Below are 144,179 nucleotides of genomic sequence, written 5' to 3' on the forward strand. Positions count from 1 at the left end.
CAGCCAATACGCCTTCGGGGTGGTTCACCATTTTGGGGTTCTGTGGAAAGAAAGAGGGTTCCTGACTTCACACGGTACACCCATCCTGCATGGAGGTCTAGTCTCCGCCTTGACGGAAGCAGTCCTCCTCCCCAGAAAGCTAGCAGTGATAAAATGCCAAGCACATATGAAAGTGACAGATCTAATTGGACAGGGAAATGCACTGGCAGACGCTACTGCCCGAGCCACGGCAGAAGACAGAACTATGACATGAATGTATGTGACCAGGTCACAAGCTGAACAATGGACTGACGCTAGGACCACTGTAAGGGACATACAGACGACAGGCACACAAGACGAATTGACCGAGTGGGAAAGGGTGGGACTAAAAGACGAAGAAAATTGCTGGAGAACTAAAGACGGGAACAAATGGCTGTTACCCAATGCCTATCTAATCCCCATATTGACCATGGCACATTTACCAGCCCACATAGGCTCTACCCCCATGATTGAACTAATCACCAGAGTATGGCATAATGTCAAGATAACAGAATCTGCAGAGCGCCTAGTACAACAGTGTATAGTCTGCCTACAACACAACCCAGGGAAGGGGACAGTAGTACCACGGGGAGGGTTTGGAGTCCCCGACCACCCCTTTGAAGTCCTCCAAATGGATTACATCCAACTAAAAAGGTGCCATGGTCTAAAATATGTTCTAGTGATCGTGTGCGCCTTTAGAAAATGGGTGGAGGCATACCCCACCCGCGACAACACCGCCTTAGCTACTGCAAAGATATTACTGAAGGAGTTCTTCCCCCGATATGGCCTTTGTAGAATTTTATGGAGCGACAATGGCCCAACTTCATAGCAGAAGTAATACAGAACATACTGAAAGGGTTAGGGGTAAAACAAAAGTTCCATGCCGTCTTCCACCCCCAGTCAGCGGGCCTGGTAGAAAGACACAATGCCACACTAAAGCTGAAACTAGCAAAGATAGTCGCCACAACCGGGTTGAAATGGCCTGATGCCCTTCCATTGGCACTGCTATAAATGCATTCCACCCCCACCAAGCACCGATTGACCCCATGTGAGGTGGTATTCGGCAGGCCTATGAACATTTGGGCGGCACCAAAACCAACCTCCATTAATGATGTCCTGGACATACTAATGTCTGATTATTTGTATAAATTGACGAACGAACTAACACTTATCCACCAATAGGTGCAGCAAGCCATATCAGACGTATCCAGGGGCCCGGGATATGAAATCAAGCCTGGAGATTTCGTGCTGACAAGAAATTTTCAGAGGACGAAGAGTCTGGAACTCAGGTGGACAGGCCCCTGGCAAGTCTTGATCACCACCCGAACTGCTCTTCGAGTGGAAGGAAAACTAAACTGGCTGCACGCACATCATTGTAAGAAAGTCTCCACAACGCTGACAACCTGCGAAGAAGTGGACGTTTAAGAAGAGCTGCTAACAAAAGATGGACCAGCCCTGAGTTGCTACCCACAAACAGAGACACTTGAACTGGCAGAGTTTCCCGACCCCACGATACCATCGAAGAAAGGGTACAATTTGAGATCGACAAAAGGAGGGTGCTCCGACGAAGCAGGCCACTAACGGAGTCAAAAGTCTCAGATCGGTAGCTAAAATCTACAAATGCTACCAGGAAAAGCGCTAGACAAAAGTATGTGGTCCTGCCAGTCATCGAGCCCCTTGAAGATAATGGAAGAACCCGGACATCCGAAAAACAACCGAAAAGTCTCCAAAACTGCCAATTGCACAGCACAAAGACAATCGCACTTGTAGCAGCATCTCTCACCTGTCTCTTGCTAATGGTCACAGTCTGGATCGTTGAAGAGAGTGCTCCTGCTTACAGGACAATGTCACCTACAATGCAACCAACCATCAAGTAAGAACACTATCTGGTATCACTGTCGCCACATCTCTGAGAACGACGCAAAGAATTCTGTTCAGATGCTGCACCAGCACAATCATGCCGCAAATGCCACCAACTGTTGGGTCTGTGGGCTGCTACCACATGCCACTGAACACTCCATCCCTTTCATCCCTTTCATCCCTTCACCCTTTTCTGTTCACGGATCTTCACTTGCCTGGATGATGCTCCTACAAGAAAGTTACCGAGACAATGCCACTTCCAATGGGACAATCGCTCGGTTCTACAGCGAGTTCTGGTTAAACAAAACAGGAAGAACAGCCACTCCCTTTTGCCCTCACACCTCCAATGCGACATTCCTCATGAATGTCCCCTCCAAAGAACGAGTGGAAATACAAGTGTTCAATAATCCTGTCAGACCCACATTTTCCTACCTGAAGAAAAGAACTGCTGCAACACTGACTGTGGCCCTATCTGTGGTGAACGTCTCCGGCCTTGTATGCATTGAAGGCCGTGGGACTAAGAATGTGGGTCACAGCACTTGTAACATTGTAAGGACTTTGAACACTGCCAACCCTCCAGCATTTGTTGCATCACCCAATATGTACTTTGCCTGTGGAACCAAAGCCTACACCTGGCTCCCAAGAAACTGGGGGGGCACGTGCTACATCGCCTTTGTTTTGCAACCAACCTACACAGCCCTTGCAGAGCATCATCGAGATAAGCGTTCTAAAGACACTGATCAAGAAGACTCTGCTGCATCGCAGTTCCTCGACGCAGCAAAAGGACTTGTCCCGCTATGGGGTCCGATGGCAAACAGCCGAGCCATCAGACATCTGTCTCAAGCGGTAGAAACTGCCCTGAACATCACAGCTGGCATCCTCACCAACAACACTGCCGAGCTTCAAGCGGTCCGTCTGGTGGTCCTACAAAACCGCATGGTCCTGGACGTGGTACTAGCGGACCGTGGAGGAGCATGTTGCATCATCGGTGCCAGTTGCTGCATCTACATCCCTGATAGTTCACCTTCTGTTTATGAAGCAATTGAACATCTCCACAGACTGTCTTCAGAAATTCATCAAGGGCAGAGACTTGAACAATTGGAAGTTGGCTTTGGAGCATCTTGAAGGAGTGGGGTTGGAAAATATCAAGGGTTCTCTTGGTCCCAGTATTGGCAATATTGGCAATATGTACCTGCGCCATCTTGTCTGCTGGAAGTTCCTCCGCACATCTAAACTGCAGTCATTCTGACCGACCGCAGCCATTTTGTATTCTCTAGGTCACCCTTTGTTTCAACCTGCCCTCACTAGCAACCATCTGACACTCTGACCAAATCTGGTATGTGTGCTGGGGCCATAACTAACAGGCATGCCTGCATTTGATGGTATCTTCAAAGAAACATTCAATTGCCAAAACAAACTTTAGTGACCTTTGGCTAAACCACCACCTCTTCCGGTCCTCGATAACTAATGAACTTATGAACTTTTGCATTCTTCTCCCCTCCCCACACTTGTGTACTAAACCAAAGATTTCAGATACCGAGAGGACCCGTGCAAACATGGTTTATTGCACCCCAAAGAATCAGCCTTTCAACGGACAATGGAACTTGTTTTCTATCAACAGTAAAAGACACTGAAGCCTGACCAGTCTCACATGTTCTCGACCCTGAGGCAAGGACCAGTTGGTAGATAATAATCACTTGTCCGATTGTTTATGGATGGGAGGGTATGAACCAACTTGCACGGTTTGTATGGAATCCTGTCCGGGGCGGGGAAACCAAGCTTACATGACACTGATCATAAAGATTACTTTGTCCTGATACTGTATAAAAGTGGCCTGCAGAAGAGCTGTTGTTAGAGTACCTCCCAAAGGCATTCCGGTGTCTGAGTTGATGTGCTTTCCTCTGGAGTAATAAACCTGCTTCTTGCCTTCCAGTTTCCAGCGCCTGCCTTGTTATTTTGATAGATAGTCGTAAGGTGAATCAAAGGTGTTTTGCGCCGAGCAGCATTGGTGGTCTTAGGAGAATTGCTGCTTTTCACAGATGGTTGAAGTGACTTTGTCTGTAATTTATTCCTGGGCGGGAGGGGGGAATGAGGAGGACAAGGGTATGAGTTGGGTCATTTACTTGTGACAGCAGAAAGTTTGGTTGATATCTTACAACTTCTAGATGTAGGGCATCCATTTGTTAAGGGATTTGCAGAGGAAATAGGACTGGTTGACTATTTTATGTCAGAAAAACACATAATTAACAATACTGGTGTATCAAGAACATCAGGAGAAGATTCCGATGCCAGGAAAAGGTTTGGAGGTTGATTTTTCTCCCTTCCAGTTTGACCTCAGGTCGAGACGATGAGGCTAGTTGTGACTGTTCTACAGACCAGAGGTGTACGTTTGATTGCGTGTTTGAACTATGTGTTGATAATGCCCAGATCAGGAATAAGTCACTGGAGCATACAGAACTAGCATTTCGCTTGATAAGACTTGGGATTTGTGTTGAACAGGGAGAAGTTCAGAATCGTACCTAAACAAGAGACCATATTTATAGGCTTCCTAACACAGAAATTAGATTGCGTGTTAAAAATTACCAGTAAAGAAAATGTAAAAGATTTACATTGCAATTAGGAGAGTGATGATGGTGAAGTCTGTGTCATTACAGAAGTTAGTGAAGTTCCTAGGGTTGTTTGCCAGCATCTTCAAATGATCTTTCTGGAGCCAAGCAACTATCTACCGATGCAGAGATTAAAGGCTTATCAGAGAAGGGGGCTGAAATATTCAGAGAAGTTTGTTTCGAAGCAAGACACTCCAGTCAAATTCCTCTGGAGTGTGGAAAATAGAGATCTGGAAAAGTTTAGCAATACTCTGAAAATTCCTGGAAGTAGTTATAGTGTGAGATGCCAGCTTGGGAAGCAATTACGGACATGTGACTAGAAGGGGAAAATTGAGATAGAAGACAAGATGCATTTACATAGCTAAGAAATGATGGCAGTTTCATTCACAATAAAAAAAATCTGGCAAAGGATTGGGTTAGTTGTTGCATTTTGTTATGAATGGACACTATTTCTTTAGTAAGGTATCTGAACAGATTAAGGGAATCATGATGGAAGGGTGACGCAGAGTTGGCCAGAGAGATCTGATACTTTTGCTTGGACAAGATCATTGTGATTCAGGCCTAGCATAATCAGAGTTTAAGAAAAATGGTGGCAGATGGAAATTCATAGAACTTAACAGATTCAAGTGACTGTAAGTTAAACAGTTAAGTGCTAAATCAAATAAAGTTGAAATTAAATCCTATTGGCATGGATCAATTTGCCAACAGGTTGAATTCACAAGTTCTGATCTTTTGTAGGTGGAGGCCATGTCCAGATTTGAAGGATGGAGATGCGTTTGCTCATGGATGGACAACAGTTCACTGTCTACTTTTCCTCCCTGTTGCAACAATTCTGATATCCCTGTTGAAATGTAGGAGAGTGGGTCAGATCTAGGTCTCATTCCTTCCATGCCATTGCAGCATGGTTTCTGGATGTTGGAGAAGGATCTAGTATTACTTTCATGTTGTCAGGGCTGTTGACAAATGTAGCAGAGGATTATCACAAGTTAGTCTTATCTGTCATTAGCAGCTGATAGTGTGCTGGATTTTAGGGATGTCTGGCAAGTGCCATTGCAACAAAAGGTCAATCAGCTGGCATTGAGACACTGGGTTTGCTGGTGTTCTGAAAAAAAACTGGCTCCTGTATAAGCAGCTATAGTACACAGTATGAATTTTCTGACAGATGCCTTTCAGGGAGGGGTCTCTTACAGTACTGTGATTTTCAGAGGAGCATAATTTTGGGGACAGTTTGCCTGTTAGTCAACATGCTTTGCTTAAGAAATGGATAAGAATAGCGTCGCGAGGCTCGGAGATATTAACCTTTGTGGGAAATGAACAAACTGTTGTGGTTCACAAAAAGAGGAGCGGGAGTATTTTTTACAGGCATGTGTATGCTGTGTTGTCTCTTCAAGGTGTTACTAGCCAGAAGGATTGCAATTTTACATTATGAAGAGAACAAAGACTATGCCCAGGACTATTTTTGTATCTTAAGTTGGATGCTCATAAAAGTGTATGCTTGAAAGAATACCAAGCCATAGAATGAGAGATCCGGGTGTTGTGCAGCTGTTGATATGTTTTAAGCCTCCACATAGGTCAGTTTCTTCACCTGCCTTGTCAAGGTGGGTAGAAGTTGTGATGAAAGAATCTGGTGTAAATATGAAGCAGTATGGAGTATACTGTACATGGTGCAATGGCACGTAAGGCTTATTGTGGGGGTGTAGCTTGAGTGATGTTTTAAAGTCAGCTGATTGGTTGTGAAATTCTACATTCAAGAGATATTATTTTAATCCAATTGATAATGTGTTGGTAAGCTTTATGGTAAAGATTGAACTTGCATAATACAGGTCTCTATGCCTTGCCATAAAAGCCAGAGTTTCCAGAGCGTGATAGGATGAAAATCATGATTCATGGAGACAAATATTATCTGTACATTATCTACCCACCATATAATGGATATCTTTTATGTTTAGGTGCAGGTGAGGCGAAGGATGAAGTTCTTTCAGAAGATTAAAATTAAGGTTTTGGTACAAGCAAGGAGCAGCTGATATTGTGAAGACTATTTATTTGCATCAGAATCCCATTTTTTCTGGCCTGCTGTTATTGGTTTTAGGACTCTGGGCACTTTACCACTGCAATTAATTACTAACGTGCAAATGCCATCTCTGTAAATTGCATTGGTGATTGATTTTATCCATGATTGGCATATTTGATTTACTAATAAGTCCCAAGTAAAGTGCACTATGTGTGCTTAGGGCCTGTAATTCAAACTACTAGTGAACCTGCAGCACTGATTGTGTTGCCCCCACAAGTAGCTTTTCAAATGTCTCAGACCTGCCACTGCAGTGTCTGTGTGAGCAGTTTTAAAGTGCCATGTAGACCTGGCAAGTGCACCCACTTTCCAGGCCTATATCTTCCATTACATGTCACCCCTAAAATAGGCACAAGACAGGGTGAAGTGTACCTAAAAGGTAGGGCATGTGCTGTGTTTTACATGTCCTGCTAGTAAAGTACTGTGCATTTTGTCTTTCACTATTACATGGCTCTCTTTTCCATGGGGCCTGCCTGAAAACACCTTTCAAATGCAGACTCCCATTGGAAGATGATAGGAAGTTGGAGTTTTGGATGTCTGAACTCACCACTTTTAGGAAGTGGGCATTTTCTAGCTTAACCATTCTGTGTCTGCCTGTGGAATCCACGTCTGTGTTGCCTGGCAGCTGGCCTTTCCAGCATACCCTCTAGACAGTCACACAAAGGGAGTGGAGGTGTGCCCTGCATATCCTCATGGCACATCGCCAGGCTGATGGGCCTTCCTAAGCTAGAGTGGTGGGAGGAGTTGTCACTGATGCGTGAATAGGGCTGTTCCTGCCCTCACACAATGCGGTCTCCACCCCCTGTAGTGTGTCTGGGGGTAGAGCAGGGAAGGGCCAGGTTTTGTGCACATCAAAGACTTTTCTTTGAAGGTTGCCCACTTCAAAGCCCAAAACTGGTATAAGTACTGAGGTTCTGACCCACTATTATAGAGTACTCTGGACTAAGGACTCTGCCAAGAAGAGGAGTTGGAACCACTGGAGACTATCACTTTGCTGCATGCTTTGTTGTGTTGGCCTGCTGCTTCTGTCTTGGGCAGTAAAAGGACTGAACTGAACTTTCTTGATCCTGCTCTTTAAGTTTCTCCAAGGGCTTGAGCAGAGCTTCCCTCCTGATGGAAGTCTCAGGCACATCAAAGACTTAAACTGCTTACCAGCACTGGGCACAGAGGGTTTGTGTTGCAGCAGAAAAAGCAACCCCAACGCTGCTGCCTGCACCGTGACCTGACAGCATCACATGAAGCATCACCCAGCTTCACAAGGCAGCTCTAGTCTCATCGCCGCCAATGCTTGATGCAGTCCTCGAGCTCCTGCTTGCACAGTGACCTGTTGGCACTACATGTCACATCACAGCCCTGGTATCATCAATGATGATGCTGCCTGCACCGTGGCCTGTGGACACTGCTCGTGAAGTACACAAAGCATCGCCCCATCCCACACTGCAGCCCTGGGCCACCAACGCCATCCTCATTAACCAATGCTGCTACTTGCACAATGACCTGTGGACACCGCACAACGCATTGCAATCTTGGGTCTGCTGAAGACAGTGCCTCATCAATGATGCCACCCTGCTGCCTGCACCATGGCATGTGGACACCGCGTGTTGCATTGGCCCGCTTTGCATTGCGGCCCCGCCGAAACCAGTGTTCCTGACTTCATCCTCACTGAGTTTGATCTGCAACACATGTGACTTCAAGGGCCCGATGACTTCTGCAGCAGACGCCAGCAACGCCGCATCGTTGGATCCCATTGCAAGGTCCATGATGCCATGCAATTTTAAGGTACTCTTTGTGGGTCTTCCTGAGAACGTAGGTGGCATGGGACCTCACGGTCAGCCTGAACTGTTAGCTCTGTCCAGGGCTGTCGTGAACAATAAATCTATTGACTTTGAGGAACTGTATTTTAATCTGATTCTTACAAAATTTGTATCTTGATTTATGTATGTTGGATTTTTATTGTTTTGGTCTGGTTTAACATAATTAAATATTGGGTATTTTTCTAAAACTGGTGTGGTGTCAGTTTGTAGGGATTTCACTGTTTGTTATGTACAAACACTTTACACATTGCCACTGACATTAGCCTGCCTGTTTATTTCAAGCTACCAAAGGAGTGAGCAGGGTTTATTTTAGGTGTATAACTCACTTATCTGGACTAGAATGAAGGGTCCCTACTTGGACAGGGTGCAAGCCACTGCCAACTAGAGACCCATATTACCTACACTGGCTGTCAGCAGTGAGGATAGGACTTGCATGTGTACTTGACCTACAGCGATTGTTGTACACTACTACTATATCGCAGACGACTACGTGCCACATACTTTTTTTTCCTTTTGGCCTATTTTTCACTCTGCGATTTTTGAGTTTAAGTGGTACTTCCTACTGCATCATGTCTCAGTCAAGAGCATCATCAGTTACAACCCTAGAACTGGTTTTTGAGGATAGGTTGGAAACCTACTCCGTGAAGGAACTGAAGTCAGATCGCAAAATCCTCGAAGTCCATGTTAAAGGCCTCACCAAAAAGGAGGTGCTACAAAAGGCGCCGAGGGCCTAGGTAGCAGCCAAGAATGCCAGTGAAAGACACTCAGATGATGCACGGAATAAAGAGCAAATCAAACATTCACCCCCAGTCAAGAGAACTGGGTTAAATCCATCTTTCTTTTGCTCACCATGCCACCCCAGTTCAGACCCAGCCATAGGCAAATCAGTCTTGACCCTGTGCCTCATGGGAACAGTCCTTTCTATATAAACAAGGGGACCCGTAAATTGGCTGCGGACCACGGGTGTCAATTATATTTAAAAAAACAAAGGCCCTTAGCAATTAAGAATACAGAAAGAATGAAATATAGACCGTATTAGGTTGCTATATAGTTCCAATGCCCAGCCGGACAAGGAGTTTTATTCATATCAAGTTCAAGAAATAAAACCGAGGATGCACGAACAACAACATTTATAGTGGGGCACAGTCCTGTACCCTACAACGAAGGGGAAGTGCAGGGTAATGGAGTAATAAGTCACACAGTTTAAACAAACAACAAATACAGGCAAAGACTGAGCGTACTGGCCACTTGTATTCGGTGACAAAGTTACAAGTATAGCCAAAAATAGTGGTCACAAAAATTAGGCACAATGGTCACTTGTGGCACTATTAAAGAAAGTCGACATTTTGATCCCTTGCTCAAAGTTAATTGGGATCATCATCAGGACTAGAACATAACATTTGCCTGGTGTATATAATTAAGGCCTGTTAAAGGAAAAAACAGGGAAACAAAAGAAAAGAAAGTGACCGATAAGAATCACTGGAAACACTTGGAGATTGCAGTCTGACAGCGAATAGATATTAAAAGCACACAATAATCAGATTCGGGCGATCAAGATGGTCGATTTAACAATAGTGACTGTAGTGGTGGTGACTGTCCAGCGCTCGTGACAAGGTGTATAGAATTAAAACAGAAATAGAAAACAGTACATTGAGTTACAATGAAAAATTGCCAATGCCCTAACATGGTATTTAGCCCAAAGTGGCCTTTTAAGCAAACCAAGGTATCCTTATGGTTCCGTATAATCTGTTACTCTGCTTTAAGATCTAAATAAAGGACTAGACATGAGTGAAAACGTGAAGAACGTGACAAAGCGGTGCAGTGTTCGTGTCCACCCAGATAAACATCAACTAGTGTGAGCGTCGGAGGTGGCCGAGTGCGAGAGCGTGCCGTTGTGACCGATTGTGTGAGTCGCGCAGCGGTGCATCTTTGAGCACCTTCAAGGGAAGGTGCCAGTTGGAAGGCTGGATCGGATTGGGCCACAAGTCAAACGTATTTGCTAAGGGTTGTTGTCACTGTTCCCAGTAAGGTGCACGTGGGCGCTCAAGTGCACCTATCTCAACTCAAGTGTGCAGGCTGCGGTTTGAACTGCACACAGGTGAGTTCAGCAGCAAGTGCCTCCCTGCACTTGCTGCATTTCTTTTGTTAAAAGGGCGCTTCTGCGGTACAGATTATAAGCTTTGTGAAAGTATTCATGTCAATCGTAGCACCCAACATGCAATGCACTTAACATGTTTACTTTAACAAAGGCATACAATCTGTCCCACAGCCGCGCACTTTTAACAAATGAAAGGCAGCAAGTTTAAAAGCACAACGTGTGCTTTCGGGGATTCTGAAAGCACACGTGTGCTTGTAGACTTGCTGCATTTCTTTAGGTAATAGAGCACAGCACACAACCTGGCCTGGTCTATTACCAAAAGAAATGCAGCAAGTCTACAAGCATACCTGTGCTTTCAGAATCACTGCTGCTGCACCTCCAGGAAACACCGGCCCAACGGTGCCCCTTTCTGGACCTGCAATGAGGTCGGGCCCATTGCCAGAGCTACTCCAGCTCCTGTCTTGATACTGGATCCCTGTGTGGGTCTGGCCTGCGCTTTTCAGAGCCGGCTGTAGGGCTGACTTCTGGGGGCGCCATGTTTGCAAGTCTGTTATAGTTTTCAGAAGTCAACAAAAAAGGAGTAAGTCCAGGGAAGGATTACTTCTTAATGAGGTGAAAAAAGGAAGCCATTCCTTTTTTAAAAACCTAGGTGGTGCAATGCTTTATCATAGGGTTCCCACCCGAGGGGCCGAATGCCTCCCAGGTGTGCTACGGCGCCTGAATTACAGCGGAGCGTTTTTTGTGTGCAAAGTGAGTGACAAGTGAAAGAAAAGAAAATTGCCTCTGACAGCTTGAAATGTATTAGTGGGGTCGTAGGACAAGATTAAACCAAAGACGGGGGATGTCCTCTGTGACTTAATTGGTCATAGACATCCGTGATAAGGTCTACATATTTAAGCCTTTCAATGCTAAGCAGCAAGGCTTTTTTTAAGGCCAGTGAAAAGCTTGGTGCACTAGCTAAGGTGCACGCATACAGTGAATAAGTCAACCACAAACTGTCGCAAATTGAGAAATCGCTAAATGCGATTATTTGCATTTAAGGAATCTCAAATTGAGATTCCTTAAATGCAATGCATGAAAGTTTTAAAAATAGCGAATTCGCTATTAGGGCAGGCAAATTACCATGAAGTACAACTTCATGGTAATTTGCAAAAACTTTGAAAAATGCACTAAAGTGCATTTTTCAAAGTTTCATGTTGCGCACACACAGGGCATGTGTGTGCGCAACATATGTGCACAGATCAATTTCAGGGGTGCAACAGGGTGTCCTTTGGACACCCCTGCACCCTTGAAATCGCAATCTCAATTTGTGAATCGCTAATTGCGATTCGCAAATTGAGATCGTCTTCCCATTCATTCCTATGGGCCTCTAGGCCCGTAGGAATGAATGGGGAGGTATTCCTTAATTGCGACTCGCAATTTGCGAGTCGCAATTAAGGAATTCTAAGAAATCGCCATTTTTTTGTGATTTCTTAATGCATTCCATTTTGCTATTCCTTAATAGCGAATCGGTATTTTTCGCTATTAACACCTTGAACGCTATGGGGATTTTTCTCCTGTGCTGGAATTTGACAGATACCACTATTCATGACGAGCTGGGCTCGTCATCAGCGTAGCAGGAGGCTACTGCATGACGAGCCCAGCTCGTCATGAGCGTCGAAGGGGTTAAGGAATCGCAAAATGGGTTGTTGATGCATCTGGGGGTATATGTGCAAAAGTTATTGATAAGTAAATTAGCCCAAAACCACAAAAGAGCTCATCGAACTAGGAGCGGGTGAATCGCCTCTCAAGTAGCACCGGAGCCATTCAAAGCCTCCGGTACTCACTATATTGCTAAAGTCAATAATCCAAATGTTAAAAGAAGTAATTGAGCAAGAAAAGAGAGGGTGAAGCTACTGTACAAAAGTGATCACTATCCGGGTTGTGAGCGAAAAAGCGATATGTGCAGAAGTTAATACTAAGTGAAACAAAGAAAAACCTAACACACTCACCGAACTGGCAGCGAGTGAATGGCCTCTCCTGTGGCAACAGAGCAAATGAAAGCTGCCGGAATCGGACGAGACGCGTGGTAATTAAAGGAATGTGCAGCGTCCGCATGCACCTTTCAAGCCTCAATTGCAAGGAAGGCATCCATCGCTATAGAAACCACACAACAGCTTCTGACGCAGAGGAAGCTGACGTGCAGGGTGCCGAAGTCAGCTTGGGAAGCCTTGACGGTAGAACAACAAGTATTTGAAGAGTCCGATTAACAGCTGATGGGCAGCATGCTTGAATTCCGACATGCTCCGCGCTGGCCTCAAGTACTGAACTGCAGCAGAGAAAGTATGTCCACAGGGAATGCCAGCTAAGTCAACATTATGTACATGGTTGTTAAATGTGTAAATCAGTTTATCAACATTTTATGATAACATAGTAGACATATATTAAAAAATACAATAGTACCGACTAATAATAGATGACTATAAGTGTATCATAAACATCAAATGGGTATAACAGTGCGTGCCAACACCTATAATGTACAGAACATATGTCAAGAAAGGTGTTAAACATATAATCAATTATTAAGATAACAAATTTACATTCTGAAACAATGTTGGTTGCATTCTTAATATTATATCTATATATAACCATATACATACAAGCCATATACAAAGGTTACAATTGGGCAATTACATAATTCCTAATGTTATATTCCTTCTAAAACAAGGTTGCTCTCTATTCCCACAAAGAGTATTTCTTGTAGAGTAGCAAGTAGTTTGGAGGAACAAATTGGACTCTACCTTGAAGCTGAATATTCGATCCTGACAACCAGGGCCATGAACCTATCCAGAGTTAGCATAGTCATGTATCAACCCATATTCAGGAGAGAGATTTGTCGAGATATTGCTTCAGATTCATTGAGCCCCTGGTTCACCGTATCAAGTATGTGGATCCACTTACATTCTCTCAGGTTCAAGGTGGCTGACAAGTCACCACAACTTGGATTGTGTAGTACTCTCTCCAGAACCCACCACCGTATACTCGGCTGTGGGATTCATTCGGCTAAAGTGATCCACCAGTGGCGTCCCCTGTGTATTACAGCAGACTCTGGTACACTGGTCCTAATTTTAACCTTCTGACGTTTTTGACCCACACATAGGCAAGGGCAAACGATTGAGTAAATGAAATCAACTGCGTTACAATTAGTATGGTGTTTCAGAATATGCTTGCGATTAGAGTGTGTAAAGTCCTTTTCCTCTATCGTGAGTATACATGCTTTGCAGAAACCACACTTAAAGTGACCAATCAAAGGTGGTAGTTGCAGGCCTGGGGGCTGTTTTAGGTATGATTTCACCGCAAAATCTTTAATGTTTCTTCCCTTTTTGAAAGCAAATAGTGGTTTACCGGACTCATCTAATTCATCAGCAATAAGTTAGTCACCATGTGATATCATTGGTAGGGCTTCTAATGAATATTAGAACATTGGAATGTTGGGAGCTCCATTGAAAACAATGGAGTGCTCCGGGCTTATAATGGCTGGTATAAGCCTGGAGGTCCAACTTTCCAATGATTCTTTGTTCACAGCTCTGGCTGAGAACAAAGGCTTCAAGGACCCTGAAGGGATTCCAATCCCCTCACGCTCCCATACGGCTGTTCTTTTTTTGTTAGAACATTCTGCCTTCTAGTTGCAGAATGTTCTAATAGCCTTGTAGCCCTTCGTAGCTGGCCTATACTGGCTATTAAAGTCCATCTCCCTTGTTAAAGGCCCTCGCCTTCGGCTCGGGGCCTTTAACGCTGGAGACGGCCTTTAATAGCCGGTATAGCCCTCTACGGTGGGCTATAAGGCTATAGTATAGCAGATCTATTCTAGTATAGAGGTCGTGGAGACCTGAGTAATGGTAGTATTCGCTGAGTGTGGGGTGTAATTTCCGCCATGCACCATATTAGTGTGTCCTGGAGGACCAGGTCTGTAAGTGACGTGACAAGGTCAGTTTGGGTGCCCTGTACTGGTGGGCGTGAGCAGTCTAGTGCCATGGCGGGAGTGCAATTGAAGTCCCCACCCCAAATCGTGGGTACGTTACGATTTTGCAATAATGCCGGTGTGTTTGCAAAAACTGGGCTTAACCTGAAATTGGGGCATATAATAGGATCAATACTATTGGTTGACCATTTACCATCCCCTCTAGAATCTTATATCGTCCATTCGAATCAGTGCGAGTAGGCTGTATTTCAAGTGATGTCCCCAGGGCCACCCATATGAAGGTTCCTCTGGCATAGCTTGAATATGTGGTTCTCACCACCGTGCCCTTCCACCTGTATGTAATTATCTGTGTGCAAGTGCGTTTGTTGTTGAAGAGCAATGGTGACCCCTCTTCTTCTTGGGTATTGGTACACTTGATGGCGTTTTGTGCTTCCCGCCAACCAACGTACATTCCAAGTTAGGAGTGTAATATTATCTACCCGTGCGGCCACGTGCGCAGAAGAATAATAATGTGGAAGTGTATGTTCCACCTCCGTGGTAATGTATCCACCACACTTGCGCATATGTATATATACTGTGAGACATAAGGGTGTTTAAGTCCATTCTTCGTGACAGAGTACATGTTTGGGCAAGGATTTAGCATTCTAACTGAAAAACTTCCCCAACTCCTGCTCCCAGGCGCTAACGCCAACGGACAGCCAGCTATCCACACTCCCTTGCAGTACAAAACTAAATAAGCATACAAAAATATTTTTTTTTAAACCTAAAATTAGATATTACAGTGAACAATGAATACTAAATCTGTAACAGCAACTTAATGTGAGTGGTAAGGTCAGGGGCAAAATCTACAAAATAGTTCCAGTATGCCCACCTGCGTATGTTCCTGGTCTGGGCTCCAGCGTGATCTACATGACTGTGCTGAAGCAGGGGGGAAATCAGGGCATCCGCTTCGGGCAGGACTCACATTTACATAAAGCATTAGCAAACCTGTGCAAGTCCTGTTACAGGAGATAGTTTGCCGTCTGGGGCATCTGCTTCCAAGGTTGCCCTGTGTGAGTCCGTCAAAGAAGGTGTCCCCTCCAGTGAATTATCAGGCTCAGAACTAAGAGAATGGATCAGATTGAAGTGCTGCACAGTGACCAGCATTCTGTACTGCTTGTGCGCTTTCCTTTTCCACTCGCGCCTTGGTGGGTCCCTGTGGACAGCGTCTAGAACGCTGTTCATGCCGCCTTTGTGTCTGCCATAGACCTTGAAGTACAGAGGACGAGTCCCTAGTGTTCGCCAAGCCGTTTTGCCCAATCCAGTCCCATATGGTCTCAGGTGTAGTGAAGAAGGTGGTCTTTCCATTATGTTGAATCTGCAAGGTGGCCGGGAATTGCAGTGCATATTTTACATTGTGTTCATGTAGGCTTTTCTTTATTGTGAGGAAGGAGGATCTACGTTTTTGTACCGTCAGGATATAGTCTGTGTAGTTATGAATAGTGGCATTTTGGTTGTTCACGGTCCGCTTGCTCTTATAGGCTGACGGATGTGGTCTCTGTCGCAGTAATTGAAGAGGCGAGCCACCACCAGACGCAGTGGTGCCCTTGGTGGGGGAGGCCTCCAGGTACTCTGTGGGCTCTTTCCTCTGAGAACATTTTTGATTGCTTGCCTTGCATAATCGTGTCTGCAAACCACTGCTCCAAGTACAATTCCATACTCCGGCCTTCCGCCCATTCTGGGAGACCCACTATACAGACGTTATTTCTTTGCGATCTGCCCTCCTGGGCCTCTAGCCTTTTACATAGGTATCCCACCTCCTTCTGTATTAACTTCAGTTGTTCCTCCGACCCCTTTAGCGTGGATCTCAGGGACGCCAGAATTGATTGAGTTTTCTACCTGTTCCTTTAGGCATTTTTGATCAGGAGGCCCATCTCAATATGGAGTCATTCAATTTTGGGGTCTACAGTGGATTTAATGTGGCTGCCATGATTGCGTGAAAATGATCTGTGTGATCAGGTGTCGTTCCCTGGTATTATCTGAATCAGATGTGACCCCCGCTTGTATTTGAGGATTATTTGATTAGTTCAACCTATTTTAGTTGCAGAGGACGGGGAGGACGACGACCAGGAAGCCAAAAGCCAATTGTTGAGTCATTGAGTCTATATGGTGCTGCAGATTCATGGTGTGCTGCAGCAATTTGCCCCTTTGTAGGATCAGGTTACTTTACAACAAGTACAGTCGACAGTACTGTCATTTGGAGGATGTTGCGTGGGGTGACTCCGGCAATCCAGTATGTAGATCTGCATTGTGGCGTCAATCGTTACTGTGGGCAATCCCTCTGTGCTCGCGTCACTGTTCAACAGAGATCTGGGAGGCTATTTCAATGCAGGTTCCAGGCCGGTCGCCAGTTCCTGAGAATTTGGACAGACTCTAACACAGGTCTCAGGTCTACCTCAACACATTGACAGCAGTATTAATTCTGCATAATAGACTGGCCTACCGCAGCATGCCCGCAACATTCAAGGCCCTGGGTGGCCCCTCCAGTATAGAGTCCAGGCTTGCAGCAGTGCGCCTCCGGTACTCTGGGCCCCGGAAGGGTTCCACCACTCAAGGCCTAGGTCCGCCGCATTGCACCGTCAGTTCATGGAGTCCTGGGCAGCTGTACAAAAGGGGGTGGTGATGGACGGAGCATCTGAGCTAATCAAACACTCACACCCAGTTAAAAGATCTGGGTTTAATCCATCACCGTTCTTTAGCCCACTCTGCCACCCCAGTTCAGACTTGGCCATATGCAAATCAGTCTGACCCTGTGCCTCATGGGAACAGTCCAGCCCGAACTGCCAAGCCATGCCTTCCCTGGACCGGAAACAAGCTTCCGAGGACCGGTTTCTGGCATTACAGCCGTCTTCAGCCCGGCTTGCTTGAATCCAGTGGCAAAGTGAGCAAGGGACTCAGCTCCCATAGGTCAGGGGCCAGGACTGTCCCAATTTGGTGCCAGTACTTGTAGGCTCCGGCCAGCAATTCCAACCGCAGCACTCTGCCGGATCTCTGGGTGCCTGTGCGGTTCCTTTCTCGCTAGCCCCAGGCCCACGACGATGTATCGCTGAGCCTTAGGGTTTACAGGCGGCTCCCACGATACAGGGCCTGGGACCTCCACAGTGCAATACCAGGTCTTGGTGTAATGCAGATCAGTCTGCGCTGGGGTTTGGCCTACTGCTTCCCTTACTTCGGGGGCCGCAGCAGCTGTATCCCACTGACCGGTGCAGTTAACTTCCTGCTTACCGGTGGGGGCTCTGTGACCGCTGCACCGGTAGCCTCTATCCCCAGTGAGCTGCTCAGAGACAGTGTGTCATGGGTGTCTGGGCCAGTGCGCGTACCAGCTCCGGTTGCTTCAGGCCTCTGCGAGTGGGACCTGAGCCGACAGGACAGGTCCGCACCAATCGTCTCCACTTTCAGCAGTTGCAGATTTTTTTCCCTTGGGCGGGCTGCCGGTAACTCAGCGCTAGCAGTTCATGTGCGCAGCCTCGATCCCCAGTGTGCATCTCAGAGGGTGGCTGACTCAGTGTGTGTCTCGGCTCCGGATGCTTCGGGCCTCCGTGGGCAGGTTCCGCCAGAGCACTGCGGTGGCAGCGCAGGTCTGCACGGCTCGTCTTTGCTTTCGGTGGCTGCAGATTTTCCCCCCAGCCGGGCTGACTGTAGCTCAGCGTTAGCAGCCCGTGTAAGAGGGACCCTAGATTGCACATATATACAGGATGTTTCAGAAGGCGGAGACAGAGCCGCTTAGAACACGTAGGTTCCGGTCACCATTTTGGCCACGGCCATATCTGGCGCACTTAGGGCGAGAAAGCAAAAGACACACAGACGATGGATGGAATGCAGAGCAAATCAAACATTCATCCCCAGTCAAGAGATCCGAGTTAAATCCATTGTTCTTTTGCTCACCATGCCACCCCAGTTTAGACCAAGCCATATGCAAATCAGTCTCAACTGTGCCAGAACTACCAAACCAAGTCCTCCCTGGACCGGAAACAAGCATTCTGGGACTGGTTTCGGGGCATAATCCCCCCATCAGCCAGGCTAGATTGAATCCCGTGGCAAAGTGAGCCCGGGGGACCCATGTCTGGGCATACCTGGCACATTCAGGGTGAGAAAGAAAAAGACACACAGATGATGGATGTCGCTCTCCATGCCACTGGAGTGAATCTAGCCTTGCTGATTTGAATTTTTAGTTATTTATAGAGCGCACATTCACTGAGCAGTTTCTTGGCGCTATAGGATTTCAAGCCGAGGGACGGATCGGGGGCTATGGGCTGAAAGCTTGCCGGAAAAGAAAGGTCTTAAGGGCCTTTCGAAAATCCAAATAGGAGGAGGATGATCTTAGAGGGGGGAAGGGAATTCCAGAAAATGGGTGCGAGTACCGAGAATTTCTGGCCACCGGATCGCTTTTTCTTGAACCGGGGGATGACGAGCAGAGACTTGGTAGAAGAACGTAGGCCTCTAGCAGGGCAGTAATTGATGATGGCGGAATTGATAAAAGCAGGGGCGGTGCCCGCCCGGGCTTGAAAAGTGAGGCAGCCAAGTTTGAAAAGGGCTCTTTGTTTGATCGGTAGCCAATGAAGGGCAGTGAGAAGGGGGGAGGAGTGGTGGTATTTCGGTAGGCCATGCACCAGGCGAGCTGCCTGGTTCTGCACCGTCTGAAGACGTTGGAGTGCATAAGCGGGGGCACCATTGTAAATGATGTTCCCGTAGTCGATCTTAGATAAGACCATGGCCATAACAATCAATTTAAGTGCTGAGGGGGAAAAGAACCAGGATACTTTCCTGATGATACGTAAAGTAAAAAAACAGGAAGAAACAACTGAACTAATGTGGGTGTGAAGTGTCAGGTGGTGATTGAGCATAATTCCGAGGGTCTTAACAGAGTGGGAGGGGGTGGGGGCCAAAGGAAGGGGGCCAGAAGGAGGGGGACCAGGGATTGCCGCTGCCTCCAGTCAGAATCAGCTCTATTTTATCCTGGTTGAGTTTGAGATGGTTTGCATTCATCCAAGCCCGGATAAACAGCATGGTTGACTGGAAGCGGGAGGCTCCTAGTGAAGGGGAGGAAAAATTAAAAATGAGTTGGGAGGTCGTCAGCATAATTGTAGACTGTGACCTCCATTTGTTGAAGTGCAAAAATCTGAGGAAAAATATAAAGGTTAAATAAAAGAGGGGAGAGAGAAGAGCCCTGGGGGACCCCGCATTTCACCCTGCTAGGTGAGGCCGAGAATTCGGCAAGATGGACCGCCTGAGTACGCCCCTCCAGGAAGGATCCTATCCAGGTTAGAGCCTGGTCCCTTATGCCCGCCGCCCTGACACGGGACAGAAGAATGGAATGGTCAACCGTGTCAAAGGCGGCGGACAGGTCGAGGAGGACCAGTGCCTGGGGGATGTTGGTGTCGAGTCCCTCCCTGAGTTGGTCCATAACTGAGATGACAACCTTCTCAGTGGAATGTCGGGGACGGAAGCCCGCCTGGCAGGGTGCGAGTTAATTGCTGCTCTCTATAAAGGAGCTAAGTACCTGGGTGACGTGGGACTCTGCGACTTTCCCCAGATAAGGAAGGAGGGATATGGGGCGGTAGTTTTCTGGAAGAGAAGGGTCGGCTCCTGATTTTTTTAATATTGGGAGAATTATGGCAGTCTTAAAGGGGGCTGGAATGATGCCAGAGGTGAAGCAGTTGTTCAAGAGAGCTATGGCAGGGGAAGGGCACGCGGAGAAAAGCTGACAGAGGATGCGAGCCGGGCCAATATCGACCGGGGAGCCCGACTTAACACGCCTGAGCAGCAAAAGCAGGGATTCTTTAGTGAGTGGAGGGATAGTGGTGAGGGAGTGATTGTTATCGGGGGGTTGAGGGGGAGAGAAGGTGAGTGGGGGAGGAGGAATGTTGGCTTTGATCAAGGTAATTTTATCAATGAAGAACTCGTTGAGCGAGTCACATAAGACCTGGGAGGGAGGGATCTTGGGTGAGGTTCTGTCCGAGGATGCCAGTTCATGGACGGTGGAGAATATCTTGCGAGATTGGCATTCGGCCGCTAAGATGCGCCCAGAGAAGTACTCGGTCTTGGCTGTCAAAATGGCAGCTTTGTATTCCTTGAGCATGGTGATAAAATATTGTCTGTGGACGGGGCAGTATGCTCTTCTCCAAGCTCGTTCAGCCCGCCTTAGCTCCAATTTCTTAGCTTTGAGAGCGGCGTTCAACCATTTGTTGGCATTATGGGTGCGGTTGATGGTAGTGCGCTTTAAAGGGGCCACCGGATCGCAGGCATTAATGAGCCACTGATCTAAGGTGGCGGCCTGGGAGCGAGGGTCCGAGCCCAGAGAAACTGGGGAGGTGGCAGCCAGCGAGTTGCAAAGAGAAGGAATATCGACTTTATGCCAGCTCCTACCCCAGGTGATTTTGGGATGAGGGGGAGATGAGGTATGGCTCAGGTCCAGGGAAAAAGCGAGCAAGGAGTGGTCCGACCAGGGACAGGGCGAAATAGATGGGGTGGTCACAGGAATGTTAAGTGTCCAAATTTGATCTAAGGTATGGCCCCAGATGTGGGTAGGGCCATGGACGTGCTGGGTAAAATTAAGACTTAGGAGCAGTTGGGTAAAGTCTTTGGAGGTGGAATCCTCAGCGGGATCGGTAGGCCAATAATTAAAATTAAAATATTGATGAGGGGTGATGCCCCGAAACCGGTCCCAGGATGCTTATTTCCAGTCCAGGGATGATCTGGCCTGGCAGTTCAGGGTGGAATGCTACCATGGGAAACAGGGTCTAGACTGATTTGCATATGACTGGGTCTGAACTGGAAAAGCATGGGGAGCAAAAAAAAACCTATGTATTTAGGTCCAGATCACTGTACTGTGGTGAATGTTGGATTTGCTCTGCATTCCGTCCATCTGTGTGTCAACACTGTAGCTGGCCAGCGACCTCACGGTCAGACTTAACTGTTGGATTTATTGTTCACGACCCTGCGATAGCCCCAGACAGAGCTATAGAGTGAGAGGAACTGTATTTTAAGTTGCTTAAAACAAAATGTGTATCTTGATTTATGCATGTTGGATTTTTATCGTTTGGATTTTGCATTACATAGATAAATATTGGCTGTTTCTAAAACAGGTGTGGTGTCATTATGTAGTGTTTTTACTGGGTTAGTGTGTGTTATGCGCAAACGCTTTACACATTTCCTCAGAGATAAGCCGGACTGCTTGTGCCAAACTACCAAGAGGTTGAGCAGAGGTTATTTTTGGTGTGTAACTCCCTTACCTGGTCTAGAAGTTAGGGTCCCTACTTGGACAGGGTGCAAGAAACTGCTAACTAGAGACATCCATTTCTAACATAAGGCTTTATTCAAACCGAAGCTCTTAGTTGATTTGGCTCTTCTTGGATTTATGGTATATTACAGGGCAACCCAGCTGTGTCCATTCATGGTTGACCGCAGGGAAGAATATATACTATGGACACCCATGAACGGCTGTCAGTGGGCAGACCTGTCTGGGCTTTGACATGGAAACCAAAGTAAGACAGATTCCCAAACAAATCAGTACACCGACAGGCCCTACATTAACAGCATCAATAAATTAAAACCAAGCAGTTGTTGGTCTACTAGATGTTCGACAGACCGGAGGTTTATCTTTCATGTCAAATAAGTGATAAATCTGGATGAGGCACAGAGATATTGTTATGCCAAATTGTGACACTGGGTGATAAACCAAAGCTTTAAAGTAGCTGCCACGCAAGACCTAACCAAATAAAAGTTTGTGTAGACACCATGTGACGTGTTATATTTTTAAATGCCTCACCAGAGTCATATAGGGTCAATTAGAACACAGCTCTTGAAAAGTGATAAGGGAGAACCAGCGGAAAATACAATAGCAAGCTATCCCCCATAATTCCATCACCCATAATTCCAGTAGCATCTTGGATATGGAGGACTACTATAAAGTTACTCTTCACTGGTACGTATGTCTAGACAAACTGAGCGAAATCTATTGTAATGCTCGCACATTATGTTGGAAACAATGTAGTCTTCAGGGAAACTTTAAGCGCCATAGGTGGGATTGTCTACATATTAAACTGTACTAGGCAAAGATCCTTGCAGGTATAAAAATCCTTTCCCGCTACCCCAGGTCTTCAGATAGCCCTTTGGCCTTAATAGGCCTTTGTTTCCCTCTCTTGTAAGAGACGTAGTCGTTTCTCCTGTCTGGCATGACGCGGACGCAATGAATTTTGGTGACATAACGGCTATGAACAGTGATTCCCACATTGGATTATGGCTGAACCCTTAATCCAATGTGGGAAATAAGCATCTTGCAGTGCTTATTTTGGGATTAAATGGTTGATCTGATCAGAGAGGCCAGCTAATTGAGACATGGAATACGCTTTTACATCCATACGACTAAGCTCCGCTGGTAATCAAATTTCCCCTCGATTAACCCAACTCCAGGTTTTAATTTTCATTACTGTACTACTGAGTTATGGCTCAGGCAAGTTATTAGTTGTCCAATGACTATGATCCCATATTGCAAAGGGATCGAAAAGCCGTCAACCCACACTTAGACCCTCTAGACTTCCTTTTTGAATAAGGAAGTGCTTTGTTCTTCAAAAAGGTGACCCTATTTTTGCTGGTCATACCTTCCTCCTTGTTTGTATGTTTTTAACACTGGTTTTGGATTTAACCTGGCTGGGGGTACATTCTTGAATTTGTCTTTTACACTAAAAATTTAAAAAAATCTTATGGTCACTGGTCAAATTCTGGGAATTATTATTGTGTTCACATTTACTGCTGGGTTGGGGGGCACTGTACCTTTAACCTCTCTATTATGACAACAAACAAAAGCTACTGACTACTACTGTAAAACTGTTGGATGGCTGTAATTTATTATTATAGTCGTACTGGTGGTATGTTTGAAGTTGTTGTGGTGGGTAGTGGGCTGAGATTTTCAGGGAGGAAATATGAAAAGGATAAAGTAAGACCATACAATACAAATCTCTGGATACTGTGCGAGAACGCAAAACTATTCATACTTATTGCAGATTTATTCTGCGCATTATAAACTCCATATCTGAAATCAGACATTTGAAAAGTATCCAATTGATTTTAAACGCAAGGAAAAATTTAACCACATTGAATACTGAACTGTGGAACCAAGAGGTTGACAACATGACTTTATCCAGTTTTCTACTAACAACCAGCTATTGTAGCAATACAAATAAATATAAAACAATATTAAAACAAAGAATACAAAGAGACGTGCTACTTGCATTAACCAAGCTTTTCACACAAGTATTTAGCACATCATAGCGATTGATCACTGTTTAAAAGCTGTGTTGGTAAAAGCTGTGTTCGTGTACACTGAAATACTATTAACAATGTGTTTTCTTTCCCCAGAATACAGTTTTGGTGAACTTTATTTCAGATGTAGTTATTAAAATATCCCCTTATGTATGTTATCAGAACATGAACCTACTAAAAGCATGAACAATTAAATCGGGCTCATTTGCTGTAATGCTTCAAATACATTAATCCAAAATGCCTCTGGAGACTGAGAACTGAATTGAAGAGATGAATCTCACGAAGTGCTGTTGCGACCCTTATTCTTCTTTCCATACGAAAGAGCTGAAACATGTGGTTGCCTCAGTTATTAAAAACATTATTAAAAGCTTACTACTTTCATGAAGGGTACCAGACTAACACATGGGCCATCCCATTATTCAAAAAGCTATCAAAGGCCAGCTGTCCTGAAGTTACAGGCCTCTTGCATGAATCCCATCTCGGAGGACAAATGAATTATGTTAGCATACACTAGAGAGATATTTAAAATTGATAACTAGCTTACCAATCTCATGCTGCAATGTTTCATGATGAAATTGTGACTGTATGTAGTGCTTTACTTACCCACGACACATTTTTATCTAATTCCATCAATATATCTGCCTCCCCCTGAAAACCATGGATCAACCTCTTCTCTCCATTACCCTTTGGCAATACATGGAGTCCCATTCTACCATTCATATCTGGTTCTTCGGTAGATCCTGGTCCTATAATGCCTTTCATGAACTTTCAAAATCTCTAATCTATCGCCAGTTTCACTGTCCGTCTATCCCCCCCCCCCCCCCCCCCCCAACACACACTCCACCTCTTGGAAGCAAGGAGTTGGCTACCCTGTTGAAGGAATACACAGCCAATCCTGCTGGTTTCAGCAACTACCAGCTCTTCTCTCTTTCCCGGGACCATTTTATAAATAGAAATAAACAGTCAGATTTCTAAGTAATGGAGGTCTTAAATCTATTTTATCCTAATCAATGTGGCATCCGCTCCTGTCATAGTACCGAATCAGTCTTAGTCTACGTTGGATGACCAAAGGCAAAAAGCAGACCAACGTAGCACTGCTAAGCAAAAACGATTGGCTGTCACTTCTCGTTGTCGCCCCAAACCTGCTTAACTAGCTCTTTTCTGTTGGTGTGAACCATCTGGCACTTACTTATATTTCTTACTATTAGACCGGTCGGTCTTAAACTGTGTCGACCCCTCCATTTACATCTGCACCCACCCCCAATCCATTTAGAGTTTCACAGGGCAGCACTCTCCGTTAACACAACTGGCAAAGCTCATATGTTCGTTTGAACCCCCGTTCATCCTTATCCTGACAGATATTCTGGTTTGTCTTCACTGCAATGACGGTGTCTCAAGACACTATTGTTTGGCTCACTGTTGTGGCCAAATGGTTAAGTTTCAATTCTCTTACAATGGAGATTGAGAAAACAATGTCAGTATAGTAAATTCTCCAAAGATCTAGATGTCTACATCACAAGTCTTAAACTGGGATGAGATCCTGATACGAAGTGATTTTTTTTTTATTAAATCATAAGAGCAGCTTACTCCTTAGTATACCAATTTCCTATACGGCATCTCCTGACCCTAGTTTTACAGCCCGCAAAGGTAACCGACAGGAAAGAAAGGCACACAAGTCATTTGCGGTTTATTCCAAGATAATTCACCAGCATAGGACGGGAGAGTTGAAGACTTTTATAGAGGATGAGAAAATTGTGGAGCTCATTGAAGCCTAAAAGTGACAGCGTTAAGTTCCATTTTGTAAGGAGGAAAAATGAGGCATGTTGGCAAAACTAGTTTTCCTTTTATGGGTAGGAGGTAAAATGGGACTTCGGAAGGCAGTCTGGGTGTTTGTGCCACAAACCTGTATTGAAACCGAATAGAAAACCTTGAAATGCTGCCTTTAGAAAGGAATGTGCTCTTGTAAGTATCAATTCAAAGCCATTATTTTCATGTGCTCAGGATGACGCACACAAACAATCTAATATTATCCCATGATGGAGAAATGATTGCTACTTGTATATTAAAAAGGCTCTCCAACACAGATAACATGTCACTCCCAAAACGTCCACTCATGTAAAAGAGGAATTATGTTTTCCTCTAAAAAATGGACCACAGTGTCACAAATCTAAAGATGCCCTACCTGATGGAATAACTAAGGGACCAACAACGAAGAACCAGTGTTCCGGTTAGGCATTTTCCCCCACAAATGTCTGCAGTATGAATTTTTAATATAACCATGACAACAAAACCTGCATGGCAGCAAAACTGCAGGAAAGAAAAAAAAAAATTTTTGAAAAACAGAAGAAGATCACCCAAAATGTTATCTCTCCAGATCCGATATTAAAACCAAAAAAAAAAAATCACTAAACAGGGTTGGTTCCATGTATTATTTATTTGTACAAAACCCCTGCATTTGAACTGAATCCATATATTAAGTTTTACTCTCCCAAATATTATTCACAGGGTCCATTTGTAGTCCCATTCAAATAATAGAATGTGTAAAACATTTCCAAAACTGAAGATGACATTTTCGAACATAAAACTTGACACAATCATAAAAAGTTTAACAAATGTTCAAAAAATTGGTGTCTACTGCAGTCCTATACAGTTGAAGTTGCATTATGTCAAACGCTTGATGGCAATCGTGCGATTCTCACACGCAATTTAAATTATACATTCAAATAAAAGAAAAATTGCAGACTCCACTGCAAAACGTAACAGGTAAAACAAGCCAACTTCTGCAAACCTATTGTTGATTCTAGAGTGTGTATATATCTATATATACATACATTTGCACATTTCTTACCATTATTGGTTTAATCACTTAGTCTTAAAAAGAGAAAAGATGGCAACGTAAATCTGTATACACACACACACCACTTTGTATAATGTTTGTTTAAATGAGCAAAACATTAATTTAAAGAAAAACAAATGCGATGCGACCGAACACTACAGATGGCATAACTCTGCCAAAAAGATTTTAATAAGTATAACATTTTTCATTTACAAAAGCCAACTTATTCAATTATTTGCTTTGAGCAAGAACAGTGTGCTCAGTAGCATTGCCTGCTATTTATCAATATTTAATGGTGAGAGTCAGCACATGAATTAAGCCCTGGTGTATGTCTGGAATAGCCCATGTGATGTTCAATATGATTCTATACCCAAGTTGTTTTGTGTCAGTGCACCAACTGTGGGCAAAAAAACTAGGCTGCATTTACTTTGTATGTATCAAGGCCAAATTTATATCGCAACTCTTTCACCCTAGGTTTCCGTTTGAAAGGGGAACTATTGAGTATTCTTGCATCATAACGGTGGCATGTTCAACAAAGGTCAATTTGTCAGTGAAGTGTGCACGTGGCACGTTGGCCACTCTACAGCCAATCATCTGAATAAGGGCTGCATAAGAGAAGTGGGAGACAATACAGTGCAAATTAGGACCAGCTATAGTCCAAGTGGTTTTGTTTTGATTTAAAGATCAGGCTCCATCTAAAAGAAACAGAATTCTACATATTTACGTTTAAGTTGAAAACTGGTAACTTTATCAACCATTTTAGACTGCAACTCTAGATGTACCTTGATCCTTAAGCACATCGTGTTTTTAACTGTTAGCAATAGGTAATAGAATACAAATAAGACTCCCTGGAAATGTAATTTTATTATTTGCATCAGAAGTGTGGCCCGATCAGCCAAAGTATAGATAATGTTTTACTTTTCCTATTAATAGTATCTCTCAATGGAACACCAGCGACTGTCTAGCTAAAATACCCTTAAACCCAAGTGTTCTGCATAGCAGACAGCCACTGTTGTACCCCCTTCTTTACTACATCAATTACTGTTCTGGAATCCAACGGTTGCAATGATATTACACTACTTGCAAAAGATGCATTTTCTGAGGTTAGAGTGTGAAATGGGCTGTACAGAAATAGGCAAAATAAGCAATTTCTTACAGCAGATGGGAGTTGGGGGAGAAGGGAGAGGTTAGAGAATAAAAACTTAGTAAATAAATCCAGTAGCGGTATGAACGTTACACCGATTCAATCAATTACTGTTCACAGCAAATCAGTTGATCATTTTTGCTGTTTTCGGGATGTTTATTGGTCGTAAATTATGGTTTAATGAAACTAGTTGTAAATGGATAGGTGAAAAACCTGTCAAACAAACTTGGGTCAAATGAATTCATATAAAAACCTTAAACTAACCCAGATTTCCTTTGAACCAGATGTGGACCTTTCCCAGTGTAACCTGACAAAAATATTAAATAAAAAAAATATAAGATAATTTGGCTTTTTTGGTCTACCAGTGTTGTACACATTGTATTTGAAGTAAATTCCAATTTGATTGCTTAATAAGAAAACATTCACCTGTTTGGAAAATATCAATATTTCTAGTCCCTATGAAAAATACTACATTGAGTGCTAGAAATGTGGAAGATAACATATGCTTCATAAAAATTTCAATTTGTGCACTTTTTTCGATTTTGGACTCTGGACACTTACATAAGTGCATGAAGATTACTCTGGATTTTGTTTCATAGTATATGCAAAACAACAAACTAAAGTTTGATGAACAAAGTTTAACACAAACATCTTGGCATAAAAATTAACAACTGGGCCGTCTGCTTTTACATAGCGAAATGTGTTTGTGTTCAAATCTTTCAAATAAAAAGTCCCCTTTACCACTTTTATAGAGCTGCTGTATTCCATAATGTAAATTCGGGATAAAAAGGTAAGCATGTTACCAATATGTATAGTTTTGTCTGAATATAGAGGTATCCATGGGCATTAAGTGGGCAGATAGTGTATGGTTGGTAGAAGTGAAGCACCTCGAAATATTAGTTAGGATCCAACACGTGTTGTCGTGGTTCTTTTATCGGAGAAGAAACTTTTGAGAAGAAACACCTGCCCGATGCTCACAACCAGCAGAATAACAGCTTCTCCTACTGACCAATAGGCCACTCTGGTATTGAGGTCCTCTGCTCGGCTCCGGCTTTGAGCTTCTCTTAAACGGAAGTGTGTCTGATAGTCAATGACGGACTTCAGAGCTTCGTGAATGGAAACGCAAGCCGACTCCATCTGCAAAATAGAAACAGTATTTTTAACGACAAAAAAAAAAATGATTTGTAAATGTGGCCCACTGGAAAAGAAAATGATAGTGATGGCAAGTTAACAACTGTTTATTATCTTTTAAAGCTGATCAACTGGTCCTGTTGAGGTATAATGCATGCGTTTGAAAGAAGTGGTTAACTGTTTATTGCAGATATATTCTAAAAGTGTAATTCATAGGCAACTGTCGCAATACTATTCCATTCTCTGAATTGATATATCTATACACAGCAAAACGTCCTTTGCGGGGGGAGCGCCTAATAGCTGTTGCCGGTGGCGAGGTAAGGACAGCCTAGCAGTATTTCGCAAAAGCAAACCTCTTTGCACAAAGACACCGCACTCCTCTTGGAGTTCTAAATTCAGTTTATTGACCTGTTTTCTTTTCTCCACCTACGTGTTTCGAACACTAAGGTTCCTGATCACGGTAGTAAACACTACCGTGATCAGGAACCTTAGTGTTCTAAACGCGTAGGTGGAGAAAAGAAAACAGGTCAATAAACGGAATTTAGAACTCCAAGAGGAGTGCGGTGTCTTTGTGCAAGGAGGTTTGCTGTTGCGATATATAGATATATATATAGATATATATATATATATATATATATATATATATATATATATACACACATATACACATACATACACACACACACTTCACATTTTTTTTATGGTCCCTCACGTCAGGTTTCTCAGCTTTGAGGGAGTTTGAGATACTACTCGAAGGACAAAAGGTATGCGAGACACACGAACCTTTAATTATTAAACACATTTTTAAATTTCAAATATAACTTTAGTCGGGCAAAATAGGCCATAAAAGCAGATAAAACACACAATAAATAAACACTAAAACAGATTGTTACATAATACTAAAAGGACAGACCAATATTTCATAAAGCTATAACAGACAATCAGGAGGTATGTTACTCAGGAGGCACAAAGACTAGAATTTGAGCAGACTTATCGGATGCAAGATAGTACAGTACATATATATAAAATTCACTAGACTAAAAGAGTGAAAGTTCTAAAACGACTGTGCTAAAAGCCCATGAATTTCAACAGAAACGAACACTGGCACACTTATGCTTTTGGCAGTTTTTTCCTGTGCCTTAAAGCACCTGTTTAAAAACTGGAAACACCAGAGCAAATCAGAGGTGAAGACAGCATTTGCAAGTCAGACAGGGCTGGCTTCACTTGAACAAAATTACAGTGCCTTAAAAGTGGAAGAATACATTTTTCCTGTAAATTACGACAAAAAACACCCCCACAAAAAAGATGAAATGTAAAAGCTCTTGTTCAGAGAAATGATCGCAAGAGGAAAAGACCCTGGGGACAAACACTAGCGAATACAATTAAACCTAAACATAGTTAAGAGAAAAGGATGATGCAGGTTTTTGATATATGTCCAATAAGGTTGGCCTACAGCCCCTGGACTCAAAATTAAATATTGCCTTATTGTTCCCTGTTTTCCCTTTCTGCCATCCTTCTGGCCAAGAACCGTGATTGTAGATCTCTCAGCTCATTAGGGCGCACCAGCCTATGACGTCTAAACAGCTTGGGGCACACGAGGATCTTTAACAGCTCTAAGACGTAACCAAACCATGGGATGTCAATGGCCCCGTCGGGCCTCATACAATCCTCTAGGACCAACTGATTCAACGTAGGAGTGGGGTTGTCCCAGATTTTCAACTATCAATGGAGCCATATCAATTAGATTTGAGATTTAATCCTGCCCAATTTCCTCAAGTACCATAAAGGACAGCGGACAAGGGGGTACTGCTAGGAGTCGGCAGAGAAATTTATTCTCAGACACATGCAATTCACGGACATCTTTACAACCCCAACGATCACTGCATTAAGTGCCATGGGTATACATTTATCATTATAAACCTTCAATAGGACGGGTAACAGTTTGGCCCCTAGTCTCCTAGCAAAATCCATAGTGGCTCTTGCTGGTCTGGCCAAGGATTTTTTTTTGTTCTCTCTGAGCCATCCAAGACCCCTCTCGTCAAACAGGACATCCAAATAGGGAAATGTAGAAGCTATTGACAGTTCTGCACCCCTGCTAAAAAGTCTAAGTTTGGAGAGCTTTGTGTTGCCGGTCGTCATTATATGGGACTTAGAAAAATTAATAGAACGGTCCAGTGAGACCATAAAGTCTGTAAAAGAATTTAAGAGTCTTTGCAACCCCGCAGTCATTCTGGTAGGTAACACTGCATCGTCTGTGTATAACAGAGCTGGGAGGAGTTTAGAACCTGCTCTGGGGATAATCTTTACACGCAGCTGTCAGATCATCTCCAAGTTTATTAATGTATAGGGGTGACAGAACGGGGGCTAAAATACATCCTTTTCTTACATAACCTCCACCCCCCCCCCCCCACCCCCCCCAACACACCTCCCGGGATGCTGAAAGTGAGCCATTTTCATTATAGCTGACTGAAGTGGACAGACTTGAGTGTGACCAGTAAAAGAAAGGCTCCAGTTCGGCATCCAAGCTCATGTGCAAGTGTCCCCTTTTGGCTATTGTATATTTGCCAATCACCAAGAGCAAACTGGTACATTGGTCCAGGGTTCCTCTCTCTTTCCTAAAACCATACTGCAGTTCTGAAATTACGTTGGAGTCTTCTAGCCATGATGTTCGGCGTTCCAAAATCAACTCCCCCTACTTTTTGCACCCAAATCAAGTAAGGAGATCGGGCGATAACAGGTTAGGTTGTCCCTTGCTGACGGCAGTAGACCAAGAGGGAGGCAGGCCGCACACGGTTGCTGCATTAAAGACCCGGGTCAGAATCTTGTCCCACCGCACAGATCAGCTGTATAAAGATTCGGCAGGACCCATCGGGACCTTGCGCTTTCCTCCCGGCACAACTTTACATAAGTGAGCCTTGTAGCCTCACTTCAGTAAGGCAGGCAAAAAGGCACGCTCAATTCTACAGACTTCAGAGACCACTGCGCTAACTTAACTCCTCGCATATGTAGTAGCCTATTATTATTATTATTATTATTATGATGATGATGAGGGTAGGGCTTGGGATGCCCCTTCTGGTCTAGCAAGACTACAATCCATCAGACCGTCCTAGGTCATGGCGCACATGCATGATCCGTGTTCGTCATGACAAGAAAAATCAGCACCAAGGGTCCAGACATTATTACAGCAGGGGCACTCAGGCAGGGGTGCATGCCAATTACCATACAAGGGACTTTCTCATCCCAACAACTGGAACAAATCATACGAAAGAAAGCTCCCTCAGATCCTTCATTCCTAACTCCGGTTGTGTATAGACCTGATTTTCCGACGAGTCTAACTGATCTGGGCATTTATCGATGGAGACACTGCCAACTGCCATTACTGGCTGAGTTTTTCTAAAGAGGCCATCTACTCGCATGAGAGGACCCGAGTAGGAAGCCGATTTAAAGCCTTGAGGCGAGTTCCTTCTTTTTCAAATGTCACATTGAGTTAGCTCAAGAGCATTATGGGCTAAACTGGTGAGAGGAAAACCTGGCTTAGACCTCGTATTCTCGAACTAAACAAGGACATTGGCATACTATGGCTGTAAAGAACCATATTGTTATGGACTCCTCAGTCAAAAAACAAGTATATTTAATATTAGTAAAGTGACTTGGGTATGGAGGTTCCAGAAGAAAAAAAAAGTAGGCTATTTTTTTTGTAGAAGAGCAATCAAAAATCCCATTATCCCAAAGCATACAGAAAATACCATATGATACTTACCAAGAACAATGTTTTGGTTGTTAAGATCGCTGCTGGAAAGGATGTTATGAAAAAGGCACATTACATATGTGGTGTCCTTGTGGTCATATACTGATGTACTGGTGTGAAATCTGTTCACAAACGATCACTGGTGGGAATATCCTGACTGGTCCCATCCATCTCTGATTACTTTGTTGGGTGATCTGGGGGAGGATTACCTGCCTACTTTATTTATGCTTACTGGAAAACTAATTATATGCCTTTTACTGGTGGCCAGATTAGCACTGGCCTAAAAGTGGAAACAGCCCACCCCTTCGGACAGACTACCAGTGATGGGGTAAGGTGTTGGCCATCTATGCAATGGAAAAGCTCTGTGCTACCATTCATGATTGATTACATGCTTACTTCCATTTGGCACACAAGCAAAACTAATGCAAATGATAGAAGGAACCATGGAAGTAATGACCAAAATGGTATGCCCATCCCAAATCTAGGTTATGTCCTCTTCTAAACACTATACTAGTGAAACTACTTCAATGTGAACATGTAATGATTTATACTGATCAAGAAATGATGGTTTTGAATGTCTAACAGTAGCAGTGGCTGGCCTGTGTGGAGGCTGACGCCTACCCAGTCTCACTGCTGTTCTGCAATATTGCTGTAAATATTCTTTGTTTACGATGCCTCCTGATGATATTGCAATGCTTGCTCAATACTGTGCAGGCTTTAAAAAATAAAACAACTAAAAATACAGTTAAAAACAAGTTCTGGGGGGCGTGGCTTAGGCAGCGATGCGGTGAGAAGTGCTCTTGCTGGGCTCCGGTCTCCCGCCACCCGATTTAAGCCATTTATAAGCCGAATTGGGGCGTTGATTCGTGCCCCAGGAATGCCTACCGTGCCCTGAACTACTGCGGTGCCTGTAGCGACTGGGGGTTTACCAGGAGGCTGTGTAGCGGACTCCGGAGCTGCCGACAGACTGCGGAGGAGCGGCGGTGCCCGCCATTTTGTGCAGCTGGTAGCGAGGAGCTGCCCTGAGCCCCGGAGCCTACCTCGCCAGGAGATCCGGCGGAGCCTCTCCGGGACGTCAGCAGTGGAGCAGAGAGACCCGGTGACACGAGTCCCAACGAGAAGAGCTGCGCGCCGTGGTGTGGTTGCGGGGAAAGCTGCTGTACCGCTGAGGAGCTGCGAGCGAGTGACAGCGCCCGCCATTTTGCGCTGCCGAGAGAGTGGGGGCTGCCCTTGGTCCTAGACCCTGATCCGCCAGCGGACCCGGCAGGAGGCATTCCGGTGGAGGCGCTGGGTGAACGGTGGGCCCTCCAGGTGCGGGTGCCTGCATTGAGGGCCGCTGCTACTGGAAGGCTACTAGGAGGCGGTGGCCCGGCCTGCCGGGGCGCATCGGAGAGAGCTGCGGCCCAGAGCAGAGACCGGGGTCGAGGCCGGGCCCTCTGTGAGATGAGTGCTGCAGCGGGGGCCTCGGGCCGCATTAGGCGGAGCCATGGCCCATTGCCGGTGGCCTGCGGGGGGGCCACGGGGGGGGGCGCTGGAGGCCTGCGGGGGCGTTGCGACGCCCGCCATCTCACTGGGCCTGGGCGCGGAGCGGTCCTGAGCCCTGGGGGCCCGACCTGCTGGCGCGCCCGGTGGGAGTCCGGAGCTGACGCGGCCTGTGTGGTGGCCGCCCCCCCCCCCCCCCCCCAAGTGGACACCGGCGGTGATGGCGATAGACCCGCCGGCGATACACCAACAGCAGCGGAGAGTGCTGCGCCTGGCCCAGAGATTGAGGCGACTGGGAGGGCGGCGTGAGCTTTGGAACTGCCTTAGGAGATTGGGCGCAACACGACGGCGGGGTGTGCCTCTCCTGGGTCCCGGGACGAGCGGAGAGGCGATGCTGCGAGGTGGTGAGTGAATAGTCCTGGGGCGGAGTGATTACATGCTGCCTGACCCTAAAACAGACCTAAGGCCTTACCACATCAGACTTTGCAACTGATATACAGCTTGGAGCATAGGCCCCGAACTCTGCCAGTGCACACCGACATACTGAGGCCTAAGACACAGACCATTGGGGGCGGAGGCAGGCACCCGGGACCTACCAGGCGGGGGCCGCTGTCCTGTACTCTGGGCTCCATTGTGCATTGGTCGGCTGGGCGAAACCCTCCTGGTCCTGAGACGGGCGGAGAGGCGACGCTGCAGGGGGGGGGGGGCCCTGATCCGGGGCCTTGCTGCACTGACCTTTGGACCTGCTGCGCAACTTGGTAAATGGACCCCGGACCCCCATAAGCGAACGCCGCCATCTTGAGGCCTACACCGTCTGGGCTGCACAGCCTTCTAGGGAGCTAAGGCGGGGGCCCGAGCTCTGTAAGACGGGTGCCGCCATCTTGGGATCTGGGCCCAGTCGCGGCAGTGGGGGTCTGAGGTGAAGACACGTGGACAGGGCGGTGAGAGCCTGCCCTCTTGCGCCATCACCGTCCTTCTGCACCGAGTGACATCTGCGCACTGGCGGGGCTGGCTCCGGGTGGCGTTTGGTGGTGAGCTGCACTGCTGGGGGAGATGACACAGAGACCGCATAGCAGCGCCTAGGGCGCAGTGCCGCCCGCTCCTGGCCGGGTGGATTGTGGACTGTGAACGGCACTCTGGTAGGACCAGCTCATGGACATTGAGCGGGGGGGGCACACTCCGGAGATACAATACGAGGTCCCTGTACTTTTGCGGGTGCCATCTACCTGCCATAGCTAGAGGCTGGGGAGGCGCTGATTGAGTAGTGGGGGGGACATAGATGCCTATGTAGCGATCCCTCTCCTCGGCTAGAAGCGGGGGTTGGGTGCTGACGGACCTACCTAGAGCTTGTAGCCCGCTGGTCCCTCCCCCTGATCTCTGTTAGATGGACCCCTAGAAGCGAGAGGGGTGATATTTGACATTTCCCGAGCGAACGCCTGTTGGCTAGGCTTCAGGGCACTGACGAACTACTACAACGGCGCTGGCGATGACACGCTCCAGAGGGGGCAAGGCCAGATCGGAGGAGGCCTCCAGAGACACCTCGGTGGTGGCAATGTGGGGTAAGGCAGGGCCGACAAAACCCGCTGAGGGATCGACGCCCGCTGCTGGAGACGCGCTGCCGGTGACCCAGGCTTTCATGACCTCCTTTATGTCGGAACTCAAGTTAGAAATAGGCTCTCTGAGGTCGGAGGTCCACACCTGTGTGAAAGAATTTCGGAGGGAAGTCACCAACCTTGGCGACCGAATAGACAGGCTGGAGAAGACGATGGACACCCGCACGGAGGACCAGGAACAAATGTGGCAGCGCCTGGCAGCACTGGAGGAGCAGAACATTGAGCTACAGGTCAAGTAGGAGGACCTTGAACACAGAAGCCGCTGGAACAACCTCCACATTCGGGGAGTCCCTGTTGGAGCGGAAGGGGAGAACATCCTGGCCTACGTGGCGCAGCTTCTACCTGAGGTTGGGGGGGGGGGGGGGGGGGGGGTACGGCGCCTCCCCCCCCCCCCCAAACTCTGGACCGGGCCCACCGGGTCTCCGGACCTGCTGGACGACCAGGTCTCATTCCAGATATATTGACACGGGTACATGTTTTCACTGAGAAGGAGGAGATATTGAAAGCGGCGAGGGATACGCCTGATCTACAGTACGGAGGCCACAAAATCCAGATATTCCAAGACTTGGTACCCAACACCTTGCATAGAAGGCGAGTTTTCAAACCGGTGACAGAAAAGCTCCGGGCGCGCAGCGTTGCCTACCAATGGGGGCATCCCTTTGCCCTCATCTTCCAGTGGGAGGGCCGGCGACGAGTACTACGGTCCTATCGGGAAGCGGCGCACTGCTCGGACTGCCAGATTCACCAGCGCATAGTCCCTCCCGGCAAAAGCGTCAAGAAAGGATCCCGGCCAGACCCTCCTGGACTACAGTACAGCGACGTCGCCGAACGCCTCCAATGGACGAAGCCTCTGCCTCACAGGCCAAGCAAGATATCATAGCACACATTAAATCCCTCGAAAGCGATAGAGAAGGATCGCCGCCGCATCAGACCACCCCGTGACCGCTCGACAGACAGTACGATGTACACGAGCATCCGTGCCCCGGCGGACGGCACCTCTCTTCCTCATGAATCACCCCTGGGATATCTACCCCACTTGCATGCCCCAATCTGCACACTGGGTGGCGGGGATACCGGGGCTCTGGAGAGAACAACCCTTGCATCGATTCTAGACCCCCCCCCCCCCCCCCCCCCCCGGGCTGTCCCTTAGGGAGTGACATCCCGAAGTGCATCTGAACCTGTGGGTAGAGGAAGCCTTGTGACTGGGACAGTACGCTGTGGCCCTGTTGGCCTTGGGTGGCTTCTGCTGCCCGTTGGCCTGTTTGGCCGCTACTGGAGCCTTTACCCTTATGCTCTCTCCTGGATTTCTTTCTTTCTCTTCCCCACTCTTTCCTTTCCTCTTTGGCGTGCGGTGGAGGAGGGATTAGGTGGTGGCGGCCCCCTGGTTGGAGGACTGCGGGGGAGCCTCTCTTGTTTATCTCACCCTATGGAGGGGGGAGTGGGGAACACAAGCGGGCCCTATATACTCTGACACATGGCTGTATGCGCGTCTAGGCCCCTGAAGATTCTTACCCTCAACGTCAAGGGCTTAAATTCCCCCAACAAACGGAGGCATGCGTGGCGCTACCTTCTCCAGCAAGACCCAGACATAATATTCCTTCAGGAAACCCACTTGCTGTGCGCGGACACAAAGCGCATGGCGCACCCTAAATATCCTCTCCAGTTCTGGGCTACGGCTGACTCCAAAACAGCGGGGGTGGCAATACTGTGCAGGAACGGCTTCAGGCGGGGGGATTCTGGGCCTCTCAGGGGTGGCGACGGATGCTTTCTCAGGGTCACGGTTAAAATGGGGCGGCGTCAGTTTACGCTATGCAACATATACGCGCTCAATCAGATGCAGGATAGATACCCCCAAACACTTCTGCGGGATCAGATTGTGTGCGATGACTCACCCCTGATACTGGGAGGGGATTTTAACCTCGTCTGGGACCCGGGCTTGGACCGTAGCGAAACCTCGTTTAGCGATACCGGGACCATGTCCGCTGCTCTGCACGCTCAGATAGCAGATTTGGGGCTAACTGATGCATGGCGATATCAGAATCTGGGACTGAGAGACTACTCGTTTTACTCACACGCCCACAGATCGTACTCTCGCATAGACCTCCTGTTTGTTTTGCATGACCTGTTGCGGGATGTGCTAGGAGCCTCCATGTCGGACATCTCATGGTCGGATCATGCCCATGTCGAACTGCTGTTGCAGGACCCGAACGCTGCCCCTGCTCGGGAGGCACGCTGGCGCTTATCGCAGAGTGTCCTCCGGGACCCGGCCGATGTGGAAAGCATCCGCGAAGCTATCGACTCTTACTTTCTTAATAATGACATCCCGGAAACGCCATTCCTTGTAGTGTGGGATGCCTTTAAGGCCACGATCCGGGGTCACATTACCTCGCTATCGATAGCAAGGAGGCGCGAGGCCAGTAAGCTGGAAGATCACCTAACGAAGGAGATAAAGCAGGCTAAACAACGCGACCAATTGCGCTCCTCGTTGGAAACTAGGAGGCGACTCGCCAATCTACGTGGACAACTTAGGCTGCTACGCACCAACAAGGCAGAACATTCTCTCCTGGCGTTAAAGCAAAAGTACTTTGAGGGAGGGGACAATGTAGGCTGCTTATTGGCGGGAAGGCTAAAGGTTCGGGCGGCCAAGGCCCACATAGCCAATGTCCAGCTTCCCGGCGGAAAAAGGGCTGTCTCGGAGAGGGACAAACGTGAGGCATTCCAAAGATACTATGCTGCCCTTTACCAGAGGGAAGCCCCCCGAGCGGAAGAGGTTGAGGCCGTCTTGAACGGACGCCGATGTCTCCAGGGTGGGCGAAGGATCTGGAGGGCCTCATCCTCGATGAGGAAGAGGAAATAACGGCAGCAATAAAGGACGTTCCTTTAGGGAAGACACCGGGACCAGACGGCCTGCCCCTGTCCTATCGCATGTTTCAGTCCCAACTCCGACCCCACCTCCTGCGGATGTACAACTCCTTTACGGACATTGTGGGGCCATCCCCCGATATGGGTATGGCCGAAATCGCATTGATACGGAAACCTGGGAAGGGCCCCGCGCTGTGCGCATCCTACAGCCCTTCAGCTCTGCTGAATACGGACCTTAAAATATACACCAAACTTCTAGCGAAGCGCCTTGAGCCGCATATGCCGAGACTTGTGGACCCGGATCAGGCTGGATTCATCCGCGATCGGCAGGGAGCGGACAATGTGCGCAGGCTCGCACACCTAGTGGGGAAGGTGCACCATTGGAAGGTCCCGGCCTGCCTTCTGCCGCTGGCCGCGGAGAAGGCCTTCGACCGGGTGGACTGGACCTTTCTACGGGCTACTTTGCAGAAGTTCGGACTGGGTCCTCAGATGGTCACGAGGATCATGGCACCATATGTGCGGCCACAGGCCAGGATTCGGGTTAACGGCACGCTGACAGCGCCGTTCACTATATGCAGGGGTACAAGGCAGTGGTGCCCGCTGTCGCCCCTGCTGTTTGCTCTCGCGGTAGAGCCCCTCGCAGAAATGATCCGGCGAGCGCCAGACATACATGGCATCACTCATGGAGGTCGGAGCAACAAGGTGGCGTTGTTTGCCAACGACCTTATCCTTACACCGACGCATCCACGAGAATCCCTTTCGGCCCTGCACAGGGTGCTCAGCCTTTATGAGGGTGCCTCTGGCCTCAAGATCAACCATGGTAAGTCCTGGCGCCCTCAATCTTACCATCCCGAAGGAGGACCTGCCTGCTATTATAGACGCGTCACCCTATCAGTGGGCTGAGCGCCATATCCGCTACCTAGGCCTTTTATTGACCCCCACCCTGGGTGAGTGGACGTCGGTGAATTGGCGGGAGTGTAAGATGGCAATCCTCGAGGATATGCGGAGATGGAGACCCCTGATGCTATCCTGGCTGGGTAGACTGAACGCTATTAAGATGTCGATTCTCCCCAAAATCCTGTACCTCTTCCAATGCCTACCCACTCCGATCCCACTCCATTGCATACAAAGCCTACAACGGGAAAATACATCCTTTATATGGGGCGGGAAGAGGCCCCGCTTCTCGCAACAGCTCCTCATGTCGCTATGGGACAGGGGGGGGTGGGGGGGGGTGGCCTGCCCTAACCTGGTGCATTACTACTGGGCCTCACACCTCCGCTTTGTGGTGGAATGGGGAGTGAGGGAAAGAGAAAGGATGGCTCCACATGGACCGAACAGTGACGGGGCGAACAGTCTGGAGTCTGGGACCTACCATGGCTGCATCGCACGGCCCGTTCCAGGAGTGCATATATGGCGATGCCCACAAAGACAGTACTGGATATATGGGACAGGGTGGCTGTATCCAGGGGCCTCACCACGTTCCCATCCCCACACACCCCCATAGTCGGGAACCCACACTTTCCGCCAGCCCACAAACCTTGCGCCTTCGACAAATGGGCACAGGGCGACTGTAGGGTAATCTGTGACCTGTACGACGGGGGCACACTTAAAACATTCGAACACTGCCGGGAAGAGTTTCGTATACCACGGGAGGCAAGGTGGCAGTATGCCCAACTCAGGCACTGGGTCTCGGAAGAGGGTGTGTCACAAGCGGCCACGCGATAATTTACCCCCTTCGAGAAATTAGCGCGCTCCCTTGGAAAGGTCGGGGGGACTGATCTCCAAGATCTATCACATTCTGCAACACCCGACAAACATGCCATCTCATACATACCAACATCAATGGCACCTGGCGATTGGTGCAGACATTGAGCCCCCACAGTGGGAAAGGCTCTGGCGAGACATCCCCAAGATATACCGGTGCATCCCACAGAGGGAAAACGCTTACAAACTCTTGACCCAGTGGTACTACACCCCCCAGCGTCTCCACAAGATGTTCCCCGCGGTCTCCCCCTTGTGCTGGAGGTGTCGATCTGCATCAGGGGACTTTGTCCATATATGGTGGGGATGCCCGGTGTTGTCTATCTTCTGGAAGGAAGTCCTTAGCCACATAAAGGGGGTACTGGGGTTTCCTTTGCCTGAAGACGTGAGCACGATCTTACTCGGCATTAAACCTGCCGGCCTTAAGGCGCTTACACATAGCGATTGGATTCTGACGCTCCAGATGTTGGGAGCAGCTAGGCAGCTCGTGGCCCTGTACTGGAAGAGTACCGAAGCCCCCCTATAGCAACCTGGTTTGTAAAGCTCTGTGTGTTTTAACCTTAGCACAAGTAGGCCCAACTCCTATCCTCTGCCGCGACCAGGCCTCCTCCCCTCGCAGCACAAACACTTTGGCTACCAGTTAACATCATCACACTATGGCTCATGGAAGGCCATATTGTCTGCAGTTAAAGTAATATTTGGGTCCATACTAATGTTGTGCAAACCTGTATTCATGGTTCATTGATGCAAAGCCTTTATTATTAGGAAAAGAGCTGCTCAGAAATGTTGTAAGCTTGGACTGCACTAGCCACAGTGGTCTTAGTATAAAAAAAGAAAAATGCAAAGTTTAACAATACAAGGCTACATATAATGCTCCCAGGGTGTGAATATTGAAAAAAACGATTGATTCTTCGTTTCAAAATAAAATGTTCACAATGTATGCAACTAGGAATAAAAATGGTTTGCTACACTACTGTGAAATTTTAGGTACCATTTTGTTGAATCCTTTACTAAAATGTGTTTACACGTGCTGGTACTTTAAATCAACACCCTCAAGCAACTCTGCAATGAACAGACCCACAACAAAGAATCTATTCCAGATGCGATAATTATCAGATGTGCGCTTATCTTCCTCCGATCCATCTTGCTCATTGACTGGTGGGACCACGATTTAATCTCATACAATCTCAAGGCTTACCCCAGATCCGACCCAGCCCCATCCAACACACACATGCACTGGGCAAGGAACGTCAAACAAATCTCACCAACTGAACGGAAATCCTGGATCAGCACCCAATTACATTCCCAACCTCTCCCTCACACCGTATAGGACCTTCCCGCCCACTATAGCTCAGGGATGACTGATGTGCTTGACCAAGTGGCCCCACTCAAACTTAAGAGATCTAGAAAAACCCAATCAATATCCTCGTTGAACTCAGACCTTAAACAGAGGAGTCAACTAAGAATGACACAAAGGTTACGGAGCAGAACCCTTCACCGGCACACCTTTCACTACTCAGATCTGAACAACTTTTTTACAAAAAACATTTTTAGAGAATAAACCACTTTCTTTTGCAATCAACTTGACCATGCGAAGAACAGACTGAAGGACCTTTTCACCATAACAAAACAACAAACTACCCTTAACTCCCAACATGAAACAATAGCCACCAATGAACTCTGTCAGAGAAGAAGTTAAAGTTGTAGCAAGTGAACGATCCATGACACAAGTCCGACTTCCCAGATTCAACTAGCGACTTGAGTGCCCTTCAAAAATATTAAAGACAATAACTATCTCATACAACTGATAACCACTGCTAAAATGGACAGATTTTAAACTGATGACAGAAGCTTTCAAAATCGGGAACTTGAAGTCCACATCCCACACCACTGATCCCCTCCCTGTCACCCTAGTACAGAACCTCAATCACATCATCTCTCAGTGTTGGACCAAAATCATCAATACCTCTCTCTCTTCGGGACGTGTACCAGGCTCCCTCCAACTGAGTCACCCCCACTCTCAAAAACCAAGAGGCAGATCCAAATTACCTCAACAACCTCAGAACTGTCCCCAAATTTCCTTTCCTAGCTACGATTATTGAAAATGGTGTCCCAGCTACAACTATTGAGAAGTGTGTCCTACTACAACTCAACCAACACAGATGAATTCAACCTCTACACCACATTCTAATCAGGATTCGGGAAAGGCTGTAGCAAAGAAACTGCTATGCTTAAAATTTCAGATGACATTCACAGATACTTAGATGAAGGCAACTTCTGCCTCCTAATCCTACTGGACTTAGCAGCATTTGATGCAGTGAATTATCAAGCTTTACTGAAGACACTCATGAGCCACACTAGTATCAATGGCGCAGCCCTGTGATGGTTCACGTCCTACCTACAACATCAATCAACAAACAAAAATCAACAGGTCTCTCTAAGCCTGCTCTAGTTCCACAGGGTGTACTTCAGGGCTCGATCCTCTCTCCAGCTCTATTTAATCTCTTCTTGGAACCCCTCATGATTATAATGAATCAAGCAGGGGTCATGTATCACCGATATGTTGACAACACACAACTACTACAAAATAACATCACCCAGGGACATCAGTCATCTAAACAGCATACTAAATAAGCTACAAACCTAGTTAAACACCAATTGACTAAAGCTGAACCCCAACAAGACTGAACTACTACTCCTCTAGCCCAAAATAAAAGTTTTCCTATCCAAAATCAGCTCAAGATTTTGTATGCACTAAACTGTTCTCTTTCACTTTCTAACTCTGTAAAGTCCTTGGGTATCACCCTGGAAAAAAAATCAGGCCAATGATGGAAAACAACACTTCAGCCAAAGGAGAACTCTACACACTAATACATTTAAAGAAAATTCAACTGTTTGTTCCACCTGATGATCTTAAGATAGCAGTTCAATCACTAGTCCTCTCAAAATTGAACTATGGCAAGCCATCTTCACCGGATAAAAAGTCACCTTGCGTCCTTAAGAAGCAACCCTCAATGCAACAGCTAGACTCCTCACAGGCATACAGTTTGATCATATCTCACCTGCCCTGCAGTCTCTTAATTGGGTTCCCATTTTCCCAAAGTTCCAGCATGTGTCTACACATTTTACTAAAAGATGCGTCAAAGAAATGGTACCTAAAATTGCACATTAGTTTAGCAAACCCTTTTTATTCCTAGTTGCACACATTGTGAACATTTTATTTTGAAATCGAAGAACGATTAATCTTGTTTTCAAGATTTTGCAAATATTAGCATTCTGGAAGCCTGATATTGTTAAACTTTGCATACAGTTTTTACTAGACCCACTGTCGGTAGTGCAGTCCAAGCTTACTTCATTGAAGGAAGGTGCATCTTAAAGACAACCTGCATCACTCACAAAGCCCTTCATACAAAGAACTCCAAATACCTAGAAGCCAAACTATTGAAAGTAGGAAGAGGCAGAGTACTGAGAAGCTCCAACTTTCTTCTACTCATACCTCCAAAGCTGAAAAAGAAATCATTCTAAGAGTGCTCTGCCTAAGGAAATGCTACTAGGATCTGGGACTCCCTACCTAAGGATCACTGCTGCAACCCCTCCTTTTTCTGCATCAAATAAGACTTCAAATCTATACTGCTTAATTGCTTCAACACTCTCACAAACTGAGTTAATGCAACAGAAGGTCCAACCCTCAACAACAGAATCCCTCGAAGCGGTCGCCTGACTTGCTTAGTCTCTTAACTGTTACTAATGCCATTACCTTAATGCTGAATGGTCATATACTTTTGTAACTGATTTGACTACCTTAATGTTGTATACTCTTTTGTTGGCTGTTTTGACCCACACAAATCCACGCTTGTAGTTAGAGTAAGCTTATTCACATGACATGTAAAACGCTCAGATACAGTAGCAGGAATGGCCGGTGCAGGTATGCGCAGTAGGGTGGAAAATAAAACCACTTACCTTGGGTTCGCTGCATCGCTTATAAGAGAGTGCAAGGTAAGTGGTTTCAAACTTTTATTTTCCTTATCCTGTCTGTCCACCCCCACCTGCCACGCTTACCTGCACCATCCGCAACTGTACCTTCGGGTCTAGTTAGCATTGTATAAAACTCAAAAGTAAATAAGATAAATAAACAGTATTCTCCCAAAAATATTCATAATTGAAAATAAATGTAACCAGTTTCAAAAAGATTATAGAAAACATGAAAATAAACAAGCATTTGCAAAGCCAATAGGTCTGAAACTGGTGGTCAGCCTTTTGATTTTATAAAGGCAGGTCTTGTTTTGACATGGTTTTGGTAACACTTTATTGTTGTGGGAGCTGCATGGTCCTCACCATTATAACAAACACTGGCAAAAGACAAATATATTTTTGGGCTTTAAATAGCACACTTTGCTATTGCCTTGAGACTGATCAAAATTACTTTTTGTGCAGATATGCTCACAAGTTACTCACAAGAGAAGCCAGCCGATCGATCAATAAAAAGAGCATTTTATTAAAAACAAAAAGGTCTTGGTTAACGGCATAACTAATCAGGGCTCAATTCTAAAAATCTCAAACTTGTAACCACGGTATATGTCCTTTTAGGCATTAGAGCAGATTTACGGCTTTCATAAATTCACAAAAGTAGGCCAGGAAATCCTACACCTCGAAATTTTTTGTGAACTGCATTTCAGCATAAATATGCATGTGTTATTGTGCTCAGGTGAAATTCTGTTGAGCGTTTGCAAGTTCTCTTTCCCTCCAACTACTTTTAACCCAACCCTGGATTTTTTTTTACTTCTGCCCTAGTCAGGAGTAAATTTAAAATCTCACAGTTTGGAAAAATGTTAAGGAAGAGCTGGTGAAAGCCCCTTAAGTATACAAGTTGGTAGGTTTGCACAGACGCAAAAGAGCATCCTAATCCTGGAACTATTGCTTATTGCTATCTCCAGCCCCAGTATGTAGACCTGCTAAAAGGTAGCAAAATAAGGGAATTTCTAGTAATCAAACCCTTTTATAGGATGAGGCTTGACATAATCGGAGAGGCTATTATCGGTATATAATCTGATATAATAATATTGCTGAGGAGTTGAGTGTGCTACAAGAGTGTAGGCACATCCCTGTGGTGGGCACACTTGTGTGGTTCAGTGTGCAGGAAACAGCACAGTGAATTCCAAAGAAAGTTCAATTGGAGTTCCAAAAGTTTAAAGTTTCAAAATTTATTGGATATTTTCCATTGGAATGTACTTCATATTGCCATCATATGAATCATCAAACGATTAATTTTAGCGACATCAAAACGCTAAAAGGGCTCCAATGCATTTCGGACGGAAAGTCCTTTTTCAAGGAGCACTGCAACAAAGAATATACAATGGGTCCAAATCAATAAAGATACTGGAACAACAGCGTGGCAGATGTTATAATTGTGTCTAAGTGAATCAACCTCATGCACCCTCAGAAATGGTTAAAAAAAGAATTGAAAAGGTCCCCTGGTGGTCGAAAAGTGATGGGAAGGGCACAAAAATAACGTGAGACTTAATAGATAATGAGAGGAAAGTGGGGGCTAGTCGTCAAAAGACGGGTGAGGTGAGAAGCTATGAAGGCGGGAGACTGTGGGAGTAAATGTGCGAAAGTGAATCGAACTGCTCGGTTGTAAGCGAGACTTACGTAGTCGTTTACAAAAATTCGGGCTGGGTGGCGGTCATGCTTTAATCGAAAGCGTTGGGGTGAGGACTTACTTGATCTGAAGGTCGAACGAGGGTTCGAAAAAGCTGTTACTTATAACGGACGTCTATTGCTGCATTCTATTTCTGTTTTGCTGATTGTTTCACCTCACACCTGTTCTAAACACCTTGTTTTTCCTTCACCTTGACTCCTTTCCAAGATGGCCGCGCTCATCCCACTCCTCCCCAGCACTTCATTTTTTCCCCAGCAGTCCGTCTTTTATTCCCATCACTTCACCACCCCTTCCCAAAACCCCGCATTCTCCCTGCGGAGTTGCTGTACCAGACATCCGTTTTTCGAACCCTCGTTCGACCTTCAGATCAAGTAAGTCCTCACCCCAACGCTCTCGATTAAAGCATGACCGCCACCCAGCCCGAATTTTTGTAAACGACTACGTAAGTCTCGCTTACAACCGAGCAGTTCGATTCACTTTCGCACATTTACTCCCACAGTCTCCCGCCTTCATAGCTTCTCACCTCACCCGTCTTTTGACGACTAGCCCCCACTTTCCTCTCATTATGTCTCACGTTATTTTTGTGCCCTTCCCATCACTTTTCGACCACCAGGGGACCTTTTCAATTCTTCTTTTAACCATTTCTGAGGGTGCATGAGGTTGATTCACTTAGACACAATTATAACATCTGCCACGCTGTTGTTCCAGTATCTTTATTGATTTGGACCCATTGTATATTCTTTGTTGCAGTGCTCCTTGAAAAAGGACTTTCCGTCCGAAATGCATTGGAGCCCTTTTAGCGTTTTGATGTCGCTACAATTAATCGTTTGATGATTCATATGATGGCAATATGAAATACATTACAATGGAAAATATCCAATACATTTTGAAACTTTAAACTTTTGGAACTCCAATTGAACTTTCTTTGGAATTCACTGTGCTGTTTCCTGCACACTGAACCACACAAGTGTGCCCACCACAGGGATGTGCCTACACTCTTGTAGCACACTCAACTCCTCAACTTTTTAGGACGCACCCGAACAGTTGCGTTACCTGTAGGAGCACCTTTATATTGACAATTCACCTTAAAAACCTTGTTTAACTTGATCTGGCACTACCACGCTGTGCGCCAAGCCCAATTTACCTTGTTCATAATAATATTGCTGCCATAATTTGTCGCCACACTATGTAACACCAAAGGGACAAATTATATTTTTACATGACAAGTTGACTTTTGAAGCAACATGTCCCATGGATGAGTAGATAGGGGAGGCAGCGAGGAAAGGGAGGGGTAGAGAAGAGGTAGAGAAGGGGGTGGGGGAGGTGCAGACTGAGAAGCCTCCAGATTTTGGTGGCTCAGCAGCGGGAGAGGTTCTGTGTTTATCTGGAAGAGCTGCGGTTCTGCAACTGTTGTGTGCACGCTCCGCTCGTAGCTTTGTTATATTTTGCTATGGCCCCATAAGTTTAATAGATGCTATTCAGAAAATCCTTGCCAGGATGGTGCTTGCTAAGATCCAATCCTGGATGGATCTAGAGAATGTTTTATCTCCATTACAAGCAGGCTTTAGACCCCGTGTCAGCACGATCGAACAGGTGTTCAGGTTTATATTAATTTATTGGAAGGTTGTTATTTTGGGTGGTGGCACTATTTATGCAGCGTTTGTAGACTTAAAGTCTGCCTTCGACTTAGTTCCGAGAACTAAGTTATGGGTTGCCCTAGGAAACATGGGAATGCCACGAGAACTTCTTGATATGGTAATCAGACTTTATGAAGCAAATTTTGCACAGGTCAGATGGGGCAAACAAGGGCAGGTTACAGAGAGATTCCCGGTGTCCCGCGGTGTACGCCAAGGGTGTGTACTTGCACCAACCTTGTTCTTGTTATTCATCAACAGGGTTGTGCAGTACTTTGCAGCATTTCCAACCGATGCCCCCCACCTTAGGTGGCACCAAATTTCCGCTACTTATTTTTGCGGATGACACCTTAATTTTATCAAAATCTCAGATGGGTCTCCAGTCCGCCCTAGACAAGTTTGAGGAATTCTGCCAATCCAATGACCTGAAGGTCAACGTTACAAAAACAAAATTTATGGTTCTAACTAAAAATAGGCTGCAGCAGGGCCATGTTAGTATGAATGGCTGTGATCTAGAGCAGGTAAAAGTCATGACTTACCTAGAGGTTGTGTTGGAAAACAGGCTCAGTTGGAAACCGCAGCTTGATATACTCGCCCTCAAGTTTGCTCAGTTAACAGGGTGCCTGATCAAGGAGCAGAGATCTTCATTGACAAAAATGATAGGCCCTGCTATAAAAATCTACAATGCTAAAATTAGTGCAGCGATTTTGTACGGTGCGGACTTACGGGCTTACGCGGACTTATCACCGCTAGTCAGAGTCCAAAACAATTTTTTAAGAAACCTTGTAGGCATTCCCCAATCTAGTCCCTTAAACCCTTATTAATTCATCTAGGCTGTCTCTCTATTGATGTGGCACGTTTTAAAACAGTGGCCCTGTGGAGGAGAATTTGGATAACCTCTGAATTGGCACTTTTTGCCAATGAAATTTTGGACGTTAGATCTGCTTTGGGCTCGGGTAATATCCCATGGTTTAGACAAGTAAGATTGCTCTTAGAAGATATGGGCCTGAGCAACCTGTGGACAGACCGCGACAACCAGACCGGAGGAGGCATCGCCATCATCCACAGAGACACCATCCGCATCACGACCAACACCGATGACACCCTCACCACCGCTGAACACCTGCACTTCCAGATCCACACCAACCCGAAGACCACCCTCAGAGGCACCCTGATCTACCGACCCCCGGGACCACGCACACGATTCAGCGAGGACATCGCCGACTTCATCAGCCCGCTCGCCCTCCCCTCAGCCGACTACATCCTCCTGGGGGACCTCAACTTCCACCTGGAGAACAACAACGACCGCAACACCATCACCCTGCTCGACAACCTCGACAACCTCGGACTCAAGCAACTGGTGACCACCCCCACCCACCTCGCCGGACACACACTCGACGCCGTCTTCTCATCCAGCAAAGACGTCACCTTCAGCCACGCAACAGGACTCCACTGGACGGACCACAGCTGCGTCCACTTCACCTTCAGAAGAACGACGATCCACCACCTCCAGCAACAGGTTGCTCGAAGAAGCTGGAACAAGATCACAGCCGACCAGCTCACCGCCTCCCTGAGCCAGCACCCTCCCGCCAACTCAGCGAACCCCAGCCAGGCCGCCGACAACCTCACGAAGTGGATCAGCAACTGCGCGGACGAACTCGCCCCTCTGAGGACCCCGCCCAGCAGATCCTGCAGCAGAAAAACACCATGGTTCACCGACGAACTCAAGTGCTCCAAGAAGAACTGTCGAGCCCTCGAGAAAGCCTGGAGAAGGGAACCAACGACGGACAACATGACCACCCTCAAGCTCGCCACCCGGAAACACCACCAACTGATCCGCGCCACCAAGAAAAATGCATACAAGGACCGGCTGGACAACAACGCACACAACTGCAAGGAACTCTTCAACATCGTGAAAGAGCTCTCCAACCCCAACGCCGGAAACAACGACATCACCCCGTCGCAAGACCTCTGCAACTCCCTCGCGTCCTACTTCCACAACAAGATCACGGACATACACAACAGCTTCAACAACCAACCAACGCAAGCCACAACCGCAACGACGCCACCCACCACCACCCTCCGCACCTGGACCCCGATCAGCACCGAAGACACCATCCGCACCATGAACTCCATCCATTCCGGATCTCCGACTGACCCCTGCCCTCACCACGTCTTCAACAAAGCCGACGCTGTCCTCGCACCCCACCTGCGGGACATCATCAACACCTCCTTCGACTCCGCCACCTTCCCTGAGAGCTGGAAGCACGCCGAACTCAGCGCTCTCCTCAAGAAACCCACAGCAGACCCCACCGACCTCAAGAACTACCGTCCCATCTCGCTCCTCCCGTTCCCGGCCAAAGTCATCGAGAAGACCGTCAACAAACAGCTGGCCGCCTTCCTCGAGACGAATGGATCACTCGACCCATCACAGTCCGGCTTCCGAGCGAACCACAGCACCGAGACCGCCCTCATCGCCGCCACCGACGACCTTCGAACTCTGATGGACAACGGAGAAACAGCGGCCCTCATCCTCCTGGACCTCTCCGCGGCTTTCGACACTGTCTGCCACCGCACCCTAGTACAGCGCCTCAGCAACATCGGAATCCAGGAGAAGGCACTGGACTGGATCACCTCCTTCCTCGACGGAAGAACACAAAGAGTCCGCCTACCACCGTACAAGTCAGAGGCCACCAAAGTCATCTGCGGCGTACCCCAAGGATCCTCGCTGAGCCCAACCCTCTTCAACATCTACATGAGCCCCCTCGCGGCCATCGCACGCCAACACAACCTGAACATCATCTCCTACGCCGACGACACCCAGCTGATCCTCTCCCTGACCAACGACCCCGCCACCGCCAGAGCCAACCTGCACGAAGGGATGAGAGACGTAGCCGAATGGATGACGACCAGCCGCCTGAAACTGAACTCAGACAAGACGGAGGTCCTCATCCTGGGCTCCACGCCCTCCGCCTGGGACGACTCCTGGTGGCCCCCCGCCCTGGGCACCGCACCCAAACCGACGGACCACGCACGCAACCTGGGCTTCATCCTGGACTCCTCCCTCTCCATGACCAGACAAGTCAACGCCGTCTCCTCGTCATGCTTCAACATCCTGCGCATGCTACGTAAGATCTTCCGGTGGATCCCCACCGAGACGAGGAAGACGGTCACCCAAGCCCTCGTCACCAGCCGACTGGACTACGGCAACGCCCTCTACGCCGGAACCACTGCCAAACTCCAGAAGAGACTCCAGCGGATCCAGAACGCCTCGGCGAGACTCATCCTCGCCATCCCCCGACGCAGCCACATCTCCGGACACCTGAGAGACCTGCACTGGCTCCCGGTCAACAAGAGAATCACCTTCCGGCTCCTCACCCACGCGCACAAAGCCCTACACGACCAAGGCCCGAGCTACCTCAACAACCGGATCAACTTCTACACTCCCAAGCGCCTCCTCAGATCAACCAACCACGCCCTCGCCGCCGTCCCCCGCATCCGAAGAGCGACAACAGGAGGAAGATCCTTCTCCTACCTGGCCGCCAAGACCTGGAACTCACTTCCGACCAATCTGCGCCTGACCCAAGACCACCTCTCCTTCAGGAAGAAGCTCAAGACCTGGCTGTTCGAGCAGTAGCGGCACCCCCCCCCTCCCAGCGCCTTGAGACCCTACGGGTGAGTAGTGCGCTCTACAAATGACCTGATTGATTGATTGATTGAATAAAAATGTTTCTCCCTCAAAAAAGGTTTTTAAAGCATTATATTGGTCTATAGTAAGACAACAATATATTGACCAGATAGATACTACATCCCTGTCCGGCAGGTTCTTGGAGCATAAACTCGATCCTGCCCTAGAAGAATACTGGGATATTATTGTTAAGAGTGGAGAGAGGAAGCTATACCACCAGTTCAGAGTCGGGTCGCTTCCGATAAGATCATTCACTTCCAGATGGCGAGGACAGGCAAATGAGTCCTGCCCCAAGTATGGACCAAAAAGAGTCACTTGCCTGCCCCGCATACTCAGCCCCCCGGTGTAAATGGTTAAAACTTATTTGTAAAAATATGGACACGCGGGTGGGGATGGAGGCCTTGCGGATCATGAGAGCAGACACTACAGAACCAGTGGTCATCGCAGTAGCAAAGTTCCTGGGTTGGTCGTGGATAATTAGAGCCAAGCACTCACTAGATAGTTAAATTGTTGTCCTATTCATGTTCATACACACCCTTGCATGTTTTACATATAACTTATGTCATACTTGCTGCAACAGCACCATGCCTGTTTGTTACCTCGTGTAATTTTATATAGATGTAAATTGTGTTTCTCAACTCTTATTTTTAGTACTCAATGTCATGTTAGACTGTTTTTAATATATATGATAATAATGTGTCAAAGGATGATGTATGAGCCTATTTTAGGATTGTCTTTTATGATGAAATACTTCGAAATAAAGACGTATGAGATGGAGTAGATATTTCATTAAATTCCACACCCATCATTTGATGGTGAAGGGTGCAGTAGAACTAATGAACAGTGAAGGCGGAGTATACACAGTTTTCAAAAAACACAGTATGCTATAGGCCCTAGCAACAAGCATTGGCAAAACCAACATGTCTGGGTTTAGTGTGCTCGTACCTTCTTACCTTTTGTGAATGGCTTAATACCAGCCAACCTGATTTGAGGTTTACATATCAATTTAGCAATGAAAACATTGACTATTTAGATGTCACAGTTAAAACGTCAGAAGGTGAACTATGCACTATACTGTTCTGTAAACCCACGGACCGCAATACTCTGATTCAGTACACCAGCTCACACGCTAGGGGACGACCTGCCCTATGGTCAGTTTCTGAGAATTAGCCGGAACTGTAGATTCAAGGAGGACTTCTTCAGAGAATCAGAACTCTCCAAAAAACTCAAACATGGGCTACCCAAAACACCTAATAAGACGCTCACTTAAGTGTGCTTGGCATGCTCCTAGAGATATCCTCCTACAACTAAAACAGAGAACACCCATGTCCAGGATCATTTTTGCAACCACATTTATTTTGTCCTATCAGAAATAAACTAACCAAGAGTTAAAAAAAAAAAAAAAACACTGGCCAGTCCGGACAGGAGCCAATATCACTAGTGAAGGCCCCCCTTTTCTCTTTCAAATAGGGTTGCCACATTAAAGATCATTTAGTGAGATCATACAAGCCAAACGCACGAATACTACAATCCATTCGACCATAGGACTCGCCCCTGTCCAAGGGCCACATAAATGTAGCAATTGTTTGGCCTGCTCCACAACGGTAAACACAAAACTAAGTCTTTGAATACAGCACTATTAAACATATATTATTTTCTTACGGCAATTCTTGCAATGTTATTCATTGTATTTGTTGCCCCAGTAACCGGCTATATATTGATAAGACTACCCAGAATGTCGAGGCAAGAATCTCCCAACACAAAAGCAGAATTTGCTGCAAAGTCATCACAGCCCCTATGGTGGAACACCTTTTGGAAACAAAGACACTCAGAAAACTACTTCCCCTGGCAAATAATTGACATTTTGCGCCCACAATCTAGAGGTGGCAACATCCAGTCAACCCTGAATGTGCTGAAATGCAACTGAATTTTCAAGTGCCAATTAACTGCTCACTGTTCACACAATAGACAGGGCACCTTGCAAAGTACTATGCCTTAACATATGCCGAGTCTGTAATTGAACTTCTGCTCCATATGTCTTTTAGTTTTGTTTCTTCATGATCTGATGTCTAATATTGCTGGGCCTTACTTGCCCAGTCACCTTTTATGTGTTCTTACTATTGTCCTTAACACAACTGGAAACTTATCAGTCTAGCTGCATGACTACCGGCATGATTTCACAGTAGTAGGAGTCATCATTTATGCACTTCCTTATTCACTGTAGTAGGTATGGTAAATACTCAATTGATCCCTTCAAGCCCGAGGTTACACTTGCACCTCTTCAATAATTTAATTTGGACCTTAATTATATGCGTATTTGGCTGGTCCCAGCTAAGTCATGCAGTGGATCCTCTCCTACTTTAACCTTACACTGACAGCCAGAAAGAGTGGGACCATGTGAACCCTCTACGGTTCCATCAGATTTAGGCTGAGCCCTTGATGAGCAGACATGCATCCCCGCGCGTATGCTCACCAAGTTTCCCGGTTAGAGGTCTAGTGTTTCCTGCCCTAGGACAACATGTCTACGATGCATTTACCATCAGCAGGCTACAGAGCTTCAAGCCCGTCCTCAGCTCTACATACTCTGCTGCAACCCTTTTCAAGTAAGTCTCCTCTACTGGGCCCTTTCAACAGTGGGCACAAATACCACTGATATTACCTTGGTTTCATTTATGCCTGGCAGATCAGCGTACATACGCTGACAACGCGGTGGAATAACTAAATATTTAGGGGCTTAAATCCCCCTGACCCAGCCTAAAGCTCCAATTTCTACAAAGTCTCTACATGATTCGTACAGAATACTGTGAGTAAGTACACCTTTCATAATTTACCTGCGCTCTTCTAGGTAGGCCCACGATTTACTTTATTTTTTTAGTTTTGGCTTTCTTCCCATTTATATCTACTTCTTCAGGACGCGCTCTCACTGGGCACTTCTAGCCCTTCTTGTCGCATACTACCAAGTCTACCCTTGGGATTAGTAAATGGTTACAGCTTACCACACCACGTAACCGGTACCCTTCGTACGGCCGACCACTAGGGTCACATCGGCATGTTTTACCACACATCGCTCACCGTTTTTCATTTCTCAGTGTGGCTAGGTTGCACTACCCAGGTACCTGCCACACCACCAGGCACCATTCTAAATTCATTCTATCTATTTAAGACAGATTACTTCGCATGACCCATCCACACCGCACAGTTTTTGCTAGCAGTCACTCATGCACTAGCTTGTTTCGGCTTATGCACTTACCACACAGGTAGGAGTCACTTTAGATTGCGTAAATACCTATCCTTGTTACTCAATTTCTATCTTTCTCTGATAGAAGAATTGACCAAGAGAGAACCATCTAGGTCATCTATGCCAACTGTAAGTGATCAGGACTACTGAAGACGAGGGGTATATAAATGTTTTCTTTAATGCAATTGATAATTTGTCTGGACCTTCTCTAAATCAGTTTTCCTTATTTTATAGATTTCAGACGCTCACACACCTGTCTAGATCTCGAATATTTTCAGATCCAAACGCCATTGACCCCAGTACAACTTCATTTTATAAAAAAAATTGTTTAGAATGCTTTTAAAGTTTTCCTTTACTCACCACAGCACACCCCTTTTTCACTTACTTGTAAGCACTGTAGCAATATTCTTTTGAACAAACTGATATGTCCATACGTGTCCCTTCCTATACCTGCTTAAAGACACTGTAGGGTATAAGAGTATCCGCCCTCTGTCGTATGTTGGATAACATCGCTTTCAGGACTAATTGGCCCTATATGAACCAATGTTTATCCGAAACAAACGCATTTAACCAAAGCACATTAAAGGCACACAAATGAACAGTGGAATGTATGGACGCCTCCTAAGTAGTAAAGTCGGCTCTCGTGTATATCAATTAAAGCACTGAACAGGAGGCGGAAAGATGCATCCAAAGCATTAGGTGTACCTTCTCTCACTACCCTCAATAGCACCAGATGTGCTTCTCCGAACATATTGCTAGGATCGTTTTCAGCCAGCAAAAGAGCGGAATACAGTAACTGCTATACTTGGTTCAGTTTTGGCACTACTACTGGATCCAGAACTGGGGGAGGGCGTCAGATCAAACTCAATGCACATCTGGACAGCAGAGAACATCACACATCTTCCCATGAGCAGCAGGAGTATCCCACCTTCAAACTGTAGGCTCCAGATTCACTGGGACAAACTGCAGGTAGTGACACTGAAAGGTGCTCAACACACCGCACCGGACTTCCATCATTAATTCAAGCAAATGGCTGTAGAGGTCTGGCCAGTAGAATGGTACAAAAGGGCGTGGTGATGGACGGAGCATCTGAACCAATCAAACACTCACACCCAGTCAACCGATCTGGGTTTAATCCATCACCGTTCTTTAGCACACTATGCCACCCCAGTTCAGACATGGCCGTATGCAAATCAGTCTGAACCTGTGCCTCATGGGAACAGTCCAGCCCGAACTGCCAAGCCATGCCTTCCCTGGACCGGAACCAAGCTTCCGAGGACCGGTTTCTGGCATTTCAGCCGTCTTCAGCCCGGCTTGCTTGAATCCAGTGGCAAAGTGAGCAAGGGACTCAAGTCTGAGTATACCCTGCCAACTTATGGCGAACAAAATGGTACGAAAGGGGGTGGTGATGGATGGAGCATCTGAACCAAGCAAACACTCACACCCAGTAGAATGGTCAAGGCATCACTGACATGAACACCTAACAGGTCTACCAATTTCCTTCTTTCAGAAATTCTTTTAAGTACTTCAGTACTGTCCTTGATCCATCTGATCTTGAATTCTGGCACTATAGGCATCAGAGTTACTGAGACCAGCTATCATTTCACTATGTAAACAAGATGAAATCTGAGCCTCTCACATAATGTTATGTTATCATGCATAGCTATATCTCACACTGATGATACGCCACCACCACCATCTGTGCCCTGAGTGGCCTTGCCACACAGGATAACATATGGCAGGTTATAGATGTACTTCCATGGTGGGTCAGCTGCATTGCAGTACCATCTGAAACTCTTTGCATAAACACTGGTGAGTGATATAGCGACTGACTGGGCCATCCGGCCTTAGATCCTGCCCCCTACTATCCCTGCAGAAGAAAACTTCGGAAGAACAATCATCACACCACACTGAGTATCGTTGAATGTTCCCTCCTTTAACTTTCATCTACTCTTATTACTCTACTGGCTGCAGCTACCAATGTCATCCTTCATGCCTTCCATGCAAATGCTTTTTAAATGTCATTGGAAGCTCATGGGCCCACGAATGACTGCGCTGCTCAACTGATTACCACACAATTGCAGTACAAATGTAACATTCACACTCCATGCTGCCACCTGACAGGCAACATTCAAAACAGAGACAAGTCTAGTTCCCCACTTAAAGGAAAAGACATCTAATATACCAGCTTTACTCGGACGTACGATCGGACTGTTGAACTCCTGCCCTGTATAACACCTCCTTCATAGCCAAGTCCAAACACATATTTCTCGTCCTTTAACACGACGTTTTCCACCCTGACAGCAACTGACTCTGGATCATTCTCAGACTATCTCTTATCCTATAGAGATATGCCCCTTTCTTAGTGAATATCCAAGTGCCTGACATTCACACGGTACATATTGTTGACTTTTGGCAATTACTTAATCATCTATTTCCCCATTACAGCCTTAATATTTCAGCATTTCTCAATTCCTGGGCCTGCTATTCATATAACTCACCACCCCTCCACTAGATTACCACCAGCTGCATAGGGCCACTCGGACCCCTCTAATGCCATTGAACTGCTCCCCCCAGAGTCTCTAGGCGAATGACCAGTGGGTCTGCATTTCAAACCCAAGGGCTCATTCTACAAATATGTACTGCTTAAACCATTGCACTTAGTTTGCGGACTCCAGTCAGTGAGAGAGACGGCTGGGGAAGCATGCGAACAGGACATCCTTTATTTGAATCAGGAGCTTTTCCAGGTAAATAAAATTTTCAAGAACATTGGCACCAACACACATATACGAACACAAATTATGCAGAATCCACAGTGGTGCTTTCATGGTAACCCACACATCAAAGCAAAACCATAGTGGAGAGTAGACTTGAGTCTGGATTCAACATTTCGAGACCCACATACCCAGTGATGGTGTGCGAAGCGGTGATAATATGAATTCTTCCCTCCACCCCTACCCCTGGAAGTGACAATATTATTGTTGTGCGGTCCTAAAGAAGGAGATAGGCTCTTAGCTGACACTAAAACGTACGTCGACCCCTTGTTGGTTTAAAAGATTCCAGCCCATAACACCACAGCGGATAACCATTTTCCTGGTACCACTGTTGAGGCTTTTTTCACATATGTGCAGTACGCTGCCCCATCAGTACGAGTGTTTAGTATGTTTGTGTGCGAGTCAGAGTGCATGTCAGAATGAGAGGATGATCTGAGGGAAGTTGCATTTCTTGCAATGATGATTTTTAGGTTTTTATATAAATGTATGATACTTGGTGCGATAACTATGAAACAATAGATAGAATGAACTGCTGAAATTTATTTGTAGACTGTTGCAAACAATGTTTCTAATTGTAAAAAAGTTACTTTTAGAAAAAAAATGAAAATAAAAAATATGGATGTTTGAAAAATCTTACATAAGCAATTTTTTCATTATCATCGGAACAGAAACAACAGCTCTTAGTAGCTATATAGAAGAAATACAGGTCAAGTGGGTACTCTTCCTATTCCCTTAATCGTAAACCTTCTTTTACCTCAATATGCCACATATTCATGTCTTCAATCCTGAGCCACAATGCCATTCTCATTTTTAAAACCGAAGAACCATTGCTGATTTAATCTGCCCCTCTTTATCTTAAGACATGGTATCTCACTAAACCAGACAACTGTGCCATGTAACTCCACTGGTGGCACTAATGGTTTCCCAAGGTTCCTCCAGGACACTTGAAATGCTTTTCTAAATGTAGTGGATACTATGCCCTACATTCAAATTTCACATACGGCGAAAAGAATCCACAGGCAAACTCTTGCAGGAAATTCATCTTGCTCTCACGGGAAAAGAGGGTGGGGTGGGGTGGGGTGGCAATGAGGTAAAGTGATTAGTAGTCATTGTACTCTCTTGAACCTGCTTCATGGACGACGAGTACAGGTATGCCCCTGCAATAGAATGTATTGGCTCTAAATTGACTATAGGTATGCTACAGACCACAAACGCCAGGAAAGTCAGCTTCCTCTTAAGCCTAACCAGGCTGCTTGTAAGACATACATCAATATACAAGCTTTAGTCATCCCTCGCATAGACTACGGAATTGTGGCCCTCAGCGGACTCCCGCTTTCCACAACAGCACCCCTAAGAGCCTCCCTGAACGCTGCCGCGAGACTCATTACTGGCTCAAGAAAACATTCGCATATATCCCCAGACTTAAAATCTCTAAAATGGCTGCCTTTTGAAGCCAGAATACAGCTAAAAATTGCAGTAATGACACACTCGGCCGTGCACCACAAGGCACCCAACTACCTCGCGCAAAAGTTGTCTATATCAGGAGGGTCGAGATCCAATCGTAGTACAAAAAATCTACTCCTGAAACCTCGCAGATTCCGGAAAGAAAAAACATACAAGCGCTCCTTCTCAGGAATGGCACCCAGGATCTGGAATGCGCTCCCTCCGGAAACCAGGCTTATCTCCTCCACTGCACTCTTCAAGAAAGAGGTGAAAACAATCCTTCTGGCCAAGATCTCCTGAACTTTATAGATACTGGATCTGAGACTCTGCATCGCTCTGTATCACTGATCACCTTGTTCTTTGGCACTATACTCCTTTATGATGTCACTACTACGCTACTCTCTTACTACCGACCAATATATGTTAACACTTTGGTGTATTGTCTCACCCTCCCGATGCCCCCACCCAGTGCTTTCTCTATCCTAAGAAATTGGTATAAGCCATCCACACATCCAAGGCTTTACCTAAACCCTTCTGTAGTGGGAGCAATGACTTGTGACGTCTTATATTACTTGTTTACCTGATTGTATTTTGGTATGTTTCTGTACATTATTGTTATCCTACTATGTTAGTGATTACTATGCTGCTCCCATTATCTTGTTCATTCCTGTTGCCCCTACCCCTGTATCTGTGAAGCGCTCTGATATCTGTAAGGATCTTGTTCGCGCTATATAAAACTTTGAATAAATAAATAAATAAAATATGAGGGGGATTGCAACCTTACTTGATATAACTTCAACAACTCGGGCACATAGATGGTGCCAACAATTGTGACAGGGTTTTATTTAAGAATACTCATATTGACTATGGTCTTCGCATTCAGAGGAGGACACATCCAACAAGAAAGAATTAAAAAAAACTTTCACCTTACTGTCCTGTATGCACAGCACATCCTCAAGATACAGTTTTTAGGTTTCGCCTGGCGTTTACTGCGCAAGCAGTATCGCGCAGGCGAAAACTTTTGTAAACAAGTATGGAGCTTTCTCCCGCCTCTGTCTTCCATTGGCTAGCTCCATAAATGGAGGCTAGCCATTGGAAGACAGATCTGCCCGTCATTGCCGGAGCAGATTCGTGGGCGTTCCCGTGATTTTTACTCATCCCACCCCTTTCCCTACGTCATGCGGCGGTGGGCGGTGGTTTTTTTCTTCTTCAAAGCTTTATTTTCGCCATTTTGGAAGTGTGCTTTTCAGGGGTGGGTTGCGCGATGTCCCGCTGTCCGTTCCCGTCCCCCCTCCCGCTGTCTGTGTGCCCGTTCCTGCCCCCCCTCCGGCTGTCCGTGTGCCTGTCCCCCCCCCCACTGTCCGTTCCCGCCCCCCCTCCCGCTGTCCGTGTGCCCGTAGGTGCTTGTTGTACTCTGACACTTGTTGTTTACTGTGCCATCCAATTCACCGCGCGATTGATTAGAAAACAGCGTTAACCGGAAGAGATTACCACCACGTTGACCACCGGAAGTGATAGCTTGCGTCGGCAAAGGGAACTCTAGTTATATATAAATCTATATATGCTGCCTGCCCCCTTTTCCACGGTCTGCAGTTAGCGTTTGTTGAGAATTAAACTTTACACATAGCGATCAAAACCCAAGCTTGTGTTAAAAGAGCGTGTGACCCCCAAAGACAGGACAACTGGTGTCAAAACCAAACGACCAAGAAGAACTTTCTGAGAAAAGTGATATCTATTCAACTGGCGGCCTTGTCGAGTGGAGTTTGCATGTCTACAATTTCGCCTGCATCCTCATAAGTTGTTTTATTAAAAAGTCTAAGCGAAGTGCTAATAATATTCTAAGGAACTCGAGCGGTGCATCACTTCCGGGGTAAATGACTAATCTTTTCCGTTGTGCGGTCTATTCTTTGTTTAACCAATTGACGGCTGTGGAGGGCGGTCAAACCACCAACTCTTTGTCGGTATGGTTATCTTGCTTGTCAGTCGGTACAAACCAGGTTTCCAATTGGCCCATGCTGTCTTCAGCTTATGAAGGGCCGGAGAGTTGATGGAAGGCTGGGGTGATCTGGTGTTTCAAATTCTCCGTCTGTAGATCGTACGGGAGGTAAGTACAACGTTTGATAACTCTGCCTAATTACATGAGTTTATTAGAGATTGATTATCAGATTGTGTACGGCAGGCCCCGTGTCCTGCTTCGTCGCACCGCTTCTTGGATACCCCACCTCAGTCTCCGTGCCTCCCTCTTATGTCTTCTCGTTAACGTTCATTTTTCTATTTTAGATTTTCTCAACCACGTATGAAATTTACTGAAGAAGTAAATATGGAGGTTTTGAGGGTTGGGACGCTGCCAACATCTGTGGAATCCGTGTCTAAAACCAAACATAAACAGACTCTACATCTCCTTGTCCTCTGCCCCGGCGGGAGACAATGGCAGCCGGAGGGCGCTGCTAGGCAACGGCACGGCCGGGGCTCCTACTCCGAGGGAGAGCTGGTGCCCAAAGCACTCTTGCCCCAAGGCGGCTCCGGAGAGCCCAGCGGTGAGTGCTGCCTGCATGCATACGTGCCTCGTCTGCGCCCTGCTGGGGGTTGCCTGCGCACACTTCTGGGGGGAGGAGGGGAGTGCCTGCATGCATTCTCTACTTCTGTGCGCCGATGGGGGTGTGCGCCTGCATGCTTGCCTTATCTCCGCTCTGCTGCGGGGTACCTACCTGATGCACCTCAGTGCACTGCTGCGGGGGGGGGGGGGGGGGGGGGGGGGGTGCCTGCATGCACTTCTGGGGGTGGGTGAGCCTGCATGCATGCCTCGTCTCCGCTCTGCTGGGAGGTGTCAGCGTGCACTTCTGGGGGTGAGCCTGCGTGCATGCTCTACTTCTGTGCACTGCTGGGGGTGTGCGCCTGCATGCATGCCTCGTCTCTGCTGCGGGGGTGCCAGCGTTTACTTCTTGGGGGGGGGGGGGTTGTGCATTTCGGGGGGGTAAACCTGCGTATGCAAGCACTACCTATGTGCGCTGTTAGGATGGATATGTGTATGCCTGCCTGCTCTGCCGCTGTGAACTGCTGGGGGATTGTGTCTGCATGCTGTACTTTTGTGCACTGCTGTGGGTGTACACCTGCATGCTGTACCTCTGTGCAGTGCTGGGGGTGTATGCCTGCATGCTGTACGCCTGCACCTCTGTGCACTGCTGGGGGTGTACACCTGCATGCCGTACCTCTGTGCATTGCTAAAGATGCGTGCCTGCAAGCACTACTTATGTGCGCTGGTGGGAGTGTGTGCCTGTCTGTTCTGCCGCTGTGAAATGCTGGGGTGTGTTTCTGCCTGCTCTGCCATTGTGAACTTCTGGGAGTGTGCGCATATGGTTTACAACCATTACAACGCAACTTTTACCACGCAGTGCTGTTACAACGCAGTTTTTACTACGCATACCATTACAACGCATTACACTGGGGGGCGCTCTAGGATAGGGAATAAGTTTAATTTACTATCCAACACCTTCCCTACTATCCACGGGGACTGGAGTTGGAATAGTAAATAAAACTATTCACTATCCAGCACCCCCAAGTGTAATGCGTTGTAATGGTATGCGTAGTAAAACCTGCGTTGTAACAGCATGCGTGGTAAAAGCATGCGTTGTAACGTCATACATTCGCGCATATCCGCCCTGTTTCTGCGACCTTCTAGGAGCGTGCCTGTCTATTCTATATCTGTACAATGATGGGCGCGAAGCTGCTTGCTCTACTTACATGTACTGCTGTGAGGATTACCTGCCTGCTGTATCTCCGTGATTTGTTGAAACGAGTGCCTCTCTGTTCTACCTATGCGACCGGCTGGGAGGTGTGTTTGCCTGTTCTATATCGGGACTCCTAGGAGACCTGCCTAACTGCTCAGATATGTGACTGCCTGCTCTATCTCTGTGAACTAATGGCATGGGAGGCTAGTCTGTCTTGTTTCCTGATGGACACTGTTTCTGTATCCCAAGGCCGTGTACATCCCGATGTGCTACAAAATACGTTTGAATCCCAGCTGTGGTGCAAATTGTGTACTAAGGGGTTGTGTGCGTGCCTGGGCGTGTGTGCGCATCTGTGTGTGTTTGCCTGTGTATTTGAAAGCATCTTTGTGTGTGTATGTGTGTGTGTGTGTTTGCCTGTGTATGTGAAAGCATCTGAGTCTGGGGATGTGTGCGTCCCTATGTGTCTGTGCCTATATATGTGTACGCATCTAAGTGTGTTTGCGTGCTCTGCTCACCTACCCAAGTGAAGATTTCAACCTGCCTCAACTCTCCCGGGACATAGCTCCCTGTCTTGTGGATATTAAACTAAAGGTACGCCATGCAGCGCTGGAGGCATTTGCTGTGCTGGCCTCGTCCATGGGTTCAGATAAAGCCAGCCTCTTCAAGGCCGTGGATATTGTGGAACTTAATAAGGAGGGGGATGGAGTGATGCATGCAGTCCAGGCAAAGCTAGCCAGAAAAACCCTTCCCAAACTTGATGCACAAGGTCTAGTAGACTATGCCACCCCTCTGCTCATGGAAGAGGTGCTCACATTCTTCCAGGAGCGGACTCAGACTGGCTTCTGTCAGGATGTAGGACTCAGAGTGCGCACACTCCCAGCGGTGACTGTGCCCTCAGGCGTCATGGATCTTACAATGACCTACTGCTTCTGGCTGATCCCACCGTTGGTGCCAGGAGGGTGTTTAGCGTAGGTAAAGGGAAAAACAAACTGCCTTGGGAGAATGATTCCGCTCCAGTAGTGGGAGTTCAAGCAAAGGATTCCCTATATGCCAAGGAGCTCCAACAGGTAACTGTGATTTCTTTCATGAGTGTGTGTGGCTGGCTCTGGGTGTGTGTGTGTGTGGCTGGCTCTGGGTGTGTGTGTGTGGCTGGCTCTGGGTGTGTGTGTGTGGCTGGCTCTGGGTGTGTGTGTGGTAGTAATTGCTGTCTGCTGAGCGCGTCCGTAGGGTACAATAGGTCTCACATTTGCAAGAGATTAAGCTAATGGCAATGTAAATGACAATGCCATTTATTTATCTGTTTTCAAAACCAACACATAAATAAAAATGTTGTCATTTACAATGCCAATAGGTCTAACTTTTCCAAAGGCGAAACCATTGCATTGTAAATGCTTGTTCCTTTCTTACTTCAGATGTCTGTCTAGTACACATAATGTTGGGCGGCATTCTCGGATGTGGGATCTTGGACCATAGGTTATTTGTACTGGGATTGAATTTAAGACTTATTTCTTCCTTGTAACTGAGAATGAACACCAAGACTAAATACAAAAAGCTACTGCAGACTAATGTCAAAAAGTAACTGAAAGAAAGCAATTATTCAATCTTCTCTGCACAAATCAGTAACACTCAAAGTAAGGTGTCTGCACCACTTAACTTTAGGAACACTTTCATTTTTTGACATCTTGTAACATAAGTTTTCAAGTATGATAAAACTATTCAAACTTCAAAAAGAGTATTTCATTAGCATGCAGAATGGCTTCACTTTAGTACATCAGATTATATCGGTGCATTGAGAACTACTTTATTTTTTTTAAGTGATAATTTACAAACATGAATTTAGAAATATTCATGTTTCACCCCAACATGGCAGCCGGGCAAATAGTGAATTAAGAGGCAAATCGGTTATGTGCACCCTCTGGGTGGCCTGGGTTGCTATTATACATGGACATTCTTGTTGGGGAACTAGAATTATGTGGCAGAGGATGGCCAAATTATGCGGAAGCGTTGACCAAATTCTGCGGCTAGAAAAGGAAAACTATGCAACACATTTAGTGATAGTATTAACTCATTATTTTGTCTAGTTTACACTGTCTGAACATAGATTGCATGCAATTATTCATTTGTGCGGCTGCAGTGATTTATGAAAATTATAGATTTGATGCCTTTGCCACATAATCCATCACCTGTCACATAATCTGCCAATATTAACAAAAGTTTAAAAAATGCAGTGACAGGTTTCTGGGCAGTGGAAGGCCCTTTAGCATAGCTGGACTGGTCAACTTTATGTAGCTTATTGCTACATTTGGATGTTAAACGGGTACTAATGAGATGCAACCAAAACCCAGACAGTGTTACCAATTTTTACAAAATGAACGAATGAAGTAATACTATTACAAAATGTGTTGTATTATGCAGTATAATTTGCCTTTTCTTGCGGCATAATTTACAAAACCCTGCAGTTCTCGGGCCGCATAATTCCAGTGGCTTTGCTTAATAGTACCAGTTTAACAACCAAATCTAGTTATAACTTCTGAACCGTTTGAGCAAGAAATAATGTTTTTCCAATTAGCAGATGATGGGACTGAGGGGCAAATCCATAACTAAGCAAAAAAGTCTGCACAGTCACAAAATTCCAACAGTCTCAATAATAGTTCAACCGAAGAAAAGGTTTTGTAGAGCGCACATCCCCACGTTATGTATTTTGAGGTCCTCTTATATGTACTTATGAAGGAGGAGCCAAAGTAAAATAAAACTGCACATGGTCACACAATTTAGTCACGTGGGGAAGCTAGGATTGATCCAGGGTTTTCTGGTTTCATAATGTGCTATTCAGCCTTTAGATGTACTTGTTTTGCTTTCCCTTACACAACTGCACCCCCATTGCCACCATGAGGACTTCAATGTGACCCTCGGTCACAACACAGACTGAATTTTTTGGCCGCTGGAAAAATGTTTGAAGTTGCCTTGCCCAAATTCTAGGAAAGGCCTCAGTGGGGAGGAAATAGGAGACCGTCATCTCTAGGAGGAAGGCCAGAGGCGAACAATTACTCGATGAATGGTTCAGGAGGGCCCTACGTGGTACTACAATTGATAATCAAGGACCTTCTGGGTGTAGTGTTTTAGCAAAAAACGAAAATAACCTAACTCACTCTTCACTTCACAATTTGAATAGGCCCTTAAGATGAGCCAAGATGGCTCCATTACAAATATCATGAGAAGGCCAGTGGCCTTCGACTGAATCATGTTGGCCATTAATGAGGTCTACAATAACCAAGGCAAATTTGCACACCCACACCTTTTGCCTTAATGTTATTAAGAGCTGCATCATCCAAACCATGCCCATAGGGGTTCGAGAGAACATCTTTTAAAACTAGGAAAACTAGAGTGTACACTGCTTCACAAAGCTATTAATATGTTTATTATTGTGTTCTATTTATTACATAGTGAAATGTAATCTCTCAAAAATAGGTTTGTCTTTGGCACTCTCATAAATCCAAGGGCTTCAAATATTCTAAAGACTATGCAACTCATCCCACCCTCAAAGCACCGTCGTCACTGATATGTACAACTGTCTGATCAAAATGTCAACGTACAACAGAGGACTCTTTAGTCTTAATCTGAATTAGGTTCTATGCTTAAAGCTAGCTCTCTCCTAGTGTTTGGTGTACCTATCCCGGTCTACTGGTTAGACCATCTAGAAGTTCCCCTTCTAATCATTTTTTAGAAAGCAGCAGCCACAAAGTCACTGACTGCAATTCGAGATCAGCTATTGGTATCAATGACAGTTTAGCGATCTAGATGACAGAAAAATCCACTGCCAGAATGCTTACTTACGGAATATTTGTTACTAAAGCATTTATACAGATAGTAGCAAGATATTATGCCCATATTCCCCAGGAATAATTATTTTTATCATTAAGCATCTAACCAGACTAAGAATACAGATTAGCGTGCACCTAGACTGATGAACTGCAGTGCCAATTAATTGAACTACATTCTCATTCATCTACTCATACATACATTCCTCACTTATTAATTAACAGAAGGATAAAATATGATGAATGAGTGTAGAGTTCCCAAATGACTTCTACATTGAACCAATGTTCAAGGTACTAGTTCGTTTGTTAAATATTCTGAAAGAGAAAGGGTCAGAGACGTTTGGCAGCGGTGGGAGGGAAAACAGAGCTAGGCCATTTTTGAAACCGAGTTTTAAATTAAAACTTGATTGAGTATGCAGAGCTGGCGTAAATGCCCAACACTAATACGTGGCAATACTCACCTGAGTAAGTGCAGTGACTCTGTTTTCACTCGGAAACAAGGGAGGATCCTCTCCGACCTGGAAGTCGAAGTATACGGTTTTGTGTGTGAACGTGGAAAACTCATTGCTGAAACAGAACTTATATGTGCCATTTCTAGAAGCAGTAAATGTAAAGCTGTCATACTGCTTCTTCATCTCTTTGTAGAGCACTATGCCATCAGGGTCCTCCAAACGGCAGTCTACATCATAGTGGCCTCCAGTGATCACCTACAGAGAAAGAAAAAAAACACAAGGCTGGTCAGAACCCCAGAAAAACAGCACAGGAGGCATGGAACCGGCAGGAGACCTTATTTGCACAGTACTGCAGAACACTGATAGAACACGTGATAATTGATCATACATGAATAAAAGATAAGGCACAAGTTACAAGTAGAATGGGTTGAGTTGGAATGTGTGGAGGCCCACTTCTGTTGCAATGTACTATGATAGCACAAATAGACAAGTGTAGAGTGACCTAGAACAATTAGACCTTCTATACACCAGATTTATAAATTATAATATTACTACATACCAGAGAACATAAACCTCTGAGCACCTACTTATTGCAATAAAATGCACCACCATAGTGTTCCACAGATACCAGCTATGTTTCAAAAGCATTCTTCAGGAGATCTGTATCAGGTGTATACTCCCTTTCCAATAAGAAACAATGCAACAGAACAGTGAACGTGCAAAATGTATTATACAAGGACCAGACATCAGTTCTTAAGAGATGAGAAATGTTTGTGACACGTCTAGAGTAAGAGCTCAGTATGGAAATATTTGTTGATTTTTGAGAAATCTATTATGTAGACATGAAGTGGTCCAAACTTTAAGAAAACCACTTTCACAGAAAAAAATAAAGGACCCATTCTGCTCAGTTTAAAATAGGCGTAATTGCATTGATGTTCCCAGTGGCCATGTCCATAATTAGAAAAGGCAAATTCTATTTTACATTGGCAATGGAGCTCTACCAATAAGTGACATAACATTTTAGAGACCAAGTATATGAGAATGAAAAAGTAGGCATTTTGGATTCTAATGAAACAGAAGGTACAAGTCAACACGGGTACCAACTGTGTGATGGGAACGTCTAAACAAATGTGAGCCATTGCAACTCTGTGTGCATTCCATCATTTGTGGATGTTGTGTTACTGCAGCCAGGAACAACCATACATAAATCTTTCTTCACCCACCCCCTGATATTTTCATAATTTGTGCGGTCCACATAAATCAGGCCAGTATTTTTCCATAAGACTCTTATCGAACAAAGTTTATAAAGCATCACTTTTTAAGGATTGAAATCACAAAAATGTAACCAAAAAACATACATTTTATATTTTGCACATTTTAAGTAATCAATAGCGAATGTACATACATCTCTTCTTCGGACTAGCCTTCTGTCAAAACATGACTTAATTTTAAGTACAACATATTCCAAGCACTAGTAAATAAATTGTTATGGTCAATATGACCTCCAAACTCCTACCTCCTATGTGAGGACCCTGCACACCTCTAAATCACAAGTCTGGACATTCATTACTTTACTACTAAAACAGCACACACATCAGCCCCAAAATTCAGCCCAAGAAAAGACAGCAGCACTCCATGTAATTTGCCCAACTGTCTCTCCTAAGCCAAGAAGATTATTTCCGAAGTGTAGGTACTAAGGGCAGCATACGAAACCCCAAGAGATGGGCTTATATCCATACTGGGGAAGTCATGTGGATTCTAAGATTTTATTATGTTGCCGAACCTATAGACCGTTGGTCCCTTCTCCATGTTTTGGTTCCCAGGTCTCACAGCTGCACTCCACAGGCAGTAATCCTCCTGAAATGTGCTTTGTATCTGTACCCCAAAGACGGAGTGTTCTTGCTTTAGCCTTACTCGGTGGAAGGACACCTTAGGGGATACTTTGGTCAACAGGTTTCAGGCAGGAGCCAGGAATTCGATTTGCAACAAACAAAGATGGGAAATCTTTGGGTTGGCTATTGTGTGTGTGTCTCTGATTTGCACAGCATTATTTTCATAACGTTCGCTTGCTGCTGTTTGGATAAGAATGTCCCTTGAATGATTCAAGGAAGTATACCTCCCTACTTTTGCCAAAGCAAATTTTTAATATTGATAACTCACCACACTGAAGAATCATGCTCATACACTCACTCCTGCAACAATAAAGTGGTATGAATGAGCACCCCCTTAATTGGGGGCGACTACTGTCCAATCAGTGGACTGGGAGGGGGCGTGGCCAAGCACCGACAAAGATGGCCACGAGCTGAAGAGACTCCTGCTACCCGCAGCCCTCCACTCCTTGAATATCTGTCAAAATCCCCCCAAAAAAGCATGGTTTGCAGTGCGCAATCGCCTCCTTTAGCAATGAATGTAAAGCATGAAGGGAGTTAACCTGATTCGGATGGGAACGATCATGTACAGCAGACAACGGCCTGTGTGAGGCTCCGAGCAGCGGTGTTTTCAGCAGCGTTAAGAACCGGAGGTACGAGATAGGGGTGAACAACAACTGCTGCCGGCCTGCGACCAAGCAAAGAGGCAGGAGTTTCCTGGGCCGAGCAGACACTCCTCCAGAACAGGCCAGACCCCTCTGCGGTGAGAATACAAAGGTGAGAGAAACTAAGGCCGACTCGCAGGGGGGTGGGGTGGGGGGAAGCAAAGGAAAAGCAGAAGACTTGCAGCGAGGCTTGGCGGCCTTGCGTGAGGAGTGGCGCGCTTGCTGCAACAGCAGATCCACACACCGATCAGGCAGGCCCTGAGTAATAAAAGGGAAACGGTCGCCAACTTGGGCGGAGAGCATCAACCACAGGGGAGGACCTGGAGGCACCAACGTTTTGAAACTAATGGCCCGTGAGGACCCCGGGAGGAGCCCGATTCAATAACTGGTATTGGTATGTTCAGGCCCAAAGAGACAAGACATCATTGGAGCCGGGAAGGAGGTGGATTAATGTGGGCTGGCGACACTCCCAAGGAGCTCCATACGGGGCAAGCGGACCACACCCAACATTGTCGGAACCTGTGGGGACTCCGCCAGCTGCCGGGTCCATATAACGGCATGTCGCCCATGTTACCTCGGGTGACCAAGGTAGGCACTTTGGGGAATGCCAATTCACAATAACAACACTTAATTAGCAATCAAACACCTGTGGCACCCGCGGCTGAACTGCCAGGAGTGAGAAGGGCCACTCAGGTGGCAGAAGGGCCCGCCCCTCAGTTGTAGAGAGACTCTCTATACTCCTGGGGAAAGCAGACAGGCCGAGTGAGGTACGATTGCCCCCCGGTCAGACGGCTGTTAATACCCGGGAGAGCAGAACACCCGAGTCCAAGTCCACTCACCGGCGCTCAAGATGCTGGATGCTAGAAGGAATAGAGACACTCAAACCAAACTGGATAACTACATGACCCTCAAAAATCAAGACGCAGGCACCCCTACTGCTGCTGGCTTATCCACCCTGGAGGATACCATCGCCAGCAAGGGAGAATCCACTCTCAAAGAGATAATGGAGGCGATAGGTGTGCGCGCGTCCCTTGAACACAGAATGGACCCCATTACGGCTGAGGTGACACGAATGAGAGTTGATATATGTAGCAAGAGCGACAAAGTAAAAAATATAGAAATGACAACAGTCGAGCTACAGTCGGTCTCACACATTGTGAAAAAACAGGTTGCATCGCTACAGGCCACCAGTCACACAATAGAAATGAAGCTTCCCAACCACGAAGGGAGATCGCGCAGCAGTAACATTACAATCCTAGGTGTCCCCGAACGGACTGGGGGCCAGTGGCCGACTGCTTTGCGGAGGAGTTTGTGACATGTCACCTTCAACCAACCGTGATGCTCTGCTGTCCGGTCCGCTAGAGGGGGGGCGGGGAGGGGAAGGGGGGTAGCGATCGAGGGATCATCAAAATGTTTCTCGATTGAAAGGGCCCAGAGGGTCCTGGAAGGTAGCTCAAGGCCTGTAGCTCCTCCGAGGCCTTTGTTGGCCAGATTGTTCAACTTCAGACAGACATCGAGCCACCCTACTACAGATGGCCCGGAGCGCCCTCTCCCACCACGGTCCAATATGAAAACAATACGATAACATGTTTTCTGGACTTTACGATCAAGGTTCAAAACCAAAGCAGATCTTTTCTGGAGGTCAAGAAACTGCTCTGGGACAAGGGGGTGAAATACTTAATGCCATTTCCGGCAAGACTCAGGGTTGAAGCGGAAGGAAAGACCTGTTATTTTGATTCCCCTGGAGATGGCACGTGCAGCTCGAAGGCAGAAGATTACATAGCCCCAGAGCACGCAGAGAGAATCCTCACAAGAAGACTCTTGGCCATAGAGGTAATTATGCAATCAACCTGGGACCTATACACCCAAAAGACGCAGGACATTGACACTTTGGCGCTGGTCAATCGAGAGGTGAGCCGGGGCCCCAGGCAGCCAGATGCAGATGGACCCAAAGTAACATGGAGGACAAAGCAGTGGGATTAAACCAGACACAATATCCTTTACATGCTAAACTAAATCTTTGCAAACATTGCATTATGTGGGGGAGGAAGGAGGCCAATGCGGCGTAGGCACTACCCCCTTTTCTTTTTAAGTCTTGCCTACGCAGCGCGCATGCGCTGCATAGAAAACGAAATTTAGCCATCACTACACTTTTGCAGGCAAAAACGTGCACGCGTTGCATTGCTTCCAATGGCAACGCGTGCACGTTTTAAGATTTGCTTGCGCGAGCGAACAGCGGCGCCATATGTTAGCAATTAGCGCGCCTTGCTGCTCGCTCCCGTAAGGGAGACCGGCTCAGGCCCCCTCCTTTCTTCCTTCCCCCTGCTGAAGCGCGAGGCGCGCATGCGCTTGTTTTTGCTTACCAGCATTTGCTGCCGGTCTGGGTCGAATAACTGTGCCTCTCTCCTGATAACCTCTCTGCAACTTTCTTTCCAGTTTTACCCCACTCCGCAAGTCTCTCTTCAATCTCTTCTGTCCCTTCTGTAAACTCTCTGCAACTTTCTTGCCCATCTCACCCCCCCCCCCCAGTCATGCTGCGCTTTCATTTTGGTAAAACACTGCATTTTTGCGCTATGCTGCACTTTCACCTTATTTGGCAGTGGTGCTGATAGTTGCACGTGGTCTGGACTCACCCTAATAGAGTGCTTTTAGGAAGAAGCATCAAAATATGCTGGCAAAGGAAGCCCGCGTTTCCTTCTGAAGAGCTGACATTTTGTGTTCATATTTCATGAACTGCAAACATTTCTAATTTTATTAAACAACTGTAATGTCACTTTCACACCTTCTTCTGGTATGCCAGATCTGCTCCCATATATGCCCGTCAAAAGAAATTAACCACCATGGCTAGTTTGATCTATAAGCTTCCGTATTTGAGCTGGACCAACCCAGCAGGCTACGCTTGTTCCGTGCCGCAGGTGCCCGGCGGGGGTGCTCCACCTCCAGTGGGCTGGAGGCAGGCTAAACAACAAGAAAAAGGCACACAGAGGCACCGGCAGAAGCACAAAGTGATCTTCAAACTTCGGCGATGGTCGGCGGAGACTACTGGCCAGGAGAGAGGCAGGCCCAAGCCCCGTGTTAGCACAGGGCACCAAGGCGGTCATCATAGCCAGCCCTCCGGTGAGCGCAGGAAGGCATTGCCAGCTGCACCCGTCCCGGTACCCAGGCACTGGTTAGCTGGGACAGAGAGGCTGCTCCTCCACTGTGCCATGCTACTGTCACTAAATTCTGTGAGCATGGAGAGCTTCAACCACAGACTAATTTGTGTGTATGGGAAGCGCTAATCCCAGGCAACACGGGCCCTACCCTGTGTTGCTCCGGGGCGCAGGAGTGGGGCTTTTACTTTGGCACACATTGTTGCTTCGCTGGCGGGGGGATTGTTGACTCAACTGAACAATTGCGCCAGCAAATTCAGTTGAGCATTTTGGTGGCATACATGCACATACTATACGATTCTCGTGATCATGTGCAATGTGGGAATAAAGAGGTTGCCTTAGCTTCTTGTATGCATAGCGGGGACAGTCCAGACGAGGCGAGGTACTTGTGTATACGGGCAGCTAGTGGCCCATACAGTTTTTCCCCCCCAGTTTAAAGGATTCTGCTGGTTTATGAGAGGGTGGTTGGCAGTCTGGGACTACTAGTTTCAGGTTTTACCATTTTAAATATGTCCATATATGTCTCGCTGGGCAATCGCCTGTTTTTTTATTTTAGATTTTATTATAAAAAGCAGGGCGATTGTGCCATTGCGCAGTTACAAGTACTAAGTAACAATAGTACGTGACAGGGCTCCACTTAATAGTTATGAAGCTGATGTTAGTGATAGGGTAGCTGAATAATACGAGCAAGCTGGGCAGTTTGAAGCATCATAGTTCGCACTGTCACATATCTAACTGTCAAATGACCTCTCATCCTATATGACCACATCAGCCTGCCTTAGCTATATTTCTTTCAAACTGTAATTTTCATTCTAGACAGGCCTGCCTCAAAGGTCCCGATTGTAATGTAAAAGCTGAAATTACACAACCACATGTCCCAGAATACTCTGTGTTGCTGAGACGCTAGGCCTGGAAGGTGGTGTCACATGGATGCACTTTGGGCAGGTCCTTGTAATTCCGGCGTTAATCTGATTCAGAGCCTGGTTTGAGAAATGATGAGATTCATAAATACGAGTATGTTCAAGAGGCTTGAAAGTTAAACATGTTTCTACCATTTTAAGCCTTTTTATGTAACAGCAGTGTGATATAGGCTCCCATAAGAGATTTGTAATATGCTAACATTATCAATGTGACTTTGTAAACAGCTCAACCAGGCCCCCCCCCTCCTCTTCGATGAATGCATTAGGGCCTATTTTGTATTTCAGAAGTACACTGATGCATCACAAATTCAAACTTTTTTCTTAGATGCATTATTGACAGAAAGCAAACCGTTTTCTCGCTGTTGCAGCCCCTTTAAAAAATATTAGTGTCAATTCCAAACTGGTCACGTCTATTTGCTTTGTCATTTCTAGCTTTCTTAGTTTGTTTTAATTTTGTTTATTGGCCTCACCGCATAAAACATATCTTTTGCAACGTAGAACTGCAGATGACACTCGTTCATAAAGAGTTCCTAGGCAACTACTTGGTCATAAACATGGCAGACCATCAGCCCACAATGATAGCACTAGACTAAATACACCACGGTAAATTTGTGACAAATCATTTTTATTTAGTACAACACTATGGTTAAAATAGCTACAAAATTCATGAATACATGGGGTTCAATTTCTATCAGTTTAGTAAATCACGCAGGTTTCAGATTCGTTCATGGTAATGGTGCCCACTTGTAATAGTAAACCCATTAATTATATTGTGGTTCAGAATGTTGTAGTTCTATTCACTTGGATTGACACTTGTCTGTGCCTGAGCAAGCATGTATTCCTGAATTAGACTGCAAGACCCAGTGTATAGTAATTGTATATATAGCTCTTCAATCACTGGCACCCAGGATATTGTGCTGCATGGCTAAACCACTTTTAAGGCCCAGAGGCGAGACCTACTGGCTATGCCAATGCTAGTTCTTCTTGTAGACTAGTTGGGAATGAGGCGACAGGCGCTCTGCAAAGTTGGGGAACCGGGTAGTTCTGACCCTGAAGAGCAGGGAAGAAGGGTGGGGGGGGTTGTTAGTTTATTGTTCGTATATTTGTCTAAAGGCAATATGGGTACAATGGATGCAAAGCATGAGAGCCGATGCACGCTCAGAGTACAGCTGCCTGGAACGCCTTAGAAGGGGTGGGGACACTTTCAGGTTGACATCTAGAAGATTGAAGAACAAACTTACAATGGCACACGCTAGGGACGTAAAACGGGAGACACTAGACAGACCCAACACTTGGCAAAATGGTGATGATGAAAGATGAGGGTTTAAAACTTTTATACTGGAATGTGAACGGGATGGGAGACAAACTTAAACGAGGGATTGTTTTGCAATATATAAAACGACTTTCCGCAGATGTCGTCTTATAACAAGAAACACACCTGGTAGGTAATACATGCAAAGCCTTAACGCAGTGGGAATATAGACCAGTGGCCCATTCCGTGTACACCACCAGCTCCAGAGAGGTGGTAATACTACTGCAGGGCACCTTTCCCCTGACAATAGATCAAATCTGGACGGACACACAAGGGTAACGTGCAGCAGTGACCGAAGGGGCCAGTTTATGAAATTCCTGGCAGGGAGGCTGATAATAGGGGGAGATTTCAACACAGCACGCACGGTCTTGATCCCCCGATCGCTCCCACCCTAGCAGACCGGATAGCAGAGCATCACAGTTCTCTGAATTTCTAGAAGCTATGGGTCTAGTAGATGTCTAGAGAATACACAATCCTGATCAGCAAAAATTTACATTCCATCCCGGAGCCCATATTAGCTTGTCTCAAATCGACAATCTTTACTGTAGTGGACCAGGTGGCACGATTCAAAGAGATATGCAACTTGGCAAGGGGCATGTCTGAACACTACTCCCCCCCAAGCCCCCGCCTTCCCTCCCCTCTGGGTACATTACTCATTAGGAGTGCGTCGGGCGGAGTGGTACCGAGGGGGTCAGTCCATGGTATCTCAAACTTCCTCAGGTGACAAACGGACTGATAACTGGGATGTGAAAACGAAGAATCAATGGATTTGGCATCGACTCTTAAAGTAGTGACCAAGGCGCAAACGATGTCCCTGATAACTGGGGTTTAGAAAGAAAAAACGTGCATTAGTGGAGAAACTCGAGAATGAAATAGTGCAAATGGAGGGGAAACAGCCTGATGCTGACACAGAGTCAAACAGGCACTGAAAGTCAAGCTGAAAGAAAATAAAGACCTTATGGGGAAGCGGCCAAAGCTAAAGAAAGAGCAACACGCCACAAGATGTATGAAGTAGGGGACAAGGCGAGAATTTGCTTGACTCGACTTTTGTGAACGAGCAAGCAGATTAGTGACCAAACTCACAACGGACCAAGGAGAGATGCTCCATGATCAGCAATTGATAGCTGAGGAGTTCGAAAACTTTTACGCGGTACCAGGGGTTGGCCACAATTGTGGTTGTACACAAAGAAGGCAATCAAAAGACGGGTGTACTTCTTATCACCCCATTTCATTGCTAAAAGCGGAAGCGAAGACATTGACACAACTGTTGGCTATGCAGCTTATACAAATTATCCTGAAATTAGTGCACCCAGACCAATCAGGCTTCATGCAATGAAGGAATATCGCTTTGAACCCGTGGAGACTACATGGGGTGCGAGGATACAATCATGCTGTCATTGGACACCAAAATGGCTTTTGACATTATCTTTGATACACTCCAAAAAGAATACGACTTCGCAGATACTGAGCCGTTTAGGAACATTCATATCAAACATGCTCTCCAGATGGCTTTCCCTGGAGGTGTGTGCTCCCTGAATCCTCACCGCGAGAAGACAGAATTCTTACTGAATATATGGACCACGGGGCGATCTCCCTGACATACAAGAAGTTAATTAACAACTCCCTGGACCTCCTAATTCAACTCAGAAAGCGCTGGACACAAGACGTTGAGAAACTAGTGGATGAGGAATGGCAGGAAGCAATGTCGTCACCCGGAGAGGTGGCTATCATTGTGCGACTTAGACTGATACAGCTTAAGATACTGCACGAAATGTACTATTCAGGTAATAAGATTGCTAGGTTTAACCCCAGGTAGATTCGACATGTAGGAGGCGATGCGAGCAGGAAGGCACTTTATCTGGGAGTGTTCACATATTAAGAAATACTGGGGCCAGGCAACCCGCTCCATTTGAGAAACAGTACGGAATAGAATCGAACCAGAACCAAAGCAATGCCTTTTAAATATATAGGGAGCGACGGACCTGAACAACTTGGAAAGAACCCGGGCCACCTTGGGAATGACCATAGCTAAGCGTAACATTGAAAGGCTATGGGGGTCCCTGGGGGTGCCAACACTTAAAGCTTGGGAGCAGGACATGGACTGGTGCATGGTTACTGAAAAAACAATCTATGAATGTAGGGGCTGCCTTAAGATTTGGATGCAGATTTGGGTCAAATGGAACTTCTCCAGGTGCAATATATGCACTCCACCCCGGAGTACGTCTCAGGCGCGTTACCATCTAAATGAACGAGAACTGAAGATGTGGTCTAAAACCACACCATGGATCATAGTTAGGTATATTGCTTGATTTCCACCTGTGATGTCTTACCTCTGTGACTGTACGCATACTTGTTGATGTACCTGCCTTTTATACTAATAAAAATATATATTTATTTTTTTTTAAGTGGGGGGACAGGCCTTTTTTCTGTCACCTACATGGAGAAAGTGGCCTTCTAAACTCTTTTGCTACACAAAGGGTAGTACCAGACTCTTTAACATAGTTTTTCACTCCATCCATAAGGGGGATATATGTTTGCACTGCGGATGCGTGGCAGAGTGCACCTCAAGGCACACAGGAATCAATTTTCAATAACTTGCATGAAAGTGGTTCACAAAATGGAGGCTTGAGAGAGTCAATCACACAGGGCAAGTATACAAAAGGAAGTCCCACATACCTGAAGGCTTCCGAATTGTACTAGAGTCCTCATAAAAGGAAATAGATCAATTTATTACAAGAGTAAAAACAGTTCTTGCAGTCATCTTGCTTCGTTCGTACCGAGAAGTTTGCATAGACTGTTGTTTTTTTTTTGCATCAGTCTGGTATGGGAAGATAGACTTAGGTTCTGCCATTAATCTCGCAAACAAGTCAGGATGGAGAAATACACATTCCTAGACTACAAGTTGGCATATTTATGGGATCAAGTCTGCACATCAGTGATCGAGGAATTTTTTTCCACCGAGTGGCGAGTCAGTCCAAAGTATCGAACAGGGGAGAATTTCAGATTTTCAATGCTTGAGCTTTTGGGCATTAATCTACCTTCTCAGGTCCGAAACACAACATGAAGTCCAGCTACAATCTTGCTAAAAGTACCACTGCAGGGTGCTTAAAGGGAAGGACCATCACTGAGAAGTGTATGGAGGAGTCTCCACAGATGTAGGAGCCCTAATACCGGTCGGAAACGGCCGATTTCAGCCGTTTCCGACCAGTATTGGGGTTTTCAGATGTAAGGGGCTGAAAATTACAGAATCGGTATATTTACCGATTCAGTAAAATTACCGATTCGGTAAATTACCGAATCGGTAAATATTCCGATTCTGTAATTCCAAATGTAGGTGGCACAGTTTACAGTGCCACAGGCCCTTAAGAGTCGGTATTTTACCACACAATCCTATTGTGTGGTAAATACCGAATTCAGGTGTGCATGCACATCTGTGCAATGTGACACACAGACATGCCCTTAGGGCATGTATGTGCGCCACATGTCACACAAGCCTGTACTTGGGGTGCTAGAGGGTGTCAAAGTGACACCCCCTGCACCCTTGCAGGATTCGGTATTTACCGATTCTGTAAATACAGAATCGGTAAATACAGAATGTTACAGATTCGGTAATTCTGAATTTAAAATTACCTACATCTGCCTCCTTCCTATTTACCTACTCTTAAATACCGAATCGGTAAAATTCGGTATTTAAGAGTAGGTATATCGGAATTACCTACATCTAGCCCTAAGTGAGGTATCATGGAGGAGTCTTGTTCCCTGATCAGAGAAGAAAACCGTCTAGCTTGAGATCAGAAGATAGTGCAGTTTCGTATGAGCTGTGACCCATAGCCTTGGGGTTTTAAACTTTATGGGCAGCCTCACAGCTAAAATTCCTAGATACAGACATAGTATATTAACTTGCTTTGAGTTTAGTGGCATGATCTGTTATTCAACTTGAGGATCCTGGTACATCGGTACAATTTATAATCATTTGTAAAGCACTTCTTAACCAACACAGGGATCTGGGCGTTAAGGAACATTAAAAACAAATATAAAATAAAAACAGTTAGCAGAAGAGGTTTACTTCTCACTGACTTTCCGGACTGTATGCTTTTGATGTGTAGACGGCAGGTTGTTATAGCGCTAGGATCAAAAAATTACACCACATCTGTATAGGCAACACTGCTAAAACAACCACTGGTAAACGCAAATGGTTTCATCCCATGTGATTAATAATAAGGCAATCAAATAAAATAAATACAAAGCATTGTTATTCAATGATAAACTGTAGCAAGTTGAAATATTCATTCAGTAGCTTAAGTGCAGAATGTGTAATCGGGAAATTTGGGCTTAAATCCCTCCTTCCCCACTTAAGTGAACTGTGTTTTTGAGCAAATCATTTTTACTTCTCTACACATCATTAAAATTTAGTATCAAATCAGAGACCACTTTCTATTTTATTCGGTTATTAAGAACTGTATATTGGAGTTTTTTTCTGTTTGTATATCTTATGTTAAACTCCTTAGAATTCCGCATCATAATAAATTGAATTGAGAGCACTTTTTGAAGAAATTCTGTTCAGGATGTGTCATCTAAAACCACGAATGATTAAAAAGACAATGTTGCTCTGTCGACAACAGCAATATTGGTTTTATATACAATGGACATGACAAACTAACATCTCTTGGTTCAAGATAACTAGTCGCATATTTGTGAGCACAGACAAGATATCACACCCATTAATATCAGCATGCTCTCTCTGTGCATTCATAATGAGATAACTTCAGACACAGAAAGTGAATTATGGTCTATTAATGAGATATTTACCAACCTTATTGTTAGAGATGTTCGAATCGAAAGGATTTTAGTTTAATGAAACGGCCTCCTCAAAGGGGCGGGCTAAGGGCAGCAAGGGGTTGTGAAACTACATCCGAGGGTAAACTATAACTAATATACATGCCTCATGATGGGAGTTTAAAAAGAGAGGTGGACATACCCATGACAACACGGAAGACGTGTGTCTGTGCTGCTAAGTACAAGATGCAGACGTTCTGCATTAATAGACTTAGTTCCATCAACTACAAAACAGATGAACAATACAAATTCCTTTATAAGGATTAAAGATAAACAATCCACAGGAGTAGTCCTATAACTACGTGGCACTAGGAATCGCATTGACTAAAACCACATGTATGCGGACCGATAGCCCATAAAATACTATTTCTATCTGGTTTTGTTTGATTCAGGCAAATGCAGGCATAAAAATGGTCTCGGCATCATTAAAGGTAGAGCTATTGGCATTGCTCATGACATTTTTTTTTTCTTTAAATCATAAATAAATGGCATTGTCATTTACATTGTCAATACACACCACTCTGCACTCAACTGCACTCACCTGCACTGCACTCAACTGCACTCACCTGCACTGCACTCACCTGCACTGCACTCACTTGCACTGCACTCACCTGCACTGCACTCACCTGCACTGCACTCACCTGCACTGCACTCACCTGCACTGCACTGCACTCACCTGCACTGCACTGCACTCACCTGCACTGCACTGCACTCACCTGCACTGCACTCACCTGCACTCACCTACACTGCACTCACCTGCACTCACCTACACTGCACTCACCTGCACTGCACTCACCCGCACTGCACTCACCCGCACTGCACTCACCCGCACTGCACTCACCCGCACTGCACTCACCTCCACTGCACTCACCTGCACTGCACTCACCTGCACTGCACTCACCTGCACTGCACTCACCTGCACTGCACTCAAAGAGCATTTTGGGAGCATTATACATAGACTCATATTGCTAAACTTTGAAAACGCGTGTACACATTTTTATACTGGCACCACTGTCAATAGGGCAGGCGGAGCTTACAACATTTACTTCGAGCGCTCGCCCTAATAATTGAGGCTTGCAATTATTGAACCATAAATATAAGTTTGAACAGCATTAACATATGGGCAAAAATATTACCTTTTCTGCACTGTGCCCTTTCCTGATCCATAATGTGGTATTGCAAACTGGCAGCCAAAGGGTTTGTGCTGCAGGGGGTTGGGCCTACTTGTCCCAAGGACAAAGTACACATGAAAACTTGTTGCTCTTGACCCCAAACAATATGTCCTGGGCGTTGGTCTACAGGAATTCCACATTCCTGCACTGCAAAAGGGAGTTGTTTGAAGGCAGTAAAGGAATCTATATATTTACTTGAAATGTGTTAAACTGGATTGCTAGGTGTTTAAATACATATAGATCTGGATATATCTACACAGTCACATGTAAAAAATTTTTACCGCGAGTGAGTGTATAAACACGTACACACTCAAAATAGTTGCTATTAGGAAGTGGCCCCACTAGTTTGATCCGAGCCCCTCCGCAGTTTAAAAAAACAAGAAAAAAAGAAATCTAAAAATGTGACTGCCTGGACTAGCTTGGCATTAGAAAACTGATCATGAGCACTTCAACAGCGCAAAATAAATCGGAGGTAACCAAGCGCTATAGACCAACAGAAGCATAATTTAAATTTTAAACCAGGAAAAGTTTTAGAACTTTCTTAAACTATCAATCTAAACTACCACTGAAAATGCAGTCAAATTGATTTAACAAGTTAAACAGAAGAGTAACCTGCAATCTGCGGATTAAGAGTCCACATTAGGGGTGCTTTTAATACGTTTTTATTTTTTGACGCAAGTGGTAACCGGGATTTTTTTCTTTTGTGTGTTCCCTACACGCTGGTTATCGCTGCTCACGCATTGGACTGTATATTGAGTACAAGGTGGGGTTTCTAGGTCGACCCCGTGTGTGGTCTAGGCAGTCCCAGTGGGGCTCTGCAGCCATTCAGAGTGCACCCCAAAAAAATGCCATGCTCCACAATGACTTGGGAACATCAACCTGCTCCTTCCCTTAAAGCTACAGAGACTATGGGGCATGCCCATGGGGTACTTATAACAAAACAACATACATGTAATTGTTAAAACAAAAGCAAATTAACAGAAAAGTATATTTTGTTAGGAGATAATTTACAATTTGGAAGAACAGAACATGTAAACCAAATCCAGCATTAACAAACTTCATGGCTGTGTGAAGAATAACTCAAATGAAAGATAACTAAGTTCCAGTGCTGTGGAAGGCTTTACAGCCAGTGAAATTCAAAAAATTTCTACATGCCAACAAAACACACATATGCCAGTCTTGATAGTGATCCTAACAGTTATGCTAATGTCATTTTTAATATAACGTAGCTTTTGCTTTTTTAACACGAACGACAAACTATTCAACCTTCATTCGGGACTGCATACTCCTTGACTCATCCTTCGCACTTTGAAAACAAGAAAAACAGAAGACGGAAAGAATCCACGGACGGAATACACGGAGGCCGCCCCGGAAGTCAGGCACGGTCGCCTGTGACGGGGGCGGGGCCACGTCCAGACCGGAAGAGGAGGCAGGCGGAGTCGATGCGTCTCGCGGCCCGGGGCTCCTGTGAGCGGTGTGGAGACCCGGGGCCGCGCTAGCAGGAGGTTGGGCGCCGCGTGCTGAGAGAAGAGTCCCCGACATTGCCCAGGTAAGTTTCAAAAGGCTGGGGGGGCTTGGTGCACTTGTGTGTGTGTGCGTGTATGCTCGTGTGTGTATGCGACGGCGACGGTGACGGCGGGGGAGGGGGGAGGGGGGGCCTCGGTGCACTTGTGTGTGTGCGCGCGTATGTGTCAGGGGGGGTGTGTCTCTGTATGTATGTATGTATGTATGTGCGTGCGTGCATGGGCGCTTGTGTGTGTGGTGCTTGCGCTTCCCAGGAGACAGCGCCTGGCCACAGCGCGCGTTCCCGTTTCAAATCGGCTCCAGGGATGCGCGCGCCCCAAACTGTCTCCTGGGGAGCACACTCCCTAACATAAGATCTCGGCGGAGACGCGCTTCCGCGCGTCTTTAGCCGAGACCTAAAAAGCTGTTACATGTATGTAGCTCCTGAGCTGTCTCCAGTACAGTGTTAACTAGATCAAAATAGCTAACACACGGGCAAAAGAGAAGATTTGAATAAACATTACGCATGGCAAACGTCTAAACAGGGGGGGGGGGGCATTCATGCACAGGGGAACCAAACGCATAGCCACTCACCGCCTGCATTAGATGTATATAGCCCCACTTGAAGATTAGCTCAATTGAACACGAGGCAATGGACAGAAGTTAATTAAACATAGTGCAAAGTGACTAACTAAACAGAAAGCCGATTCATCTACAGACTCCCCGGGACCACGCACACAATTCAGCGAAGACATCACGGACTTCATCAGCCCACACGCCCTCCCCTCCGCCGACTACATCCTCCTAGGGGACCTCAACTTCCACCTGGAGAACAACAAGGTCCGCAACACCGCCGCCCTGCTGGACAACCTTGCCAACCTCGGACTCAAGCAACTGGTCAACACCTCCACCCACTACGCCGGCCATACGCTTGACCCCGTCTTCTCATCCAGCAAGCACATCACCTTCAGCCACTCCACCGGACTCCACTGGACCAACCACAGCTGCGTCCACTTCAGCTTCAAAAGAACCACAACCCACCACCACCCGCAACAGGTTCCTCGCAGGAGCTGGAGCAAGATCACCGCCGACCAGCTCACCACCTCCCTCAGCCAGAACCCACCCGCCAGCACAACGGACCCCAACGAAGCAGCCCGCAACTTCACGAAGTGGCTAACCACCTGCGCCGATGACCTCGCACCACTGAAGAACCCTCCCAGCAGACCCAGAAGCAAGAAGGCCTCCTGGTTCACCGACGAACTCAAGGACTCCAAGAAGACCTGCCGCACCGTCGAGAAAGCCTGGCTCCTCGACCAGACCACTGACAACATGACGGCCCTCAAACACGCCACCCGCAAGCACCACCAGCTCATCCGCACCACCAAGAAGAAATCACTGAAGGAACGACTGGACAACAACGCCCACGACAGCAAGGAACTCTTCCGCATCGTCAACGAGTTCTCCAACCCCAGCACCGGCAACAACAACATCACTCCCTCACAAGATCTCTGCGACTCTCTCGCCTCGTGCGTCCACCGCAAGATCGCCGACATCCACAACAGCTTCGGCGCACCATCCACGCACCCAACCGTCGAACCAACGCCCCCCACCACCACCCTCCACACCTGGACCACGGTGACCACCGAAGACAAAGCCCGCACGATGAACACCATCCACTCCGGATCTCCGACCGACCCCTGCCCCCACCACGTCTTCAACAAGGTCGACTCCACCATCGCACCCCAAATCCGGAACATCATCAACACCTCCTTCAACACCGCTAACCCTACCGGAGAGCTTGAAGCATGCCGAGCTCAGCGCCCCACTGAAGAAACCAACGGCGGACCCCACCGACCTCAAGAACTTCCGCCCCATCTCGCTCCTCCCTTTTCCTGCCAAAGTCATCGAGAAGATCGTCAACAGACAGCTTGCCGCCTTCCTCGAGACGAACGGATCCCTCGACCCCTCGCAGTCCGGTTTCAGAGCCAACCACAGCACCGAGACCGCCCTCATCGCAGCCATCGACGACATCCGAGCCCTGCTCGACAACGGGGAAACAGCGGCACTCATCCTCCTGGACCTCTCTGCAGCATTCGACACCGTCTGCCACCGCACCCTAGTTCAACGCCTCAGCAACATCGGCATTCAAGAGAAGGCACTGGAGTGGATCATCTCGTTCCTCGCCGGAAGAACGTAGATAGTCCCCCTCCCCCCGTTTCAATCCGAGGCCACCGAAGTCATCTGCGGCGTACCGCAAGGATCATCACTCAGCCCCACCCTCTTCAACGTCTACATGAGACCTCTTGCAGCCATCGCACGCCAACACAACCTCAACATCATCTCCTACGCCGACGACACCCAGCTGATCCTCTCCCTCACCAGAGACCCCGACACCGCCAGAACCAGCCTACAGGAAGGGATGAAAGACGTCGCCCAGTGGATGAAGAACAGCCGCCTTAAACTGAACTCGGACAAGACGGAAGTCCTCATCCTGGGACCATCGCCCTCCGCCTGGGACGACTCCTGGTGGCCCCCAGCCCTGAGCACCACTCCCAAGCCAACAGACCACGCACGCAACCTGGGCTTCATCCTGGACTCCTCCCTCTAGATGACCAGACAAGTCAACGCCGTCTCCTCATCATGCTTTCACACCCTACGCATGCTTCGCAAGATCTTCAGATGGATCCCGACCGAAACCAGGAAGACAGTCACCCAGGCCTTCGTCACCAGCCGACTGGACTACGGAAATACCCTCTACGCCGGAACCACAGCCAAGCTACAGAAAAGACTCCAACGAATCCAGAACGCATCCGCCAGACTCATCCTGGACATCCCCCGACGCAGCCACATCTCCGGTCACCTGAGGGACCTGCACTGGCTCCCCGTCAACAAGAGGATCACGTTCAGGCTCCTCACCCACGCACACAAGTCTCTCCACGACCTGGGCCCCAAGTACCTCAACGACCGCCTGACCTTCTACACGCCCACCCATCAGCTACGGTCTACCAGCCTCGCCCTCGCCGCCGTACCACGCATCCGAAGAGCCACCGCCGGAGGCAGATCCTTCTCCTACCTGGCGGCCAAGACATGGAACTCCCTCCCCATCCACCTTCGGCTGACCCAGGACCATCTCGCCTTCAGGAGACAACTCAAGACCTGGCTGTTCGAGCAATAGCGGACCCCTTCCCCCAAGCGCCTTGAGACCCTTCTGGGTGAGTAGCGCGCTATACAAGTGTTATGATTGATTGATTGATTCTGCAACGGCAGAACCGAATACCAAGCCACACATCAGGTTTTCATCACGTCCATTGTGTCCTGCAGTTAAAAGAAATATGTGCTCCCTCCACGAAATGTAACCGGCAATTACAAAACCCTCGAGGAGACACCGGACTCAGCTGTTTTAAAGGTGCCTCCAGCCCCAAGGGATATTACTTTCAGTGGGGCAGACAAGCCCTCCGGCTGGTATATTGCATAAACCTTCAAAGCATGGCTGCCATATTGGAAGGGGCGAAACAGAATAATTTCCTCTACCGATTACACGAATGTGGGCACAACTGATAATCAAAGCATGTATGCCACACATGGAGTTATTTTATTGTAATAAAAAACAGCTCTGTCTTCCGGCGGGCGAGAAGTTGCTGCGGCAGAAGGGTCCCCACCACCAATAATCATGTGACCTTTAACATAGCAGACAAGCACGCTTTAAATGCGTGGGGGATTAGGTAAAGGAAGGAGGAGAAACAAAAAAAATGTATACAAATAATAAAATGAAAACATGTTTGAAATGTGCGCGGCAAGGGGGGGTGGGGAGGTATGAAAACAAGGACAGTGCTGTGTAGACAAAAGCTTAAACAAAAACATTTTTAAAAGTTCCACAGAGCGGATGAAAACAGTACTTGGGCCCTGTGATACTGTTAAGAGCAAACAAACAAGGAAGAACAGGAAATAGCATACTACAGGCAGTAGAAACGGAGGAAAAGTAAGTGGCAAGCATAGGAACCAATGAAAATCAAGGGGTGGGATGCAAGCCACTTTTAAGAGATATTCGAACAATAGATTTCACAAGCACTGTGCAGGCACATCCTAATAAAAAGGGAACCAAGAATAGTGACTGAGATGTATATCCAAACTTCTTGCAAACTTCTTGCTAAGATTATCAAGTGAAAAGTTCAGAATGAGGAGGTTTTTCCAGTTCCATAGAAAAATCATGATTAAACAAAATGTTTTTTAAACTGTTTTTGCTTAACTGAGAGTCAATGAAACTGGACGTTTGCCTAGGTTACATAAGCTAATGTATAAAACTTCTGAATGATTCTTTTTTTTATAAATCTTTATTAATTTTAAACAGTGTTACAATACATGCCAGATCATCTTTTCAATTAACATGCATGACATTTCACAATCGAACGGTAACCCCTTAATTTCTATGTTTTCAGATGTGTTTTCCTCCGCTTCTTTCTCTAGTTCTGTTTTCTCCTGTTAGTTCAGAGGATGGGGAGACTCAGATTCCTCCTCTGTATGAGCCCACTTTTTAGGGCAGCCCGTACTTTTAAAGACCGCCTTCTCTGCTAACCATACATTTATCCATTTTGTTCGCCCAATTTCTCGTTGTTAGTAGAGTCCCTACTCCCCATCTCATAGCTGTACTACTTTTGGCTAGTGTAAGCCCCAGGGTGACCCACTGTTGCTCAGTGCTAGTGAAATCTGTGGCATCTCATACATTGAGCAGTCCTAGTTTGGGTGTGAGCGAGATTTCTTTGCCTATTGCGTTTTGCATTTGTCATGTGATCTTCTCCCAGAATGATGATATGCTCCATAGCACATGATGGAATGTGGCTTCCTCCGTGCATTGCCAGAGACAGCATGCATTTTCCCTGCCGGACGATTCTTATTGCAAAATTCTGGATCCTCAATTGTTTGGCTAGCAAGGGTTTAGGCAGGCCTAGCTAAAGGAGATTGCAATAGTAGATCTGGAGAAAGAGCATTTCCCAAGTTTAGAGGCAAAATAGAGGTCTGCCACTGCTGAGTAGTGTTTTCTACCAATAACATCACTGTATTGTTTGAGAAAAGTATGACATCTAGAGCTAGACTTCTAACAGACAGGATTTTTTATAATAGGATTGTGTTGGGGGGGGCGGCAGGAGAGGAGTGCCTTGACAGTCATGAGAAACGTTCAATTTATAAAACGTTCAATGGTTAATTTCTCAATAAATTATGCTGACGGGCGGACATAGATGTTAAATATTGGGGAGAGAGAGAGAGAAGCCATGTGGAAGCCAGCCAGAACGACAACCAATATGGTGGAAGGGCTACCAACTGAGTCACTCCTTCGAGAAAGGATGAAAACCAGGTGACTTAGAAATATCTGATGATCTACTGTATCGAATACCACTGACAAATCACATGATGAAAGCACCAAAGTCGCCTTGAAGAAGGTTCAGAGTTCAATTGCAACAGACGAAACAATCTTTTCCCCAACCAGGGAGGAATCCAATATGCCAGGTATCAAGGCAGTTACATCTTCCAAATTGTGGGCAAGTTACCTAGCTATATTTAAGGCTCCCGGTTTTCCATTTTTATGGATCTTTACAGATAAATACAGACAGAAAACAATATGTTGTCTGTCTACATTTCTTTTTAACAGTATACAAATGCAGAAAACGGGGCTTCTTTTAAGTGACTGTCTGTGCTGTCTTTCATGAATTATAGCCCAACAGCTGAGCGGATGGACATCATGGGAAGTTAAGAAGGATGACATTTCTTTAAATAATGGTATATTTCGACATACATTTGTGGTATAATGCTAATATTAACCATTGGATGTATTATTGTGTAATATTTGGCAGCTTAAATAGCTAGAACACAACAGACATCTAAGTATTACTGTGAGTATCAGTTAAAGAAATATGGAAATGTACAGTTTTACAACTTCATTTATCCGCAAAACACTAAATAAATATGATAGATGCAGATAAAATGGCCAAATAAATATGGATAAATACAGACGGAAATATTAAAAAAGGAAATATCATAAAACAGGGAGCTCTAGCTATAATCCACTCTGAGTTTCCCAAGAGCATGTAAAACGATAATAGGCCTGTAATTATCAGTTAAGCTGTCTTTTATCCAAGTTGTCATTTTAGGTCTGATGTTAGATAGGACCTTCTGCTTTAAGTAAAATTATATGTATGGCATACTTACAGGAGTTTAGCCTGCCCTCTTCATCCACTGGTCTGTGTCATTCACATTTGATGGTTTAGCCCACTTCTGTTATTGGCTAACTACACTGCAACTAATGGGATTCTGCCCTTTCACAGTGAGAACATACATACATAAAATAGTTACTTTAAATACCAGGGGCTACTGTATGCATATTTGATTTCTCAGAGCAAAAAAATGTTTTTGTTTTTAGCCATTTTGTTTTTCTTTTTTAGAATGAGGAGACTCCAGCAGCTTCCCCTGCAATAAAGTTTGGCAAAGAACATAACAAAATAAAAATCAGCATGCCCTGGCTGGGAAACACATGAGGAAGTGAGATGTAAGAGTAGATGTTCTAATTTTTGGTAGCAAAAAAAAAAATAACGTTCAGTGCTAAAGCTTGCAAAACTCTTCTGAGGCCTACGTGGAAGAGGAGGGCGAGGAGAGTTTCAGTAATAATCTGAAATTGATATTTGGGTTTATTAGCGGGATCAAGAACAGAGTTAGAAAGATATACAGATTTAGCCAGGTAACATTTCTTTTTTATACACTTGACTAAGCCTTGACTCCCTATCAAATTCCAGCAACAATCTAGCATAGGTACCATGCATCAAGGTTACGTCGGAGTAGGCTCTTCGATCTTTAGGGAGGATGCTTTGTTTACACCAATGTTGCTGCATTGGGGGAGGGGTCACTGACAACACAGGCTTCACCAACAGAGCCTAAGAATACAACTAGTTGCTTAATATAGGTACTTTTCTGACAGCAATTGCAGGCAGCTCATTTCACATAGAATGAGCCCGAAGCTCATATCTACCGAAAGCCAAATCAGCAGGCAAAAGCCCAGATAAGTTCTGAGACCTCGTATACAGAAGTATGCAAGACGCCACGAATATCTTTCCTGGCGCTGGTTCATTCCTTTGCTTTGAATTCCGACAATTCATGTCTTTACAGTATTTTTTATATGTATTTTCTTTTTTAGGTCTCCCCTGCCAATGCGCTTGCGCATTCGAGCTGGCGAGAGATATAGGGGCTTATCCAGAGTTTAACCAAAGTGGCGATTTGATGTAGTGCACGTGCGCTTTTAGGTCAATGCGCAAGCGCAATGAGTTAAAATGCGCGTGCACAGCATCAAATCGCCAGCCATCTGTTCCCCAGCTTGGTGCCGCCAGCAGCTCTTCCCGCTCCGCCCCCTGCTGCATCAAAGGCTTTCACGGCCGGCCGTGCTTTCAGTTTCACGGCCGCCAGGCCGTGTCTCCTTTTCTTTTAACTTTCCGAGTTATTCTTGCCACTCGAAAAAGGCAGATTGTATTTTCACTTTTGTGGAAAATTGGACTTTAATTAGTTGCTGTGTCTGTCGTGTCTGCCGTACCTTCACTTTCACGGCCGCTATTATGCTTAGCTCCAGAAGCCTTTTAAATTAATTCCTGCACCTCAACCATTGCTAGTGACCTGTCTCTCTCATCATCTTTTGTTTACTCTCTTGAATCTCGTCTATCTCGCCTTTCCAGAAATGTACTGTCCCGATTCTAATGTCGGAAACATCTTTTTAGTACAGCTGCTTGTGAATTCTGCATTTTTAACATCCGTGCAAGGTGCTTTAAGACTCTGCATTTTAGTATAACTAGTCGTCTTTGACCAATTTCTTGTTTTTAGAACGTATTTATAGTAATTAAATACCCTTATGCTCAGCTCTGGAAGCTTTAGACTAACAACAGTAACTCCATTAGTAGATCTGTTGTTACAGTGATTGGAATCTGCTATGTGATTGGTTATCCAGGGCACAGTCTGATTTTTAGCATTTAATGTAAATTCACCGCAAAACGTCTTACTACTAGACAGCCCTCCCACAAGCTTCTCCCAGCGTGCGCTCTGCCTCAGGCTTTTTTTTCTCCTCCCCTAATTATTCACTGCCACGGCCGGCCGTACTTTCACGGCCGCTATTATGCTTAGCTCCAGAAGCCTTTTAAATTAATTCCTGCACCTCAACCATCGCTAGTGACCTGTCTCTTTCATCATCTTTTGTTTACTCTCTTGAATCTCGTCTATCTCGCCTTTCCAGAAATTTACTGTCCAGATTCTAATGTCGGAAACATCTTTTTAGTACAGCTGCTTGTGAATGCTGCATTTTTAACATCCGTGCAAGGCACTTTAAGACTCTGCGTTTTAGTATATCTATTCGTCTTTGACCAATTTCCTGTTTTTAGAACGTATTTATAGTAATTAAATACCCTTATGCTCTGCTCTGGACGCTTTAGACTAACAACAGTAACTCCGTTAGTAGATCTGTTGTTACAGTGATTGGAATCTGCTATGTGATTGGTTATCCAGTGGGGCACAGTCTGATTTTTAGAACTGGCCGTATGTACACGGCGACACTGCTTCTTATGTATTTGATTGTATTCTTTTTTATGCTGCTGTCACTTTAGCAGACTTGATAAAGTATTGTTATGTCAAATTCCGTCCACTTCCAGAAGCTTCCTGCTGTCTGTGCACCTGTGAGGCAAGATCTCCATTGCTAAGTGGATGTGCACAGGAATAATTTCTTATTTGGAACAACGTGTTGGGATTAAAGGGACACACTGAACTTTTAACCAGGAGCACCAAGGACGTCACTTCCACCTCTCATTTCCTTCCACCTCCCTCTACTGCCACATGGCCAGAGTGTTCCTGATCTGAAGAGTGCCGTCTGCTCACTGTTCCAAAAACGTCATTTCACCACTATCCATGCGGTCAAGTGTGTTAAGGCGGCCAGAACAGTAAATAGTATTGAAAACCAGGCGTGCGCTTGGCCTCACTCACACTCCATAAGCTTTCCCTCCCACTCGCTCCCCCCCCCCCAGGCTCTTGAAGTACGGCGCGCCACTGGTCATAAACAGGACCATCTGCTCATTCCTTAGCCCTTCTCGCAACCCCTCCCCCTTTCATGTTCTCACCCATCCACCTTCTCTCCCGGAGCCCGCTGCTATTGGCTTTGGATGACCCGACTGACTTACAAGCGCCCCGGGGACACACCCAGCAGATCACCTATGCGTGCATTTCAAAGGGCTTCTATCAAGGGACAGCAGTCCTTCATGGGCCCCACCATTTGGCCGAACATTCACAAACGTGCACTTCAAGATTTCATGCTGCTGAGGTCGATTACATGCTACTGTGACCAGGGATCCCACTTTTTCACGATCTAGGCCACTTTTTCACTTGGTGTATGGTCTATTTCAGGGACATCTTAACTCCAGTCCACTGTTTGACAGAGGGGCAATTACATAATGTTGGAAGTGTTGCTTCCTTAAAGTGGAGTAATGAGTCTGTGATTTTTTTTAAATTATGCATCAAGCTCCTAAACCAAACGTGCCTTCCTGGTATTTCATAGTGCTGGAGTCGATAACATGTTCTCACTCTCTCCTCTATCCCTCTCCCTGCTCTCCTCTCTCTCACTCCACTCCCTCCTTCCCTCTCTCTCCCCTCACTCTCTCCCTCTCCCTCTCTCCGTCAACCTCTCTCCCTTTCCCTCACTTTCCTCTCTCCTCTCTCTCTCCTCTCTTTACCTTCCCCCTGCTCTCCTTTTTCTCCCCATCTCCCCCTCTGCTTGCTCTCCTCTCTCTCCCTCCCTCTGCTCTCTCTCCCTCCCTCCCCTCTCTCTCCCCTCCGTCCTTCGCTCTCGTCCTCCCCTCTCTTCTTACCCTCTCTCCCTTTCCCTCTACCCTCTCTCCCTTTCCCTCTCTCCCCTCTCTTCCCTCTCCGCCTCTCTCCCCGTCTCCGTCTCTCTCTCCCCCCTCTCTCTCCCTCTCCTCTCTCCCTCTTTACCCTCTCCCTGCTCTCCTTTTTCTCCCTCTCAGCACCATCACAGCATCACTCAGCACACCACAGCATCACTCAGCGCCACCACAGCATCACTCAGCGCCACCACAGCATCACTCAGCGCCACCACAGCATCACTCAGCGCCACCACAGCATCACTCAGCGCCACCACAGCATCACTCAGCGCCACCACAGCATCACTCAGCGCCACCACAGCATCACTCAGCGCCACCACAGCATCACTCAGCGCCACCACAGCATCACTCAGCGCCACCACAGCATCACTCAGAGCCACCACAGCATCACTCAGAGCCACCACAGCATCACTCAGCGCCACCACAGCATCACTCAGCGCAACCACAGCATCACTCAGCGCAACCACAGCATCACTCAGCGCAACCACAGCATCACTCAGCGCAACCACAGCATCACTCAGCGCAACCACAGCATCACTCAGCGCAACCACAGCATCACTCAGCGCAACCACAGCATCACTCAGCGCAACCACAGCATCACTGGTTCAAATATGTTCTTTCAATGTTTCAAGCTGTTGTCAAGCTTTCAAGCTTCATTACAAATCACAAAAAGATGTTAATATTTCACTTCTGTTCTTGGATTTTCGTCACAATAAAAAACACTGAACATAATCTTCACAAAAGGTTAAGCTATTGACATTACAAATTAAATAAATTATTTAAGTATTAATTATTTTTAAAAAATTAAAAGCCATTGTTATTTGTAATATCAGTACATCTAAGTCACGTAAATACAAAACATGTTGCATTACAAATGCTATAGGTGTCATATTTGCGAAAGTTATAACTATTGGCATTGTAAATGACAAAGCTATTAACTTAGCTATTTTAAAAAACACATACATTAAAAAAAGTAATTTATAAGACCAATAGCTCAAACTTTCCTAATGCGAGACCTATTGCATTTCCAATGCATGTTTTTATGTATGTTGGAAGCAAGCTAGATATCTTAATGGTGCTTTAAGAGCAGTCCAAACTCCTGTTCTTTGAGATCACAGGTCCTATAGCACTATTAAAGTTGGACGAGGAGGCCCTGTCAGACAGCATGGTACAAGTGAGTGAGTGGGTGATTTTGTTTTTATTTAACTGGTGCTGCCATTATGTGCTAATGTGAAGTGGCACCCGTTTTGAACGCATAGCACTTGTGCGAATTAAAATGCAAGATTAGCCACACATTTCTTTAAAAACGTACACGACCAGGTAAAGGAGTCACCACAGGCAATTTTGGCAACGGATTTGCCCCCTCACCCCTCCCCTAGTGTGGATCTTCTAGTGCGATGTTTATTTACCATGGCATAACTAATGTTTGCGTTTCGTTACAAAGACCAGCGATCACAACCAAAGTCCCACTCCGTGGATTTGGCCAGTTAACATAATAGATGCAGTCATTGTAAAAGAAGATAGCCTAAATGTATGGTTACGAAAAGGGTATAGCATCGATATACCGATGACGAGGCGCCTAAGCGGTTTACTTAGGGTACCACCCTACTCCTTGCATAAGCTCCGGTTTACAAGGGGCTTGGTGCTATTGGTGCTATTGGTGTTCTAGGGCAAAATAGCTCATTACCTGAAACTCCAGAGTGCACTTGGTGCCCTGAGCGATATCTTCGTAGAAGCACTGCTTGGCGTTGTCAGGCAGCTCAAACGTGATCTCCGAGGCAACAGCGTATCCCAGAAAAAGAAGGAAAGAGCAAACGAATCTCCATATGGGCGCGATCCTCAACAGCATCATAGTTACCACGTTTAATGCCTTGATATGAAGAGCTGGGAAAGGAAAAGCCAGCTGTTGTAAAGAGAGTATCTAAATCAAAAGTCACTTGACATTAGTTGAACAAAAATATGAACAGTATACAAATAGAGCTCAAATTAATCTATCGGCTTTTTCATCAATGGTCTCACAAGAATATGTATACTCCAACACACAATTAATAATAACCTTCAACACACGGTGCATTTTAAAGATAAATTGGTTTGCCAACCGCGCTGTTGTATTCAAACACTAGTACAATAGACAGCCACAAAATATTACAATAAAGATAAGACACAGACAAGGAAAACAGAGGCGCACAAAGGCAGCCTACCCAATAAATGTATCCATAAAGAAAATTGGGTGTGTAGGGGGGGGGGTCGATGACGCTCTTCTAGGGGAGAATCAGTGACAAGAGGGAGGACTAAACAGCAGGATGACTGAGAGAAGGGATGCATGATTTGGTGTTCAAAGCGAGCATAACTAAAGTAGTGGGGGCAGGTTTATGTGGTAAGAGATGGTGGTATATGGGTATTGCCTCACCCCTTGCAGCGGTACCCCGGGCGCTGATACCAGCAGATGAGACGGGAGACGGGAGCCGGAAAGCGGAAGGCTTCCGGAAGCGCTAAACAGGTTCCTGTATACGTGGATTTTTAGTGCACAAGTGGAGTTTCTGTCACTGACGTAGAAATGAGACTATAAAAGAAGCCCCGACGCCCTCCATGTTAGAGTCAGGCTCGATCGTCATGTGTTTCGTGAACGCTTGCATCGCGGATGTAGAAGAGAAAGTGGGACGTACCTCAGTGTAAAACGGACACTTCAAGGTGCCATACGTGTTATTGCATACATTGCCCACGACAGGACAGCCTGAGTGCCTGTGTAGATTGGCAGCCATCTTAGATTGGTAGTGCTTATCATACCTTACTTCATGCAAGACCGTATGAAAACATTACCTATTATATATATATATTTTTAACTAACAGCTTGTGTTTTGGGCTTTGTTGGTATCCAGAATATACACACCTGAACATTCAAGAGGGCGTGGCTTAACGGCTAGAGTGGCTGACTAAAACTGGGGAAGACTCAACCATCCTGTTATTCTGTGTAAATCACTTGATCTCCCCGTGCCTTAAAAACAAGCATTTGCAATGCAATAGGTCTCGCATTAGGAAAGTGTGAGCTATTGGTATTGTAAATGACAATTTTTTTTAAATGTGTTGGCTTTGAAAATATAAAAATTAATAGCATTGTTATTCACAAAGCCAATAGCTTACACTTTCCTAATGCGAGTCCTATTGGCTATGGCAATGCTTATTGGTAGCAAGCAAGGACAGTGCTGTTGTGGTGCTGAGTGATGATGTGGTTGGGCTGAGTGATGTGGTGGTGTATTAGAGTGATGTGGTGATGTATTACAGTGATGTGGTGGTGTATTAAACACTCAGTACTGATTGCTAGTGGGAGTGTTGGTGTGAGAGTCCTGAGGCGGAAGCCAGGACTGTGGATGGTAACTTCGCGACTGCTGCCCTGTTTACCACATTTTGCTCGTTCTAACTAATTTTTATTTGTTGCTCTTAAATTTTAAAATCTGGTTGCTGATTTTAAAGACTTGCTGCTATTTCATGCCTATTGCACTTTAAAGCTTATTTGCACTCACCGGAGACATCTCCCCTCGTGGGTACCGCCATATTGGGTGAGGAGCCGGCCGAGCAGTCTAGTGCTCCGCCCCTCCCGCCCTTTCCTCCATAAAATGGCGCCCCTTACAAGGAAGCGCAGCGGGCGCGCCGGCGGCGCGCCGAAGGCTTGCCAAAGGCGAGCCCGTCTGCGCCCGTCTGCGCCCGTCCGCGCCCGTCCGCGCCGGACCCACGCCCAGGGCCACCCCCCCTGCTTCGTCTGATACGGATTACCGTCCAAGATATACCTACGACAGAGAGGCGCTCTGGGCCATAAAAACCAGCACCTCGACTAAGGGATGTACAGTCAGGGAACCGGGGACCCATGTTCCTCATATCCACCCTTTATGTGCCAACTGTTTAGAACCCCTGCCCAAACTACTCTGGCAACCCATAGCCCCTCAAAGAAATCACAAGAAAGAGCCAAGGAGGAAGGACCACCCCATGGTAAATTGCCTCCTTCTCAATGCGAGGTCATTAGTCAAACACAGCACTGAGATAGCAGAGCTGATTGTGGACGCGGATGTTAAAATAGCATTTATCACCGAGTCCTGGACTGACGCGGCCTCAGGCCCAGACATAGTCCAGGCCACCCCCCGGACTTTATTTGCGTCACACAAAATCTAGACAGGAGGAAAGGAGGTGGCCTAGCCATTATTTATCATAATGCTATTAGAGGGTCCTTCCAAACGGGACCTACAGGCCTCGAGGAGTCACTGCTATTTAACCTCACCCTGTCCGATCATCAATCCCTCAATGGCTGTCTGGTATACAGACCCCCAGGCTCTAAAGCCCCCTTTATGCCTGCACTGAGTAAAGTACTCGAAGCAGCAGTCTCTGCTCAAACTTTCACGCTGCTGGGCGATTTTAATTATCATCTAGAATGTGATTCAGACACAGATACCCGGAATCTGATCGACCTATTACAGGGGGTAGACTTGACACAACAGGTGTGTGGTCCAACACACAAGGCAGGACACACTCTAGACGGGATTTTTTCCAACCATCCCAACCTGAACGTTTCATCAATCCTGCCGGTCCCTTGGTCCGATCACTCAGCAATTCACTTTAAGGTCTCTTTAACTACACCCTTGAAACAATCTAGTTCCAGAAACGCCCCCATAAAGGTCAGAAAATGGAATTCCATTAATAGTGAAACGCTGGAGGAAGTTCTAACAAACTCCCTGGAACCTCTGGCTGATAACGTGGAAGAATCCGCCACGGCCTATACAAACTGGATAGATCGCGCCTGTCTACTCCTGGCCCCCCCTAAAACTACCTGCTCCACAAGGGCAATTCCAGCCGCCCCCTGGTTTTCGGAAGAAATCAGGGACCACAAAACGCGGTGTAAAAAACTCGAGAGAACCTGGCGAATAAACTATAGCGAAACAGACAAAAAAACTCTCAATATGGAACAAAGAGCCTACAAAGAAAGAATTCTTCAGGCAAAAAGGGCCTTTCTTACTAAACAGATTAAAGAAGCCCGGAACACCCCAAAGGAACTATTCCTTACGGTCTCATCCCTGGCAAACCCCAAAACCATGAATATCCCCCCCAGTCTCTCTCTCTGCGAGAACCTCGCCACCTTTTTCAGGGAAAAAGTAGAAAACATCTTCTTTCCCCTAGACAGCTTGATAAAAACCCCTCCTGCTAGGGACGGTCCCGAACCAGACAGCACTCAGGTAAGACTCTCACACTTCCAGCCTATTAGTGAAAAGGAAGTGATGAGCCGTCTACTGAAGATAAAATCTGGCTCCCCACACGACCCATGCCCGGCGGCAATAGCTAAACTAGCCCCCGCCATCTTGGCATCCAATCTCACCCCCCTCCTCAATCAGATGCTGGACAAAGGGGAATACCCCGCTAGATGGAAACGAGCATCCATCCTGCCCCTATTGAAAAAACCCAACCTAGACATCACTGAGATGAACAATTACCGTCCAATAGCATGATTACCCCTTCCCGCTAAAATTATGGAAGGCCATTTAAATACAGTGCCTTCTTAAAGACAGGAGATCTTCTTGACCCCGCTCAACACGGCTTCCGCGCGGAACATAGCACGGAATCCGCCCTGATCAAATCAGTGGAAGACATCAGAAAGGTGATGGACGCAGAAGGCAGAGCCGCCCTGATACTGTTGGATCTCTCCGCGGCCTTTGACACGGTCCACCACAAGCTGTTGGTGGACCAGTTGAGGGCCAGTGGAATTCAGGGAAAGGCATTAAAAATCTTACAATCCTTCCTCTCCAACAGAACTCAATCAGTGGCCCTGGGAGATCTGGAATCACAGGCATTTGTGCTCCCTTGTGGAGTCCCCCAGGGGTCCTCGCTCAGCCCCACCCTTTTTAATGTTTATGTAGCGACACTAGCCCCAGTAATTAGATCCTTCGGCTTCCACTTCACATCATACGCAGACGACACACAAATAGTGGTGTCACTGCTACCAGGCAACACTGAAAGTACAGCGGACAGGTTTAGAGGATGTATGCATGAGGTAGGCTGCTGGATGGCCCAAAACTGTCTTAAACTGAATTCCACAAAGACAGAGGTGGTGCTTTTCGGGTCCAGGGACAACTTCTGGTCACCTAGATGGTGGCCTGACGAATTGGGACCCCCCCCCCCACCGGTGGAAAAAGTGAAAAATCTGGGTATACTGGTGGACAACTCCCTGTCCTTCCTACCACAGATTAATGCGCTATCCTCCTCTACTCACTATATTCTCAAAACAATAAGGAAAGTCCTGCCTTATTTGGAGAGGGAGCATCGGAAAACGGTTGTTACAGGCTTAGTCCTCTCACGCTTGGACTACTGCAACAGCCTGATGTTAAACGCACAGCAGGGAGTACTCAACAAACTCCAGCTACTGCAAAATGCAGCCGCCCGTCTGATCACAGACACTCCCAAATTTGCCTCGATAGCTCAGGACTTAGTAAACCTTCACTGGCTACCAATTCGCAAGAGAATTGTTTTTAAAGCACTCTGCATGGTCTTCAAAGCCCTGCATGATACAGGCCCTAGATGCATGAAACTGCTCTTCCACTGGCATAAACCAGCAAGAACCCTGAGATCTGGGGAGCTGGCGTTGGTAACAGTCCCCAGAGTCAAAAAAGCACGCTGGGGCGGCAGGAGTTTCTCCCTCGGAGCAGCAGAGGCCTGGAACAAACTGCCACTCAACCTCAGACAATCCTCGGACCTTATGGCTTTTAGGGGAGAGCTTAAGACCTGGCTCTTCACCCACTAAGTTCCCTGACACCCTCACTCTCCGGCCCAATCACGCTAGCGCCAGGACACCTCCGGGTAACAGAGCGCTCAACAAATGTGATAATAAATAAATAAATAAATATTAGAGTGATGTGGTGGTGTCCCAGAGTGATGTGGTGGTGTCCCAGAGTGATGTGGTGGTGTCCCCGAGTGAGGTGGTGGTGTCCCCGAGTGATGTGGTGGTGTCCCTGAGTTATGTGGTGGTGTCCCCGAGTGATGTGGTGGTGTCCCTGAGTGGTGCCCCTGAGTGATGTGGTGGTGTCCCCGAGTGATGTGGTGGTGTCCCTGAGTGATGTGGTGGTGTCCCTGAGTAATGTGGTGGTGCCCCTGAGTGATGCGGTGGTGCCCCTGAGTGATGTGGTGGTGTCCCTGAGTGATGTGGTTGTGCCCCTGAGTGATGTGGTCGTGCCCCTGAGTGATGTGGTGGTGTCCCTGAGTGATGTGGTGGTGTCACTGAGTGGTGTGGTGGTGTCCCTGAGTGAGGTGGTGGTGTCCCTGAGTGATGTGGTGGTGCCACTGAGTGATGTGGTGGTGTCCCTGAGTGATGTGGTGGTGTCCCCGAGTGATGTGGTGGTGTCCCCGAGTGCTGTGGTGGTGTCTCTGAGTGATGTGGTGGTGTTCCTGAGTGATGTGGTGGTGTCCCTGAGTGATGTGGTGGTGCCCCTGAGTGATGTGGTGGTGTCCCAGAGTGATGTGATGGTGCCCCTGAGTGATGTGGTTGTGTCCCTGAGGGATGTGGTGGTGCCCCTGAGTGATGTGGTGGTGCCCCTGAGTGATGTGGTGGTGTTCCGGAGTGATGTGGTGGTGTCCGTGAGTGATGTGGTAGTGTCCCTGAGTGATATGGTGGTGCCCCGAGTGATGTGGTAGTGTCCTCGAGTGATGTGGTAGTGTCCCCGAGTGCTGTGGTGGTGTCCCTGAGTGATGTGGTGGTGTTCCTGAGTGATGTGGTGGTGTCCCTGAGTGATGTGGTGGTGTCCCTGAGTGATGTGGTGGTGTCCCTGAGTGATGTGGTGGTGCCCCTGAGTGATGTGGCGGTGCCCCTGAGTGATGTGGTGGTGTCCCAGAGTGATGTGGTGGTGTCCCAGAGTGATGTGGTAGTGTCCCTGAGTGATGTAGTGGTGCCCCTGAGTGATGTGGTGGTATTGCTGAACGCTTCCTCCTGGTCACGTAACTGCAGGCAAGCCGCTTTCTGAGCAAGTTGTCATGGCAACTGATGATTTCTATTACTGCAACGTGTTCTGTTTCACATTATGCCCCTGTCACTTGCTTGGAAATTTCCAGCTAAAATATGTATTTATGAGGAGAAACCTCAAAATCTTCTGCAGGAGGGGAGGGGGAAACAGAGCGGGGCGGAATGGGGGGCAGAGATAAAGAAACTTTGAGGAGGGGGCAGAACTTATGGCGACTTAAGGTAGTGCTGGGGAGGGGGGCAGGGTGCACTGTTTCAAAGCCCCTATGGGCATGGGTTTAACCGGCTCCTGGCGGTATGACCTTCAGAGCTCCAGTATGGCTGCATTTTAGTAATGCACCTCGTTTTCAGTCTTTCCTTTTAAACATCATGGTTTTCCATTTGGTGTTATCCAATTGGTACTGTTCAGCTAAACCAAGACTATGCGTCCCAGCATGCACCACTGTTGTTACGGAAAGCCTAAGACTGGAAATGATGGAGTCTTGATACCAGTTGCCCCAATGAACAAATGGCACCAGGGTCCAGAGGCAAGTCATCCAAACATTTTTGGTTGCTGTAACCATATTTTTCACTCAGTTCTTTATTTCAGTGCTCTTTACATTGTCACCGGTGGTCTATGTAGTGATAGGTGAATGTGCTTCACCTTGAGTCTCATTGTTTTTTCCCCGCTGTCTCTGGACCGAGCTTTCATGGTATGGGTGGGATGGTGCCTGCCGTTGGGTTGAAAAGGGGAATCGTGAGAGAAAGAAGAGATGGTGAGTCAGAGTGAAGGGGAGAGAAAGAGGTGAAGTAAGGGGGAGTGGGTGAGACAAATGTAAGACAGACTGCAGCAAAAAAGACGGCAAAGAAGAGAGAGGTGCAGCTATGGAGGCCGTGGCATCCCAGGAGGTATATAAGTTCGAGTATTTAATAAAAAGCGAGTGAAGGTAGGGGCGAGTGAAGCAAGGAGGAGAAGAACGTGAGAAGTGGTGTACAAAGGGTCAGCGGAAAGAAAGGCAGAGGAAAGAGGAGAAAAGCAGAAAGCAAGGGGGGATATCTAGGGAAGACAGAAAGAGAGCGATTGGAGGGACAGTCATCTCAGAGGGTAGAGAGACACAAAAAAGAACAAGTAAATAAAGGCTCAGGTTGAAATAGATGCAAATCACAACAAAAACATCATCAGTAACGAGCATGACAGAGAGGCAGCGGCAGCGAGACGCGCTCTGTGGAGGGGGAGGGGCGAGCAAGACAGAGGCAGAGCGAGCCAGCGATGCGGAGGGGGCTGGGGAGGGGCAGCTGGGGAGGGCCTAGACATGGTGTGGGAGGAGGGGGCTGGAGACGCGAGACACAGCCAGACCAACGCGAGATCAGGGAAAGACACTGTATAGGGAGGAAAGGGCATTCCTTTGAAGTCTGATGCGGCGGGCGGGGGAGCGGCAGCCTTTGAAGTATGATGGGGGGGAGCGGGGGAGCGGGGAAGTGGCAGCTTTGAAGTCTGATGCGAGGCACAGCCAAATGGTGGTTTGGACACGCCTGTCTCACATGAACTGTGGCTAATCCGCAGTTTTGGTAGAGTTTTCGGACCGCTTACTAGAATCTCGACAAACAAGCACTGCTAAAGCAATGCTTTAGGTCGAGACCTAAAAAGGTAAAACACAACACTCCATTCCACTCAAAACACTAAATAAAGATGTATAAAATTTTACGACTCCATTCTTTCTCAAAACACTAAATAAATATGGAGAAATAGCAATAAGCTGGACAGAGAATATAGTCGTATAAATGCCGATGGAAATGTAAAAAAAAAAATCATAAACCTTTGAGCCCTAATTACAAACTCGCTAGTCCCTCCTTCGTTTTCATATACATACTTATCCCTGTATTTTTTCCGTCAGGCTAGGTTATGTCGTATGAAGCTCATAGTCCTTCCTTTGTTTTGGTATTTTTCCCATACGACGAGTATAGAGCCTCTTGCTCAATCGGGTTTGGGAAATGCCAGTCACCGCAGGGCTTCCCAAATCAGATAGAGATTTCGAAGGGGGCCTCTCAGGAATGCCGCTTACGTGGGAACACGAAACCTACTGTGAACGGTCAACATAGAGCGAAACTCAGAATGCGCCGCAAGGGACCTCGCTAACGGGCGTGCCCAGGTAACCACTGAAGCAGTAGGTAATTTTACACTCCCACCCCCTTTTGAATGGAACGCGCGCGCTGCATGCGCACCGACGGTGTTTGAATAAGCAGGACCTTCGTCTGGTCCGTTGATAGAAGTGACGTCGCTGGTCATTCCTGTTGCCAAGCATGCTCCTCTGTCCCATATCGCCCAATGTTGTGTGAAATCTGTGCTTTCCTTTTACAGGGCGTACAATACAGTTTAGGTTCGTTGAATAAATGATTACGCACTGCAGCTTCCGGCGCGTGCTGATTTCAGCTCAAAGTACGTTCTCCGGTTTGTCAGTAAAAGGAGCGCAGTTTCAGCACAACCCATCCTCCTGTTTCTAATGTGAATGGCGGCACCTCTCTGGGACCCTCAGCAAATCAAAGCAGCCCTATACATTTAAATAAGGTTATCTAGAAGACAGCATGCTGGCATTAGGTCTGAGGTGTACATTTTTAAATGAATTTGTAACGTAACAGCCAGGTGCGATGTTATTCATGAAAGGCTCCTGTGGTATCTTGAGTTGAATCCTAATGTGGGTATCTTGGATGGATCGCACATCAGGATTCAAGCCACGGCATTATCGTAACACGTGTCTTGATGTCTAGTAGAGGCAAGTAAATAAAGGCTCAGGGTGAAATAGTCGCAAATCACAACAAAAACATCATCAGTAACGAGCATGACAGAGAGGCAGCGGCCTCAAGACGCGCTCTGTGGAGGGGGAGGGGCGAGCAAGACAGAGGCAGAGCGAGCCAGCGATGCGGAGGGGGCTGGAGAGGGGCGGCTGGGGAGGGCCTAGACACGGTGTGGGAGGAGGGGGCTGGAGACGCGAGACACGGCCAGACCAACGCGAGAGCAGGGAAAGACACTGTTGTATAGGGAGACAAGGGCATTCCTTTGAAGTCTGATGTGGGGGCGGGGGAGCGTCAGCCTTTGAAGTATGATGGGGGGAGCGGCAGCCTTTGAAGTCTGATGCGAGGCACAGACAAATGGTGGTTTGTGACGTGGCTGGTTTGTGCACGTGCCTGTCTCACCTGAACTGTGGCTAATCCGCAGTTTTGATAGAGTTTTCGGATCGCTTACTAGAATCTCGACAAACACGCATTGCTAAAGCAATGCTTTAGGTCGAGACCTAAAAAACAAGCATTGGCATAGCCAATAGGTCTCGCCTCTGGGATCTTCTAAGAAATTATTAAGGCGATGTCCATACCTGTATTTAAAGGTGCTGTTTAAGTGTTAAATAATATAGCGTCCTTAGTTTTTGACCTGACTAAATAAAAAAATAATACTATTATGAAAGGTGCTGCAGTATGCATAAGGCCTGTCTACACTTATTGGGTAATTGAAAGTATGTGGCTAGTAGTGGCCTAGATCTCAAGAAACTGAAAGCAGAAATGTAGCACTACTATTGAGTCCTGAAATCGAAAACCCTTGTTAACAAATAAAGTACGGTATGCCCTTAAATGCTTGTGTGCTTAGAGTAGTAAGTGCTGAGCAGAAACAATATGCTGATTCTTTCCTCCTTCCATGCACTATATCACATGCACACACTATTGCCACATACATCACAAAATACATGTCATAATTACGAGCCACATACTCCATTACATACAAATAAACGCACACTTTAAAATGCACATGACCAAGATGTACATCATTACATACACAAGTCACGGTAGAACCTAGCATTACACATAAAAAATACTGTCACAAATGTCATCACAAACACGTCACACTGCCACATAACCACCACATGCATGGGTCACCACCATGACAATATCATGTGCACACATCACCATAATAAGGAAAGAAATGACATTGCACTGCGGTCACCCAGACAGAGTAAACTGCCGTCTTTTATGGTTTCTCAAGACGAAAGGGGAAGGAGAGAATGGGAGGGAAAGAGAGGGAGCGTGAAGAGCGCAAGCGGGGAAATAGTGAAGGGGTAGATAGACGTAGTGTAAGGGAAGGGAGCAGAAGAGGAATCTTCGAGTTTGGGGACGTTGCGGCTGCACATTTGTACGGCCAGATTCCACATCCTTTGTGTACCCCTCTGAATACTTTTACAAACATAGCCAAATTTGATTTCTTCATTGAATTGAGTTCCAGATGGCACTGGAATCATGTAGTTCACCTTGTTGTGCTTAGTTAGTTACAACAGTCAGCACACTATTTTCCACATTAATGTTATCACTCTAGTTGCTTATTAGATTACTGTAGTAAAGCTACTGCTCACCAGGGAAGTCCGCTGCTGGTATTGAAATTGCATGTTTCGGTCTGCATGTCAGAATTATTTTTTATGAAATAGAAGAGAATTGGAGAAGTCACTCAAAATGTGCCCTAATTTTACTTTCTGCAGCACTAATCATACTTTCTATGGCTAAATGAACCCCCTCATTTTGTTCCTTTTTAAATTAAATGTTTTAAGAGTTACCACTTTATTCCAATCAAGATGGCTTCAGGTGTGCAATACGTTTGTCATAAGTAGGACTGTTAGCGCTGGCGCAGCGCGACTCAAAAAATTCTTCATAAAACCATCACTATACCACACGGAGCTATTCACTATTCTCTTACAACTGGGCCCATCATTCTTACCTTACATTCATTCACACATTTAGGGGCCGATTACGATTGCGGATTTCCCGCATCCACCGGGCCGGCGGAAGCCACCGCCGGCCCGGAGGATGCGGGAAAGCCGCCGGGGAGCCTTGCAAGACCCACCGCCATATTAGGATGGCCGGTGGGTCTTACTATCTGTCCGCCGCTTTTCCGCCGCGGGCGGATTCCGCCCGCGGCGGAAAAGCATTAACATGGCTGGCGGTGTCTATCAGACACCGCCAGCCATATTAGGATGACTGCAGAAAGATGCCTTTACACGGCGGCATTTCCGCCGTGTAAAGGCATACGGATTTGTGTTTGGGGGCCCGTTGCGGGCCCCCAGGGGTGAAGGGGGGGTGGGGGGTGCACATGGGGGGTACCTATGGTACCCCCCTGCATTTGCCTGCATAAAGCGGCAGGCACCGCGAGGTGCCTGGCGCTTTGTGCATGCAAATGCACAACTTACTTTTTTATCATTGCGGCGGGTGCTGCTTCAAGCAGCACCCGCCGCAATGATAAAAATACAGGATGTGAGCGCCAGGGTGGCGGTCACATTCTAATTTGCACGGAGGGACCGCCGCTGCCCCTGCGGACGGTCCCTCCTTCTCTATGGTGGCGGACGGACTCAGGTCCGTCCGCCATCATAATCGGCCCCTAAGTTTGCTCCGAGGGTTCAGTAAAGATCCAAAAGAGGAGTCGCGGGGCTATAGCGGAGTGCCTAGACTAAGTTTATACATTATGTACAACTGCAGTTTTATTCCTAATACCATGGTTTCTATAAGAAGAGATTTTAGAAACACCCCACTATTCATTTATTTGATTTGATCTGCTAGTAAAAGTTAACAATGGATAACAAGACCAGCTTAATTCTCCATTTATTTAATTTGTATTTAAAGATTTAGTCTCCTAGCATGACCTCTACGTTTTATTAAAATTGAAATGATTCAATTATGCAATAAGTCCTGAAAGAAAAGTTACATTTCAATAGCATTCATTTATTAGCATGACAGACTTTAAAGAAATAAAATGCATATTACACAAACATAGAGGCGAAGACATCAGTATAGAATGTAATAATTCCAAACGAAAACCTCTCTGTCTTTCTCCCTCTCTCTCTCTCGCAGGACTTCGCACCCATTCATAAGTTAAAGTCGAGAAAAATGTCAAAGTCCCTGCGCCATAGGAAATATTGCGCAGACCGACAGCATCTCGGGGTGCAAAGATCAAGTCAAAAGGCGAGCTCCCTTCAATGTCCAAAATGTCCTCTTTTATACCCTTTTTCACTAACTTTATCTATCTAAATTTGTAACTCTTAAGTCCTTGAATTTCCGTGATTGGTCAATTGAGAGTCGGACGAGCATCACCTCATCGTCTTTCATTATAATTTTGTGCATAGTCATCTTCACATTGCGGCAAACTATGGTGTTATTGTCCAAACATTAACTTCCTTCGAAGTGTCCTTTGAATTGTTATTTGTCGTTCTTTTCCCACGGACCAAATGCTGACTTCGCTGTCTTTTGGCTTAGGCCCCACAAAATGGCCACACTGTCCTTGATGTATGTAAAGTGAGAGGAGCACTCATCAATTTCAACTATGAGAACAAAGTTTGCTTTTAAAGTTTTTTCAATAATTTACAAAGCGTGCTGCGGAGGTGGCACGTTTGTCCTGACCGTGCCTGAACTACAGACCTTATCTTAAGTGTGAGGAACACTTAACCTCTGCGCACTGTTACTGCTGCTGTTCAAAATTAAGAACACCGCTGTCTGTCAACACAATTTGGAAACAATTTCACACAAAAACACTTGTTATTGCTCAGCGAGCTTCATAAACCATTTTATAGGTGTACCATTCAACTGAAAATCATTCCTAACATTATTCAAAACAATTCCAATGCATTATTACATTCAATACATTCATAAACATAATAAACATAATCCAAGGTAGAATTCAAAACTGTAGCATAGACGACTTGTCTTTTATGCCCAATGCATTTCAAGCTCTATGAGCTCTTCATCAGGGGCCTGTAAATTAAATACAATGATCAAGTATTAAACTTATTATTCTATACGACATCAAACATTCACATTATACAAGGCTTCAACGTTTTGAAGAAATGTAAGCAACAGACACCATTAGCACTGATAGAACCCAAGGACCTCACCACTATGTGATCAAATGATAAAAATGATAAAAAATGGACTCACTGATCTTGCTATCAGTCGGTTTCATCAAGTCTGAATAACGAAAAATCGAGCGTTACAAAAGTACCTCCGTATGGTGCAATCCTACAACTCACAAATTTCCACCAAACACAACCATCTTACCTTCTGGTAAACTTTCTGCGCTGAAAAACGACTATTCGGGTGACTAGTGGCTCAACCTCCTGTGAACACATAAAACCAAAGTCTCACTCAGGCTTGGCTTCTAAAACCCACGTGCGCTACACTCCTGCCTCCAAATAAACATCAGAACGGCTTTATTAGAAGCTCACCTCTGTGTGGGGAAAAACTCCGTACTAAAGACTCGTCAATTCGTCGGATCAAAACTCCACTACTCGGCTGTCAACCGGCTGCGCAAACCTTCCGCTACTCCTCTCCTTTCAATGAAGCATGGGTATTACTGGAAACTAACAAGGGACTAGTGAACAAAGACCGCGGGCGCCATGTTTAAAGGGGTAGAAACAACTGAACTAACTACATCAAATCGCAAATAAATGAATAAAAATGTGAACGAACCACGAAATAAACAAAAGAAGTGAAAGGTGAAAAAGAGAAACCCTACTGTTGTCTGTTTACAAAATTACTGGCAAATCTAAAACACAGTATGAAAATACAGGCATCGAACTTAAGCAGATTCAGGGTGAAACTATCATATAAAACACGATAAATCTACTTTTTCATTTAATCCCCTCGGTTCCTGTGTGTCAAGATTCCTGATCCAATGTATTTCTCTCTGTAGGAGGGATCTGGTGAGATCTACCCCCTCATGTGTTTTCACTGTTTCTAGTATAGAAAACCTGATTTGGGCTATGTTATGGTTATTTTCATCCCAGTGTTTGTCCGGATTGCTTTTGAAATTTTTGTTTCTTATTGTGCTCTTGTGTTCTGATATTCTTGTCTTAAGTTTCCTCTCTGTTTTCCCTGTGTAGATTTTTCCACAGGGACACTTTATGTAATAAATTACATTTTTAGAGTTACAATCCCCATCGTAACGTAAAGTCATTTCCTTTCCTGTTTGTGGGTGATGCAACGTTTTGCCTTCTATTACATTGGAACAATGAACACAATTGTAACATTTCTTCATTCCTCTGTAGGTCGCTTCTGTTTGTCTTGAGGGAGTCATCAGTAATTCTTTAAGATTTTTTGATCTCGTATAGGCAAAAATAGGCTTATTTATGAAAATACCATTGAAATCTGTTTCACTCTGTAAAAGTTCCCAGTGTCTGTTTATGATGTTTTTCAGTTTCTGTGATGAAGTGGAGAATTTTGATACAAACACATGTCTTTCCATTATTTTCTTTGGTTTCTGCGTTAAGAGATTATCCCTACTATATGTTTCAACCTTGTTTCTTGCTTTTATCAAAATTTCTTTCCTTGTATCTTTGATGTTGTAGTGTCAAGTTACTCTTCAATTCCTCCTCATTTGAACAAATTCTTTTAATACGCATGTACTGTGAAACAGGTAAATTGTTCTTCAAATTCAACGGATGAAAGCTTTGAAATAATAGGGAGTTGTTCACATCTGTTTCTTTTCTGTATACAGTCGTCGTCATTTGCTGATCTTGTATGTTGATCATAACATCAAGGAAAGAAAGTTCTTTGTCACTGATGGTGTGAGTGAATTCAATATACTCTGTGCAATGGTTTAATCTTCTGATTTCTGATTCTAAACTCTCCCTTGATCCAGACCACAGTACAAAAATGTCATCTATGAACCTCCGATATAAGATTGCATGTTCATTCCAAAGGCTGTCGCTGTAGATAAAGTCGGCCTCAAATTTTGCCATAAAGGTGTTGGCATATGCCGGAGCCGCATCAAATCCTATCGATGTTCCATTTTGTTGTAGGAAGAACCTGGTTGACCATTGGAAGTAACTATGGTATAAACAGAAATGTAACAATTCCAAAATAAAAACTTTTTCTGCCTTAACTGATGGTTGTTGTAACAGAGCCCATTCCACGGCTTCCAAACCAGATTGATGGGGAATGGAAGTGTACAACGCCTTAACGTCAATTGTACACAACAGTGTTTGACTTGTCATCTTGGTTTCTTTCAATTTTAAGAGAAAATCGTTGGTGTCCTTTATATACGAAGGCCATTTCTGAACGAATGGCTGGAGAAATTTATCAATATATTGACCGAGTGGTTCAAAGATGGTCCCACACCCGGTCACAATGGGACGCATAGGTGGATTATGTAGATTTTTATGCACCTTGGGGAGCATAGAGAGACGCGGTCTCCTGGGGTACTGGACGGTAAGAAATTGTTTAGTCGTAGCTGTAATATGGCCTAATTCACAAACTTGTGTCAAAATCACGCGAGGGACTCCTTGTAAATCTTCAATGGGATCTTTGTCAAGTTCAAAGTAGGTAGAAGTATCTGCCACATGTTCATCAACTTTTTGATTGTACATGGTCCTGTCCATAACAATGATGGCTCCTCCTTTGTCCGCCTTTTGTATCAAGATGCTTTGGTTCTCTTGTAGTCCTTTAACAATACTTCTATCATATACTGATAGGTTCTTCCTTTTTGATTTTCTCATATTTAGACTGTCCAAATCGTTAATTACTGCATTTTCAAAGGCGTCAAGAATTTTATGTGACACTGGTGCCTGAAATTTTGATTTTGGTCTGAATTCCAAAAATTCAGGTTCCTCTTTATCAGATTGAGAGGGTGCTACATTTGTGAAGAAATGTTTGAGCTTTAAAACTCGCATGAATCTGTAAAAAGATACCTCACTCTCAAGTTTGTTGATGTCATATGTGGGAACAAACCCCAAGCCTTTATTCAATACTCTCAGTTCATCTTTGGTAAGTTGAGTTTTAGAAATATTCAGAACCAAATTTATCTCATGCTCCTTGTACGAGCTACTTCTACCTCCTCTCCTTGTTTTGGTCCCGTTTTTTTTTGTTATTTCCCTGGCGGTTGGCTTGAGTCCCCTACCTGGGCTAAAAAAGACTGGCTAGTGCCTGCCGTTTTTGATGGGTCGGTTGACGTTGATTTAGTTGGTGCTTGAACTTCAACTATTTGAGTTTGAGCAGGAGGTCTGTCCTTGACCCATACTGCTCAGTCACAGGCAGCTCGCATCTCCAATTTGGCGCTTGGGCACTTCTATCGCCATCTCGGTATTTCAGTCAGCGTCCATCTTTCGTTTACTCGCATAGGCCTCAATTTAGGAACTAATACGAAAACAAACACAAATAAGTGTAAATTCACGAAATAAAGCCCTTTCTGTTTACCTCCCCTTTCTAATGATAACCCGGTTAGTTTTTACCTAGCTTTAAGCAACATATATGCGTGGGTCTACTTACCAATCTTCATGATATATGCCACAAATAAACTGATAAAAGCACATTCATGCAATTCTCAATTAGATTATAACAAATGCGTACTCTTTATGACATAATATACGAAAATTAGTAAGATATGTGTAATGATGTGAAGTCCACACGTGATGTAGTTTTAAGAGATGTTTTATTCCAAGATGTAAAGGGAGACCCCACCAGGAGCATCCAACATGGTGCTCAGCCCAGCCAACTTTAATCTGTGAGGCAGATCACCAACATTCTCAAATGTGCATCACAGGAACATTCCAATAGAGATAGAGAAGGATAACATAGGGAATATCAAGATACTACATTATCCTCTCTCCTTAAACAGAAAACAAAAAGCTAAAAACAGCAGCGGAGAAGAGAAGGAAGTGAAGATAGTGAATTGAACAAAAGTGGAAAAAGAAGAACAGAAAAGAGGAAATACCTTAAAAAGAGAACAATATAGAAGAATGGAAAAAACTGTATTAACCATCTACCCTTCTTACTCCATATAGACTATCCTCTCTTCTTACAGAACTAAAAGGAAAGGACTAAAGGAAGTCAATAGAAAAGAAAAGAACAAAAGGAAAAGTAGAGATGAAACCGCACGAAAACACCATTACCACTAAGCAAAATACAATAATGTAATGAAAGAGATAACAGTGCAAGAAGAATTGCAATAAAAATACATAGGATCTGAATACATGTAAATCTGAACATATTTAGCATAAAAAACATACATGCACATAAATAGTAGGTATAAGCTAAATATGATATAAAACTTTTAAAATCTAAATGTGAATAAAAACAAGATAGTGCTATAGGACTATAACCCTAGCACAGCTCCTCTGAAGGAGACTAAAAATAACGCACACCCAAAAGGGCACAAAACAAAACAATTTTGACGAGATCCGTGTGGATAACTGACATAGTGCCAGGTGGGACTAAAACCCACAACAGCAAAATGGGACAAGAAGCCCATATCAAAATTAAAATTTAAGTAGATGGGACTAAAACCCACTACTCATAAATGGGATTGTAACCCATCACAAATACACAGAATTAGCGCAAGTGGGACTAAAACCCCTTGCAAGCAAATGGGATTTCTGTAACCCATCGCACGTATACAGAAATTGCGTAAGTGGGACTAAAATTCACAGCAAAAATATTTAAATCAAGCAGATGGGACTGAAAACCCTCTACAAGCAAATGGGACTATGACCCATTGCGAAAACATTTAACTTAGACAAATGGGACTAAGAACCTCTGTAAGCAAATGGGACTGTTACCCATTGCATAGACAATAAATTAACACAGGTGGGACTAAAACCCACTGTAGCCTAATGGGACTGAAACCCAAAGGATCACGTTATGCCAACTGGCATACTGGGGTGATGGAATATAAAACCAAACCCCCACACATGTTATAAAAAGGAAATGGGACAAAAGAAACCCACTCCTATGCTAACCACAGCTAGAAAGTACGAATAATGTGGAAAATTAGCATGCTTAAGCAAATAATTCTCATAAATTTCCACTGAAAGATTTCATATAATCGTGAAAAAAAACCAAAAAGAAATTGTAATTAACTACCACTTCAATGTTAAGGATTGTAATATGATAACGCAATGACAGTGGCTTGTGAGGAGGAAAACAACAATAATATACTCAAACCTGCGCCAACTAAGTGCTAAACTTAGATGAGTAAACACAGCAAAAACAGAAATATACGTGCTGCACTGCCCCTTAATGTAAAAACCGAAACATGCATGAAACAGTGCAGAATAGGAGTGCAATAAATAATGTTTATAAACGCCTGAGCTCGATTCATGCTCCCGAGATTAATATCTTGACACAGAAAGATTCAAGATAGGGCTTAGTAAAACTCCGTCGTTTTCATGAAGAAAAAAAATGCACAGTACTCCATTGTTTTCAAGAAGAAAAAAAAATGTGTACAGTACCTTAGTTTCATGACTGAAGTCTGTTTCTAAATGAGGACATTTTTTTAAATGTCTTACTTCCTGTTGCAAACGCCAAACCATCGTGACACGCTTTGCAAAATAACAACAAATTGCAGATGTGTGTATCACCGTGAAAGAAGCATCGGGACACACACAGGCAGGATGATTCACTTCTCATGAGGAAAATAAGCTGTTCCAGACACATCAAGTGACGTTGAGGCAGAAGACGTAAAGAGCGCTCCAAAGAAAACAAAGCGGTACGTTTAGTGATGCAAGGCATCGTGGCTCACGTCGTTTCCTCACATCGGGAGCTTAGGCAGAAGACGACGCGTCACAGAAGTTCAACAACGGTGTCACAAGGAATCTCGTGAAGGAAGCAGGTGAGAGTGTGACACGTGCTGATTATTTAAATCAGAAAAAAGGCAGTTGAAATAACGATGGCTTCAATGGCTCGATTTTTGTCTAATTCCGCTCAAATGAGGGCAAAACAAAGTACACTAAAGAGAATCTTCACAACTCAAATTAAGTTTTGGCATGCCCAGTAGATGAACCGGTGAAATTTTCAAAATGTTAACAAACTCTCTCCTTAATTCATTTGCAAAATATGGGGCCAGTTCTGCAGCAAAACGTTTCTTCAGGGCAAGGAGAAACTTTAAATAATATAATTTTCGATAGAGTCACTGCTGCACATAAAATCATTATGGGTCATAAACAGCTTTTCCCCAAATAGCGTAGATGATGAAAGTCAATGCCTATTTTCAAGTAAAGGCATAATACAGGATGAGCAAGGAGCAAAAACGATTCTGGTGTACTCCTTTAAAGGGCACAGTTCCAATGCAGCTTATAGAAAATTCTCCTTGTAAATAGGACATTGGCTCACCTTGTAAATAGGATAGTGGCTCTCCTTGTAAATATGACTTAATACAAAATTGCCCAATAAAATGCTTATCCTGATGTGAGAATAAAGCGTGAGTCCCAAGGTCAAAAGAAACAGTCTTACCCAAAGACAGGGTACAACTCCAAATTAAATTTTTTAGACTTACTGTTACCCAGGACGACTGCCAGACTGCTGTGGGCTACCGGTTGTAGGTCACTGGTGGGGTCATGCTGGCAGTTGGGGTAGCTTTTCTTGTTGAAGGAGGTTCTTTCATACTTGGTAGGTTTCTTTCTTGATAACTTGTAGTTTGAAGTACTACTTGACTTGACAAACGTAGGTTCTTCTTTAAGATCGTCGCCATGAATGTAATGATGTGAAGTCCACACGTCATGGCGACGAGGATGGAATGCTAATCCATTGTGCTATGCACGCGTGGGTTCGTATTCCCATCCTCGTCGCCATGAATGTAATGATGTGAAGTCCACACGTGATGTAGTTTTAAGAGATGTTTTATTCCAAGATGTAAAGGGAGACCCCACCAGGAGCATCCAACATGGTGCTCAGCCCAGCCAACTGTAATCTGTCAGGCAGATCACCAACATTCTCAAATGTGCATCACAGGAACATTCCAATAGCGATAGAGAAGGATAACATAGGGAATATCAAGATACTAAATTATGCTTTGCAAATCCATGCAAATTAGTATCCCACGTGTATTTGTGTGTGCATTTTACTCTATGTTAGTTAATTTAAAAAACACACATTTAGTACTTATTACTGTTATGGAAAGTTAATCTCACAAGGGGTATACAAACATTTTTGTTTCCACCTTGCTCCATCAACTTCCCCCTTTGGTGATTTTATCACCAAATACCTCCCAAAATTTAGATTTTTTTTAACTCAACATGTTTCAAATTCTTTTAATTAGTACTTGTTATAATTCTGTTTCTTCTAATTTCTTTGTATCTTGATACAACTTTTCTTTATACTGCTCCATCTCAGTATCACCTTTTTCTCTTTCCCTGTCTTGTTTTTCTTCAATCTTTTTCTTCAAAGACCTTTTAATATTTCTTCTCTGCCTACATTGACCACTTAGTCTCAAAACTAAGATCACCACTATTATTATAGTTACTGGGATTAGTATTTTACCTATTATAGATCTACTTATTTCATAAAATCAATTTCTAACTGCTGATGAACTTCTACCAAGTTTCTCAAGAACACCTTCTACTTCTAATGGTTCTATTTCATTATGCAATTATGTAATATTTGTAATGTATTTCTCAATGTTCTGACTCTTATCGGGAATGTATGTGCAGCAGTGTTGGACCTTTAGAATTCCACAGAATCCTCACTCTTTTACCAATATTATAACTTAAGCAAGTCGATTTTGCATTACCATACTTCTCATAGCAAACATTTCAGTGTTAACCATTAAAAATCCTCCAGCTGTATCTGTAGACAGTCTATCTACTATTGTTAACAATTTTCTGATTTTATTTGCATTAAATGATATGCCTACTGCTGGTATCAGTGCTCCAAAAACATCACCTATTATTTCAATTACACTTTTTCTTTTTCAACGACTTAAGGGTTTACCTATTTCATGAATTCCATTCGTACCTCTGTCAACATGGAACATTTTTGGAAAGACCAATCCAATATAACATGAGCCATACCAGTGGTCAGGTAACCGAAAATAAGATTTGTTCCCACACAGGAAATATATTCCTGGGAAAACTGGGTCATTTCCACCTTTAAATCCCCATTGGATAATATAAGTATCTTCACATTGACTTGCACCCACAAAATAATGTATACATATTATCCCTAACATTGGTGTATCTGTACTTATAGCCACCTTTACATTGTGTCCTTCAATATTATAATCTGAAAATACCCATTTTGTTTGACTTTTTCTCGTCTTTTATATTATTGTCTCCTTACTTCTACCATATTCAAAAAAAGCTTTTTCTTCATTTCTCATTTTACAAGTCAAATTATGTTTAAAAGCATAATCATGAGTCAATTCTTGGGTTTCCCAAAAATATTCACCAAAAACCTTAGCAGGCTTAATTTTGTTTAGTTCTGCTACAATTTTCAATTTCACAAATACATCATCTGAATCAGAATAGTAATATTCTATTTTTCCAGATCTATAAAATAGACTTGATATAACACTACAAGTCACACCATATGTCAATGGCAAATGGTGGTAGGTAACACCTTCCGAGACAGATGCAGGCAACTTTACACAAACATAGCAGTCAATGGCATCTATAGTCTTCACATATTCAGACAACAATTTTGAAAAGGTATTTTTAGAAAAATCGCTAATTAAATTATCTTGATGGATTTCCGCCTATATACATGTAATTTCTTATTTTTCAAATCATTATTTGTATCTTTCAAACTCTCATTTTTTTCAGTCTTTTAATGTCAGGAGTAAAAGGAATAAAAATAGCAAGAACTAACCATATCAACATCTATATTCCAGTACAAATCAATCACATTCTACACCATTTTCTAAAAATGGAACATTTAGATTTAGCCACTTCATTAGTAGCCATTTTTATTTTATTTTTATACAGTAAAAATTTCACACTTTTTACTTTCAATTGTCTCTTTACAACCGTATTCCACTTTCAATGTTCATTCAAATTTAATTACAGCTTTCATTTGGATATATATATCCCTTTCTTTTCACTGTTGCATTTAGAGAATCCTTTTGCTTTCTTTATATTACAGTTTACCCACTTTCCTTTTCAAGACCGTGGCTATATAAGTTCTCTTGGCTGCTGTTTACTTCTCTTATTGGAGGCAGTACCATGTAGGTCCACTCAGGTGATTTGTATTTTTGATTTGGTCTTCTCACTCTTTTTGGTCTTTGCACGACTTCTATTTTCTTTCCCAACGACTTCTTTTGACTGGTTATTTCATTTACTTGATCCCCTTGCTCTTTTGCTTTATTAACCAGTTTAATTTTCAGTCCATCAATTTGTTTAGGCCAATTATCTCCTTTTCTTACTCTTTTTATTTCAGGTTCAGTAGTGTTTTGCTCCACACTCCAAGTTTGTTTTCTTGAACTTCTCCTCAATTCGGTTTCATCATCACTGTCATCTGTCTGTGTTTCAGATCTTGCTATAGTTTAATTTATAATGTCAGTCAGTCAGTCAAATACACTTTATTCGATTTGTTAAAATCATAAAAGGCATAAAATATATTTACATACATATTATATTTTTTAAAATACAGTATAACACATCATAAGACAGTTTATGTTTTTGGGGCAATTTTTTAAAATTTATACAGCAGTTTAATTATGTTATTAGTAAAAAATTCATTACAGTAAGGGAAAAAAACCCACAGAGGCGACCACAAAGTTACCAAAATATTCATGTTTTGCGTGATTTAGTTCTGGATGCAGCTACCAAGAAGTTTGCTACACTAAATATAACAAAGGTGCTGCCTAAGAACTGCAAGTACATTACAGCAGGCTTCACTTGGGTGAAGCCCTCTTTTCTCAAAATTGGTAACAGAAATGTAGCCCTTTCAACAGCAAAAAACCAACAAAACATAATAAAGTGGGTAGTATTTTTTATAGACACATTATCGCATTTACAAAGCGGGGCTGCCCATGGTTTAGCCCATTTGGGGTACTTACCTAAATAAAAATGGATCAAATTAAAACGGAACTTGGTCAATAAGAACCTGTGGAATGGCTTGGTAACGATACCAAGGTATGGCTCCATTGAAGGAGAATGCAGAAGCAAATAATGTGATCTAACAGTCGGCTTCATCAATTCCCCTTCCTCACGTGCTACTCTCGCCCCCTCCATAAATCGCTTTTTAATCACTCTAATGTCTTCTCTCTTAATGCGGGAGGGAAAATGAAAAAGTTCCGGGCGACCCAGCTCGGCTAAGGATCTTCTAATGTATTCCAGCCAAGGCACCTTTTTTGAGTGATCTAGGGACATAATGTCGACCAAGATTGCGTGGTTAAGAGATAGTTCACTGTTGAGCCATGTCTTGAGCCAGAATATTATCGGTTCCAGCCTCAACCTGTCTGAAACAAAGTCCAAGCCCACCTCCATATGGGTCGAAAAAGTCGGAGTAGACTGAGGGACAGAGAGCAGGGATCGTAAAAACATGTTTTCCACCTTCTGGATTATTTCATGGTTTGCATAACCCCATAAGGCGGAACCATAAACAGCGATTGCTAAGCATTTGGTGTTGTAGATTTTTTTCATGGCCTCCATCGGCCTGGCCCCCAACCTTTTGGAAAACCCCATCAGTGCTGCAGTTGATCTCGCCACTGCTAAACCCCTCGCTCGAACCTGTGGCCCCCATAAGCCTCTCTCATCAAAGAGCACTCCTAAGTAAGGAAAAACGGCCACTCTTGTCACCACATCGCCCTTGCATCTAAAAATTTTAGATTTTGTCTTTTTACAGTGGGGACCAACCACCATAGTGTGGGATTTGGTGGCATTTACCTTTAAATCAAGTTTGTCCATGAAAGACCCAAATGCATCCAGCAGATGTTGCAACCCAATGCCGGTGCGGGCTATGAGTACTGCGTCATCCGCGTATAGGAGGGCAGGTATTTTAACCTCTCCTATACGCGGGACATCCCCCTGTACCGCCTCCAGGTGATTACTTAGACCATTGATATAGATGGTAAAAAGGAGGGGGGCCAGGATGCAACCCTGGCGCACCCCTCGCATGGATTTGAATGGGGTCGTACACCTGCCCTCCTTGGTGACTCTAACCTTTGCAAACAGCTCCTGATGGAGTGATGCCATAAAATTTACCAATGGCCCCTCAATACCAATCGCAAGGAGGATTGTCCAGAGTTTGGTTCTGTTCACTAGGTCGAACGCCGAGGAGAGGTCCATAAAGGCCAGAAAAAGCGACCCCCCCCCCCCCCCCCCCTTGGCTACAGTGTATTTGGCAAGCAAAAGATGCAAATTTGAACACTGCTCGACCGTACCTCTCTTCTCTCTGAACCCATACTGGATGATAGATAGGCCCCCACAGCTTACCAAACTATCCCTTAATTTCACCAAAAGGACTCTGCCCAGGATTTTGATGGCAGAGTCTAAAAGGGATATGGGTCTATAACACCCAGGGTCCTCCCTTTGACCTTTTTTAAAGATTGGTACTATTATTGAGGTGGCCCAAGAAGTTGGAATTACTTTGCTATTGGCAGCTGTAAAAACTTTAGCTAGCACTCCTGCCCACAGCTTAGGGGAATGATGGTAGAAATCTGCTGGCACTCCATCTGGTCCTGGGGCTTTATTTTTGGAGGTTTCTAAGATGGCTTTCTCCACCTCCTCCTGAGTAAAAGATAGCGGGTCATACTCTGTAGTTATCAGATGGGAAGTGGATGGGGCAGATGGTAAGTCCCCATACACAGATTTAAAATGTGCAAGCCACTTGTCGTCTGGGATAACGCAATCCATAGGCATATTGTCCTGACCAGAGAACAAGGGCTTGTTTATCACTGCCCAAAAATGACAACTGTCCCTCAAGACATCCGCGGAGAGCAACTTCTCCCATGCGGCTTGCTTAATTACCTCTTTACGCTCTCTAATGGCCTGCTTATAGTCTCTCCTTAGGGTAGCGATGACCTCCATATTTCTAGGTTTATAATTTAAGGCAGCCAGAAGGGCTCTGTGAGATTTTGAGCAATTAGAGTCAAACCAGCGACAGTGATTTTTTACACCCTGGCCCATTCTCACTGTTAACTGTTTTGAGATTTGTAAGCAGATGTCTTCGTAGGCCCCCATTATTTCCTGCTTTGCCGCTCTAGGGTTTTGACAGGTTGCCATGGAGCCATTCATTTTGGGGAACAGTTCATCATAAAAGTCTTCAGGGACCACGTTTACCCACTTAAGTCGTCTGCCTTGGTCCACTGCTCTTAAGGTTCCTGACCTAGATCTGACTGAAGCAGGCCTCGGTCCAATGCAGTCACCCCAGTGTACTTCCAATAAAACAGGATTATGATCACTAAATGGGGAGATCAGGGTTCTATATGATACAACTCTGTGTAATACCCCAGGAGACACGAATGTGTAGTCAATAATAGATCCAGGTAACAAACCTTTATAGGTGATAAGTCTTGGACCTCCCGTACCGCTATGCGGTTCTGTTAGATTGGCGCTAGCCAATAACTCCTCTAATGCCTCTCCACATTTAGTGTGCTCAAAATGCATGCCCTCTAAGCCACACTGCCCCTGGGAGTCATTGAGACCACACAGCAAACTGCACGGATGAATATTAAAATCGCCCATAAGGACAATTTCGATATTAGTGTATTTATCTAGACTGACTATTGACAAAAAGGAATCCAGAATAATAAGGTTGTCATTACTATTTTCCTGGGTTCCCGCATTATAAAAATTAATAAACAGAATTTTCTGAGTCGGGGAAATCACTCTTTCCACTATTAGTAAATTTGGTGAGGCGTTTAATTACCTTTAGGGCCCCCTTAAGTTTTAGCGAGAAAAGCAGAATCAGCCCACCTTTGGCTCTACCCGCCACACTCGGTAGAGCCGGCACAACAGAGCTCGAAAAACCATCCAGGCAAAAACTAGGAGATGTGTCCCAAGATTCTTGGAGAGCTACGATATCATACTTCGAAATAAAGGCGAGCCATAGATTGTCTGTCCTTTTCGCTCTAACTCCCGCCACATTCCAGCTCAATAGCCTGCATGTGTCATCTAGCTCAGGGACCGAAACTTCTCCTATGTGTGACGATGATGGGGCAGGCAGTCAGTCTATTTCCTCTAACCCCGAGAGGGAGGAAAAACGATTACTGAGAGCCACCCCACACCCCGCTGTCCTTCTAGAAGTATGTTGGCTAGGAGATACGCGCTCTGGTAACTCAGAAAGCAAAGTTAGGGTATTGGTGTGAGTTCCCGCGCCTTCTGTCAATAGGTGTCGGGTGGTCTGCCTGCCTGCCCCTGCCTCCCCTGCTGATTGGGGTCTTCTCCTTTCCCCTAAAGGTAAGCAATGAGGGCCATTCAGTCTTACTAATGGTGGATAGAAGAAGCCCAAAGGCATTGGTCTTAAATGATCATTAAATGAGACTTTAGAACCGTCCCAAAATAACCTTTCAGCCACGTCAGCCCTGTCAAAATTGACTATCACACAGTCCCCCTGCACCATTTTCGGTATTTTCCCAATCCAACCCACCCTATTAGCTGAGATTATTCTGTTAGCAATACTGCCCCCGCTACTAAGATCCGTGCACCAGCCTTGTGCCTTATCCATGAGATCTCTTGAATGCTCCAACTCTCCATCCTTCAAATGAGGGACCCCCGTAAAAATTGCCACTAGCGGCGCAGCTTCTGGTGGTAGGTCTAACTGTATTTTGCTGCCCAATATCCTCTTCTGTACGGGCAACCGTTGTACCACCGTCTGGCTATCCAATAAGAGAGGAGGTAATGGAGCTACCATAGGGCGAGTAGATAACAAACTACCCTTAGGCGGAACCAGGGCATCCTTTGGCTTCCCCTCTGGAATGTTCACCTCAAGTCCAACAATGCCCAGATTATGATTGCCTACACATGGACTCTGCCCATTAACCATTTTATCAATAATAGCACATTTCTTGAGCAGACCTTCCAGACAGGTATTTAATGTCTCCACGATATTCTTAGCAATGCCAAGGAGTAAAGGTTCAATCCGATCAACAAAGAGTGCCTCCAACTGTTCCCCCATGATGTTGGAAGGTGCGCTTGGAACCCCTGTCGGTTTATTTGGTTTCCCTTGTTTTCGCTTCACAGGTAAGTCACTAGGATGCGGGCGTGTGGGTGAATGTGTAGTCTGAGGACTGACAGGTGTAGTACCAACTCCCTCAATCCGGTTGATGGCAGGATTTGAAATAATGACTAGAGGTTCCAACGGAATATTGGTGGTAAGGTGAGTTTCAGAAGGATCAGCAGGGGCCACCAAGACCACTGGTGTCTGGGTGTTAGGAGAGTTGGGCAGGGAGGGAGGTTGTGTCAGGCCCAGGTCATATTCAGCATTCGCGATTTCTTTGTTCAAAACACCCACAGCAGATGTAAGATATGTCAAAATGGATTGTGAATGTCTGGGCAACTTCGATTTCTTACCCCCCTCATCTCCACTACTGATGTTTTTTCGCTTACCCATCAGAAAATTGCAGGGGGGGTGGCCCTGCCCTGCCTCCTTCTGCCTATGACTGCCTCAGACTGCCCGCACTTTGCCCGGGCTTCGCCCGGCGCTCCCGCGCGGTCCCGCGACGCTGGAGGAGGAGTTGGTTTTTATGTGCCTCCGTGCGCGTGAGTATGATGCATCAGTCAGCGTCAGGCCAGGGACGCTGGGACCTGTAGTTCTCGCTCTCGCTCTCCCCTCTCAGCAGCCGCGGTCCGAGCAGCGGCAGCAGGGAAAGCAAAAGTAGTGTCCGTGGGTCCCCTCACCAACAGGTACGTGCAGGGGTTGCTGGAATTCGCAGCCTGTAAGCAAGCAATGCCCCCGACAAACTTTGTCCCCCGCTCCGCCGCAGGAGGAGTTGGTTTTTATGCGCCTCCGTGCAATGCCCCCGACAAAATTTCACAGGATCTGATTCTTTTACGGAATTTAAACTGTCTGTGGTCAGTTCTTTCACTCTGTTAGGAACTTCTCCATAGCTGGTACCTGGAAGCTCATCCTCATCGTGAGTTATTTAATTTTCACCAGTTTTGAGATTTCGGTTCCTGCTTTCAGAGCTTTCAGACTGTCCTTCAGTATTTTCTGAATTACCAGCTTTCTTTCCACTTTGCTCAGTGTCCTTGCTGGTATCAGTCTCTACCAAATCTCGACTTATAGGTCGATCTTCAATATTGGGTTTTTCAACAATTTCATTTTCTCCTTCTGATGCAGAGCTAGTATCTGATATCTCCAGATGTCGACGAACAGGTTGAGCTTCAGTATCTGGTTCTCTTTCTGGTTCACCTTCAGTATCTGAATCAGTGGTGCTTTCACTTTCCTCCTGCAGATTTTCAGGCTCTGGCACATGAATAGTGTGACTAGCGTGCATCCATCTTTTGAGTCCAGCACACTTAACTGCAGTTGTACTAACAAGAATGACTTGCCATGGTCTTTGCCATCGAGGCACCAAATTCTCCTCTTGTGAACTTTTATCCGTACCCAATCTCCAGGAACTAGATCATGAGCTGGATGTTTTTCTTTAGTTTGTGACTCAGTTCCCACCTGATGGAACACAGAAGTTACTACGTCAGACAGATTTTTGCAGTAATCCAGTACGATATCATCATTTATGCTCAACAGCTTATCAATGGGTACAAATGCTTGTCTCATAATTCTTCCCATCAAAATCTCATGTGGGCTTAATCCTGTTCTCTTGTCAGGAGTACGCCTCAGGGTCATTAGAACAAGTGGCAGGACATCTGGCAATTTTAGTCCTGTGGCCAAACACATTTTGGCGATTCTGTTTTTTATTGTTCCATTTACTTGTTCAACCACCCCTGAAGCTTCTGGTTTGTAAGCACAATGCAACTTTTGATGAAGGTCCAGTGCTTCACAAATCATTTGCATTAGTTCATTGTGGAAGTGAGTTCCACGATCTGTTTAAATAGTTACTGGGAAACCGTAGCATGGTATTATCTCACATAACAGGAGTTTGGCAACAGTTACTCCATCATTTCTCCTAGTGGGGAATGCTTCAACCCATCGTGAGAATAGACAAATGATCACGAGCACATACCTAAGTCTGTTAAATGGAGGAAGCTCAATGAAATCCAATTGCATTCTATTGATTTGACCTCCGTCCCGTCCTATGGTTTCCAGACTCACAACAGTTTTTCTTCTTCGATTCAGTTGTTGATATACAAGGCATCTTTGACAAAGGCTTTCAGCAATCATCCTAAACTTTGGATTATAGCATGTCTGTCTAAACATCCTAATCATAGCATCTCTTCCAATATGGGCTTGACCATGATACATTCAGGCCATATTTGAAATCATGTTATCTGACTTTACTGGTCTTTAATCTTTATAAACCCAGATTTCATCCTCTTCTCTTTGTCTACATCCTGCCTTTAACCAGTTATACTTTTCTTCTTCACTAGCTTCTTCCTGCATTTGTTTTACCTCCTGCCATGTCTCCACTACAGTTGTTAGCATCAAAGGACTTGAAACATGTTCAATTTGTCTATCTTGATTAATGGATGCTTGATTTTTAGCACAGTATTTTGCAATTGAATCAACATATTTATTACCCCTAGTTTTATAATCATCACCTTTCTTATGGGCAGCACATTTAACTACTGCTAGCTTATCTGGCAATTGTATGGCATCAATCAACATTTTCACAAATTCAGCATTTCTGATGGGGGATCCTGCCAAAGTCATATAACCTCTTTGGGACCACAGTTGACCATAATCATGGACAACCCCAAATCCATACTGACTGTCAGTCACTATGGTGATCCTGATTTCTTTTCCCAACTTACATGCTCGAATCAAAGCAATCAATTCTGCAATTTGAGCTAAACGGATTCCTTTCAGACAAGATGCTTCCAAGACATCTGCTACTGTACAAACAGCATATGCAGCACTCAATAAACCCTCATCTGTTCTCAGACATGATCCATCCACGAACATCACGTAGTCAGATTCAGGTAAAGGTACATGTTTGATGTTAGACCTTGGTTTAGTGCAATATTCTAGTACATCCAGACATTTGTGATCCACTTCATCCCTAACTTCCACATTCATGGCATCAGGTAATATTGTAGATGGATTCACATTTACACATCTTGAAATTGTAACATTGTCTGTACCTAGAATTGACTTCTCATATTTTGTCATACTGTTATTGGTAAGATACTGTGTCTTACTTCTAGTGAGGGGAATCTCCACTGAGTGAGGTACATACACTCTCAACGGAAATCCCATCACTATACCTTCACTTTGTTCAATACTCATGCTTGTAGCAGCTACTGCCTTTAAACATCCCGGCAATGCCTTTGCAATGGGATTCAGAACAGCAGATAAGTATGCAAATGGCTTTCTCAATTTTCCATGTCTCTGTATTAAGACTGACAAAGTACATCCTTCCCTTTCACTGCAATATAACTCAAACTCTTTTTCATAATCTGGCATTCCTAAAGCTGGTGCTTCACATATACTTGTTTTTAGTTGCTCAAAAGCTCCCAGTTCTGACTTATTCAGAGTTATTGGGTCTTTTACATCTGCTTTTGTCAATCTTTGCAAAGGTTTAGCCACTAGTGAAAATCCACTAATCCATTGTCGACAATATCCAACCATTCCAAGAAGCATTCTCACCTGTCTCTGTGTCTTTGGAGGTTTCATTCCCTGTATCATTTTGATCTTTTCTAAGGTGACCTGTCTGATTCCCTTAGCAATCTTGTGTCCCAAATATTGTACTTCTTTTTGACAAAACTGTCATTTTGACGGTGACACTTTATGTCCTTCATCTGCCAGATGATTTAACAATGAAACAGTGTCTGTAACATATGCTTCTTTTTGATGCCACTAACAGATCATCAATGTACTGCACTAAAACTGATTCTCCAGGTAAACTCAGATCTTCTAATGATTTCTTTAACAATTGATTAAAGATTGAGGGACTTTCAGTATACCCCTGGAATGCAAATATTGGTTGGCTTTCAAGGTTTAATGGAACTGTGAAGAACACATTACATAGATAAATGACTGTATACCATTCTGCATCATGTGGAATTTGATATAAAATTACTGCTGGGTTTGGCACAATTGGACAACATGGAACGACTATCCTATTTACCTTTCTCAGGTCCTGCACTATTCTGAACGTTCCATTTGGCTTTTTCAATCCCATTATCGGTGAATTACAAGGACTGCTTTCTATTTCTCTCAAAATCCCTTGCTCAATCATTTTTCTATCAATGGCGTTATTCCTTCAATTGTTTCAACTGTCATCTTGTATTGAGGTGTATTCGGATAGCTTACTCCTTCCTTTACAGAAACTTTTACAGGGTCTACATTTTTCATCAAACCAATGTCTTCTCCTGTAAAATTCCACACTTGCTCTTTGGGTATTTTTTCTCGCTCAAACACAGGAAACATTTTATTCTTTTCTGCTTCAATTAGTGTCATTGTCATTTTATACAGACTATCTTCATCTGGAGTTTGGAGCTCTATGCCATCTGGTGAGCAATAAATGGCTCAGTTCATTTTACACAGTATGTCCCTTCCAAGGAGATTTACAGGACTACTGTCACACCCGACAAATCGATGCATCTCTTTGAAATTTCCAATCTCTATTTCAATTGGTTTTGTTAAGGACGTTTTAATCTGGTGATTTGCTACACCTACCACTTGAATATGTTCCCCCGAGAGAGGAAGATTTTGAATTTCCACTGATCTAACAGTAGGTCGGGTAGCACCTGTGTCCACTAGGAAAGTCATATCTACATCATCATTCACCTTTCCATTCACATATGGACAAGACTGATCTACCTCTAGAGTAGCACCAAGCACGCACTCCTCTCCCTCTCTCAGGCACCGTCAGAAACAATATTTCGGACTCACATGCACTCTATTATTTCTCGTTACCTGGTCTCCTGCGCAGAATCCGGTCTCTGTACTGTATCTCTGTAGGTTTACATTGTGAGGAAGTGGAGGTTGTGGCACCTGACACTGTGGATTAACTACCTGTTGCGGTGGCGATGGTTGCTGAATTATCTCATTCTGCACCTGTGGATTCAATGATGTATTTTCCGGATTAACTTTCGGTGGATACTTACACTCTTTTACCCAATGTCCCATCCTACCACAATTATGACACGGATATTTCTCCTTTAATTCTTCTATATTTCCAGTTAACTTTGGTTTCCTTGAATTTCCTTTCACTCTGTTTTGGTTACCATCTGCATTCTTATTTTCTAACTGAGCTACTTGATGTTCTGTAACCTTTACTTGTGCCCACATTGCTTTCTCTTTGAGTTTTCTCTGTTCTACCTCAATTTCATCCCTACAATATTTTGCATGTCTCAGGACTTCGTCCACGGAACATGACTGCCATCCCATTAAATTATGTTTAATCATATCCCCTATTTCTGGTCTCAATCCAAACACAAAGCGATATACAAAATGGCTCATATCTTTTTCATTCAATTCTTCATATCCACTGCACTGTTTAAATAACAATAACAGTCTTTCATAAAATGCATGAACTGACTCCTGTCTATTTTTACCCAATCCGTTTCTTTTGGTGGAATTTTATTTTTCAAAAACACTATAACTTGTTCATATTTTTGCATCATTTCAGGTCCAGGAGCACCTGTCACTTTATCTAGTGGATATTCCTCTTTTGGCCAATCCACTGTAATCTTACACTCTGACCATAAATCTGCTGGTACTACTATGTTAAACAACCCATCTAAATCTTCCCATAAGACCTTTGAAACCTTCACAAATCGGTCTACTTGTCTATACCATTCTACTGGTTTCTCTCTCAATCGGGGAAATCCATTTGTGAATGATAAAATATCTTGTCTGCTCCAAGGTACATGTGCATATCCTCCTCCAGGTATTTCTCTCATAGGAAATTCTTTTACCACTTCTTCCTTTTCTCTCACTGAAAATGCTAATGTGGATTTGTCACTGCTTTCCTCTCTTTTCTTTGTCCAAATCATTTCCCACTATCCGTATTTCCCCATTTCCTCAATAACACAATTAATTCTTTTATTTGAGTAATTCTTCCTGCTGTATTCATGTTTTCTATATCTTTGTCAGTAAAATCCGCTCTATAAGGTTTCTGCAAAATTTTATATTTTGTAAAATCCACATCCATTTCACTTGCTAGGCTTTCAAACCTTTCATGCATGCTTTTTGTTTTCCTTGTAATATTTTTACACATAAATGTGATCCAATCATCCTGATAATTTTTCAATCTATCTGTACCAATTGTTCCAATTATTAGTTCTTCCATATCAACTTTTAACCTAGCTACATCTAGCAATTTTGATTCTATCTCTTTCAGTTTTAAGGTTTTGATCCAATCGCTTAATTCTTGCTCTGTTGGCCCTACTGGAATTTGTGTTAAATCTATTTTCTCTATACTCTTCTCAGGAGTTACCGAATCTGACTCTGCTCCTGTTGGGAATTTATTTGGAAGACTCTGATTAAAAGTCAATTCTGGCAGTGTCATTTGGTTTGTGCGTTTAATTTCTGACAAATCTGGATATACCTTTTCTTTTACTTTTGTAAACTCTGATTTAAAGGAATAGTTAAAGATGGCTCTTTTATTTTCTGGTTTTTAAACTATGGGATTACTGGACCTATTGTTACCGGAACAGTTACAGCTTCTATACTTTTAGTAAGCTCCTGTATCTTTTCAGTTAAATCATTTGTTGAACGTATATATTCAGCAGTACTCTGTTGTGCTTCAACTTGTTGCTCTACTCTATTTCCCATATTTTCCATTCCATTTCCTTGTTTAGGTGTCCCTGTATATCTTGTTCCGATTAATGGAACATCTGGTTCATATCTCAGTCAGTCAGTCAAAAATTCTTTATTCGATAAAATTAATATCATAATAGACATGGTACAATCATTTTAAGTAGCAATAAAAAACACTTACAGTAATCACCCAAAAAATTAAAACAGTTCATTGTCATTATTAAAAAATACTGTACATTTTTTAAAAGTTTTATATCACCGTAAAATTGGTACCTTTAAAATCCTTTAAAACTACAAACCTCAGTGCACAAGTATATTACATAATTTAACAGAATATATTTTACTCAAAGCAACTTCGAATCTGTGGTAAGCTGTATTGTTTTTCCTTACACGAATGGCTGCCGTTAAAAAACTGGCTACAGAAAACATAATGTAAGGGCTACCCAGTTGTATTAAGTATATTAAAGCCGGTTCATATCTCATTTCTACTCTTTCTGGGAGATCTCTAAAATTTGAGAATCTTTTAGGAGTTTCTGCTAATCTATCCTCTAACTGCGGAGCACTTGGGTTGTACCCATAGAATTTGCTTGATATGGCGGTGGTCTCCTATTTACGATCTCTTCCAATACTTCATCCTCAGACCCACAATCTCCATAACTCCTTTTTCCTGTTTCTATATTATTTCTCTTTTCTATACATGTCCGCCCCTTTTCCTCATCTACCAATCTATCCAGATACATCTCATCACACATGTTAGCATCTCTCCATCCCCGCATTCTTGTCTCGTGTCTCTCTCCAAAATCTATGACCTCTATTCCTTGGTCCTAGGTGGTCTCCAAACCTTTCCTGCTATAAATCATGCATTTCATCTTCATCTTCCCACTCAGCCAAAGATTCAAACTGTGTTGGTCTAGGTCTTGGTTCAAGCTTCATCATTTTGTCTCTCAAGTTTCTTAATATTGCAAGACTAAAAGATCCTTCTTCCGGGAAAGCTAGCGCACCATCATTTCGGGTATATCTCGCCCAATTCTCCAACCATTTACATGTATGGTAGCCATATTTTGTCATCATGTATGATGCAGGCGTTTTCGGCGGAGGAATTATTTTTCCCTCTCTAGTTTCAATTACTTTGTCTTTTTTTAATACATTTTTCAATTTTTGGAACCATGAAGGTTTCCCTTTCTCCAATCCGTAATAAAATTCCATTTTGTTATAATTCTCTCTCCTGTCTTTTCAAAAGATCGCTCTCTCTTCCGTAAACTGCTTCATAACACCAGCCTATCACAGCACAGTTCACACTATCGCACCAATTAGAACAAGATACGTTTCGTTAGTGCTCAACCAATTATTTCGCTGCTTTCGCTAATGCACCAATCAGCCCTTACTCTGTCTTGGTCACGGAGACCAATCCCAGCGCGACACATTTGACGTCAGTCCTGCTGCGGTAGCTTGGACTGACCCCTACTTTACAAAATGTATCTGCATACTGTATTTCCACTTCTATACAGCAAAATCAGTTAGTTACTACATAAAACAACTCCATTGATCTGTTTCGCTAAAACCAAAAGGATAATTTCCTCAATTATACAAGAATTCTGTATTTTCAGTAGACAGCGCTTACCTCTTCTCTACCACAGAATTTTTTACTTTTGCCAATAAAGTAGCACTTCCCTCTACCTTACCCTTCTCTCAAGTTAGGTTAAACTTTATTACTCTCTTAGGTAGAGTTTTAAGACAGAATACGCAGAATTCACCACTTTTACACGTAAAAGTCCCTAAACTTGTAACATACGACAATGTCACCACTTTGAAACAGACTATGCGATGTGCGACTTCACTTGTCACACTTCCTCTGCCTGCAGACAGAGTGACCAGCTTCCCACACTATCCGGAAGCCTTTTCCAGACTACATATAACGCAATACGAACTCAACAGATGTTAGTCAAAAAATTCTGTACATCACGATTCCATATATTCTATTCTACACACCATATATCGTAGTTAACCTATAGCAACCAATGCTCTGCTACCAAGAATTACTGGTGCAGTGCGGCTCCAAAAATTCTTCATAAAACCATCACTTTACAACACGGAGCTATTCACTATTCTCTTACAACTGGGCCCATCATTCTTACCTTACATTCATTCATACATTACATTTAGTTTGCTCCGAGGGTTCAGTAAAGATCCAAAAGAGGAGTCGCGGCACTATAGCGGAGTGCCTAGACTAAGTTTATACATTATTTACAACTGCAGTTTTATTTCTAATACCATGGTTTCTATAAGAAGGGATTTTAGAAACACCCCACTATTCATTTATTTTATTTGATCTGCTAGTAAAAGTTAACTATGGATAACAAGACCAGCTTAATTCTCCATTTACTTAATTTTTATTTAAAGATTTAGTCTCCTAGCATGACCTCTACATTTTATCAAAATGTAAATGATTCAATTATGCAATAAGTCCTGAAAGAATAGTTACATTTAAATAGCATTCATTTATTAGCATGACAGACTTTAAAGAAATAAAATGCATATTACCCAAACATAGAGGCGAAGACATCAGTATAGAATGTAATAATTCCAAACGAAAACCTCTCTGTCTTTCTCCCTCTCTCTCTCTCGCAGGACTTCGCACCCATTCAAAAGTTGAAGTCGAGAAAAATGTCAAAGTCCCTGCGCCATAGAAAATATTGCGCAGACCGACAGCATCTCGGGGTGCAAAGATCAAGTCAAAAGGCGAGCTCCCATCAATGTCCTAAATGTCCTCTTTTATACCCTTTTTCACTAACTTTATTTATCTAAATTTGTAACTCTTAAGTTCCTGAATGTCCGTGATTGGTCAATTTAGAGTCGGATGAGCATCACCTCATCGTCTTTCATTATAATTTTGTGCATAGTCATCTTCACATTGCGGCAAACTATGGTGTTATTGTCCAAACATTAACTTCCTTCGAAGTGTCCTTTGAATTGGTATTTGTCGTTCTTTTCCCACGGACCAAATGCTGACTTCACTGTCTTTTGGCTTAGGCCCCACAAAATGGCCACACTGTCCTTGACCCATACTGCTCAGTCACAGGCAGCTCGCATCTCCGATTTGGCGCTTGGGCACTTCTATCGCCATCTCGGAATTTCAGTCAGCGTCCATCTTTCTTTTACTCACACAGGCCTCAATTTAGGAACTATTATGAAAACAAACACAAATAAATGTAAATTTACGAAATAAAGCTCTTTTTGTTTACCTCCCCTTTCTAATGATAACCTGGTTAGTATTTACCTAGCTTTAAGCAACATATAGGCGTGGTTCGACTTACCAATCTTCATGATATATGCCACAAATAAACTGACAAAAGCACATTCATGCAATTCTCAATTAGATTATAACAAATGTGTACTCTTTATGACATAATATACAACAAATTAGTAAGTTATGCTTTTCAAATCCAGGCACATTAGTATCCCACGTGTATTTGTGTGTGCATTTTACTCTATGTTGGTTAATTTCAAAACCACACATTTAGTACTTATTACTGTTATGGAAAGTTAATCTCACAAGGGGTATACAACAATTTTTGTTTCCACCTTGCTCCATCAACTTTCCCCTTCTTGTGATTTTATCACCAAATACCTCCCAAAGTTTAATTTTTTTTAACTCAAAATGTTTCAAATTCTTTTAATTAGTACTTGTTATAATTCTGTTTCTTCTAATTTCTTTGTATCTTGATAAAACTTTTCTTTATACTGCTCCATCTCAGTATCACCTTTTTCTCTTTCCCTGTCTTGATTTTCTTCAATCTTTTTCTTCAAATACCTTTTAATATTTCTTCTCTGCCTACATTGACAACTTAGTCTCAAAACTAAGATCGCCACTATTATTATAGTTACTGGGATTAGTATTTTACCTTTTATAGATCTACTTATTTCATAAAACCAATTTCTAACTGCTGATGAACTTCCACCAAGTTTCTCAAGAGCACCTTCTACTTCTAATGGTTCTATTTCTTTATGCAATTATGTAATATTTGTAATGTATCTCTCAATGTTCTGACTCTTATCGGGAATGTGTGTGCAGCAGTGTTGGACCTTTAGAATTCCACAGACTCCTCCCTCTTTTGCCAATATTATAACTAAAGCAAGTCGATTTTGCATTACCATACTTCTCATAGCAAACATTTCAGTGTTAACCATTGAAAATCCTCCAGCTGTATCTGTTGACAGGCTATCTACTATTGTTGACAATTTTCTGATTGTATTTGCATTAAATGATATGCCTACTGCTGGTATCAGTGCTCCAAAAACATCACCTATTATTTTAATTGCACTTTCTCTTTTTCAACGACTTAAGGGTTTACCTATTTCATGAATTCCATTTGTACCTCTGTCAACATGGAACATTTTTGGAAAGACCAATCCAATATAACATGAGCCATACCAGTGGTCAGATTTGTTCCCACACAGGAAATATATTCCTGGGAAAACTGGGTCATTTCCACCTTTAAATCCCCATCCCCGTTTGATGATATAAGTAGCTTCACATTGACTTGCACCCACAAAATAATTGTCATACACAGTGTTGTCTCTTTGAATACATAATTGATCTAACATTGGTGTATCTGAACTTATAGCCACATTTACATTGTCCTTCAATATTATCATCTGAAAATACCCATTTTGTAGATTTAGTCTGTTTTACTATTTCTGTTTTTTTATATTATTGTCTCCTTTCTTCTACCATATTCAAAAAAGCATTTTCTTCATTTCTCATTTTACAAGTCAAATTATGTTTAAAAGCATAATCATGAGTCAATTCACCAAAAACCTTAGCAGGCTTAATTTTGTTTTCGTTCTGCTACAATTTTCAATTTCACAAATACATCATCTGAATCAGAATAGTAATATTCTATTTTTCCAGATCTATAAAATAGGCTTGATATAACACTACAAGTCACACCATATGTCAATGGCAAATGGTGGTAGGTAACACCTTCTGAGACAGATGCAGGCAACTTTACACAAACATAGCAGTCGCTGGCATCCATAGTCTTCACATATTCAGCCAACAATTTTGAAAAGGTATTTTTAGAAAAATCGCTAATCGAATTATCTTGATGGATTTCAGGCCTATATACATGTAATTTCTTATTTTTCAAATCCTTATTTTTATCTTTCAAACTCTCATTTTTTTCAGTCTTTCAATGTCAGGAGTAAAAGGATTAAAAATAGCAAGAACTAACCATATCAACATCAATATTCCAGTGCAAATTAATCACATTCTACACCATTTTCTAAAAAAAAAAAATATATATATATATATATATATATATATATATATATATATATATATATATATATATATATATATATATATATATATATATATATATATTCACTGAAAAAACCATAGGTTTCAGGGGCGCTATAGTTAGCTGGACATTACACTCGTACAAAACCATAGAAATTCCCCCATTATAGTTAGGTCAGCTAACTATAACTTGCGTGCCTGCAATGCACTGCTGATGACGTCACATATTACATCACTCGTGACATGGCCAGTGACATCACTCATGACATCACTGATGCCATCATCCAGTGAATGTATGTTAATCTGAAAATTCAATATGTTTTATGTATTATTTCTGAGTAATTTCATTAGCATCACAGCAGGCTGTTGAATCCTAAGCGTCATAGCACTTTGCAAACTATTAAACTTTGTCTGAACCTGCCTGACACGTAGAGTATTGTCAAATCTAATGGGTGTAAAAGTGTCATTTCAGGGCAGAACAAATAATCTGGTGTCATAATGTGCATGAAACATGGTTTACAAGCAACTGTAAACACAATTGACCTCCTCATCTTTCCACAACATAATAGATCAAGTATAAATAAACAATAAACCATGTATATGTTTTTAAAGCTGGTTTTAACCCCTCCCATGCGCCCGGGATTTTGCGGAAGTGCGGCACTTCCGCAAAAAGAGCGGGGCCGCGTCTCATGCACCACTTCAATTGTAGTCAGTCTCCTGTCAGGAGCCTGACGTTCTACTTGCGGCAGTTGGCCTTGAGCTGACGCCGAGAGAAGTTACGCTTGACCTTGGTGCTTAATAAAGTATTTCAACCAAAAGCCAACCACTTGTAGCGTCTTCCTACAACATCATTTTGGCGACGACTAACCAGCTTGAGGTCAAGGTCAGAGCGTGAACTGAATGTTCCTGTGGAGTGAAACAGGAAAAAGAACCCATTAAGGAAAGCGAAGAGGAAGAGAGGTAACTCACTCCTAAGAATGGGAGACTGTCTACGGCATTATGGTGAGTCAAAACAAGCGTAGACAAGCGAAAAGTGAAAGCAATGTGATAAAATAAGTTAAAAGATCAGCGAGGCAGAAAGGGAATAAAAAAACTGTGTTATGATGTGCGGAGGAAGACTTTACGAGACGCAGAAAAGCAGAGTGCCAGTGGAGGGAGACAAAAGTGCATAAAATAACAGAAGCGATTCAGCACTGTAGGAGAGTGGTATGTGGCAGGTTTTGTAGAGACTGTAGGTGTCACCAATAAAGACACTGGAGCCAGCTATACTGTAACTGTGTTTATTCTGCAAGTACCCTAAAGAGCGCCGAGCCTCTGCCTAGCGCTCCGGCTCTACTCGCGTTTTCGCGCTCTCTGCCGGCGCGTTGCGTGCGCAGCCAATCATGGCCGCCAGCACGTCACGTCGCTGACGTGACGTGTAAACACTAGACCGTCACTACATATCTCCCCTTTTTCCAACACATAACATTTGTAACTTACAGTCCGTCGCTCAGATCATAGTCTCTGAACCTTGTAGGCTTGATCACCACCCTGCCGCGCCGGGTCAGTCTTACCGGGGTGGTGTGGTTCTCTTCCTCGCTGCTTCTTCTGCTTCCTCGTGCCTCTACTTGTCCATTTACATCACTCGGGTCTTCTCCGACCCTCTGCTCTTGCTCAATGCTTCTCGCCTTCACCTGTCGCTGTTCTTCTCCTCTCATTTCAGGTTCCGCCTCCAGATGTTCTTGTTGGCCCAGTCCATTCTCTCCTTCCTCTTCGCCTACTCCCCCATAGTCCCAAGTTAGAATCTTATTGCATCTTGCCATGCGGTCCTGTGACCATACATTCCCATCACTCAATCTGGCCGCTCTGCCCATTATTTCCTTCACCTGCATGGGCTTGCTGTATTTGCTCTCTCCCTTCCTTTGTAGCATGGGCAACTTTACTCTCACCCATTCCCCTTCTTCCAGTTCAGTGTCTTTCACGTTCTTCCGCTCGTTGTAGTGTTTTGTGTAGACCGCTTGTGCTTTCTCTATATTGGCACGTACCACTGCGGGGGACCATTCGCTTACAATTGTTTTCTCTTTCCACACCCGATTGTCTTGGGTGAATGGTTCACGGCCGCGCAGTATCTGGGAGGGGCTATAGCCGGTACCTGTGGGAGTGATCCTGTACGCCCACAACATGTGCCATATGTCCTTCTCCCAATCTTTGTTGTCCGAGATGGCTGCTTGGATAGACCCATCACTACTCTGTTGAAGCGCTCCACTTGACCATTCCCCGCCGGGTGATATATGGATGTGTGCTTCGCTAGGATGCCGTTTCTTTGCATGAAGTTGTTCCATTTTTCCGACCTGAACTGGGGGCTATTGTCGCTGAGGATAGACTTCGGGATGCCTTCCCTCACAAAGGTGTCTGCCAAAAATTTTACGATGGTTTCTGTGTCCATCGTTTCCTCTATTTTTACTTCCGGCCACTTTGAGAATTTGTCTACTAGGACACACACATACTTTTGGACTCCTTGTGTGTCTAGGATCGGGCCTAGGATGTCTACTGACAGCTCCTCCCTAGGATTTTTCGGAGGTTCGAATGTACCCAGTGCTGGGCGTAGTGGTTTGAGTGTCTTGTCTGCGCCCTGGCACCTTGAGCAATCCCTTACATGTCGTTCTGCTCTTATATCCATTCCTGGCCACCAATAGTCTTGTTTGAACCTCAGCTTAAGTTTCCCAATTCCCAGGTGTCCCTCGTGTAGCATGTCCAGCAGTCGGGGGATGATACTTGTTGGGGGAATGACCTTCTCACCTCTATACATGAATATTCCTTGGTCGTCCATGGACAGTTCTTCCCTGACTTCAAAGTAGGGGTTGAGTTCCCCGCGGGTGTGTCTCTTATCAGGCCATCCTTGGGTGATGTATAGCTTCACTTCCTCTAAGGTCTGGTCTTCCGCATACGCCTGTTTCCACTCTTGAATGCTGATGACCTTCTCGTGGTCCTCCATGAGTGCTACCCATTCTTCTGTTCCCGCCTTGTCTTCCTCACTCGGTTCCATGGCCGCCGCTCTGCTCAGATAGTCTGCGACCCTGTTCTTGCTGCCTGGGATATGCTCCACATCATACCTGAATTCAAGTAGTTTCAGTGTCATTTTGGATATTCGGGGCGTGGCATCCGCGTGCCCGCTCGACGTTAGCACCTTCAGTAACGGCTTGTGATCCGTCCGCAATTGGAACCTTGTGCCCCACAGGAATTGTCTGAATCTCGTGGTAGCCCACACCACTGCCAGCATCTCTTTCTCTATCACGCTGTACTTTTTTTCTGTTTCGCTCAGCGTGCGTGAGGCGAAGCTTAATGTTTCTAGTCTCCCCTGCCCTCGGTCTTGCATGAGGACGGCACCAAGTCCTTTATCGCTGGCGTCAGTGGTTAGTACGGTCTTTCCTTGGGGGTCATACCCTTGGAGCGGTATTGTTCCAGCCACTTCCTTTTTGATGATTTCAAATTCCCTCTGTGTTTCCCCTGACCAGCAGAATTCCGTGTTCTCTTTTGTCAGCTGCCTCATGTGATGAGTCTTGGAGGCAAAGTGCTGCACAAACTTGCCGTAGTACTCTGCCATTCCCAGGAATGATCTGACCTCTTCCTTAATGGTGGGTGGAGGTGCTTCACAGATCGCTCTTACGTTTTCTGCTTTAGGGGTCACTCCTTGCACTCCTATCTCATGCCCTAGGTAGGTCACCGAGTTCATCCCTATCCGGCACTTGGACCACTCCGCCGTGAGTCCCTTTCTTTCTAAGATCCTCAACACTTTCCCAAGCTTCACATCATGGTCAGGCCTGTCTCTTCCCATCACCAGGATGTCGTTCTGGAAGTATTGGACGTCGGCGATATCCTTGAACAATTGGTGCATCAGTTTCTGGAACACAGCTGCCACTGAGGCCAGTCCGAATGGCATCCGGCGGAACTGATAGCACCCGAACGGGGTGATGAAAGATGTTAGTTTCCGGCTCTCCGGGTGTAGAGCTATTTGATGGTAAGCGGAGGTCAGGTCTATAGTGGAGTACCACTTAATTCCCCTAGTGCTAGCCAGCATCTCCTCTATTCTGGGTAAGGGGAACCTTTCCACCACAATGTTCTTATTCAGTTCCCGCAAGTCGACGCACAGCCGGACCTTTCCACTGGGTTTCTTAACTACTACCAAGGGCGCCAGCCACTCGGCGCATGTGATGGGCTCGATGATCCCCTTCCTTTCCAAGTCTTGAAGTTCCTCCCGTACTGCTTCCCTCACTGCTAACGGGACATTTCTTGCTTTGTGGGCCACAGGTACGGCGTCTTCCTTTAGGACGATTTTGTGGGCGAACTTTTCCAGTCTTCCTACTGTGCCGCCGAACACCTTGGGGTATTCACTCCTCCATTTGTCGAGATCGGGCAACGCTTCCTGGTCCGTTAGTAGTATCTGTTCCTTGCCTCCCGGATCCAGCTTGATGCCCAGGTCGCCTTGATCTAGCCATCCTAAGACCGATGGGCCTCTCTCCGACACGTAGAGCTTGCAGTATGCTGACCGGCCTCGGAATTCAAAGTTCAAAGGTCTGAATCCTGCAATTGGTATTCGGTCTCCGTTGTACGTGACAGGGCGAATGTCTAGTTTTTCTAGTTGAGGACTTAGTCGCGGTGCGAATTTCTCCTCCCACACTGCTCTCTGGACAATGGTGTAGGGCGAGCCTGTGTCTGCCACCACGCTGATCGTGACACCTCCTATTGCCATTTCTAGGACCGGTTTCATTGTCCTTCTTCCGTCTATGCCCAGGACGTGGCCGTCCGTGCTCAACACCTGATCATCGATGTAGATCACCGTGACGACATCCTCCTCTGTGTCTTCGTCTTGATCTTCGCTGCCTTGACCCACGTATCTCACCATGCCTTTGGAGGCCTTATTCCGACAGACCTTCTCGTAGTGGCCAATAATTCCACAGTACATGCATTTGGCGCGAAATGCGGGACACTTCCTGTCGTGCGCTTCATGCGACCAGCTCCCGCACCTGTAGCATGGCTTCTTGTTGCTCCCTGCTTGTTTCCCTGATGGGCTTGTGTTGCTCTGCCACTTGTTGGGTCCCCTCTCTATTGGCTTCTTGTTCTGATACTCTCTGCGAGGTCCTTCGTCGTCTACCTTGTTCACCATGGCGTTGGACGCTGTTTCTTTCCTCGTTACTTCTGCACATCGTCGTGCTAACTCGGCCCTTTTGACGATTACCATCACCTCTTTCAGTGTGGTGTCTCCGCTGGCCCACAGTTTGTCTTGTACTGTCGTACACGTGGTATGCATCACCACCTAGTCTTTGATGAACTCCTCTTCCCAGTTGTCATATTTGCACGTGGATGCCAACCGCTTCAGTGCCGCCACGTATTCCTCCACTGTTTCTCCCTGACGTTGCTTCCTCTGTTGGAAATTGAACCTGTCCACAGATACACACACTGCTGGTCTGAAGTGTTTGTTGAGGTCGTCGAGTGGTGAGCGTATACATCGTCGTCCGTGGCTGTTCTCTGCTTCGGTACTAGGCTCTTGTAAATTCTCAGACCTTCCGGGCCAAGGTTCAGTAACAAGATGCGTTTTTTTCTCGTGGGTTTAAACACTTCTTCATTCTCATCTTCCAGGACTCCTATGAAATTATCTATATATTCTCTCCTGTCCTCCCACTTCATAAGTGGTTCTCCGGGGCGAGGCAAAAACTGCATCGGCGCCATCGCGTATCCGGTTTGCGTGCTCATTTTCTCTCTCTTGACCTGGAGTTGTGCACTTCCTTGGCTTCTGGGACTCCCTGGTGCGTCGTCCTGCTCTTCCTCGCTTGTTTGGGCATGGGGACTACCTGCGTCAGCCCCCTCGCTCTTCGGTGGGTTATCCAGTGCGTGTTCCCCTGTCTTGTGGGCTGCAGTATGGGTTGGCGCACTTTTCTACTTGTCTCTGGGGTCTGTCCCCTCTTTGTCGTTTCCCCGTGCTGCCCCCTCGGTGCTCTTGGGCTCTGCCACGCTCTTTAGGGTACCTGTGCTGTAATCGGAGGTCCTCTTGGCTCTCTGTTCTTTGGGGCTCTTTGTTTGGTGGTCCTGGTAACACTGGTGCTCTCTATGTTGTATTGTGGTCGTTTTGGTGGTTCTTCCTTGCTGGGGGGTCGTCATCCCACCCTCGTCGCCATTGTAGAGACTGTAGGTGTCACCAATAAAGACACTGGAGCCAGCAATACTGTAACTGTGTTTATTCTGCAATTACCCTAAAGAGCGCCGAGCCTCTGCCTAGCGCTCCGGCTCTACTCGCGTTTTAGCGCTCTCTGCCGGCACGTTGCGCGCGCAGCCAATCATGGCCGCCAGCACGTCACGTCGCCGACGTGACGTGTAAACACTAGACCGTCACTACAGGTTTGAGGAAAGGAAAGCGCTTGCTGTCGCATGTAGAGATATTAAAGCTGAATACAATTTCATGCAGGAGAGTGCTCTTGTCTAAAGGACGAGCGTGGCAACCGTCACTGTGGCGCAGTTAGAATTTTAAGAATTCCGCAGCCGCACTTCTCACGATGCGTATATAAGAAGGTAAAGTAGGGGGAAGAGTGATTGAGAGCAGCAACAGGCACTGTATGCACAGGCAAATACATAGTGCGACAGAAAACGAAGACAGATGACAGGAAATGTAGCATTGAGGCGTGGATCAATGCTCAGACGTCTGCGGCAGCATAGCGAACGGGGGAACAACAAAGGGAAAATAACTTTATTTGACAGGAAAGAAAAGTGCACAAAAGTTAAAAGAGTTAGCTTACATAGGAGATCGAAGGCTCACATTCTATCTGTTTCAGCGATCGCTTGGATATGCACATGACACGCTGTGCATAACAGAGCCCTAATTGGTGTGGGTGAGGAGCAGCCTCTGGAGACGACTAGGTGCCATTACAGCTCTTTCTGACATTTTAAAGGAAAATACCTTAGGAGAAAAGAAACAATGCGAGAGTGTTAGAGGGTGGCTTTTTATAAACCAGCTTAATTTGACTGGGGGGGGCTGCTACCTCTAAAAAAAGACACTTGTGTGAAATGTAGGCACTGTAGTTGAAGTGGCACTTTTATTTTAAGGCATTCTTAAACAAAAAAGGTATCAAAGACACAAAGGCATAATAACATTTCAGCACATTCTTATATAGATTTCAATAGAAGCTCTGGTGCCAGAATGACACTCTGAGAGATATATCTCAAATGATACGCTGCATCATGCTAAAATAATAAGCTGTTTGATCTATATTTTCCTGCAAGCAGTGAGGGAGAGAAGAGAGAGAGGCTGAGAAAGGCAAAGATTTCAATCTGCTATGAAGTGCTACCACCCCAAAAAGACCAGGACTCAAGGTAGATCTTTCGGTCGACTGGGAACACACCAACGCCTGCAAGATGCTGCGGAAGGGTAGTGCAAAGGCAGAGCAGTGGAGCACATCTTTTTATGCCTGTTTAATGTGGAACCAGTAACTCCAAAATCAGAACTTGACCGCAAACCTTTAATTACTGAGTCGCAATATCAAAAATGCAGAAGTGGCATTATAGTGCAAAAGGTGTTATTAGAGGGTCACTGATGCTTGTCCATAGATCATGAAGAATATTTAGACATTTAACACAAATAGTTTGCATTACTTCTCGGAAATTCCATAGAAAAGCAGAAACTGTCGCAAAGGTCACAGGCCATTGTCTCATGCCACGGTCCCGTTGTGGTTCCAAAAGCAAGCAGAAAGACGTCAAACATCATATAGGAAGCAATGAAATGTACCAGCTAGCCTCCGCCCACATATTGCCTAATGTTATTCTTGTAATTCGGGGATGTTTTCGTGTCTCAGCTAGCTCACTGTGCTGTGTACGACCGAAATGCACATTTGAGACCAATGGTCTTGGTAACTTTGTATGACAAGATAACAGCGAGCTGAGGCCTATACTTTCTTTGTGAGGGGCTTGTATGCTCCTAGATGGGCATGAGGTCTGTGGTATCTAGTGAATGCTTCAGATAGAATGATCAAGTTAACATATTCCTATATTCTGGCTGGTGGAGCTTATATGAGGGTTTCATCCTACAAGTGTAGGGCTGGAATTTATTTATAGCATTTATATGGTAAAACGGGACCCTCCTTCATTCCCCCCTCTTGTTCATTCTTGAACAAACTTCTTACAGCATACCTTTCAGGCCCCCACCTATCTAGTTGGTGTAGCCCAGTGGTCATTCACCTTGGTACATTAGTGTGTTTGGAACATTTGCTCTCCTACGTCTTCCTTAACTCTAGATACTCTACTTCAGGCCTGTCAGCTAGTTGTTGAGAACTATCTACACTAGGATCCTCTCCTACGAGGTGTCTACCAGGAGGAAGTGGGGGAGCGGTATGTACTTAGTAACTGACATCAGGAGGGGTCTGCTACAAGTGGGAGCGCGTCGTTGTGAGCTCAACTATCTCTAATAGTGCTAATTGATCCTTATCCCCTGGTCCACTGAACCTACATATGGACTTCCTGTATATCCCTATCTTGGCATTGTTCATCCCTACCATATCAGTACTTAATCTTATCAAACACTGACATATCATCGGTAGAACACAACAAAATGGGCAACAGCAAAAACCTTTAGACCAGCCACAAAGGTATCCAGTCAAAGTTCAACCAATCAGTGGCTGTGTCTTCTATGGCACCTCCTCCAGCAATTCTTGTTCAAGTCGTTGATAGCTTTGGTGATGGAGCCATTTTCTTCATTGTTGGCAATGTGCAGCATAAACTCCTTATCCAAAGTCATTCCCTCCTCTTGATATTTCTAAAACAGTTTTCCTTGATCTGGAACATCACAATGATGGTGTTGGAGAGAAGAGCTGGACCCTGTTCAATAGGCAAAACTCCTTTGGTCTTTGAAGGCTGTTCACCCAGGCATACTGCCAATGTCGGTGGAGTAAGGTAACAGAGCCATAGATGGGCATTGATGTAGGAGATATTTGCTGCTGGAACGAACAGGGATACTTTGTGCATTGTTCTAGTGAGCACAGGCTGCTACTTCTTGGAGGCTGTTGGAGATAGCGATGTTCTCCGCAGGCCCAGTAAACACCCATTAGGCTGGAGGTGCCATATTGAATGTCCGAATTAAAAATGGTGCTGTTGCATCCAATAGCTGCGCCATTTCCAAGAGACAGAGAAAAGGTGCCCTTAATTTGTAGTCTTTTCATAATTTCGGATATTTCCTCCTCAACCCCAAGTATACTTCCAGTCTATCCCATCTTCATAATCCTAATCTACCCTATGTTGCCCTAACAACGCTGCTCCATACCTCAAGTAACCTGGGGCACGCCATTTGTTATGGATGTAAATTTGTGCAAATAAGCGTAAAGCTGTTCTATTCGGGCATGGGCAAAGTAGGGTGTGGGGCAAAGAGCCATGATAGTCTGATAGAGATCCTGTTATCATAAACCCATTGTTGCTACAAAAAGCTACACTAAGATCATATCAGGATCACTTATCTAAAATATCCTTGTTACCTTCCCTTCTATTCTGCAACTGTCAGTGATACCCTCATGCATCATTAGGGTGTAGTCTCATACTGTTCTATTCATAAACACTTCAGAGAAGGTGGCCTCAATAATCTGAACTCGTCACTGTATTCTGTAGAGGAACAGGTGTAGTAGATATTCTACAGTGTGTGGTAATATTTCCCTAGGAAAATCAGTCTATCTGTGCCTACTGCATGGGGAGTGTACGGGCCACATAACAGTACTCCTTTGTCTTCTGTCTACCTATTGTTGCCATCTGACTGTACCACATGTTGCTGTGAAGGGAGTCATAAGCGGCATGCTGTCTAACTGCTTGGGCACTATTCACATTATTGCATTATTGCATTAATACATTATTACTTCCAACAGGGGAAGTGGATGAGGGCACAGGGTGCCCATAAGTATTTGGGGTGCTGACGGTACTGGCAGAGGATGTTGAACCTTTTTGCATTCCTACAAGGGCCATTTTCAGTGCATGTGCTAGCAGGTATATTGAAGGTTACTTGGGGTGCACAGTGGTATTGGCAACTTCAATAGTTTGAGCAATACAAGCCTTTCTATTAACACAATGAGATATAACAGTGAACTAATTAAATCATCCTAGTGCCACTCTGACAATAATGCAAGTATTATAATACAAATACATAACTTCGCATAAGACACTTCTGTGCGGCGGATGTTCCTGTTGCGGTTGAAACCATAAACGACCAAGCGATCAGTCTTCTTCCTCATGGACAGTTAATGGAAACACAATGCCTTCCTCTCGTCCAATGCAGACAGTAGTTGGTGATAGTCTATAACTTTAAAATGACTCTGGGCCAAATATCTGAGTTCCAGGACTGATAGGTCGGAGCTCCGGAATTATGGTGCCCTTCTCCTTCCCCTTGGATACCTGAGTAGAAAGAAACTTCGCAGCGCGTGTTAACTCAGACCAAATTCTCTTACATTTCAATTTTCATAATTTAAGAAGAACTTTCAGTGTCATTTTTAGGTCTAGTTGCTTGTACTGATACATTTATTAATTGTTCACTGACAATTATATGGACCATTAGGTGGTGATCAGAACTGGAATTTCTCATTGCAAACAGAGCTATTGGTAGGCAATAGAGCCATTTCTTTCCAGTTGTGGCACTTATTTTACTTATTTTTCCTCTGGGCAAGCTGTTAAGGTGCTCACAAATGCTGTTGCTTTGTGGATGATATGCTGATGTCAGTTTATGTCTTATTCCTAACATTGTCCTCAGGAAGGAAAAGATGGTGTTCGAAAAATGCCTTCCATTGTCGGAACGGATCGCATCGGGCAAACCCCAGTGGGAGATGACCTCACGGAGCAGGAATGTGGCTTCTGCTTTAGCATCGCAGGGGACACATGGTCCAGCTTCGATCCAGCGTGAGAATGGACAGTTTACCACAATGAGGTATCTATAATTTTGGCATCTGTCAATCATGTCAACATAATCAGTGTGGAACTCTTTAAAGGGGCCTTTGTGTTTTAGTATTGTGAAGGCAACTGTTTTCATAGTGGGGTTTGGTGAGTACTGTTGACAGATGAGACATTAATTGACAAAAGTTGTATTTGTTCATGGGCATTGGGAATGAACCAGTCTGTTTGTAGGGATGTGGACATTTTATCGCAAGAAACATGTGTGGGATGGTGTAGATGATTTAATGCTATTTGCAGTAGGGCCTGGGGTATGACAGGATTTCCTGTCATGGTCTGCCTAAAAATGAAATCAGCTGGATCTTGTTGTACTCCCCTTTTCTTCCATAACTCT

General features: G+C 45.0%; 1 protein-coding gene across 1 annotated transcript; it reads right to left on the reverse strand.

Annotated features, from left to right (window-relative positions):
• Nucleotides 1–26,140: 26,140 nt before the first annotated feature.
• TMED7 (transmembrane p24 trafficking protein 7) lies at nt 26,141–94,735 on the reverse strand. The gene is made up of 4 exons (XM_078675538.1): nt 94,486–94,735; nt 93,763–93,959; nt 66,746–66,991; nt 26,141–28,842 (listed from the first exon to the last, which is right to left on the reverse strand). Exons 2-4 carry the CDS (start codon nt 93,925–93,927, stop codon nt 28,606–28,608), a joined length of 648 nt encoding a protein of 215 aa, XP_078531664.1. The 5' UTR covers nt 93,928–93,959; nt 94,486–94,735; the 3' UTR covers nt 26,141–28,605.
• Nucleotides 94,736–144,179: the final 49,444 nt, after the last annotated feature.

The sequence above is a fragment of the Lissotriton helveticus genome, chromosome 2_1, assembly GCF_964261635.1.
Source record: "Lissotriton helveticus chromosome 2_1, aLisHel1.1, whole genome shotgun sequence".
Classification (NCBI taxonomy): domain Eukaryota; kingdom Metazoa; phylum Chordata; class Amphibia; order Caudata; family Salamandridae; genus Lissotriton; species Lissotriton helveticus.

Excerpts from the sequence above, each read along its gene's own strand:
- TMED7 (XM_078675538.1), bottom strand. The coding sequence starts at position 93,927 with ATGATGCTGTTGAGGATCGCGCCCATATGGAGATTCGTTTGCTCTTTC. Across the intron at positions 66,992-93,762 it reads AGTGCACTCTGGAGTTTCAG|GTGATCACTGGAGGCCACTA; the intron begins GTAATGAGCTAT and ends CTTTCTCTGTAG. Across the intron at positions 28,843-66,745 it reads GAGTCACTGCACTTACTCAG|ATGGAGTCGGCTTGCGTTTC; the intron begins GTGAGTATTGCC and ends TCTATTTTGCAG.